Below are 126,698 nucleotides of genomic sequence, written 5' to 3' on the forward strand. Positions count from 1 at the left end.
ACGCGGCTCTCCAGCGGAGAAGTGGACCCCGCAGCCTCCTCGATCCTCGAAGTGGCGGGACCGCAGCCGCAGTGAGACCTCCCTTTCATCAATGGGGAAACAGACGGGCCTTCAAGGTCACACCGCGAGTGCGTGGCGGAGCCCGATAAGCACCCTGGCCTCGCGGGCAGGGCACCCGCAGCGACGCTTCGGACGCTCCTCCGCCGCCGTTGGAAAAGGCCCGGACAGCTTCCCTTGGTTCTGCATGTGTTCCCGTACATTCGCCAGTCTTTCTCGAAGGGGATTCTTGCTCATGCCTCAAGTAAAATTCCCCCACCTCCGCCTTGCAGCATTTTCAAAATCCATCTTTTGGTTGATCCCGGGCCAGGCCCCTGGCCCAGACCGGCCCCTCCACCGCTAGACCCCCAGCCCATTAACCTTTGTGACCCGCGGGGCTTGGTTCACACTCTGCTCCTTGTGGCAGCGGGGGGGCTGGGGCGGGCAGAGGGTCAGTGTGGGAGGCCAGCGCTGCCTCGGGAAGAGGAAGGAACAAAGGGGACTCTCAACTCCTCCGGGCACCTGGGCAGAGAGGCCGGGCTGGGAAGTGGGTGGGCAGGGAAGGAGGGGGCCAGCTGCTGCCTTCAGGGATGGATGGAAGGACGAGGGGGAGCCCTGGCCACTTCAATACAAGGCAGTGATGGAGGAGGAGACCATGGCTGTGAAATCACAATTCCCTTTCCAGTCCGCCTCCCCTCCCTCCGAGCCCCACTAGCCCTCCCCCCCACAACTCCCAACATTGAGGCCATTCACAGCCCCCCCCCCACCAGCTGCCCTCCCTTCCCTCTCTTCACCCAGTCCCTCTCCTGGAAAGGACCCAAGAGGAGGGCCCAGCTGTACTTCCAGATGTGGGTGAAATCTCTGGGGGGAGGGGAGGAAAGAGAGTCGGACTCCAAGCCTCTTGCATCACCCCCAGATGATGAAACCTTGTCAGAGATTTTGGCAAGGGTGTGTGTGTATGGGGAGGGGGGAGTATCTATGGGTGCATCTGTTGGTACCATCTTCCTCCCTCTCCTCCCTACACCTCCCCCACCACCCATGACTGCTGTATCCAGGAGATCTCTGTCTGGGAGATTTTCAAGGGTGAATCAGCATACCCTATCCCATAGTACCTGCAGAGTGTGTTGGGGCAGGTGGTCCTGCATCTTTGTGTGTGTGTGAGCACACTACAACTAGAACTTGAACTCGAGGCCTGGGCACTGTCCTTAGCCTTTTTGCTCAAAGCTGATGCTCTCCCACTTGAGCCACAGCTCCACTACCAACATTTTAGTTAATTGGAAACATTACTTTATCTCTCATAATCTTGGAAACTAAACTCTATTGTTTGTTTTCAGTTTTGCAGGTGGGGAAACTGAGTCTCACCCAGCATATAAGCAACAGACTCAAGATTTGAACTTGTGTGTGTGTGTGTGTGTGTTTTAGACTCGCCATGTCACCTCAAACAAGAACCTGTGACAGCGCTGGGAAGGTGGCTCAGTGGTAGAGCGCTTGCCTTGCATGCATCACTCCCTGGGTTCAATTTCTCAGCACCATATAAGCAGAAAAAGCTGGAAGTGGTGGCTCAAATGGTAGAGTGCTCACCTTGAGCTGAAGAGCTGAGGGACAGCGCCCAGGCCCAGAGTTCAGGCCCCATGACTGAAAAAAAAAAAAAAAAAAACAAACAACCATGAGCCTATGACAAAGGAGCTAGCCCAGCCAAGGCTTTTCCTACAGCCATGGTCACCGCCAGGCTTAGTCCTTCCTGATAATAAAGCTGCATTTTGCAAAGCTATTCTTCTGCCTACCCACACCTCTGGACTTCTTTGGGACCCAGTTTTAGTTTCCCGCCTGCAGGAGGTCCATTCTGACTTCTGACAGTAAGTGACCCTTCTGACTCACAGTTCTACTGCTGGGAAATGCCGCCAAAGCCACTGCCTGCCCCCCTGCCCCCATCCTTCTAGGCCACAGGGCGTGTAGTCAGCACAGATCAGGAGGCACATGGGCTGCGAACTAGGCTTCCTAGAAGTCAGGAGATCAGGATGTTGGCTACCCCCAGGCACTTCAGCAGCATCCTCTTGGGTTCCAGGGAACGGCAGGGCAGCCCGGTGTTTGCCCTATCCCTGGGCTCTGCTGCCCAGAAGGGAGGAGCTAACTGGGCAGAGGCCATGAGGTGATCCAAGGTGTTGGAAAGAGGCTTAAGTTGCAGCGTGGGGAGATTTGGGTTACACAGGTTAGAGGAAGCCTGGACAATCTCCGCTCTGTTCATGCCTGTCCAGCTTTCATGAGCCTTTGCTTCCTCTCTGGTTTGGTGTCACACCCTCTGCCCCCTCTCAGCTACCTTTTATTTTTTATTTATTTATTTTAATTTTTTTTTGGGTCCAGTTGTGGGCCTGAACTCTGGGCCTGGGCACTGTCCCTCAGCTCTTCAGCTCAAGGCTAGCGTTCTACCACTTGAGCCACAGTGCCACTTCTGGCTTTTTTCTTTTTGCTTATGTGGTGCTGAGGAATCGAACCCAGGGCCTCATGCATGCAAGGCAAGCGCTCTACCACTGAGCCACCTTCCCAGCCCTTAGCTACCTTTTAATTCCCTCCTTTCCAAACTGTTAAGTTCTCAGGATCAGCCACTCTATTGTATAGATTGCAGCCATCAACACTCTTCACAGGTGCAACACACACACACACACACACACACACACACACGTTGGTCCTGAGCTCCTATAACACACGTTGGTCTTGAGCTCCTGTAGAGATTTAGCTCTAGTCTTGAGTCAAGCCCCTTCCCTGCACCCCCCCACCTGCATCTTGGGGCCTCCATCATTTCTTTTGATAGGAACTGTGGGTGTCTGGACATATGGGAACCTTGGGGAAGTGTGCCCCCCCCCCCCGCAGCCAGGAAGCTCCCACGCTACTAAAATTCTCCAGCAGCAACTTGGGGCAGCCATCTGGTCCAGATTGCTCTCAGAAATATCCCAGTTCTCTACAGCAACCCTTTGGGAACCAATTAGAACATGTAAGAGATGCCCGTAGGCCCTAGGAATGTCTCCACAGGAGCCCTCCTCCTCCTCTTTATCTCCTTCAGGGTTAGCACTGGGCATAGACAATTTGCAAAATCTATATGAGCATCCGTCTAAAATGGTGATGGAAGAAGATAGAGCTCCAGACCTCAGGTCCTAACCCTCAGCCCCACCCTGGCAGCTGTGCTTGAGTCCAGGGGAAACACACCATGGCCCATCCTGTGGTAGATGCTGAGCCACAGTCTCCAACATCTGCCCTGAGCCCAGTTCTGCCTACCAGCAGGAACTCAGAACCCCAGAGAGGGTCTACCAGACTGCCAACTAAGGGGATCTGAGTTCATGCACAGGCTCAGCCTTACTTCCTTTGTTACAGAAGACCGACTCAGCCACAGAGGAAACCGGAGTTTGTTATAAATAGCAAGGAAGGAGAGAGAACGGGTGTGGATTAACAACATCTTTGGTTTCAAACGATGGAGTTTAATTAATGTTCTATGTAATTTCAAGCAAGGGACTTTTTTTTTTTTGTTTTTGAGACAAAGTCTTACTATGTAGCCCAGGCTGGCCTAGAACTCCCAATCTTCCTGCCTCTGCTTCCAGAGTACAGATTACAGATACATGCCACCCTGCCTGGCTCTGTGTGTGGGGGGTGTAGGGGTGGGGGGGGTCTAAATGTTGTTCTTTGACTTTTTTGCTTGAGCCTCATCTCCACTTCCACCTTTTTAATGGTCAATTGGAGATTTTTTTTTTAAAAAAGTCTTACGGACTTTCCTTCCTGGGCTGGCTTTGAATTTTGATCCTCAGATCTCAGCCTTCTGAATAGCTAGGATTAACAGCGTGAACCACTGTTGCCTGGCTCATGCTAGCTTCTAAACATTGGATCTTTATTTACCCTTCTACTTTGTGATGCTTTTAAACAGTAGTAGAACCAAAGGTAGGGACAGGGAACTTGTAAATGCCACCAAATCCTAGACTCACGATCCTCAGACCACTAGTCTAATCTTTCTTTTCAGGTGAAAAAATGGGGCCCCAAAGAGGTGAAGGGACTTGTCCAAAGTTTCACAAGGTAGTGAGAGGTAGGTCTCCATCTTCCTACAGTAGGGCAGTTTCTATGACAACACAATAGGACAAGAAAAGCTAAAAAAAAATTACTATTGAGCCCTTAATGAGTCTGGAGTCAGCCAGAGACTGAACCGTGTTCTAACTCACAGAGATCTGGGCTCAGATCCCAGATCTGCCTCTTCCTTGCTACGTAGCTCTGGATTGGTGATGTCACCTCATCCTGTGTGATTGCCAGGTTGCGATGGGGGATCCTAGCCCAAAATGCATGTCAGTTGCCTTCCCATTTCCCTTGGATTCTCTATCGTTTTTCTAACGGGTTCCTGTCTAACTGGGCAGGTTTGTCATAACCAAGTCTTGAGAAAGGAATAGAAGTGTTGAAAGAGGGTATGAATGAAGCTGGTTAGGGGCAGGTTGTAAAGATGAGGTCTGCCTGGCCCAAGCAGTGAGATTCAGAGGGTGAGTGGAAAGGAAAAGAAAGCCACAGGTTATTGATCCTCAGCCAACTGTTACAGTGCCTTGGGAGGCAGGGCCAGGTCAGGATGGAGCTCTGGTGTGCCGAACCCCAGAACCCAGCTTTGCTAGGGCCACCTGGAAAGGGATCTTGCATTCACCCAGTGGTGACACTGGACCACAAGAGTTACATAAATTTCCTCATTTAGTCCTCACAGTAATCTATGAAGTAAACCCTGTCACCGTCCCCACTCTGCAGAAGAGGAAATGGGCTCAAAGGTCACTTAGCTGCTGTGGTAGTTGTGGGCTCTGTTCACATATTTCCGGCTCTCTGCTTTCCAACACAGGGCAGGTCTGCTTGTCCTTACTTTTCTCTGATGGCAAGTTGGCCATGTGACTTTAGCCAATGAGATGTGGGTGGGGCTTGGTGAGCCAGAACTGGGTGATTGTAGCCAATGAAATGTGAAATTGACATGTGTCACCTCTAAGTGAAACTTAAGAGCCACCATCCCCCTTCATGTGTATGTCATTCACAAAGTGTAAGTGAAAATTGACATTTATCATGTTATGTCAGGGAACTTAAGTGCTGCTTGTTGCCAGGCTTCCTAACAGCCATAGGAAAGGGCAGAGCCACAATCCACAGCCCTGGATTGTGAAGGTGCTAAAGGCTCTACTTGCCTGCACACAGGTAGGCACTCAGGAGCTCTTCTTGGGTTCTTACCTCCTGAGCTATTTGGAACCCCTCTGGCACTTTGAACACAGGGCCTCAAGCTTGCAGTCGTTCAGAACTGGCACACACCTCCAGTTCTGCTTTTTCACTGGTTATTTGGAGTGTCTAATGGATTTGTCTGCCTGGGTTGGCTTTGAACCTTCTCTTGAGATCTCAGCCTCCTCAGTAGCTAGGATTCCAAGCATAAGCCACTGGTGCTTTAAGTGTGGCTTTTTAACCCTTTAGAGGCTTAGAGTCAGAGTGGCTGTGCTGATCTGCTTCTCTGAGGGTCTTGAGCTACTCTGAAAAGTCATGGGAAATTCCAAGGGCCTTCTCTGCACATATCACCTGACCAGGAATGGTTTCCATGTTGGGTGTCAGGAATATCATCACATGAATCCCTAGCCCAGAGAATGGTGCTACTTAAACCACTTGCTCCTTTTGAGACTCAGTTTACTCTTTTGTAAAGTGGAACCACTACAAAGGGTTAGAGCAACTGCTCAGAGATCCCAGAGGAAGCCTATTCTGGATTGTGAGTGTGTCCACTGAGCCACATGCAAGACAACAACCACTGTTTCTGAACACTGAGGCATTGTGCTACATGCTTCAGCCCATCCCATAATGTACTGCCCTCAACAACCCTAGGAAGTAGGAATAAGTATTCCATTAAAACAAAGCAGGACAGGGCTGGGAAGGTGGCTTAGTGGGAGAATTGCTTGTCTAGTAGCAAGCATGAAGCCCTGGATTTGATCCCTCAGAACCACATAAACAGAAAAGGCAAGTAGTGGTGCTGTGGCCCAAGTGGTAGAGTGCTAGCCTTGAGCAAAAGAAGCTCAGGGACAGTGTCTAGGCCCTGAGTTTAAGCCCCAGGACTGGCAAAAAAGAGGAAGGGGTGGGGGAAAAGGGATGGGGAAAGAAAAAACAGGTCAGCAAGGATTGCCCCAGGTCACACTGTTAAGTAGTGGCACCTTACAAACTCAAGCACGCTTATGATCAGTTCCGTCCAGTGTAGACTCCCAGTGAGGGAGAAGGCTGTGTCTAGGCCTTGGCAGCTGCTGAGCTAAGAAAGTACACAGAGGACCCTGAGGAGTCATCTGCTTCATACAGAGACCTGGAGGCAAGCAACCTCAGCAGCTTTGTCCTGGCCCAAAGTAGAAATATCCCAAATACCCATCAGCAGGAGAGTGGATACTGAAACTGATACTCGTACAGTGGAACACGACTCAGCAATCAAAGGGAGTGCACTATGGATACACAGTGCAGCATGGATGAATCTCAGGGTTAGTTGTGCTGAGTGGTAAAAGCAGACCGAAAAGAGCACCTGCTGCACAATTCCATCGCTATAAAAACATCTAGAAAAGGCAAACTACAAAATTAGGAAGTAGATCAGCAGTAGCCAGGCAGGAGGAGGGAGGTGGGGCAGTGGGTAGAAATGGGTGTCAGGTGGGGAGGAAAGTTTGTTTGTTTTTTGTCAGTCAGTCGTGGGCTTGAACTCTGGGCTTGGGCACTGCCCCTGCGCTCTTCAGCTCAAGGTGAGCACTCAACTGCTTGAGCCACAGTGCCACTTCAGTTTTTTGAGTGGTTTATTGGAGATAAGAGTCTCATGGACTTTCCTGCCCGGGCTGGCTTTGAACTGTGATCCTTAGATCTCAGCCTCCTGAGTGGCTAGGATTACAGGTGTGAGCCACTGCTCCTGGCGGTGAGTTTGAGTAGTGAATTATCTATTATCCTGGTGATGATGGTTCCATTCATGCATACATTCATCAAGACTAATCAAATTACATGCTTTGAGCATGTATGATTTACTATATGTTAATTTCTTCTCACTGAAGCTGCTTTTACAAGAGTCACTTGCTTCAGTTTCTGCCCAGGTGGAGGTGAAGAGCATTCAGGACTCATCCAGAGTCATGGGGACAGGTCATTGGGGTGTAGGACACCTGTAGAGGCTCCCCTATGCCCCCTGGGGCCTGGGGCTCACTGAGAGACCATTACCTGCTGCCAGGGGTCAGGGGCAGGGAAACAGAGTGCACATACAGGAACTGAAAATGGCATGAACCACAAAGTGGGGGAGGGGCCTGGGAGAACAGGCAAGAAAGAGACAAAGCCGCAGGGGACAGGGAGGAGGGGCTCAGGAAATGTCACACCTAGTTAGTGGTGGCTGCGGACCTCCTAGCCAGGGCCCCAAAGAAGCCTCTTTGTCAATGCCACCCTTTCGTCTGATCGAGTTCCCAAGTACAGCCCCAGCCCCAAGCTATTGATTTTCAAGTCTCCAAGGACACATCATTTCTTTGGATTTCAGTAGCCTTTTGCCCCAGCCAGACCCCACAGAACAAATTGCCAACAAATGAACACTTAATACTTTAAAATACAGAGGGGAGGGGAGAGTCCCACTAGGTTCACTGTGATGGCGCCAGCTCCCCAACAATGCAGCAGCCAGGCTGAGGATGGGCAGGGACGGCAGAGGAAGGCGGCACCCCGGGGCGGTGTGGGCTGTGTCTCATGGGAGCAAGTCAAAGGCCCTTTGACTAACATGGTCCAGTTGGCCAAGTTCAAGGCATCTGTGTCAACCCCCCCCCCCCCCCCGGCTTTCCTTACACTTGTTCTTGTAGACAGAAGAGACACGTTGCCTTGAGCAGAATTTAGGGAATTAGCCAGGTCAAGTGAGCATGCAAACAGTTATAAAAAAAACCATCTTCCCCATCTCTTTAACTTTCAAAGTGAATTGGAGGAGCCAAAATGAAGATTCGGACTGGGTGGACAAAGACTTTTAAGTCATAACCCAAATTAGAAAGAGCCTAGAGGAAGAGGCCCCGTCTCTGACTACCATCTTCCCCCACCGGGGCTGATTTGGTTCCTGGAGCTAGCGAAGGAGAGAGAGGGCAAACCTTGGTGGAGGTTAAGCCCCAAGTTGTCAGAATGAGCCCCAAAGCCAAGTGCCAGTGGACCAGAGGTCAAGGCCAGCCCAGGCAGGAGAGTCTGCAAAAGCTCCAGCAACAACTAATGCTGATGGTGTGGCTCAAGGGATAAAATAAAAGCTGAAAAAGTAACTGATTTCAAGCCCTGATATTGGCCAAAAGAAAAATAAAAAGTGCTTCTGCTTCTTCAGAGAAGACTGCTATCCAAGCCCAAAGACAACAGTGAAAGAAGCCCATCAGTGCAGAATCTGCTGAGTCCCATCCAAGCCACAGTGTGCTATCTGAAAGCAGGGACTACAAGAGGGACCCCGCACAGTGGGGAAACCTTCCCTGGGGGCCGAAGGTGAAGATGAACAGATTGCTACTGTGTAGCTCAGAACAGATAGAATATGGCAATTCAAATGATCTAATGCCATTGACCCCCTGTATCCCTTCCTTCCTTCCTTCCTTCCTTCCTTCCTTCCTTCCTTCCTTCCTTCTTCCCTCCCTCCCTCCCTCCCTTCCTTCCTTTTTTTCTTTGCTGAGGATACAAAGTTGATACTCAAGCCCTGTTCTTGAGAAACTCACAGTGTCAAAGAGAAGACACACAGCAAATGCGTAATTAGGATACAGTGTAATGAAAGTCATCAAGTGCCTGAAGTTTACTTGAGGGGAATCAGGGAAGACTGAAGAGGGGTGGTGTTAGGCGGGGTGGTTGGATGCTGAGGAGCACATTCTGGGGGTTCAGCGAGCATGGCCTGGGAGCAGAGTGGGGGGGCTCCAAAAATAACTCAGCGGAGTCTCAGGCCAGGTTTGTAGTCAGGTGGGATAAGGGGAGATGGTCCTGGGGTTCTCACAGTAATGCAATATGTTAAGGAGTTTAGGAATACTGTCTAGGTTCCTGTTAGGACACCCAGCTTCATATGGCCAAGTGACTTCACATAATTCACTTTGCTTTTCAAAACCTGTTTTCTCCTCATATAAAAAGGACTTGTGCAGCATACCTATTTGCAGAGCCGGGATGCTGCGGCAGGGGCTTGATGGGTGTTAACTGCCTTCCTGCCATAGGTGAAGAAGAACTGTGGGGCAGAGGCATTAGTACAGAGAATGGACTGCTTTGTTTCCTGACTGCCTTTCTGAAGCTTGCAGGAGGGACCCGGGGGTCTCTTCCTGGCTCCTCACTGGTGCAGGGATGTGGGGTCTCCGTGGCTTCTTCCTTCTCTGGTTATTGGTTTCTGTCTCAGCACTGAGTAATTTGCCTCTTCTGCTCATTTTGCTTTACACTAACCCCCTTTCTCCTCTTCCTCCTCCTCTTCCTCCTCCGACTCCTTCTCTTCCTCTTCTTCCTCCTCCTCCTCCTCTTCCTCTTCCTCCTGCTGCTGCTGCTGAGGGGTACAGTACCTTCTTAGCATGTGCAAGGCCTTGAGGTCAAAAATAAAATACCACTGGGCATTGGTGGCTCACACCTATAATCCTAACTACTCAGGAGGCCGAGATCTGAGGATCTTGGTTCAAAGGCAGGAAAAGTCTGTAAGACTCTAATCTCCAATTAACCACCATAAAACCAGAAGTGGCACTGTGGCTCAAAGTGGTAGAGTGTTAGCCTTGAGCAAAAGAGCTTAGGACAGCACCCAGGACCTGGATTGACCAAAAAAAAAAAAATATATATATATATATATATAAATACATAGAATACATAAAATAACAAAAATCCCAGGAGGAACAGGCCCTGATCTGGTCCAGGGCAAGAAGCAGGCATCTCCATTCTGAGGGTGTCTGGGACCCACTCTTTGGCCTTCCTTGTGCCTTCCAGATGGAGGGTCCTCCCCAAGTCCTGTGCATATTGCTTTGTGCACACCCCCCACAGGTGGCAAGCCACACCCCTTCTGGCAGCACCCCCACCCAGCAGCTGGCCCCCAAGTCGATGCACACTGCGTCTGGGCAGTGTCCCCAGGTGACAGGAGGTGGCCCCACCTGTGCCCATGGTACCCAGGCTCTGTCAGGGGGCCCCGCTGCCAGGGGCAGCTGTCTGATTTGCCCACTCCCTCTCCACCCCAGCTCCACCTCCTTGGCAGCTGCTAGGAGACACTCACCAAGTCAAGTGAAGTCAGGAGAGACGCAGTGTTTTACAGGGCCCATGATAGAGAACAAAGGAAACTGCTGGAAGTCTTCAAAAGCTGGAGGGCCTCATAGAAAGGAAAGCCACCCAGAACCTGTGTCTACATCTATAGCTGTCAGTTAGGCAGGGAGAAATAGCACCGATCTGACAGATTAAACAACAGTTAAGGAAATGGAATCTTGGTACTAACCCTCCTGGGCTTACTGCCCATCTTGGCCCACTTAGGAGCTGTGTGGAGTCAGGCGAGTTACTTGTCCTCTCTGCGACTTATTTGCCAAATCAGGATGATGATACCTTTCTTAAATAGAAGGAAACTGAATAAATCAATGCATGCAAACTGTTGGAATAGGACCTATATATTGTTAGTGTTCTATAGGTTATTAATAGGAGATGATCAGCTCACTCATAAATTACTCTTTTAAAGAATCTTACAAGCTGGGTGCCAGTGGCTCACGCCTGTAATCCTAGCTACTCAGGAAGCTGAAATCTGAGGATCACAGTTCAAAGCCAGCCGGGACAGGACAGTCCGTGAGATTCTTTTCTCCAATTAACCACCAGAAAACTAGAAGTGGCGCTGTGGCTCAAGCAGTAGAGCTCTCGCTGAAGAGCTGAGGGACAGCGCCCAGGCCCAGAGTTCAAGCCCCATGACCAAAAGAAAAAAAAAATCTTACAGCAGATGAGGTGCAGACACATGAAGTTGCTATTCATTTAGTTTGTGTGTGTGTATGTGTGTGTGCACGCACACAGGTCCTGGGGCTTGAACTCAGGGCCTAGGTACTGTCCTTAGCTTCAGCTCTGTGTGTGTGTGTGTGTGTGTGGTTAATTGCAGATAACATTCTCTTAGACTTTTATGCCTCAGTTGGCTTGGAACCTAAATCCTGAGATCTCAGCCTCCAGAGTAGGCAGAATTACAGGCAGGAACCACCAGCCCCCAGGGCTAAATTGCTCATTCTTATCTCCCTTAGAGATGTCTTTTGAATGAAAGCTGGTGAAAGTGACTGCGGTGGGTAAAGTGCTCTCTTTGTGGGGAGTCTCAAGGCAGCTCCCCCACCGAGCTTCCCTAGGCCTGTGTGTGGGGCCAAAGTGGCTGGGGGTGAACGGAAGTGTGGGTGACACTGGGCACCATGCCTGCCTGGAGCAGGATCCACACCTCTTAGCTCCTTCCTGTATTTAACAAGCAGCTGCTGAGCCACCAATGAGTGCCAGAGCCCTGGAAGGTGACTGTGACCAGTGGCACAGCTGCAGCCTTTATGTGGCTCAGTGGCTGGCTGGAGTCAAGAGCAGTGACCACCAGGCTTCATTCAGGCCCTGCTGCAGAAAGATGGTGTGCTGAATTCTGGCTACAGACTGAGTGGGTGTGTTGGGGAAAGCTTTGCGCAGGATATAATAGCAAAATGGGGATTGGTGGGGCGGGTTGAAGTGGTAGACTCAGGAAATCTCCAGGAGAGCAGCAAGGAAGCATCAAGTTGGGAAACTTGTGAGGTGGCAGGAAATTCAGGAGGTCCAGGACGTGGTGGGGGAGGGGAGAAGTGAAGGGGGTAAGAATCTGAAAGGGGAGGGGAGGAGGCAGAGGGCAGGCTGTGTGCGAAGGAGACGTGGGAATAGAAACAGAAATGGAGACCCGGCAGCAAAGGAACGGGTGACACTGTCTAAAAAGAAATGTATACATTACTTGACTTAAGAAACTGTAACCCCTTCTGAATACACCTTTATAACAACAAAAGTATCTGTTGATAAGAAAAAAGAAGTGGAGACAAGGAGACAACCCAGGTGAGAAGTTTAGTCCTGGATAATGGAAATGAGTAGGTAGGTGGATGGATAGATTATAGATAGATAGCAACAAATAATAGATAGGTGATAGATGGATGAATGGTAGGTAGATTGATAATTGATGGATAGATGCTAAGCAGATAGGCCATAGATAGATAGATAGATAGATAGACAGACAGGAAGGTAATTAAAGACAGTAGTATGGCTGCAGGGTCTAGAAGCTGGTAGTACCTAGAATATATTACATGCAGACAGAAGGAGCCAGTGGAGGGCAGGGGTGGATGGGAAGGGGATGTGGCTGATGGATAAGCTGGGCTTTTTTCTGCTGGGTTCAGAAGGAAAGGAGGAGATAGGTTCATCTCTGTCCTGGACAGGCCAAGCAGCCCCCATTTCTGTGCCTCTGTTTCCTTGTCTTGAACATGGATTCTCTACCGGTCACAAGCTGGTGGTGCGAATAACATGGCTATTGTCTGAGGGTACTATGTGAATGTGTGTTCAGCCCCCTGGTTGGGGATGATACATAGGGTGATCCTCAGGAGGCACTTGGGAAATAGTGGCCGCTGTCAGTCATCCGTTAGGGTGTGGCTAAGTGGAGCTGGGGAGCCTGCAGATCTGTGATAACCACAGCTGTAAAGCCAACTCACCAAGGCCTCAGGGCTGTGTTGGCCGTGGACTCTGTCCAAAGAGACTGCTCATAGCTTCAGGGAACGTTGGCTGTGGCATGGCCAGGCTGTGGTGCATGGCAAAGGCCATGGATCGGGCCTCCGTGGGCTGATCATGGACTTCCAGAAGGATCCCTCTATACAAGTCCTTCCCTTCTCAGGAAGAAGACTAAATACAGGTGGACCTTTTGTTCGTTGGCTAGGCTTTAAAGATGGAGGAGGAAGAGGGGATGGAGAGAAGAAAAAAAAAGACAAGCAGAGGCTAGGTATCACAGACTGGGAGAATTTAATGTCTGCTAATGGGAGTGGCCTTGTGACAAACGAACCATTTTTGAATGATGTTAGAAGTGGCGTCCAATCAGGCTTCTTGCTGGTTGAGGGGCGGGGCCTGTCCCGCCCCCTCTGTCCTCCCCTAGCTTTGGGAGGTGGTTCCCGACCACCTGTGCTCAGCTTTGCCTCTGGCTGCCCGGAGGGAGCGAAGGTGCTGTTCGGAGCAGGTCCTTCCCCATCCACTATGGCATCCTCCTGCCCCTTGGTCATGCCAGTCCTGTGGCCTTTCTGAATAGACTTCACAGCCCAGGAGGAATGAGGGCCTCTTGGGAGCCCTGCTGTTGATTGAGGCTACCCAGAGAAGACTGGAGGCTCGAGCCTCCTCCAGCCCTGGCCGTGCCCTCCGGGGACTCCCGTTCTCTCAGTAGCTCTGTAGCTGCCACCTCCACTTCCTCTGGCTCCATCTGGCAGGCGTCTGCCAGGGCCTGGCCTGTTGCCCTGACGAAGGTGGCATCCGCTGCCAGGGAGTCCAGGCCTCCTCGAATCAGAGCCTGTGGGAGGAGAGGGGGCTGGGTGGGCTGCTGCTGGGGGCTCGCCTTCTGTGGCGTGTCATGCGGCTCCCTCTCAATGCGGTTCTCTGCTCGGTCCCAGCCCCGCCTCACCTCTTGGATCAGCAGGGCTGTTGCTGGAGCTGGGTGCCCAAGGGCGCCGTCCTCAGGGCTCCTGCCGGGCGGGGTTTCCAGAGATGCTGCCGTGGGGCTCTTCCTCTCTTCACGCTTGGAAGGCTCCGCCCTGGGGTGCTATTCCAAATACACACAAGCAAAGACCCCAACAAGGAGCCTGGAACCCACAGGCTCGGCTCATCCCAGGTCCTCCAAGAGAGGCTCCATTGAGACCCACAAAAAGGAGAGAAGCAGCAGGGCGCCGGTGGCTCACACCTATAATCCTAGCTACCTAGGAGGCCGAGATCTGACGATCACGGTTCAAAGCCAGCCCAGGCAGGAAAAAGTCTGTGAGACTCCTATCTCCAATAAACTGCCAGAAAATTAGAAGTGGCGCTGTGGCTCAAGTGGTAGAGCACTCACCTTGAGCTGAAGAGCTGAGAGACGGTGCCCAAGCCCGGAGTTCAAACCCCACGACCAAAAAAGAAAAAAAATGGAGAGGAACCAGGGACCCAGATGGTTTGTTCTGAATGGACAGCTTGCTGCTTGACCCGCCTCCTGCCTAGCCCCACTCCTAGCTTGGGCAGGGAAGGAGGGCAGGGTCTGTACGATGTTGCCCTCCAGCCTCCACCCTGTTACCTGGCATGAGGCAGTAGGCGCCTGGCCTCTGGGCATTCCCCTTGAGATCAGCCATCCTTCCAGTGTGTCCATTTGCGGTGTGCTGTGGGGTCCTGTGGCAAGGTGGGCAAGAATACGTGGTGTCGGTGACTCCTGCCCTGAGCCCTGAGCGGACTCTCTCACCTGCACAGCCACAGAAGGTGGCTTAGAGGGTGGGCCTGTGTTTAGGCCCCAGCAGGTGGCAGGCCAGCTAGAATCGCCCTGACTCTGCCAGGCTCTGTCCTTGTGGATTTGGGAAAGGGACTCAGGGTGGTCTTCAGCTAAATGGTTCTTCAGGGTGTCTGTATATATGCATGAAGGTAGGGGTGTGTGTGAGAGAGAGACAGAGACAGAGGAAGTGACTTCATCAGCCTTGGGTCCTAGCATCCTTGGGGCCAGCAGTCCAGGACCCAGGATCATGCACCGAAGGACCCTGGAGTCCAGCTGTCCTATATCCAGTATGAGGACGTGGCCTCATACTGGGCCCTGGAGGAGGAGACCTCCTGTGGGGTGAGATGAGTGTTCTGGCAAGCCTATGGAAGCCCTGGGAGAGGGCGCCCCGCCCCCAGCTCCTTGCTGTGCCCCCCTTGGCAGAAGAGGGTGCTGTACTCTGGGCCCAGCAATGGCTTGACGCCAGACTCCCAGGCTCCGAGGGAAGAGGGAGACCTCCTGGCCCCTCCTTTAAGCGAAGGCTCAGCTTCTCAGTGCACAGAAGGGACCGACTGACCCAGGGCCCTGCGGGGTTGGCCGAAGGCTCCTCCTCTGGCTGCAGGCGTCTCCATCTCTCCAGGGAACTCCCTTTCGTAGCGGACACTGAAATGGAAGCGAGGCTGGTAAACCAGAGCATGCCATTGGCTCTCCACCATCCCATTCCCGCTGTGGCCCCCCCTCACCCCTCTCTCCTTCTGGGTCTGGTGTAGAGGCCTTGAGTGCAGGGCTGAGGCTCCCAGCTCTTTGCCTAGCCAGCCCTGGATCTGGAGGAATAAGCCAAACACATGGCCATGTCTACTTCTGCTCAATGCTCCTTCTTCTCTTTCCACATCCTCACGGCCCTCAAGACCCTGGTTCTCATTAGGGAGCTTTTAAAATCAGCAGCGGTTGTGTCCCATCCCCAGACACCGGGGTTTCTGACAGTTCTTAGATAGCCGAAGCTCAGTTCTGAGAGGTGATATTGATCTCCTCTCCTCTCAGGACATCTAATCTTGGCAATTATTTGCTCATAGTCATCACACAGTAGCTCCCAAATAACCCTCTTCTGTATGTAGCACCCTGGTAATGCAAGCCTTCTAGTTGGCTTTGAATGGCCCCTCTGGCTGGAGTGGGGTGTAGGCAGCCTGCCCCTCAGTAGTAGCTACTCAAGGGGCTTCTGTCTCATTCTGCCCCAGCTGGCCTCCTGTCTTAGAAGAGCAGCTCAGCTTGGAGCCCACCCCTAGGATATAGCGACTCCTCCCTCATCCTGCTGCTTTTCATGACACTTAGACAATCACAGATTATATTTAGCCTACAGCCTGGAGTTGGTGAGATCTCCTTGGAACCGAAATTCAGTGACTGAACCTTTATGTTCTGTAGTGTGAACGGCTGCTGCAGACCCTCTCCTCTTAACCTGCACTATGCCTGGTACCTCTCAGCTCCTAGGTCTCCTGTGGACCGGGGAATTAAAAGACCCACTTAGCATGAGGCCAATGCTGAAAGGAGGCTGCCCCCTACTGGCCAATAGTGGCTCTGCACACAAGCCTGCCTCCTAAGATGCAGAGTGCTCCCCAAGGACACAAAGGCAAACAAAGGCCAGCTTGTAAATTTCAGGATGCCTCCTATCCATGTAGCCAGGAGCCTGCTAAGCTAACCCCATCAAATCCTATCCAATCGCCCTCACCCCCATCCAAAGCCAGAAGTTGCCACTAAGTACCTGGAAAACAGCTGGTTGTTGCTATGGTTGCTGTTGCCATAGGCAACGTTGGCATTGGCATTGTTGGTATTGGCACCAGCAAGAGGGTGGGTTCTTGGATCATGAGGGAAGTCTTCCAAGAAGACAGGAGACTCTAGCTCCTCCATCTCTATCTCCGCAAACTGAAGAGGTCTTTGGTTGGCCATGACTGGAGGCAGGGAGTTGGTCCTTTCCATGAAGTTGTCCACTTGGCCAAAGAGACCTCCAGTCCTCTAGAGGCAAGGAGGCCAGGGCTGTCACTTGGGTGATGGTGGGGGCACAGGGGATGGGATTGGAGGTAAAGGTCTAAGGCCAGAAGAAAGGTGAGGCCAGGAGAGGAGAATCCCCTTCCTCCCTCAGCCAGCTTTCCACTGGATGGCTTAGATGGGACATATACAGGAGACACGCACATTCAGATAGGAAAAGATGTTTCAGTGGAGAAAGCACTGAATTTGGATTCTTCAGAATTGGGTTCTAGACATTTTCCCTAACCATGTCACACAGGGCATCACATATCTTCTCTTTGGACCACCATATCCTCATGGATAACACAGAAGGGTTTAAAGAGAGCATCCTCCAGCTCAAAAACATAATAAGCATTCATTAGCAGAGGTGGGTCCCTGGGTATGGACCTTGGATGAGTGTTTGGGTATGGCAGGAAGGGGTGTGTTCTGACTGACGCTCGGGTGGGCTGGTCACGGCAGATGGTGAGGTGGGGAGGGCGGGTGTCTCTCTGTGTGGCGGGGCTCTTGGCCCTCCACTGTTGCCGCTCCCGTGTCTAGGCCACCAAGAGAGGTCATGGCCCTTGCTCACCCGGAATATTCCCTCCTCCATAGCGGCTTCCACGGCAGCCCTCTCCAGCTCCTCCTCTGCGGTCAGGTCTCCTGAGATGGTGCGGTGGATCTCGGGGGCCGCTTCTTCCTCTATGGTCCGCAGTCCAGCCTGGGAAATGGCCAAGTGAGCACATGCCTCGGTCCAGGAGTGGAGGCTGGAGCTGCTGGTCCACTCGGGTCTAATCCCCTCTTCCGTGGCTTTCCTGAAGCCTGCCCTTCCTTCTGCCCCATCTGTGTCACGGGGTTCTGTGGGGTCAGTTTCCAGTCCTGCTCCAGTCTTTCTAACCTTTTATTTTTCTTGTTAGTGCCAGTCCTGAGGCTTGAACTCAGGGCCTACGTATGGTCCCTGAGCTTCTTTTGCTTAAGGCTAGTGCTCTACCACTGGAACCACAGCTCTACTTCTGGCTTTTTTTAGTAGTTTATGTTAGAGTCTCACAGACTTGCCTGCTTGGGCTGGCTTTGAACCATGATCCTCAGATCTCATCCTTCTGAGTAGCTACCCTCTGTTCCTTTGTCTGGAGACCTCCTGCTTCTCTTTTCCTTGTGGACCATCCCAAATTGTCATCTCATTTCCTTCTTCTCTACCTCCTTCCCTCCCTCTGCCTCTGAAAGAAGATCTAGCTCTTGAAGCCATGGATCAGCAGGGCTCTGTGTGTGTGTGGGGGGGCTTACCTGAATTTGTACAGTGTCCTTCTTGGGCCGATAGCCATAATATTCCTCCTGGCGCTTCATGAACTTCCGGAAGTGTTCCTGGATGAGGAAGGTGGCATAGAACTTCCCCACGGTGACCTCGTCATCTGCAGGAGTCAGGGAAGGAGGTCCTGACTTCAGAGGGAGCTGACACCGAGTCCAAAGCCCTCCCTTGCCTTGCGGGCTGTGTCAGTGGGCACTTCCTGCCCCGAGGCCTGAGGCTGCCTGTAGATGCCCATGGGGGTCTAGCTAAGGTATTTACAGAGCTCTTGGATTAGTCTCAGGTTCTTGTAGGACTACTTGTGAGACCACATAGATAGATAGATGAAGTGGATAGGGAAATTAAAAATAATTAAACATATGCGAAAGGTCAGATTCCAGAGTTAACACAGATCCAGGAAATTAACACTGACATGACTAGCTGTTTTCCCATTAGCCTCCCTTCTCCTTCTAGATGTTATAAGACTAAGGAGGCAGAATTAAGAGTCAATCTGCCTTCTTATTTTGGAAGATAAGAAACTATAAACTCTTTTTTTGTTTGTTTTTGTTTTTAGTGCTGGTCTTGGGGTTTGAACCTAGGACCTAGGTGCTATTCCTGAGCTTGTTCACACCAGGCTTTGCTGGGAGCAGCCAGCAGTGGGCCAGACTAGTGCTATACCACTTGAGCCACAGATACACTTGCAGCTCTCCACCTCTGCCCCCCCCATCTTGGAGCTTGAACTCAGGGGACCTGAGTTCTGTCTCTGAGCTTAATAGGTTCAAGGCTAGCACTCTACCCTTTGAGCCACAGTGCCACTTCTTAGTAGTGTATTGGACATATGAGTCTCACAAACTTCCTGGGCTGTTTTTAAACTACAGTCCTCAGATCTCAGCCTCCTGAGTTGCTAGGATTACAGGCATGAGCCACTGGCACCTGGCTCCAGCTTTGTGTGTGTGTGTGTGTGTGTGTGTGTGTGTGTTGTTATTTGGAAATAAAATTCTTCTGGACTTTCCTGCCAGGGTTGGCTTTCAACTATGATCCTCAGTTCTCAGCCTCCTGAATAGCTGGGATTACAGGTGTGAGTCCACTGGTGCCCAGCAGAAAGCTATAAACTCTTAAGGGGCATGTTAGACAAATAGGAAGAAGTCTCCATGTTTTGGGTAATCCATTCTAAGGCCTTTGTCTCAATGGATACTCAACAGAATGGTTAGGGAATGCTAGATCATAAGTAGTTTCCAGCTCATTAATATAAAGATTTGATCTTCTGTCTTTGTTGTTGTTGTTGTCCATGGGGCTTGAACTCAGGGCCTGGGCACTGTCCCTAAGCTCTTTTGCCCAAGTGCTCTACAGCTTTGAGCCACAGCACCACTTCAGTTTTATGATGGTTAATTGGAGATAAGAGTCTTATGGGCTTTCTTGCCCAGGCTGGCTTTGAACCGTAATTCTCAGATCTCAGTCTCCTGAGTAGCTAGGATTATAGGCATGAGCTACCAGCTAAAATCTGATTCTTTTGACTCTCATGTGCATGTCAAACAAGAGATATTTCTTCTTCCTCTGCCCTTTTCTCCCAATCTTATTGTGTTTTACTAAATTGTTGCTTAACCTTGACCTTGTGAGACTCTCCTTTTTGTAAGGTCCCTTGAGAAACTATTCATGGTGGGTCTGAAGTTCCTGTCGATGGTGGGACAGTCAGGAAGCTTCCTTCAGCGTCTTGTAGACGCCGCTTCCCCTTTCTGCTCTCCCCAAGCCACACCCACCTCCGATGGGAGGGATGACCTGGTCCAGGAGCTTCATGCTGGTCCTCTTCCAGATCTTCTTGATGATGGCTCTCAGCTCCTCATTGGCCTGCTCAAAGTTACCTGTGGCCGGGGAGAGGTAAGAGCGGCCCCTAGACCATCCAGGTCCATGCTCATTCCTTCCCCTACTCCTGTTATGTCTGCCTTCCCAGTAGGTGAGGATCTATAGCTTTAGGGAAATCAAGGGTGGGCTCTCTCAGCCTGCCCAACACTACTGAGCTCCACCTCTGCCCCGCTCAGAGCCAACCCCAGGGGACCCCACCCCTGTGCTGGCTTAGGTGACCCTCTGGCCCCCAGACACAGCTATGGAGTGTGGGAACAGGTCCTCAGCAGACTCGCCCCGCTGAGAGAACTCCCCAGTTTCCTCCAAGCCCCAAGGGGCCGGGGGCCACGGTCTGGGCTCCTCTGCTTCTTCCTGTGGCTCCTGATCCCAAGCTTCTGCTTTGAGAGTCTGGCAGAATCCATGTCAGGAAGCGTCCTGGAGAGCTCTCACCTTCCGTCTTGATCTTGAGGGCCGTGCGCACCAGGGCGAAGAGCGTGGCGTTGAAGGTGACCGTGCCGTCGCTGTTCATGGGCATGTTCATACCCACCAGGCGCTGCGCGGGACAGGCAGCGGCTGAGACCCTGCCAAGCTCGGCAGGTCACCCACCGGCTCTGTGGCCTGGGAGGGACTGGGGTCTGAGGGCCAGGGTGTAGGCCCTTCTACGAGGGACTCCCTTCTACGAGCGGATGGAACCATTCTGGGGGCAACATCAGCAAGACTCGTGCCCATCAGACAGCGACCGTGGCTTGGATGTGGAATGTCCCCAAGGCCTCTGTGCTTATAAAAGCTCAGCTCCCTGGGGGAAACTATAAGAGGTGGATGGTCCTCAGGGGCCATGTGCTAGTGGGGCTGTGGGACCCAGGGTCCATCCTCCTTTGGTCTCAGCTGTGATACGTGCTGGTTTGCTCTGCCATGAGCTCTCACCATGATGATGTTAGGTCCAGAGGCCTATAGTCAATGGGGCTTTTGATCATGAACTAGAGCCCCCCTAAGCTGTGAGCAAAAGACACCTTTGTTCTTCGTTTTTTTGTTTGTTTGTTTTTGGTCAGTCGTGGGGCTTGAACTCTGGGCCTGGGCGCTGTCCCTCAACTCTTCAGCTCAAGGTGAGTGCTCTACCACTTGAGCCACAGCGCCACTTTCAGTTTTCTGGTGGTTCATTGGAGATAAGAGTCTCACAGACTTTCCTGCCCAGGCTGGCTTTGAACCGTGATTCTCAGATGTCAGCCTCCTGAGTAGCTAGGATGACAGGCGTGAGCCACCAGCACTCAGCTACCTTTGCTCTAAGGTGATTAGCTCAGCTATTTGTTACCGTGATGGAAGCTGAGATCACTGCCCTCCTCGGCTCACTCTGCCAGCTGCCCTGCCCTGTGGCACCTGGGCCTCTTCCTCTCCCAGGAAGCCACCCCTGCCTGGCAGCCTGCTCCGGTTACCTTGCATGCTACGCGGTGTGGGCAGAACTTCCCAAAGCCTAGAGGGGGCTGGATCCTCCTCAGCAGCGTCACGACGTCCAGGTGCTTTATCCTACCCCTGCGGATGACATGGGCACTCATACGCCCAGAGCCCCACCCACCAGCTTCCTCCTGGTCAGACAGGGGTGGGGGGAAGGGGCCAGGCACAGGGGGGACTTCCTCATCTGCCAACTTTGCTGAGGATGAAGGAGCCTAGCATCCTCTTGGGCTTGAACTCAAGGTGTGGGCGCTGTCCCTGAGCTGCTTTTGCTCAAGGCTAGCGCTGTATCCCGTGAGCCACAGCACCACTTCCGGCTATTTTAGTAGTTTATTGGAAGTAAGAGTCTCACAGACTTTTCAGCCCAGGCTGGCTTCAAACCATAATCCTCAGATCTCAGCTTCCTGAATAGCTGGGATTACAGGTGTGAGCCACCAGCATCCCAGCCCTAGCATCCTTTTAAAAGAAAAGATGAGGATTGGTGGCACTTTGTCCACTAGCAGGAGTGATGCTCTGTTTTAGATAATGACTCTCTTTTTAGGGGATGTCCTCTTGGGTAGGGGATCTCCAAGTGTAAACCTGTACCTCATTTTCCCTATGCTAAGCCCTTTAGGTTTTGGGCAAACCAGCACAGGCTGTATTAATAGAAGTAGAGTGTGTGGATCAAGGGTGTGTGTGTGTGTGTGTGTGTGTGTGTGTGTGTGTGTGTGTTGTTCGTGTAGGCCCATTTCCAAGGACTGCTTGGGAGCTAGAAACCATGTTTTCATCGCAACTATGCCCCCACAAAAGCAGCATAAATCAGAGCAGTCAGGAAAGCCAGATGAGTCAAGTACCAAGGCAAGCCTTAGCAAGCTTGCATCGCCTTGAGAAAAATCATGTTGGAAGGACCTAAGTATGGGCCTGCTTTCTCTGGGCTGGCTGTAAAGGAGACTCAGTGATTCCTGTCTGTGGCAGGGGGCTGGCGTAGGCCTTATTGGAGGACTGGTTTTGATCCCCCTAACACAAATGCATCAAAGCCGAGCTGCTCCAGCACACCTCTGGACAGACCTGCCTTGATTCTTGGTGCCATCTCTTCCCTGACTATGTTAAGCCAGGGTAAGCACAACAAATCTCTCTGAATCTCATTTCCCTTGCAGGTGAAACTCAAACGATCAGGAAGTCTGAGTCATGGGCTGTGGTGAGAATTAAATGGGCCTGACAGAGCACCTGGAAACATGGATTCTGACCCCTTTATGCATGGGACTCTGCATTTTAACCGAGTTCAGTCCTCAGCAGCAGAATACACTGGCACAGCCAGGCCTGGAGTGCCTGGTGAGGGGCTGAGTTCCCATGGTCAAGCAGAGGCTAGATGACCTAGGAAGTCCAGCATCTCTCCACCGTGGGAGGCTGGAGGTCTTTTCCAGCTTATGCCCTAGCAATGGGTGGATGAAAGGAGAAGAGAGTGAGCCCCCAGGGGACCCTGATTGGACTCACTTAGCCTCTGGGTCGTACTCAGCCCAGATGGCCTTAAACTCATCCAGATGATGCGGACCCAGGATGGACCAGTCGCGTGTGAGATAGTCAAAGTTGTCCATGATGACAGCCACGAAGAGGTTGATGATCTGCAAGAAGACCGTTGGTTTCAGGAAAGGCAGTTGATGTGAGGATTGGGGGGGCGCCAGGAGGTGTCCACGGGGTATGTGGCCACAGTACCTCTTGTCTAGGCCCTCCTGCTCTACCCACACTCCCCAGGAAGCCAGACTGGCCCTGCCTCTGCTCCTGCATGCACAGCGGCACCACCAGCTTCTCTCAACCCAGCTGGAGCATTCTGTGTCAGCTTCTCCAGTCTCAGCTGGCTGCCCCCACCCAGGGAGGCGCTCTGCTCTCCTCGGGGCCCCGGCCCAAGTCCCTCTCATGATTTCTGTCTATTCTGAGGACCCTTAGGAATGGTCAGGCTTGTCCACTCATGGGCTCTCCTTGTCCCGTGAGCTCAGCCAGGGTCAGGACTAGGCCTTATGCATGATTTTGGCCTCTGAGCAGAGTCCAGAGCTAGGCACATCCAGGCCATCAAAGGTTTTAAACAACTATAGGAAAGAAAACACTAGGCCTTTCTATGGACAGCCTCACAACTGATACTGCTCAGCTTCTAATCCTTTTTCTTATTCTCTTTCTCTTTCCTTTCTTCCTTTCCTCCTTCCTTTTCTCTCCTCTCCCTCTTTCTCTCCCTCCTTCCCACCTTCCCTCCTTCCTTCCCTCCTTCCCCCTTCCCTTCCCCCTTCCCTTCTTCCTTCCTTCCTTCCTTCCTTCCTTCCTTCCTTCCTTCCTTTCTTCCTTTCCTCCTTCCCTCCTTCCCTCCTTCCTTCTTTCCCTCCTTCCCTCCTTTCCTCTCTTTTTCTCTTCATTCCATTTCTCCTCCTCAGTACTAGGGATTGACTTCAGGCCTCATGCTACCACTGAGCCATGAGCCTGCAAACCTTTTGCTTTCCAGATAGAGTCTTGTGTTTTAGCCTGGTCCAGCCTCAGACTGTGACTTTCCCACCTCTGGATGGAGCTGGGTTAAGAGAATAGTAGGCATGCACCATCATTTTCTGGGTTAACCCCGGCTGGGAAGCCCAGTTTGCAGAGTTTCAATCCACAAAGTAGGGTAACTTTCTCATCCAAGAAGCAGATAGGGATAAATGTCTTTATAGGGAGTCCCTACCTATTTAAGACATGGCCTCTTTAAATTCCTCTTGATGTCTAATTGCTAACACATAAAAGCACATCCATGCACACATATGTAATGTGTATAATACACACGGTATACACACTACATATGCAGTAAGAACTGTCTGTAATCTCTTTGGGGCAAGGGAAAGGGCTCACAAACGAAGATATCCAAGATGAGAGGAACGAGGGACAATCAGGCTGGACCTCGACTGGATCCCTGGAGGGACACAGCTGTCCAGAGCTCTAGCAGGCCCCCTCCCTTGGTTCCTCGGCCCGCCCCTCCCTCCCCGCCACCCCCACCCTGGGGGGGGGCTGGCATCTCACCAGGAAGGCGCAGAGCATATAGAAGCTGATGAAGTAATAGTAGGCGAAGTTGGTGCCGCACGTGTACTCTTCCCCGGGGGCGTAGTCTGACTCTGGGTCACACAGCTTCCCGTAGCTGCAGGCCAGCAGGATCTCCTGCCACGCCTCACCTGTGGCACACCTGGAGGAGAGAAGAGAGCTCCTGTTGGCCTGCACCCCCTGCCCGGTGATCAGGAGCTAGCAGCCTGGTGGGACAGCAAAGGAGCAGACTGGGGGCCAGATGCCCAGGGGCACAAAGCCTGCAAGCTTCCGCACTGGCTGCCCTCTGCTCCTCCCTCTTAGAGTGCTAATGAACAGCGCAGCTCCACCTCAGGTCGCCCAGGAGCGGGCACTGCTGGGGCAGTGGGGAGGCCAGGGCCCTCCAGGGCTGGCTGCTCCGATGCTGGTGAGGCTGGATGGAGGAACAGGTGACACTCCAGGAGGGGCTCAGTGCTAAACAACAATGCAAGACCTTCCAGAGGGCGACGGCTGGGCCACTAAGCCAAGCAAGAGCCTTTGGGGTGCAGGGCAGATGTGGGGCTTAGCTCTGTCTCCAGTGCAGATTGGGATGGAGCACAGGGGCCAAGGCTGGGGGGGCAGTGGGCGGGGCAGGAGGACTCTGCCTGAAGAGAAGCAGCACGGCCTGTGGAAAGGTCTGGAAGTTGTTGTTCCGGTTTATTTGGGTCCCATCCACCATGGCGATCTTTCCAAACATCTGTGAAGCACAGAGATCTGTTGGTACAGGCGGCTCCCTCCTTGACCTTTTATCCAAACCAAACCAGGGGCGTTTGGTTGTCTAGATCGTGTCACATTCTTCCTGTCAAAGCACAGGAAAGTTGGGCCAGTTCGTCCCATTGGAGAAAGAGGGCCTAGGAAGTCACGGCGTGGGCAGGACTCAGGGCGGGGCCCCAGCCAAGTCCTCAGAGCCCAGATCTGACCATTGCTGTTCATCACCTGCCAGGGGCCACATCCTGGCCCTGACACCGCAGCATCTGGCTACAGAGCCCAAGCGACCTTCTTGCTGAGCCTGGCTACTGCCCCCCTGGGCCACTGGGATATGGGGCGTGGGGGGGCAGAGAAGATGCAGGGTCCCATCCCCGTGCTGGTAAGGGTTTCCCGGGTCCAAGATGCCCATCTCACTGGACTGGACTCACCCTGGGCTTGTCCTCACCTGCATGCCAATGACTGCGTAGATGAAAAAGAGCATGACGATGAGCAGGGCCACGTATGGCAGAGCCTGCGGGAGGGGTGGGGGGGAGAGTGTGAGCCACAGGCCCCACCCCTGCCCCGCAGCCCACCCCCCTCCCCGCACCAGGGCAGTTCCCAGGGTCCCCGGCTCTCCACACCTGGAAGGACTTGATGAATGTCCACACCAGGTTGCGTACTCCCTCTGCCCGGCTCAGCAGCTTGATCAGCCTCATGACACGGAACAGGCGGAAGAAGGCGCTGGAGATGCGGGCGCTCTCATCCGGGTCCTGCGGGGGGGGGGGGCAGCAGCCCCAGAGGTCAGTCTGGGGGTGGCGCCTCAGGAGGGGGCAGGGAGGGGCCGGAGGCGCAGTGGGTGAGTGTCAGGGAGGTGTGCACGGCAGGGGGAAGGCCCAGCCCCTCCCTCAGGGCCCATCTGGGCCCCGGGGATCTGGGACTGGTCAGCTAGCAGCAGGTGGACAAGCTGTGCTGAGAGTAGCCAACAGCAGGGCTTCAGCCAGACCACTGCCAGCTCTCTGGGGGCCTCGTGTCCCCTTTCAAGCTGCCACTGAGCTAAGTACGCTGGTGGCCATCCTGTGCCCCCCTTTCTAGAACATTCCAATGCAAAGATGTCCCCAAAGCCTATCTGGCCTGTTGTCCTAACTTCTAGGGGACTCTCAAGTATCCACTTAGGCAAGCTCTAGCCCCGTGCCAGCTTTCTTTTCTTTCTTCTTTTTTAGGTCAGTCGTGGGGCTTGAACTCAGGGCCTGGGTGCTGTCCCTCAGCTCTTTTGCTCGAGGCTGGTGCTCTACCACTTTGAGCCACAGTGCCACTTCCTGTTTCTGGTGAGTCATTGGAGATAAAAGCCTCATAGACTCACTTGCCCAGGCTGGCTTCCAACCGAGATCCTCAGATCTCAGCCTCCCAAGTAGCTAGGATGACAGGCGTAAACTATGGGCGTGGGCTGTGCCTACTTTCTTCAACACAGACAATTGGGGCAGCGAGAGGCCTCTTTGGCCGGTTCCCTGTGTCTCCCCCTCCCCCCAGGCTTTGTGCCCGATGAGCTGCCACTAAGGCTCTGTGGCAGTGCAGTCCCCTCGGGGCTGTGTTCCCCTGCTGGGTTAGACCCTCACCCTGCTCCCTAGGGGTCTAAGGAGGCCACCGCATCCATGCACATTCTACCACGGAGCCCCCACCTCCCCCAGCCCAGGCCCGAGCGGACCCGCTCCCTGGAGAAGGGAGCCCGGAAATGCTTGGCACCCCATGCCATGCATGCAGCCAGCGAGGGCATGCAAGCTGCAGGGCAGAGCTGGTCGGCCGCGTGCTAGACGGGCTCATGCAGCCTGGAATTACAACGTTCCCGCAGCCTCCACCCAGGCAATACAGTCCCCCGCTGGAGGCCAGGAAAGTCTGTGGAGAGAAAGAGACGAGGGGAGGGGAGGAACAGGAAAGAGGAGGGACACATGGGAGGGAGGTGAAGAGAGGTGTCAGAAAGGACAGACACAGGGGAGAGTTACAGGGAGAACAAGATGGGAGGCAGGAGAGGAAGCCCCCTCCCACTCTCCTGTGGTTGTAGTCAGGGGCCCAGGGTGGTGGGAGGGAATGAGGAACAAGAGGCTGGGCGAGGATACAAGAAGGGGAGGGAAGGCTAGACACAGGCAGGCCCTTTCTCACCTCTACAGCTGTGGGTACAGGGCTCGGGTTCTTCCTGGGCCTGGGTTATAGGATGCTGGGGACAACCTTGCCAAGGGCATTCTGGGAAATTCCTACATCACTCTGAGTGGATTCACCCCTGTTTGCCCTGAAGCTGGGGCTGAAGCCCTCATGAAAGTTTGCAGCTTCCAGAGGGGTGGAGCTCCTCTGGGGGAGCCAATACCCCCAGCAGATGCCCCTCTGCCTAGGACTTAGACCAGAATTACAGCTCATGCTTCAGTGGCCAGGCTCTTAAAGAGCAGGGGTTTGGGGGTGTGGAGATAACCACTGTTTCCCCCTCTAAGCTCCTCCCTTAGGCCACATTTCAGGAGGAGCCATTTCCCCGCAGCCCTGGGTCACAAGGAGTTGTTGAATTTCTGCAGAGTTTGAGGCTGGTCTGCACACTTGAACAGCTTTGCTTTGGACCACTGGCTGGCAGCCCTGGCTGTGCATGTCAGAATTACTTGGAATTTTTTTTTCTCTTAAAATATAGGCCTTTGTGGGAAGCCCATTCAGGCCAGTGAAGTCCATTCTACAGTCCATTCTAGCACCTGGCTTTAGGGGTTTGTGTGCTTTCTGGGTGATCTGATGGGCAGCCATGATGGTAACTGGGTTCTGGACTTGTATGGTGAGTACAAAGGCCACAGGCACAGGCAGCCAAGCAAATTCCATTCCAGTACCTCAGTTCCACTAGCCAGGTTTTACATGGTCAGTAGACACCCACACCTAGTAGCAACTATATTGGAAGGATGCAGAATTTATATCATTGCAATAGTTGATCTTTTCTGTTTATGTGTCAGAAATGTGATTTGATTTCTTTTTTCAATATTCAGAATTGAACTCATCTAGAGAAGTACTCTACTACTCAAGACCCGCACCCCTGGTTGTTTTGTTTTGTTTTGCTTCTTATGTATTTTCAAGATCAGGTCTCATGTTAATGGACCCAGCCTCAAACTGTAATTCTTTGTGTCTACTTTCCATGTAGCTGGGATTACAGTTATACATCACTGAACCCAATCCAGGAATAGAAATCAATCTTAACATTAACTTCAAGCACATATTCCAGGTGAGGTACATTTGCTACTCAAGAAAATAAAATCAGAGAGTGAGGAAAGGGGTGACATTATCCAAAAAGAAATGTACTGTTTACCTGACTTTTGAAACTATAACCCCTCTGTATATCACCTTTATAATAACAATACCATTTAAAAAATAAAAAATAAAATGAATTGGATAATTATCTGTGATGTTCTCTGACCTCCAATAGCCAAGAAGACCGCTTTGATTTATTCAGGCTTCCTCTACACAGCCCTCAACTCTCAGGAAGTAACTATTTTTGATCTGGGTGCTTTTGGCTGATCAATAGTCTCTCCTGATAGTACTGGTGGCTAAGTGCTACTCTCAAACCACAGGCCCTTGGGATGTGAGTTTCCCAGTAAACATAGATGGAAATGCTCAACAGTCTCTCTTTCTGTCGCTCATTCCCTCCCATCTCTTTCTTTCTCTCACTCCTTTCTCTTTGTCAGTCTCTTTCTCATTCTCTCTCCCTCTCCCTGGCAAGCCCACATCTCACCCCATCCCTCATCAGTCTGGAGCAGATGGAGTGCTGTCTGGCACAGGGGTGAGCAAGGCACCCCCCATCTCCCCCCCACCCCGTGCTGGAGAGCCAGCGTGGCAGCCAAGTCCCCAGAAGGTGGCACCCCTGCCAGCGCTCAGCCCGCCTCCTTCCTCACAGACTAAGCCTTTTGCTCAGCTGTCCCCCTTTCTAGCCTCTCTCAACATCCCCCCGCACTGTGCTCCCTCAAAATCACAGCTAATAAGCTTAGGACTGAGCAGTAGGAAGCTCAGAAGGAAGCCACATAGCTCTGGCTGGGATAGCACAGAAGATGGACGCTGTCCCTTGCCTTGCTCCGCCCTCCCGTCCCTCTCACCCCTGCACTGGCTCTGCCCCGCCCCGGATGCTGCCTCGTACCATCGCAGAGCAAAGCTGTCTCTTGTTTTTGGCCTCTGCCTCTTGCACGGTCTCCTCCTGCCTCCTCTGTCCTCCGCTCTGCAGCTGTTCTCAGCTTGGGCTCTGCAATGGGACCCTTTGGAGCGTGGGGCCTGGGAGACCGTTGTCGGTGGACCTCGCTGCCTGAGACCACCCTACCCAGTGCCTGCAACACCGGCCTGCTGCCGTTTCTCCATCCGCCCCAGGGCCTCGTCCCTCCATCTTGAATCTCTTGTTCCAGGTCCTGAGGCCACTGCCTCCATGCAGGGCTCAGCCTCACACTAAATCCAACACTGACCACGTCTCGTCGTCTCTCCAGCCCCTAGCCCTTCATGGGGGTCCACTTCTCCCAAAAGGCTTGACTCTTCAGAGTAGACACAAGATTGCAACCGTGGCCTTCAAGGACAACCAGACTCTGGGCGACCGAACTCTGTCTACTTTCCTTTTGTCCTCTCCCCTGCCCACCGCAGCTTCAGGGGGGTCTCCTGCTGCTCCCCACACTCAGTGCACACTCTCGGCATAGGGCCTTTGCACACACCTTCTCTTCCTTTGCACACGTCCACATCGGACTTTATCTGCACCTTGGCTCCAATAAAACCTCCCCCCCCTTCCTCTCTCTTCTCTCTCATGTCAATACTGGGACTTGAACACTGGCCCTCACAGTCTCACTCAGCTTTTCTTGCTCATGGTGGGTGCTTGACCACTTACTTGACTCATATCTGCAATTCCAGCTTTGTGCTGGTTCATTGAAGCTAAGAATCTTATGTATTTGTTTTCCCAGGCTGGCTTTGAACCATGATCCTCAGATCTCAGCTTCCTTAGCAGCTAGGATTCTAAGTACACACACACACACACACACACACTCACACACAGTAGAGTTCTCATTCTTTCTCCTGCATGCCCAAAAACCTTTGAGGACTTCCCTCAGGCTGTATGAATGCACCTCCCTCCCCTCTTCAGTTCTACCCCACCTACCTCTCCTCTGCACACACACACACAGGCTCTGCTGAAGGACCATTTGGCATGCCTGACCTTTGCACATCTAACACCCTGCCTCCAACTCCAGTTGCTGCCTCCCTGATGCCAACTAGAGACGGTCTCTGCTTTCCACCACAGCTCTCCCCTTGGTAGGCAGTCCAGTGTAACCACTGGGTGCCTGTGCTGTCTCTGCTCTGCAGGACTGTGGTTCCAGAAGATGTGTCATTTCCGTTATTTTAACCATCCCGGTGCCCCATGGCACAGGTGTCTATGGACTGAGCAAAGGCTTTCGGTCCCACCCCAGGGATGGCTCGTCTTCTGGATACTCACGTCAATCTCGCTGAGGATGACGTCAATGATGCTGCCGATGACGATCAGGAAGTCAAACACATTCCAGGGGTCTCCAAAGTAGCCCTGGGAAGGAAAGCAGTGGGAGAGACTGAGCTTCTGGAGGAGGCAAGCTCTGGTGGCTGACAGGGGTGGTGCTGTCCCGTCCAAGGTGACGATGCTCTGGAGTACCCACAGAGGGCCAGCAGAGGGCGCTGCTCCCATCCGAGGTGATGCAGATCCACTGATAACTCCGAGGACCACCTGAGGCTCCCCAGTGCTCCCACCCACCCATACCCCTCTCCTCTCAGCTGGTCAATGCTCTTTTCATCCTCTGAGTCCCACTCAAAGCCTGTCTGAGGTTTGACAGCAGCACTGACAGAGGGTGGGTGTCTAGGCTGGCTTAGGGGTCAATGGAATGGACTCACAAACCACAGAAACAAGGTAGGATACTTCTTTAGCCCAGGACTGAAGGGTAAGCAGGACCACAAGATTGGCTCCAAGAAGGGGCAGAGGTGAGGTACACAGCGTCCATTCTGTAGGTTCTGGCAACCTGAAGTTTCACCTGTGCCCAGCAGTAAAGGTGGGCACAGACCTACCTGACCCGGGAGAGTGAGGTGATGCGGGGCCATGTGTGTGCATTTGCCTGTCAGGCCCCGACGCCTGGACACTCACCCTGGCCTTGAACGCCATGAGCTTGAGAACCATCTCCAGAGTGAAGATGATGGTGAAGGCCACGTTGAGGATGTCTGAGATGTGATTCATCTCCTCTGATTGGTTGTAGTGCTGTGGAGATATGTGGGGCGGGGCTTGGGCCTTCACATCAGATTCCTGGAGCATTTCCTCTTCCTGGGAGCTGCCCCCCCACTTTCTTCAGCCTCCCTCTCCCCTTTCCACCTGTTTTTAGCTCAGACATCCAGGATCCTGCTTCAGTAACTTTAGTCATCCCGACTTCCACCAAACCTTAAGATTTTTGTACCCTGCCCTCCTCCTTTCCATTGAAAGAGGGAGAGGGGAGGTTCCCCAAGTCCAAGCTCGAGGCCTGCTGAGAGTATTTATTTCAGGGCTTCAAGGCCAGAGCTCATTCATACATCAGTTCCAGGACAGGAGGACTCGGTGACAGTGTCCATGTATTGATACAGGACTTGTCAGAGCCTTAGATTTGGTAGTTAGTATCACCACTGTAGTGAGAACTAGCTGGCCAAGCTTCCTGTCTCTGGCACACTGCCCCAGATGGAGAGGTACTTCCATTGACGACCTTGACAACAACCTTGACTCTTGGTCCACTGCCATGTCCCACAATGAATCCATGTCTCTATGTTCTCTAGGGATTCTCTTACTGCCTTCCCTCCCTGGTAGACCAGATGGCTACCTGTGACCCCACCTTGGCAGCTGCCCAGCTCTGCTGCCTGACTTGGCCCCACCCTCCTCTGTGAGATGGGGGCTGCCGGCCGCGGGCTGTGGACTTGTCGTGTACGTTGTACTATGTACTATGTGTATGTTGGGTGTGGCTTGGGCTCCTAGGTGCAGGGAGCCTGTCTGTAAAGGATCACAGCTGTCGTTAAGTCTTGATGACCCATTCACCGCTGTATCCAACACCTCACCACTCAGCGACTGGCATGTGGGGGAAATGCCTATTGTGGGGGGAAAATGGGCACGGAGCGGGGTGCAGAGAATCCTGCTCTATCCACTCTGCTCTCCTCAGAGCCCAGGCCCCAGCCTGCTCAGCCCCCCATCTCCTAGGAGGCCCCTTACCTGCATGCCCAGGCAGATGGTGTTGAGCATGATGAGGGCAAACATCAGGTACTCGAAGTAGGAGGAGGTGACGACATACCACACCTTGTACTGATAGGGGTTTTTGGGGATGTAGCACCTCAGTGGGCGGGCCTTCAGGGCGTACTGCACACACTGACGCTGAGACACGGCATGACAGGAGAGGTCAGAACACCTTCATCCACGCACTTAGGGAACCCTGAACTTGGGGCTGGTGGCTGGGGGACTGTAGGGACCATGGAGAGGCTGAATTCCACTGGGCCCTTGGGTCCCCCTTGAGTTATCATGGCCCATTCTGACTACTATCCAGCCCAGCCTGGGGAGCCTGAGGCATCATGGGAATTCCATGAGAAGGCCCCACCCCATCGCTTTCTGTTGCTTCTGGTTAGAAATGGGCAGGATGCGTGGAAGGGAGGACTGGGTACCAAATGGAGGTTCTGAGATCACCCCTGAGATGCTGGGATGGGCCCGGGAGAGGGGGAGGCCTGCGAGGCCGTGCACTCCCTCTCTAGGTGGCCCAGCACCTGGTTCTTGTCCAGCTCGCAGTTCTTGTACTCGGTTTCCCCCTGCTCCTGGAAGGTGACGATGACGAAGCCCACGAAGATGTTCATCATGAAGAAAGCGATGAGGATGATGTAGATGATGAAGAAGATGGCCATCTCCACGCGGTTGTTGTAGATAGGGCCCATGTCCTCCTCGCTTGAGTCTATGGCCTTGTACAGTAGCCTTGGGGTGGACAGAGAGAAGAGGATGGGAAGCAATGAGGCTCGGACCCAGCCCAGGAAGGGTGGACATTATTCCACTGGACAAGGGGGCCTTCTGACCAGACAAGGGATGGGAACGGATGTAGGCTGGGGTGGGCGGAGGTGAGGGGCAGCTGGAGCCAATCTTGTAATGCCCCTGCCTTTCCACAAGGCCCTGCGTTTTGTCAGAATCCTCCAGTCAGGGGCCTTGGGTAGTGATCGGTCCACATTGGACTCCGACAAGCCATCAGCGAATTGTCTTCATGACAATGGCCCCAGGCTGGGCATGGCGCAGAGGGGGTGGAAGGGGGCTGAGGCTGGTTCCTGGCATCGCCCCCCCCACCGCAGGGGAGTGTGGCAGGCCCCAGCTCCCACTCACTGAGGCCATCCCTCGAAGGTGGAGACTGTGAAGAGTGACATCATGGCCGACAGCACGTTGTCGAAGTGGAAGTGGTTGTGCGTCCACTGGCGTGCACGCAGCTCGATCTGCGTGGGGTCCCCGTCCTTGTACACGTAGTAGTAGCCCCTGGTGTGAAAAGTCCCTGTCACCCCGCTGAGCACAGGGGGGCTGCCTCGTACTCGCCCCAACCCTCACGCCCTGAGCCCGGGGCAGTGTGCATGCAAGAGGCACCAAGGCCTGTGTCCAGGACCCCCGAGGACACGGCTGCACGTTTCCCCCTGCCCTCCAGCTGCCCAAGCAAAGGGGCTTCTATGACATCCCCTAATGGCAGACGGCCTCCAGCTCCCCGCCTGTAGGGCCACGGTGCCCCCACGTGAAGGCCCCGCCCCTGTGCCCCTCAGCTGGCGGAGCAATGCATACTTGCATTCCTCTTCTGTCATCTTGGATAAGTCATTGCAGCTGAAGAACTTCCCCTACATCCGGCAAGGGGAGAGAGACACGGAGACATGTCACAGAAACAGGAGAGAAAGTGGACTACCGAGAGAGGGGAGGGAGGGCCGACTGTCTGGGAGGAGGGGCCTGTCCCTTCTTCTGGGGCGGGGGTGGGGGGGAGCGTGGGTGATCTTGCCTTCATCATTCATCTTCACAGCTCCACTGTCTGTCCCCACCCCCGGCCTGGATGCTAAGGCTGCGTGTGAGTCCAGGGTCTCAGAGAGAACCCCAGGCAGGGATTGAGGATGCAAATGTGGGCACCCTCAGCCCCTGCTCCTCTCTTCCACAGCCAGCACGATTGAGACCCCCCATCTCCCTGGGGTGCAGTGTCCCCTTCTGCCTGTGGCGACCTGAACCCCAGGGAGACTGTGAGAGGAAGAATGCAGACATGGGCCCCAGATGAGCACCGATACCTCAGCTTGTCCTCAGGGCTGAAGCGGGACCCAGCATGCCCCCACCCCGGGGCCTGAGTGGGCGGGCCTGGTGCCCACAGGAACGGACTCAGGCCAGAGCACTTGCTGTGTGTCTCCGTCACATAACAGGCATAAAGGATTTGGTTTGAGCAGAGGGGATCGCTTGCTAGGTCCTCATGCAACTCCATGAGAGACCCAGAGAGGAAACTGGCTCAGCCCAGGACACAGGGCCGACTGGGGGGCCCCTCACCCCGTCCGCAGGAGTGTGCTGCCCTCACACTCCCCTCTTAGGGCTGCTGGAGTGTGGGGGGGGTGAGCTGGGGGAAGATCAGAGAGCATGCCCAGCTGCCACTGGGCAAGGTTCTGGGCAGACCCTAGACACCCAGTGCCCAGTGTAATACAGAAAGCAAAACTCCACAGTGAAACGTAGAGAGCATGAGGTTTAAATGCCAGCTGTGCCAAGCTGCCCCTAGTGGCTGGGCAGCAGGCTCTGAAGCACCGGACACAGGAGGCAAAGGAAGGGTGGATCCTCCTCCGTTCCTTTAAGGAATGACTGTGGTACGCTCCTACAGCTAGGCCCAGGGCTGGGTGCCAGGTGAGGGGTGAGTCAGGTCAGACTGTCCTCCACAGGATGCTTGACAAAGAGGGGTGTGGGTGGGGAGAGGGGCAGCGCTTTGCTGGGCAAAGGGAAAAGGTCACGAGCAGGATGCGTAGGCCCTGTGCCTCCAGGATTGTCTCCGCTCAGGGTCCCCTGGGAGCCCCACCCTGACTCCTCTCCTCAAAGTCTTGTCTCTCCCGCCTTGGAGGAGGCTTGGGAGTTTGCCTTGTGACTCCCCTCAACCTTTACAGAGGCCCTGGCTCAATTATGGAGAAAATGTTTCATATGTGTTTGTTGAATGAATGAATGAATGAATGATGGCTATGCGATTCCATTGCATGTCTAAGATGGACTGAGCCTCTATCACCATGACTTCGGGAGATCATGCTATGGTGCAGGGGGTGGATTAGCTCGTGATGGAAACTGTTGGGGTGTCTGTGTGAGTTCCAGGTATCAGTATCTGTACCCTGCAGATGAGCTGCGGCCCAGAGGCACCCAGAAGTCAGAGCTCTGGAAGAGGAGGCCATGCCCGAGTCCTAGAGAGGCCCAGGAAAGCCAGAGTAGATTGCCCTGACATGAAGTGAGACTCCTGGTGGCCTGGGGGTTGCCGGGCATCCCACATGGGGCTGTGGGCTGCTGAGCAGAGGTAGGATTACAGGGCGTTATAGATGAGCCTGGCGAGGTAGGGGAAGGTGGGGGAGATGGGGGAGGGGGGAGAGGTGACTGCAGGGCCAGTGACAGGAGGTGGTAGCACTCAGGCAACCAGATATAAACTTGGACTATTCTAGCCTCAGAAGTGTTCATTTCTTTGGGCATAACAGCTTACGTCTGTAACACCAGCCACTCTGAAGGTAGAGGTAGGAAGATTTTGGTCTAAGGCTTGTGTGGGCAAAAGCATGAGACCCTATTTGAAAAGAAAAAAAAAAAACAAAGCAAAAAGGGCTGGGCAGACCTTAAGTGCTAGAGTACCTAGTGAGCACAAGGCCGTGACTTCCAGCTTGGGTACTACAAAGCACATCACGATGCAACATAACAACACCATGTGCGCATTCATGCAGGAACATTTGTTCTCAGGTTCTGGGGCTTCCTTGGCTGGAGGGGAGAGAGATTGCTGGCTCTTGCCACAGCCTGGCAGCGGAGTCCTGGCGGGGAACGGAGGGACTGCTCGGGTGGACGGGACCTCACCTTGAAAAGCTGGACGCCGATGCAGGCGAACATGAACTGCAGGAAGGTGGTGACCAGGACGATGTTCCCGATGGTGTTGATGGCCACAAACACACACTGTACCACGTGCTGGGGGAGACAGCGCCGGATGGGGGCGGAGCCTGCGTAACTCACCCCACTACCCCAGCCGAGGAGACCCCAGAAGTGCAAGATGTGTGGCCTCTGGGTGGATCTGGAGGCGGGTTGAGGATCTGGGGAAGCCCAGACACACGACCTCATCCTCACTCTCAGCTTGGCCAAGGAGAGGAGGTTTCTGGAGTGGGGACCTGGCACCCCTCTCCCCTGGGGTCGCCCCTCTCCCCTGGGGTCCTGCCTGGCACTTCCTTACCTTCAGCCCTTTGGCTCTGTTGATGGCCCGGAGCGGTCGGAGAACCCTCAGCACTCTGAGGATCTTCACCACGGAGATGGCACTAGACCTGCAGAGTGGCAAGGCCCGGGGCAGTGAGCTCCCGCCAGGCAGCCTCCATGCCCCGGCCTCCTTCCTGCCCCCTGTCCCAAAGCCCTCCACCCAGCACCTTTTTGCACATCACCCCCGACTCCACCCTAGAGAAAAGAGGCTCCCTGCTCAGGGGCGGAACTCTCATTGGTTGGCTTCTTCCCTGTGGCTACAGGCTCTGTCTCTTCCATAAGACTAGCAGCTTCTATAGGAAGCAAAGGGGAGGGGCTGCCCTCTGTCCACCTCCCCCCTCCATCTCCAGGCTCTGCCATTAGGTAGAGCTCCTGGTGCAACACAGAGCCTACTGACTAACATGGGGTGAGGCCCTGGTACCGAGCGGATGGCACCCAGGCTGGGAGATGACACCCATGCCAGTGCTCACTCAAGTCCCATGGAGATGAGTGACACAGCCACCACCAGCAGGTCCAAGATGTTGAAGTAGTTGCGGCAGAAGGACCCTTTGTGCAGGAAGGCCCCGTAGGTGGTCATCTGGAGGGAGACAGAGAGGGAGGGACCTGGGAGCAGGCTGGCCTCCCCGGAGCAGGGCTTCCTGCCTCCGTCGGCTCAGGAAGAGCATCTACAGAGACAGACTGCTGCCGGCAGATCTGGCACCACCCGGCTCCCTGCTTCAGCCTAAGTTCTCCAAGTCCTGACCTTCACAGGCCAAGGGGAGCCCCAATTCACACCACCTCCCACCCCCACTGGGAGTGGGGAGCCCCAGCCCTCTTCTTTGTGGAAGGGCAGGGTAGAAGTCCCTGTCTTCCCCCCTGAGAAGGGACCAGGCCCCCCGAGCCCCGTCTCTTTCTACTCTGTCTGCTTTAGCCCAGCCTCCCAGTAGGTCTGGGCTCATGCCCAGGGCTGTCGGGCCACAGCCTTCACTCACCTTGAGGACAATCTCCACGGTGAACACAGAGGTGAACGCGATGTCAAAATACCCAAGGATCTGGGGATGAGGAGGGAGGGTGAGCCAGTGAGAGGAAGGGCAGAGGGATGGTACCTCTTTCATGGCCACCACCGCCATCCTCACCACCGCCATGACCATCACCCCTGCCACAGCCACCACCGTCATCTCTATTACCACCACCACCTCCATCATCACCTCCATTACCACCAAAACCATCATCACCTCCATTACCACCACCACCATCACCTCCATTACCAAAACCATCATCACCTCCATTACCAAAACCATCATCACCTCCATTACCACCACCACCATCACCTCCATTACCACCACCACCATCACCTCCATTACCAAAACCATCATCACCTCCATTATCAAAACCATCATCACCTCCATTACCACCACCACCATCACCTCCATTACCACCACCACCATCATCACCTCCATTACCACCACCACCATCACCTCCATTACCAAAACCATCATCACCTCCATTACCACCACCACCACCACCACCTCCATTACCACCACCACCATCACCTCCATTGCCACCAAAACCATCATCACCTCCATTACCACTAAAACTATCATCACCTCCATTACCACTAAAACTATCATCACCTCCATTACCACTAAAACTATCATCACCTCCATTACCACCACCACCATCACTCCATTACCAAAACCATCATCACCTCCATTACCACCATCACCACCATCACTTCCATTACCACCACCATCACCTCCATTACCACCAAAACTATCATCATCTCCATTACCACCAAAGCCATCATCACCTCCATTACTACCAAAACCATCATCATCTCCACTACCACCACCACCACCATCACCTCCATTACCACCAAAGCCATCATCATCTCCATTACCGCCACCACCATCACCTCCATTACCAGCACCACCATCACCTCCATTACCACCCAAACCATCATCACCTCCATTACCCACCCCATCCCACTATCATCACCTCCATTACCACCACCACCACCATCACCTCCATTACCACCAAAGCCATCATCACCTCCATTACTGCCACCACCATCACCTCCATTACCGCCACCACCATCACCTCCATTACCAGCACCACCATCACCTCCATTACCACCCAAACCATCATCACCTCCATTACCCACCCCACCCCACTATCATCACCTCCATTACCACCACCACCATTACCATGTCCTTTACCACCACCACCATCACTACCACCACCATCATCCTCACCATTTTCCTCACCACTACCATCATCACCATCAACCTCCACCACAATCATCCTCATCACCATTATCCTTACCACCATCATCACTATCAGCATCAGCACCACTAACCATCATCACCATTACAACCACTGCCACCTTTATTACCACCACCACTGCCACCACCACCACCACCGCCACCACCATCATCAACCACTACCATCATCCTCACCACCATCATCTTTACCATCATCACCATCATTATCACCACCACCTTGATTCCCATCACCATCACTTCCTTTATCATCTCCACCATTGTCACCACCCCCATCCTCACATCATTACCACTACTACCACCATCGTCATAATCCCACCAGCAGCATCACTACCGCCTCCACCACCATCTGGAGTGGGCAGCCACAGCCTGTCTCTGCCCTGCTGTGACATCCATCACTGGTCAGAAACAGTGCACGGGCAAGCCGGGGAAAACCGGCTCAGGGAAAACCCCACGTCGGTGGTCACACAGGGGTGTGTGAAATGGGGTGGGGAGGCTGAAGCGGGGTACGGGCGGGGTGCAGAGCCAGCAGAGGTAGCCACGTCACCTGATTCCTCACGGACTCCGCCCGGATGGGGTCCTCTGCAGCCAGGGCAGCGCTGCTGAGCAGGATGAAGAGCAGGATGAAGTTGGTGAACCACGTGGCGTTGACAATGCGGTGACACAGGACGCGGATCCTGGGGGAAAGAGTGGAGAGCGGGCCCTGTGAGCTGCTGGACTCTCAGACTCCACTGGTCTCTGCCCCTCTTCAGGAGTGAGGAGCCATTTCCTGTGCCCTGGGTCGGGATGAAGTGTGGACGGTCGCCTCGCTCCTCTGGCTGGCATGCCGGGCTGGGCATCCGGCGCTCCTTGAGTCTCAGAGCCCTCCCCCAGCCCCCCTCTTCACACACCCCTGCTTCAAGTTCTTCCCTCCAAGGAAGAAGACAGGCTGATCTCATCCCCAAGGCAGACACAGGAAACTCCATGAAGCCTGTGCTCTCTGTCTCTTAAAGCTGAATGACTCGGGGCATGGTTCAAGTGGTAGAGCACTTGCTAGCAAAGGCGAGGCCCTGAGTTCAAACTCTAGTAGTTAAAGAACAAAAGGAAAGCTGAAAATCATAAAGCCAATAAAGACCCCAGATGTCCCCAACTCCTGTCCCTTGCACCATCGAACACTACTCTTAGGAATAAGCCTTGTGTGTAAGTAACTGATTAAAAGCCTGCCTTCTCCCAGAAAGAAAAAAAAGTGCTTCACACACATTAGGCAAGCATTCTCCCACTGAGCCACGCCTCAGCCCAGTACTAGCATTGGAGACAGGTCACAGGACCTTAAGCTAAAGGAATGGGTGTTACATAGAGTAACTGTAGGAATGGACAGATAAGAGCAGGTCTTTGCAGGGCAGGGAAACAAAATCTCTCTCTGTCTCTGTCTCTGTCTCTCTGTCTGTCTCATCAGTTACCCCTGCCCTCCAGCAGCCAAGGCTCCACCTACTTATTGGTGGGGCTGAAGATGAAGAAGGAGCTGGCTTCTGGAATGGGCACCGCCTTCTCTTTGAGCTGCAGCTCAGCCAGGGGGCGAGGCCGGGGGCTCACCGGGATCTCAGGCTCGTCTTCCTCATCATCTCCTGTGGGGAGAAGAGACATCAGAGGTGTTTCCCCAAATGCTGCGGCGTCCTCCAAGGAATCTCTGAAGTCAGCCATAGAGGGGCCTCCCTCACCCCGCATAGGACCAGAATCTTCTGGAAGAAAGCCCAGGAGTCTTGTTGCAGCCTCTTCTGTCTCTAGGCTGGATGTTTACCACCTTCACCACTCACTAGCTGGGGGCAGGGAGACCTGGCTTCGGGAGAACCAAGTCTGGTTCTGCCCTTGTTGTTGAGCTGCTGTGCAGCGCTAGACATGGGGGCCTTCCTGAGTCTCAGTCATACAGCGTGGGAAACCGACAAGAGGAGGAGGTGTATGAACTCTGGCTAGGAATCTAAACACAGTAGTTTTGGAGAGAACCTTCCAGCATGGAAAAAGGCATTCAGTATCTCTTGAGCTTCAGTCTGCTTCCAGGACTAGGGAAGGCCGAGTGCAGGAGTCAGGATATGTGTGCAGGGGGGAGGTGGAGGAGACAGATATTTCAAGCATATCTGAGATTGCATCCGGGGAAGGCTGACAGCTACTCCCTCCCCAGCCTGCAGGCCAGGAGCTCCTGGATTCCGCTCTCTATCTGCCCTACCCGGGAGAGTCCTCCTGCTCATAGGAATCACACCCCCACGCCCCACTGCTCCTCTTGCTTTCTCCTCAGAACTTTACCCTTCTCATCCTGCCTGGATGGTCGCAGGGCCCCAGAGATATAATTTCTGCTCACTACCAGAGACTGTTAGTTCTCAGAGTTGCCACATTTGTGTCCTTTTCTCTCTAGTTCTTTCCTTTTTGGGGGGTTTATATCCCATTTTGTTCATATGTTGTTGTTTTTAAAGAAACTAGGTAGCTAAATGCAGTGGTGCCCGCCTATACTTCCAGCCATTTGTGACACAGAGACAAGAGGATCACTGTCTAAGGCCCAGGTATGAGCCCCTGCCTAAGAAATAACAACAGCAAAAAGGGCTCTAGCCATAGCTCAAGTGTAGCTGCTTGCCCAGTGAGCACAAAGCCCTAAGCTCCAACTCTAGCTCCACCACCAAAAAAAGAAAAGAGAAGAGAAAAAGAAATAAACAGAAGCTGGATATAAACACATTCAATCCCCCCCTCCCCCCTCACTTCTCTCCAACCCCTTCCTCAACATTCCTAGGCAGCCACCTTCCCACTTGCACACCAGCCACTCCTACCTAACTGATGGTCCCTGTGAGGTGATCACCCCCACTGAGTGATCCTCAGTATTCGTTTATGGGGGAAATTTGAAGAACTTCCCCCAGTCTTCTCTGTGCTATCTCCATCCGACCACACTTCACTCGGCCAAATCCCGTGGTGTATATGTTCATTCTCTTTATTGAGTGCCTACCCTGCGCCATTTTGTGTGCCATTTGGGGCACACAAAAAAGTCTCCCTGGAGCTCAGAGTCATTTTTGAATACCCCAAAGACGTAAAATGGTTCCTCGGCTCAGTGCTCTGAAGGACTTGTGTGTGAGCTCAGAGAGAGCTTGAGAGCCCTTGGGTCCCAGCGCTCTCCTGGGTGGCCTCCGCTTTCTCCATGTGTCTTTCTTCTCTGTCTGGACCCGTAAGATTTCTGCAGCGGACATGGGTGATGTGTCTGTGTTGGGAGAGGTTTGCCTAGCTATGTCTTATTCATCCATCCTCCCATGAGCCCCTGTCTCCTCCCCTTGTGGATTTTTGAACAGTGCCACTTATGGTTCCATCCCAGGCCCTGGATGATAAGCAACTGGCCCCATCCCTACATGGCTAGGAGCGGCCCCCTTCAGAATCCCTTCTGTATGGCTGGTAGGGGGACTGTGTTCCCACAAGCTCCATACTCCTGAAAATCAGATCCTCAGGCCTGCAGCACAGAGCTGGCCCTCAGGATACACTGTCTGAGGCGAATGAAAATTTTAGGTGTGGACTCTGCTCCTGTGTCCGTTGTGTGCTGGCAGGTGGCTTATTTGCAAGGCTGGGTGCAGAAGGGACATCTCCAGTGTCCTACACTCCATGGGGAGAGGCCTAGGCAGAGGACACACGGAGGCCGACCACGGAGAGAATTCAGCCTGCACACGCTCCCCATAGACAATACCAGGCTCCTATCTACCTAGCTTCCAGGGTCCTCACCTGGGAAGTCAGCCGAGGGGTAAGGGTCCTTGATCTCATTGACGTTAGATTCAAACTCATCGATTTTCAGCTGTAGGGGGGAACACAATGAAGATGGTGAGGAAGCCAGAGCTGCTGTCGGCTCTGACTAAACATGGGCTGAAGAGCCGGCCTGGATTTCTGCTTGCTGGCTGGCTCTCCCCACGGCGTGAGGATCGGTGAGTGTGATCAACCGTGGCTTCCTCCTGGAAGCCAGGTCCACGGAGGCAGGCAGGGGCAGAGCCGAGCTTGGTCTGTGTACACGGTGCCTTTGGCTTGGTCTCCCCGGAGGGCTGATCTCCTTCGGTCAGGGTTCCTCACCCCTCTGGGGGCCCAGCTTCCTGGCTCTTTTCCTTGGTCTCCAAGAATAATGAACAGAGCCAAGCTAGAGCAAGCAGGGCAGGGCTAGCGCTGGTGAGAAGCCAGGCTGGGCTTCTCTGTAGAGCCTCTCATAGAGAGGCAGATTTCCTGCTTGCTCTAGGCAGGAAGCAGCGACAGGAATCCCTGGAGATGTATACACTGGGCCCCAAGGGGATGCCTTCTCCAGACAGAGGACCACTGTCCTCTCTCCTTCTCTCCCTTCCTCCTTCCCTTTCTCCCTGCCTCTCACCCACGCACTACTTTCACTTCACTGGTACCCTGAGGCACAGGGCAAGGGGGGGTGCCTTCAGACCCTCTCCATCCATCCTGTGAAATATCACCCGAAGTCTCACCTTGGCGGTGGTTGGGATTCCTTCCCCCTTGGGCTTCTGCTCCAGCTTCTTGGCTGTCGAGGCCTTCTCCTCTTCTGTCTTGTCTGGGAGACCCCTGAGTTGTAAAACCAAGGAAATGGTAGTGAGTGGATAGACTGAGGCTCTGCACCTGGTTCAGTCGGCATTCACAGGGTGGATGCATGATTATCCAGGGTGCTCCCAACTCTTTAGAGAGGTCTGGACTCCTTCGCTGGTCTCTCTTTCTCTCCTCTGCTCTTCCCATAGTGCCTCTCCAGGAATGGGAGTCCCATTCTTGCAGGTTCAGGCACTGGGGGAAGCAGGCTGCTCTCTAGAACCCAGTTCCATACTCATGTGTGTGGGCCTCCGGTCACCTGCAGACTCGCTACACCTGGGAGCTTGCTAGAAACACAGAACCCCGGCTACCCGACCTGGTGCAGCCCAGATGAATCAGAATCCGCATCGTTAACAACATCCGTTAATTTTTTTTTCTGTCAACACAGTGATTTATCATTAGAACAATGTGATGTTGATTACACAGAATTAAGAAAGGTCATTAGCCACATGACAAAAATGTGATGCAGTGTTGATAAATGCACATTTAGGGGTGTGGAAAATGGCATTTGTCCTTTAGTCCCCTCTTCAACTCAAACAAGGAAGAAGAAGATGGAGAGGGACCTATGTTGACCCCAAACATTTTTCTCTCGGGACTTGGCGGGGGGTGGGGGTGGGGAGGGGGGAGGGTAGTCATGGGGCTTGAACTCAGGGCCTGGGCACTGTCCCTGAGCTCTTTTGCTCAAGGCTAGCATTCTACCACCTGAGCCACAACGCCACTTCCAGTTTTGTGGTGATTAATTAGAGGTAAGAGTTTCTTGGCCTTTCCTGCCCAGGATGGCTTTAACCTGTGATCCTCGGATATCAGCCTCCTGATCATCTAGGATTACAGGTGTGAGCTACCAGCATCCAGACATATCAAACTTCTTAAAGGACTTTTTACTATTTCACCTTGAGGTAGGTCAATACCACTCTCCCCAATTTCCTGTGGGGAAACTGACAAAAGACAGCAAGAGCATTGCCTAACGCCATCTCATGGCACAAGGCCAGCCGTTAATTTTAAGAGACAATGCTTAGCTCGGTCCTGCTTCTACTCCTAGAAGAAGATCAGGCTACAGAGAGACAAGCCACTTCGCAGGTGGGGAAATCTGTGAAGAACTAAACATCCAATCCTGTTTCCCAGAGGGAGGAGGCCTAGCGTCCAGGAAGATTGGCCCTTGAAGACTGGACTCTCAGCAGGGCTGAGAGGAGAAATCCCAGAATCCATTGCCTAGACATGACCAGCCTGCCCCTAAATCCTGCCCCAAATCCACCTCCTCGGACTTCAGCAGCCTTGGATGTCCTTGTTGCAGGAGCCTGTCCCCTGGAGCAGGTGCCCTGAGACCCCTGCCCAACTGGCTCCAGGGAGAAGCCTCCTCCCCCGCCCCAAAGCTGGGCGATGTCAGCCATGGCTAGGGGTCAGCTCCTCCCTGTGGAGGACACAGCACTCACTTGGACATCTTCCTGCGTTTCCTCTCCTCAGCCTTGGCCTTCTGGGCAGAAGTTAGGCTCTCCGCCTCTGCCAGGTTGTCCACAGCAATGGCCAGGAAGACGTTGAGCAGGATATCTGAGAGTCCAGCTAAGGAGCCTTGGGTTGAGTCCCACTCTGCCCGAGTGTCCCCAGGCCCTCTCCCAGACTGGCTGACCGGGAGTGCGTGAAGCAAAGCAAGTAGCATCAGCCAGCGAAGGACTGGCAGCTCCCTGTTGTCTCCCGTAGGAAGGTGTCAGTGCCACAGCACAGGCTGGAGGACCCTGGGATAGCTCTCTGCTCTGCTCACCCCTCCCCTCATCACCAGACCTCAGCCTCCCACTGTCCTAGCCCAGTCCTGTTGGCCTCCGCACTTAGACTGAACCGTTCTGGCCATACTCACAGTTCCTCTCTGCCTGCCTCTGAATCTAAGTTAGGACCAGGCTGCCCGCAGGTCCATAGCTGAGCCCCGGGCTTCTGCCTTCCTGGCCCAGGCCCAGCAAGCCACCTCCTGGAACCAATCACTCCATCGTTCTCAAGCCTTTCTGATGGAAGGACTTGTTCTACAGTTCCTCCTGCCTTTGCTGTGTCCTATCGCTCACCCCCAGGAGCCTAGGAGCTCCCCTGGAGCCAGAAGGTTCTGCTACCTGGCAAGTGGGCACCTTTAAGCCCTCTTTTCCTTTTCTTTCTTCTTCTTTTGTTTTTGTGCTGGTGCTTAAACTTAGGGCTTTGTGCTCTTGATCAGCTTTTATTTTTGCTCAGGGCTGGTGCTCTACCACTTGAGCCACACCTCCATTTCTGACTTTCGCTGTTTTCATTAGAGATGAAAAGTCTCACAGACATTTCTGCCCAGGCTGGCTTTGAACTGTGATGCTTAGATCTCAACCTCCTGAATAGCTGGGATTACAGACATGAGCCACGTGTCCAGCAACCCCTTCTTTTTCTTTTCTTTTCTATCGGTCGTGGGGCTTGAACTCTAGGCCTGGGCGCTGTCTCTCAGCTTTTCAGCTCAAGGCAAGCATTCTACTGCTTGGGCCACAGTGCCACTTCTGATCTTCTGGTGGTTAATTGGAGATAAGTCTCATGGACTTTTCTGCCCAGGCTGGCTTTGAACTGCGATCCTCAGATCTCAGCTCTTGAGTAGCTGGGAATACAGGCATGAGCCACTGGTGCCCGGCCAACCCGTTCTTTTGAAGAACCTTCCCCCTCCTTCCCTCTGCCCCATTCTTCTCTGTAACCTGCTCCCAGGGGGATACAGTTGCCACAGACGAAAAGAATGATGAAGTAAATGCACACCAGCATGCCAGGGTAGGACGGCCCTCCATAGGCCATGATACCGTTGTACATCACAGAGGCCCAGCCCTCCCCAGTCAGGACCTGAGGGAGAGGAGGAAGGAGAAAGTGAGAGGGGGACACGGAGAGACCCAAAGGGCTTCCATCCACGTGCGGCGTCCAAAAGGCCTCTTCCTGTCCGTTGTCCCACGCCTGCACAGGTGGTGGCTCCCGCTCTCCCCAGTGCCCCCGCTATGATCTAAAAAGCATATCAAGCCCTTCAGGGACAAGAAGCTTGATGATGGGCCTCTCCCCAGCTGGGTTCCTCGGCTGGCGCCACGGGACGTCTCACCTGGAAGACACTGATGAGGGCCTGGGGGAAGTTGTCGAAGTTGCTGCGTCGCACCTGCATGTCCTCGAAGTCGTACCTGCCCCCAAACAGGTGCATGCCCAGCAGGGCAAAGATGATGATGAAGAGGAAGAGCAGCAACAGCAGAGAGGCGATGGAGCGGATGGAGTTGAGCAGGGATGCCACCAGGTTGCTCAGCGACGTCCAGTACCTGCGCCAGGGCAGCAGCAAGGGGAGGAGGTATGAGGGGGCTTCTGGATGGGAAATGCCCAGGAGAACTGCTTGTGAGCATTGTGGTCACTCCTAACTGTGGCTTCCGGTCCCTATGGCCAATGATGTATGCTACTCAACTCTGTAACAGCATGAGATATGAGAAAGAGGGAGGGCTGTACTACAGTGTTATTACAACTGTAATATTTGTTGTTAACCTCTCTTTTTTGGGAGGTGGTGGTGGCTTCAACTCAGGTGGCTTGCTCATAGCTGGCACTTTACCATTTCAGACACACCTCCAGCCCTACTTTTTGCTGGTCATTTTGGAAACAAAGTCTCTTGGCCCTTGCTGTACAGACTGACTTCAAACTGTGATCCTCTGATCTCAGCCTCCTGAGTAGATTACAGGCGTGACCCACCATTGCCTGGCTTGTTCATCTCTTATGGTGCCTAATCTATCATAGATATGTGTGTATAAAAATGGTATATTTAGGGTGGGCAATGGTGGCTCCTGCCTGTAATCCTAGCTATGCAGGAGGCTGAGATCCGAGGATCACAGTTCAAAGCCAGCCCAGGCAGGAAAGTCCATGAAATTCATCTCCAACTAACCACCAGAAAACCAGAAATGGCACTGTGGCTCAAGTGGTAGAGTGCTTTCCTTGAGCTGAAGAGCTGAAGAGCACCCAGGCCCAGAGTTCAAGCCCCACAACCGACACAAAAAAAAAAAAAGTCTACTTGGGGCTCAGCACTGTTAAGTTTCAAGCATCCACTGGGAGTCTGGGTACAGATTAGCGGAAGATACAGGGAGCTATGGTGTATGAACACATGGATTCTCTGCCTTCTCATCCCTCCTTGTCTTCTCTGCTTCGTTCTTAGGTTTTTGTTTCCATACTATCTCCTTCCTTCTCTTCCTTCTCCCTCACATTGTCCACTCCTTCTCTCCGTCAGTGTTTCCTTCTCTATTTCCTTTCTCTTTTCCCTCCTTTCACCAAGCCATAAATAATGGCAAGAAAAAGGAAAGTATGAGCTGTTTCTCTTTCCTGGGGGGAGGTTGTTCAAGGATGGAGAGGAGTACTGAGCCAGGGCTACCCGTGAGCTCGCCAGGCCCCGGAGCATTGGAAATGAATGAGATGGGTCAGAGAGCCCCGCCGCTGGGCTCACTTGGTGATCTTGAAGATCCTGAGGAGGCGGATGCAGCGGAGCACGGAGATGCCCAGGGGTGTCATGGCACCGGACTCCACCAGCAGGATCTCCAGGATGCCACTGCAAACCACAAAGCAGTCGAAGCGGTTGAAGATGGACATGAAGTACTGGCGCAGGCCCAGCCCGTACATCTTCAGCAGCATCTCGATGGTGAACAAGGCCAGCAGCACGCGGTTGGCAACATCTGCAGGTGGGAAGGACAGTCTGAGCGCCGCTCTCCAGTTACCTCCTGCCTGGGAGCCTCAGCACCCAGCACACCCGCACTAGATTTCCAGAGCAACCGCCTTAAAAAAATCTCAAGCCCAGTAAAATCTAGTGACTGTGGCCCACTGAGGAAGTCCCGATCTAGATTTCTAACAAGCTCTCCTGTGTTTAATAGAACCTGCATTGTAGTCCTTCTAATTTCACTTAAGTTTACTAAACGCCATCACTCCCTCCTTTCTCTTGATAGGAGAGGGCCATCCACTGCTAAAGCCCACATGTCCCCCTGCGCTTGCCCGCCCCTCTGGGAAGCCCGCCAACAGTGGTCCTTTGTCCTAGAGGATGGACTTGCCAGGGTCATTTATATGGCTCTCTCCGGGGTCACCTATTACCCCACGTTGTCAAATCCAGCAGATGTTTAACCATTCCTTCTCTGTTCTGCTAGCAGCACTAGGCTCTGCTGAAATTCCCCTTGTATTTTCAAACATTTGTCTCACCTTGCCCTCACTTCTGTGGCACCAAATCTTCCTGAACTTTCTCTATACCTCTAGCTTCTGAGCTTTCTCTGAAGATACACTTTTCTCTTTTTCTTTTTCCCCTTTTATCCCTCCCTCCCTCCTTTCCTCCCTCCCTTTCTCCCTCCCTCCCTCCTTCCCTCCCTCTCTCCCTTCCTTCCTTCTCCCCCTCTCTCTCTCGTATTTCTTTCATCTTTTCTTTCTTGTGTGTGTTCCGGTACTGGGGATTGAACTCAGGGCCTGGAGCTGCCCTTTAGCTTTTTTGCTTAAGGCTAGCACCCTACCACTGGGGCCACAGCTCTACATTTAGATTTTTGCTGGTTAACTGGAGATAAGTCTCACGGGAACTGGCAAGTTGCTTTCAAACCCCAACCCTCAGATTTCAGCCTCCTGAGTAGTTAAAATATCAAGTGTGAAACACCAGTCCTGGGCTCAGATGCATTCTTTATTGAACACTGGCCTTGGGCCATGCGTTTGAGTGTGTGCTAGCCCCTGGTGATCTGGTGGTATTTATAAGATGCTTGTTCAATGTCATTGCTGTCAATGACTTCCCAGATTTCATTCTTCAGAAATTTAGACGTGCATACTAAAATCCACACCAACGTTTCCGTCTGCCTCCTGGACATCTTCATTGGAATATACTGAACTCAGTGCGCCCAAGATCAAACTGATGTCTATCCTCCTCCACCCACCAGAATGACCGGGTCCATTGAGCAGCTTCTCCATCTCAGTAAGTGAAGCTACTACCTTTCATTTATCTGCATAGGCCAGGAACCTCCGATTGACCTCTGACTCCTCTGGGTGGGCGGGGTTTCCATCTTCCCAACTTTAGGGTACTGAGAGTGCACAGCATGTTCAAGGGCGGCTCCCAGGACTGAATGGACCTTGGATGCATGCGTCCCTACCCACGGATGGTAGCTTTATTTCCTATTTCCTTCCTAAGAAGACAACCTTCTATTCTATTTTGGCACTTTAAACACAGTCCCTTTGGTACTGTTTGGTATTTCCTGTTCTTGGGCTCATCAGTTCCCATTGCCTGGACCCCGCCACTCTTCTGGCTCTGGTCCTTATCTGATGTGTAATTTTTTCTTGCGAGCTCATCATTGGGAAATGTTTATCTGCTCAGGGGTTCTGATGCCTCAACTTGAGAAGCATCCTTAAAACATACTTGCATGCACTTCTCTTGGAGCCCTGCAAATTTCACTTGTCTGTGACTGTTTTTTTTTTTTTATGGTTCTATCTTAACTTCTGATCTTTGTGTCATGAAAGGTAGTGTCAATGAGTTCTCAAATCTGTACAGGGCAATCTGCACAGGGAAGATTGGAGTTTGATTTTCTTCCTTGAGACATTTTCCCTTCCTTCAAGACCTCTACCTGGGACACATTTTTAGGTTCCTCACCTGACCTGATAGACAATAAGATTTTGTCTCCCTCTATTCAAGGGGAGCCTTTCCAGGCTCTGACTGGACATGATTAGAGTCCTCACTCAGGCAAGCCCAGGGCTTGTCTGTGCTCTCTGTATAGACATTAGGAGCCCAGATGCCACCCCAAAGGGCTTAAGTCTAGATCTAAAATGCCCCCAGGAAGTCAGCTTAGGAGCCCACTGCTCTTTGAGTCACCTCCTTGTTTCTGCCACTCTGAGACTCCCTTCTCGGTCCCGCCACATCATTATTATAACTTGTGCGGCATCAATGCACACTTACAGTGGGGAGGGCTCCCAGTTTGTCTGCTATGTTGGGAGGAACTAACTGGGACTTTCTTTCGGTTACCCTACTCACTGCTACAGACCACAGCTCTGCGCCCAGAGGGACGTCTACGGCATGGATAAAGCTGGGCTGTTTTATCTGCCACCAAAGCTGGTCATTCAAAGGCTGGAGTCTGATAGTGTTATATTCTTTCTCGTCACCTTGTTGGCGTCTCTTGGTGCCTGGGTTCATAATGCTAACAACGTATGATGGTTTGTACGGTCCTGCCATGCAGCGCCTGCCTCTTCGTCACACTCCCAGTTTCTGTTGCTCTCTGAATTCTCCAGATGTTCACATCTTCACACCTTTGTATGCACTGTTCCTCCTGCAGGAATCCTCACTAACCTTTGACCTCGGGGCCTTGTCTCCTTCTTCTTTAAGATCTGCGGAGCTCATGTATCTCCTGTTCTGTGACTGTCCCCTCCCCCTTGATATCTTACATCAGCTGATTGAATACCAGTGTCTGTCATTGTCAAGGTTAAGTTGGCCTCTGCTGCAAATCTCGTGGTGCCCCGGCAGGTCTGAGCATCAGGCCTCACGGACTCACCTTCCGCTTCCTTCACGCACACTCACCTTGCAAGTGAGTCAGCCAGAGCGGCTGGTTGTGGTGCTCGGAGGCAATTGACAAGGTGTTGAGGGCAACCACTAGGATGACTAGCCAGTAGAAGACCTTGGATTTCACCAGGTCGTGGCACTTCCAGCGGAAGACGCGGTTCCACTGCCTCCAGTGCCGGCTGCGGGAGGAGACAAGAGGATGGAGACCAAGAGCTGCTCAGCTCGGAGCTCTACCTTTCTACGGTTCCTCCCAGCCCAGTTCCAGCCAACTCTCTCCTGCAGCCATCCAACAGAAGCTAAGGGCAGGAGATGTAGAGCTTGGTTAATTGGACACTTGGCCTTTTACTAGCAAACATCTTCATCTTTTAAACAAGAATCACGATGAGGAGGGCTCCTGAGATAGCTGAATAATTCAATGAGATAATGCAAGCAAAATGTGCAGCCTGGTGACTGATGTAGAACAGAAGCCCCACATATTCTAATTTCAATGAAAGCAGCATTGAGATCTCATATTTTGCTCATCCCATAGGAAGTCTTTCAGTAAATTAACTGGAGGAGGTAGGTGAGGGAAGCCTTTCCTTATTACAGCCTTATTTTTAGTGAGCAATTTAGCAACATTTACCAAAGTTAAAAAAAACACTCCCTTTGACCTAGAAATCCCAATTTTAGTATTCTGCCCAGCTGAAATGCTCATATATTTACACAATTATTCCCTGTGGTACTGCTAAAACCAGGAAAGATTAAATACATTATGGTATGTTGGTGCATCTGTACTGTGGAATACTTTATATTGAATGATATACTGTCCAAAAGTATGTGTATACATATGAAAACTATCCTCAGTAGATAATCTGAAATAAAAAATGTCATAAATATATATACATATTCATCTATTCAACCAATTTATGTTATGACTTGACATATGCTAGGCATTGTTCTAGTGTCTTTAGTGACAGCAGTTGTCATAATAGAATTCCATTATGTGAAATGTGTGTGCACACACACGTGTGCATGTGCGTGTAAGAGATGGTAGCAGAAGGTAGAAGGGAGAGTCTGTTGCCACGGTTACCTCTTTGAAGGGCAAAGTAGGGGCCTTCATCGTTTCTTTGATGTATTTCTTTACTGTTTGATCTTTTCAAAAGTCATAATCAGATACGAATTTGTAAAATGACACAGCCTAGCAACCGAACAATGACGGGAGAGAGCTTGGAGTCACCCCTTCTGGGCTGCCTCCTTCCTGCAAAACTCTCAGTGTTGTATAGCCCATCCTCCACCCCTGCCTTCTGTTTGCTCACCCCGAGTTGCCCAGCAGTGCCCCTCCCCCAGGGCAGCTGTCCACTGTGTGCATGCTTCCCGAGGGCTCCGTGTCCCTCCTACATGCTGCGTACATACATCAGCCTCCTGCACAGGCTCCGCTCTGATTTGCATATTCCTCAGGCATCTGGCCACAAAGCCCTCAGAGCAAGAGCATGCCCTATTTTCTCAGAAAGGCTGTCTTTCCAAGGCCTCCCAAAAGAGCCTCAAAGGGAGGGAGCTGGAGCGCGTCCCGCTGAGATGCTGACATACTCACATGAACTGGATGATTTTGTTCAAGCCCTCGATTTCGTACAGGCTCTCTGTGTCAGAGCCACCTTCATCCAAAGGCAGCTTTCCTGGAAACAGAGTGGATCTAGCTGTAGCCAGCCAGCCTTCTTGGTCCCTCTGGGCTGGACAAGGCGCAGGTAAGGTACCCTGGACAGGATGCCCGCAGCAGTGGGGCCTGGGTGGGCATGGCCCTTCCGTGCCCTCCTGAGACCCAGACTTCTAAGAGAGTCTGGAGAGTCTCCACCTGCAGGGGACACGGCTAGGATGGCGGACCTCACTCTGTTTTGGGGAGAGGCCAGAGCACAACTGTAATTCTACCTTCTTGAGGTGCAAGGGTTTAGACTCATTGTTGACCTCTGAGGGAAACGTGTTCTCCCCTCTCAGCAGGCTAGCAGGAGGGTGAAATGGGGTCAGTGTCCTCCAGGGGAGGGTGCAGTCGTGGGCAGGGGGGTTGCTCTCCATGGAGTCCGGGTCCAAACCTTCTCTCAGGTCCTCCACATCCATGACCTCGCCCTGGGTGATCCAGCTCATGTAACCCCGGAGGTCCTCCTCCAGCTGCTGCTTCTCCCGGAGCTTCTGGAAGGTGCCCCTGGACTTGGCCTTCTCCCGCTCCTTGGTGAATTCCCTGAAGTGGACGGGAGTGGAGAGGGGATGAGGGGGGCCAAGGGGACAGAGCAGACTTAGCTGCTACAGAACAGATGTGCGGTGCGCTGGCCCGGAGCCTGGTGGGGGGACAACCGCTCTCATTTTTCCTCCGCTTCTCATACCCTCCGGGCACCCGTGGGGTCTACATTGGCTTCTGATCTCAACCTATGTGACTTGCTCCTGGTCCCCCTTGGAAGTGAGGGGTTCATGACAGGACAATCCACCGCCCTTATGGAATTGGGCTTGGAGCCCCAAATCTGTGGTATTGCCTGACCTTTAAGCTGCCTTGGAAATGGCTTCTGCTTATAGACCTAAGGCCTGAGAAAAACTCCCTGGGCCTCAGAGCAGCCCAGCCATAGAGCCCCGAAGGGACTGAAGGTTGCAAGGGATCTTCAGACCAGCAGGGGGCAGCCCTGTGCCTCCAGGGGGAGATAACAGCAAAGTCCTGGGCTCCTGGATGTACCCAGCATCAGGTGGGGGACAGCCACTCTCTCTGGAAGGACAATGTCCAGGTAAGGGATTGGGAATATTTTGAGCCACAGACCCCTCCTCAGAATAAAGTTGCATGATGCCCAAAATAGAATCATTGCATTTACAAAGCAACCTATTCTATGAATATACAGTAGTTGAACCATTGCACGTTCATATAGAGGAGTACGTGTGCTTCTTCATGAACTCATCAACTAGCAAGCTCTACTTGCGGGTCTAGTGTGTCATGATTTCCATGTAGGAACAAGTGAAAACAGATTTGCAAAGATTGTCATGTGACCCAATTTCTGTAAGCACAACTTGTAGGCACTAATATCACTGTGATGTGTTGCCTGTGCTCATGGTTAAAAGAAATAGAAAAGTTCAATAACTAGAATAAAAAATGAACAAAAATTTTCTCCTAGTTAACTTTACAGACCCCTTGAATTCTATGTACAGGCTGTCCAGGGTGAGGGAAGTTAATGGGGAAGGAAGCTGATGGCCACTCATGGCCCTTTCGCTGTGGAAGGACCAAAGCAGGGTTGCTCCACATTGACAGTGCTCAGTAATAATGACACAGACACCTGTAATCCCAGTGACTGGAAGGGGGAGACTGGAAGATAGAAGTATGAGGACAACTTGGGAAAAAAAAAAGTCAAGCAGACCCTGCCTCAGAAACAAATGGATGTGATGACTCATGCCTATAACCTCCACTACTCCAGAGGTAGAGATAGTAAGATTGAAGTCTGAGGATAGCCAAGGCAAAAGCATGAGACCTTATCTGAAAACACACACACACACACACACACACACACACACACACACACACACACTGAAAGCTATAAGGATTAAGGGTGTGGCTTAAGTGTTAGAGTGCTTGCCTAGAAAGAGTTAAGATCTGAATTCCAGCTTTAGCTTTGTAATAATAATAAATAATAATAACTACAATAATAGTACTTTTATGTGTTTGCTGCTACTGTGGTGTGAACTCAGATTCTTGAACTCTCACTTGGCTCTTTCTGCTCAAGGCTGGCACTCTATCACTTAAGCCGCACCTCTACTTCCAGCTCTTTTGCTGGTTTACTGGAGATAAGAATCTCATGGAGGGGCTGGGAAGGTGGCTCAGTGGTAGAGCGCTTGCCTTGCATGCCTGAGGCCCTGGGTTCGATTCCTCAGCACCACATAAGCAAAAAGAAAGAAGACGGAAGTGGCGCTGTGGCTCAAGTGGTAGAGTGCTAGCCTTGAGCTGAAGAGCTGAGGGACAGCGCCCAGGCCCAGAGTTCAGGCCCCACGACCGGACCCCCCCCCAAAAAAAAAAAAAAACCAATCTCATGGACTTTTCTACCCAGGCTGGCTTAGAACCATGATCCTCAGATTTCAGCCTCCTGAGTAGGATTACAGGTAAGAGCTACCAGTGCCCAGTAGACTTAGTGCTTTTTATGTGATGGACCCTGTTCTAAGCACTCTATGCGTATTAACTTATTTAACCCTCATAATAACCCGTGATATCGATACCATTTGACAGATATGGAAACTGAGGCATGAGAGGTGAGGTGATTAGGCAAAGGTCACACAACTTCAAAGCATTAGTGAAGGAAGATATTGAATGGGCGGGCTACTTCCAGAGTTTAAATGTTTCAGTGGAAGGCTGTGCGGTCTCCCAGTGCTGAACAGGAACTGAGACGCACCCAGGGCAGGAGGCTAGGGGCTCAGGAGTGTCAGGCAGGCGTGAAAATGCAGAAGCAAGAATGGAGGAGGTCAGGAGAAGAAGGGAGCAAAATGAAGACTTGTTTGCATCTTCTACCTCTTCCATTTGTCTCAGTGGGGCTAAAGGGTAGCTATGGATGGGCTGGGGTCTTACCACACCTCCCAGCCCCATTGCGCTCCTTCCTCCTGCCGCCCCAGCTGCCGTGGGCTTCTTACCCACTCAGAACGCCCAGCACCAGGTTGAGGATGAAGAAGGATCCCAGCAGAATGAGGGTGACAAAGTAGAGCCAGGGCCACTCGTTCCCAATGGCATCGTTGACCTGGTGCAGACAAAGGTGTGAGTCTTTTCCTCTGACTCAGTTCCTGTCCCCAGCTCTGTCCTTTCAGACTCTACCCACTCTGGGGATAAGAAGAAAAGCCATTGGGGCCCAGCAAGGAAGCCTTTTCTGGCCTGAGCACTAGGATCTGAGCTGGGAGCATGTCAGGGGGATGGGCAGACACTCATCGACTGTCCACCGCACGCACTGTCCACCCAACCAAGGGGCCCATCGACTGTCCACTGCATGCACTGTCCACCCAACCAAGGGGTTCCCCATCTCTCTCTAGACTCAACTGCTTGGATGTTAACTAGCTGGCTGCTTCTTCTTTCTCCCTTGCTTCCCTTCACCCCTTCCCCTTTTCTCCCTCTCTCCCTCCCCCCTCCCCCCCCTCATGCTACTATTTGGGGCTTGAACTTAGGCTCTTGCCTTTTTGATTAGCTTTTTTGCTCAATGATGGCACTCTACCACTTGAGCCACAGTTCCCCTCCGGCTTTTTGCTGGTTAATTGGAGATAAGAGTCTTGGGGATTATTTTTCTGCCTGGCTGAACTGTGGTCTTTGAACTGTGGTCTTCAGATCTCAGCCTCTTGAGTAGTTAGGATTACAGGCGTGAGCCACCAGTGCCCCACATTCAGCTGATTTCTTTGCTGCCAAAGTTTTCCAAACAAACAATCTCTGTGGCTCTCTGTGACAAGTCCCCTAACATCTCTGCCTAGTGAGGATAATGACACAGGTTGTCTCCTCCCAGGCTTGTAGCGGCGGTGAAGTTCTTGGCTCTGCTGCTCATTAGGTTCCTATTTAGGTTCCCAGTCACTTCACCTCTCTGAGCTTCTATCTCCTCATCTATAAAATGGGGCTCTCATCTCCAATCCTAGCTACTCAGGAGGCTGAGATCTGAGGGTCATGGTTTGAAGCCAGTCTGGGCAGGAAAGTCTGTAAGACTCATATCTCTAAGGAACCAGCAAAAAGCCAGAAGTAGAGCTGTAGCTCATGTGGTAGAGCACTAGCCTTGAGCAATAAGAGCTTAGAGATAGTGCCTGGGCCCTGAGTTCAAGTCCCAGGATCAGCACAAAAACAAAACAAAAAATAGGCCTGCAATTAAGTGGGTAGCTAACACCAAGATAAAAACCCAAAGGGTGGCTCATTCTTGAGATGCCTAATCTTGCCGGCTACCAGGACAGAGTCACAGACAGCCAGGCTTAGGGAGACGTTAGGGACAGAGACAAGATCTGTGGGGCTCCTCACTTCACCTACCCTCTTGGGACTGCCCCAGAGAATGCTGGGATACCACCTTGAGAGGAGGAGGAGGCCATGCCCCTGCAGGGGTACCTAGGGGGGTAGACAAGGCATGGCATCCCCCTCATTTGCTCCCCCTAGGGAGATGATTGCAGAGACCCAGGCCCAGACCTACCCAGTAGAGGACATCGGTCCACCCTTCCATGGTGATGCACTGGTACACGGTGAGCATGGAGAAGCCGAAGTTGTCAAAGTGGGTGATGCCGTGGTTGGGTCCTGGCCAGCCACCCCGGCACTCGCTGCCGTTGATGGTACAGGGCCGCCCCGAGCCTGTCCGGGCACAGGGGGATGGCTTCTCATTCTCCACGGTGGCCACGATGTCTGGAGGGAGAAGGTGAACAATAGCAGGAGAAGACATGGTGGGCAGCAGTCTTAAGAAGCCGCAGACACAAGGACACGGGCAGCGGGTGGAGATCGGGAGGAAGGCCGGGCATGGAGGACTCGCGTGAGTCATCATGTCTTAGGTCCCAAGGCCTCTGTGGTGATCTGCTTCTCTGTTAAATTGTCCTAGGCAGCACAATCTATAGCAGCTCATCAAGCTATAAAGATGGGGAGGGGGCTTCTGCCTGACTGGAGTCAGGGTGGGACTCCCCATCTGTGGGTTCAGTGTGGAGTGACAAAATGGAGATAATGCAGGCAGGCTGGGCTGAGCCGCAGACCCGCGGCTCACAGCTGGGGTCTGTCCTCGGGCCAGGCAGCCACCAGGCCTTGGCTGGTGCAGTCCCCTGGGCTCCCAGGGAGCCCTCAATGCCTACAATTCTGAAAATGTCCCGGGTTCCCTTTTATATTAGCACGTTGTACAGCTTGCCTCTGTGTTTAGAGACTAGCTCAGATCAGCAGAACTGAATACTCAGCTTGCCCACAATGACAGCGAGATGGGGCAGGGAGGGCATCGAGGGGCATTAATGGGCATCAATGACCCCTGTACTCAGTAGTCTTAATCTTTGAGGGGCTATTAATCACTGTTGTTCAGCCGTGCTTAGAAGATTTCATGGGTAGGGCTGGCATCGATTAAGATGCCTTGTCCTCATAACCTGACATATGGAACTGGAACCCCAGTAAAACTACTTCTTCTTCTTCTTTTTTTTTTTTTAGTACAAAAAAAGACCACATAGCGGGATCTGCAAATTTGGACTGAAGGTTGGGATTGCCAGTCCCTTCCTGCTTGCCTGATGATCTACGATAGGGTGCCGACGGCTCTGGCGATGGAAACCATACTGGGCTAGACAGGGAGTTAGGAAACCAGGGGTGGAAAAGAGGACTTGGGTGTCAGTATGGAGAGCTGATGTCTACAGAACGGCTCACGACACACAGTGGGGCTGGCCGACCCGCAGCCCCGGCAGCTCACAAACCTCCCGGCCCTCGTCTGAGCATCTAGGCTCACAGCTCCCCACCCGACACGCGGGAGGGAGGGATGACACGTAGTTCAATCCCTAGAAGTGAGTGACACAGCACTGGCCACTGTGGAGGGGGTACTGTGGAAGGGACAGAACAGACAGAAACGCCAAGGGCCAAGGAAGTGTGGAGATGAGCCAACCCATGAAATGGGCCCAAAGGAATGCAGAGATGAGTCAGGCTGGCAAAATGGGCCTGATGGAATGTAGATCTGAAAACAGAGCTCTCGACCAGGTGTTCGTGCCCTAGGCCTGCAATCCTAGCTACTTGAGAGACTGAGATTGGGGGTTAGGGGTTGTCTTCAAGACCAGCCTGGGTAGTAAAAAAGATTCATGAGACCCCTTTCTCAGTGGAGAGATGGGCACAGAGGCACGAGCCTGTTGCCTTTGCTACAACGGGAGGACTAAATGGGCAAATTGTGCCCAGGCGTGGGACTGTGCAAGGGCCTATCTCAAAAATAACCAACGAGGGGCTGGGAAGGTGTTTCAGTGGCAGAGTGCTTGCCTAGCATGCATGAGGCTCTGGGTTCAATTCCTCAGTACCACATACACAATAAATAAAATTAATGTAAAAAATAACCACCGAACAAGTGGGAAGTTCTGAGTTCAAACCCCAGTACTGCCAAAGGAGAAAAACATAAAATTAAAAAACAACAACAATAACAAACAATAACTCTGAGCTTCCAAGATGTTTTCATGTACAAGCTGAGCAAGCCCAAGACCTGATTTCCAGCCTTGGTACCAAAACAAAAACAAGCAATAAGTAAAAAGAAGCTAGTGACATAAATAGATGAGGAGATACAAACAAAACCAAAGAAACACATGTACCATTTATAATGAGATAGACTTCATTCAGCTATCAAGATTGTCTTTGTTAATGTAGAGAGCTCTCTCAAAACATCTCCTTCAGCTCTACAGAAGCCGGGACGTAGCCTGTCTTTGCTCCGAGACAACCTACTTTTCTCTATAGAAGTGTGTGGACGCACACGCTCCCCTCTTAATAAACTGTGGTGGTACTTGTTGCTGTGTTCCACGTCTTGCTTGAAATCTCTTGCAAAGTACAAGAATCAGATTTCACATGTACTTCCAATTAAATAGCTTTGTCTTTGGAAAAGACAATGTTTTTGGTCACAGAAATTATTCATGCTCTCTCATGAGTTTTTAAATGTTCTCTCTTTCAAGTGAGTTCATGAAGAATGCCATGACATTCGTCTCAGTTTTCCCTTCTAATACCAATCGAAATGACCAAACCCAGATAAACTGAAGTTCTTTGGGGTCCTCAAGATATCATCAGAACGTAAAGGTGTCCTAAAGTCAAGAGCCCTGAGACCTTCTGGGAACTTTAGGATGCGTCTTCGTTTGAGTCTTTCTGGGCCTCGGTGGAGGTTATTTTGGACAACTCATCACGTGACCAACCCATCACGTGACCACTTCGACCCGGAAGTGTTTCTCGAGGTTTACAGCCCACCTCGTGAGCCTGATCTGAGAGGTAGACTTAGACGAAAGATAATCTCTGGCTCCAAGGAAAAAATTCAAGAGGCGCCCAAGCTGCTCTCAACAATTGTCCTGAGCATCCTGGAAGATACCCTGGGGTGGGGTGGGGGTGTGGTAATGGCTCAGGCCACTGTCCTTGATCAGGCACAGCTACATTTCTTCCAGTTCTATGCCCAGGAGAAACTCATTTCCACAGTCAACAGGTAGGGGAGGCAAAACTCTCACCCTGGAGGCAATTTGCTACCTGCGGGGGCTCATGTAGTGAGCTGTCCCTGGACCTCTACTCTCCCCATCCCTCCCGGCTCACCTGTCCCGATGAAGTAGCAGGTCTTGTGCATCTTGCCTTTGAAGAGCTCCAGCCCGATGATGGCGTAGATGATGACCATGAAGAGAACAAGCAGGGCGATGTGGAACAAGGGGAGCATGGCCTGGAAGATGGAGTTGAGGACCACCTGCAGGCCTGCCGGGCGGGCAGGGAGGGAAAAGGAAGAGTCACCCCTCTCTATCTCCTGGCCCTCCCTCTCAGAAACCCTGGAAGCTTCTGGGACACGGGTGGGGGGGGGAAGAGCAAGGGAGGAGGTTGGGAAAGGAGCAAGGGTCAGCAGAGCATCACCACCCACTGGGCACCCCCGACACCAGCCGCAGGGGCCTGAGCACTCGGAAGGCTCTCAACGCCTTGACATCCAAGCCAGCTCCTTTGTTGCTCAGGGGGGCCGTGTGGGTCTGGATGACGTTAACCTGTTCCAAAATCACCGTGAAGACCCTGGAGTAGAGAAGATGGAGAGAAGGGGGGCCAACAGTCAATTAAAACTTGTACCAGAGGTCCAGGACTCCGGGGTCCCCTCTGTTCAGGGGACTAGCTCCGGGGCAAGGGTAAATGCGGTTCGCTCACTACTACCTCACGACTAGATTGTACCCGTGTGGAGAAATTTGCTATAAAGGATTCAGAGGTCAAGCTCAGATTTGATGAGTGCAGTGCTGTGATCTATTGGTCATGTCTGCCTGGGTGAGGAAAGGGGGTTGAGGTTTGGGTGCCAGCGCACTGGCTCTGGCCCTGGGGCTGGGTGAGCTGCAGATCTTCCCCCCTACACTTGATGGTGACCCAGAAGACAGCCCCGAGTGAGTTCTCAGCCTCCCCTTGCACTGCCCCTTCCTCTAACCCCTGCCACTGACGCATCTGCAGCCCTCCCCTCTCACTCGAATCGACTCTACCTCCACTCTTGTGCTGGGAATCCCCTGAGGCACGCTTCGTGTCTCGGCTTCCATCCAGGGCTGCTCACTAAGGGCCAGGTTGATTCCTTAGAATCCTGTTTGCTTCCTCATGCTCAGCCCTGGATAAGCAGCTGACCGGCATGACTGACATGCGCTGGATGGAGGTTAGGCGGGCAAGCCTTGCAGCCGAGGAGGCCACCTTGGTTTGAATCCTGTCACGGTCACCAGCTAGCTGTGTGACATTTGGTACATCCCCTCACCTCTAGCCTTGGCCTCTTCATCCAAGAAACCAGAGGTTTGTTGGAGAATTAAATGAGATGCTACATGTGATGTACACAGTAAGTGCTTGATAAATGTCGCTGTTATAATTAGGTGGTACAAATGAGGTTGCCAGAGTGGGCTCTGATCCACTTTAATTCATGTTCTTACAAAAGGAAATCTGGACACACACCAGGAATGTGTGTGCATTCTCTGTGTCCTGACAAGGACAGCTACCTTGCCCTTGGTCTCGAAGCCAATGGAGCAGCACGGGAACAGACCTCCGTTATTTGTATTTCTAGCCTGTGGAGGACTCTATTTTCAACTGCGCTAGCAAGCTAATAAACGTTATCCAACATCCTTTATTTCTGTGAACCCACATAATAGGTATGTAATATTGGCCTGTTGGATACATAAACAAACCACAAAAGCAGGGAGATGTGACTCTCCATGACCCCTGGGCTGCGAGAACACACATAAACCACTTCTGGGTCATCACATGCATTTACTTCCGGGTCATAAGCTGGGGAAGGAGCTTGTGGCCTGTTGCCAGGTAGGGAGGCGATTCTCCATTCCCCACCAGCATTGACCACCAGTGGAGGCAGCTAGCACCATGTGTAGATCCTGAGGCTCTGACTCCAGCTAGGCCTCACCCCAGGAAGACGATGGTAAAGTCCAGTACATTCCAGCCGCTGCGCAGATAGGCATCCGGGTGAAATAGGAAGCCATAAGCAATGATCTTCATGGCGGCTTCAATGGAGTAGACGATGAGGAAGAAGTACTCCAGCTTTTCCTGTGGGAGGAAATGAGGTCACGCCTCTCCTCTGCCTGCTCCCAATACCCCTTGCTCCATCCTCTAGCCACTGTGTCCCCCGGATTGCTCTCAGCAATCCTGTCAGGACACTTGGCTCGTGCTGTTCTCTAAATCCCAACCAGGGCTACCTCATTACCACCCACCCCCATGTCCCCAGCTCTCTCTCACTTCTAGCAAGTGTGCGTTTGTGTGTGTGTGTGTGTATGTGCGGTGTGTGTTTGTGCAGCTACCAGGGCTTAAACTCAGAGCCTCACCCCTTTGCTCTGCTTTGCTTGCTTACAGTGGCTGCCCTACCACTTGAGCTACGCCTCCAGTCCAGCAGTTTGCTGGTTAATTGGAGACAGGCTCTTGCAGACTTTTCTGCTAAGGTCAAAGCCCTCTGAACTTCAACCTTCCCGTTCTTGGCTTTCTAGGTGGCTGGGATTACAGGTGTGAGCCACTGGTGCAGCATCTAGCTAGTCTGTACTCAAGAGCCATCCCCTCGCCTGGGTCTTCTCGGGCCACCAAGTGCAACCCCTCCAGTGTTTCTTGTTCCTCTTTCCAGCACTTACACCTAGCTGCAGTTCTGTGTATTTATCTCTCCATGCAAATCCTTCTCTTGCTCATTACGCCTCCCTACCCAGAATATGAGCTCCAGGATGTGGGGCAGGGAATTTCTGTCCATCCTTCCCCATTATCTCCAGGGTCTAGAGCAGCACGGATACATCGATGACCCGGGGCAGTCCTGAAGACACATTCTGTAGGTGGCTTCCGGCCTGAGCATCTTTCTTTTACCTCCATTCAGTGGACTGATAGGAGGTGGGGGAGCCTACATGGCTCTCCTTTGCTGCTCTGTGTCTTGCCCTCCAACTTCTATTCCTGCCCAAACTTCCCGCCCCCCCCACTTTCCTACTCCCAACAATCTGAATGTGGGGTACCCTGTGGATGGGGGAGGTCTGAGGCCTGCTTAGCCCCGCCCTGCAGAAGGCCTTGCTGACTCTGCCAGGCTCTGCTCCTGTAGCCCGATCTGTTGGGTCACCTTAAGCCTGGCCAGGTCACCCTTCCCCTTCCCTGAGCCCAGGCAAGAGCTATTTCTAACGGGCGAAGCAGGTCTTTCTGCCAGGACTCCATGCTGAAACTGCTCTCCTTGCAGCTTTCTGAACCTTAGCTTGGTGGCTTCTAAGAGCTGTGGTCTCCTAGGCCTCCCCCCAAAAGCCTGGTCTCCCCAGGGGGTATCAACCCAGGCTGGTGCTAGATCCGACACAGAGCTGGACAGCCCAGAGGTGACTTGACTGGCCCCAAAGGACTGTGTAACAGGCTCTCTGTGACCACTGATCAGCCCATCACCGTGGGGGGCCAGCACCTACTCCGGGGACAGAAGCTCGGAGCCTGGGCCTCTCTCCATCCGCTCGCTGGGGAGGTGTGACCCATAGTATGATCACTCTGGACAGAGCTGTATCAGAGAGCTGGCCACTCCGTTAATGAGGTGGAAGGAAGATGGCTGTATTTTTCCATCCAAGTGGGTAGATGTGGGAAGGAAAGGAAAGGAAGGGATGTCTAAGGTGCTCATTAATATGGATGTGGCCCCAGAAACCTCTAAACTAGTGATTCAGAGAATTTTCCTGAAAGCCTCATTTCCCCTTTCATGTCCAAGAGGAAACGGAGGCATTTGTGAGCTAGATCTGTTCTCCTTCACCTCTATGAATTTCCGATCCTAATACTTTTTCCTTCTGGAAATAGCAGTTGGCATGATTAAAATGCCAAGCTGTGCAATGCTGCGAAGGGGCCTGTTGCTAGGGACCATTCAGTTTTGTTCAGGAACCCATTGCTAGTGGCCAGGCTTAGCATCGGATGGCGATGGTGGCAGGGACGTCCTTCCACGCAGGGGATCTGCCGGGGGGATCAGGACACCCTTCGAGAGGGTCTGCTGGGCGTTTCTCTAGGGGGTTTCTGTGGGGGTGGTCTCCCTTCTGTAGGGGTGGGCTTCTGAAAGTCAAGTCCCTATTCAGGGACAGGGCTAAGGGAGAAAAAGGGAGTAAAGCCAGCATTTAAAATTTCAGATTGCTGCAATGCCAGGGGACGGACAGATGTCAGGTTGAGGGAAGGAAAAAGAGGACCCAAAATAGTTGCTGTGGTCACAGGCCGGGCGTCAGGCCACGACGTATACCAGAGAACTGCTTCCACCTGCCGCTGTCTGTCTGGCCACTGTTTGACTCAGAGCAAATGTATCATTGGCTGTGGGCCTCCGATGGGGTCACCTGGGTTCCATGGCCCACGGGCTCCAAAGCCTAGCCCTGCCCACCCCACCCCTCAGCCTCACCCTGGGGGCCGGGGTGACAATGCCCTCCCTGCCATGAGAATCCTGCGTGTGTAAACAGCATGCCCCTGGCCTGAGCAGATGCAGGCCGGGAGATGCCCGCTCCTGTGCCACAGCAGCAGCGTCCTCCGCATCACACTGCGCTGGCGCCGAGGCCTCTCAAGCCTAGGCTCAGTCCTGCACCGAGGGACAAGAACATTCCTCCCACAGGAATGAGGCTCAGACCTGGATCCCAGGGCAAGGCCTGGCTATCAGTCATCAGCCTTCTCAAAGCACCCAGCTTCCATCAGCACCCCCCAAGGGGGCGCAGTGGTGTCCTCAATGGTGGCCATGATGTAAGAATTCACTGGGCTGCTGGGTACCAGTGGTGCATGCCTCTTACCCTCAGGAGGCTGAGATCGGAAGATCGAGGTTTGAAGATGGCCAGGCAGACCAATTTGAGAGACTCTTACTTTCAATGAACTGGTAAAAAGATGGAAAGGGAAGCCAGGTGACTCACACCTGTCATCCCAGCTACTCAAGAGGCTAAGAGGATCAGGGTTCAAAGCCAGCCTGGATAGGAAAGTCTATGAGACTTGTATCTCCATCTAACCACCCCCCTCCCCCCCCAAAAAAAGCGAAGTGGCACTGTGGCTCAAAGTGGTAGAGCACTAGCCTTGAGCAAAAGAGCTCGGAGACAGTGCTCAGGCCCCAAGTTCAAGCCCCATGACTGACAAAAAGAAAAACAATGATGGAAATGGAGCTGTGGGTCAAATGGTAGAGTACCAGCCTTCAATGAAAAAGCTAAGACAGTGCTCAAGCCCAGCATGTAGTGCACGCATGCACACACACACACACACACACACACACACACACACACACACACACTTTTCCCTAGCTGTTTCTCTGCTCAAGTCCCTCAGCTTCTGTGAACCTCAGTTTCTTTGTGTGAGGTAATAACAAGGACCCTGAAGAACAGCCTAAGCATTAAAGCGCAGCCTTGGGGGACTGGCTACTGTCTCCTGACAAGGCTCAGTACAGCACGTATGGCACGAGCTCACTGTAACAGGGCTCTTCTCACTGGACACCTGGGCCCAGGGAGGCCTGCTTCCTGCCCACGCCCTGCTCTCTTGGCTTCCCTACGATTCCTCCCGTCTTCACAGAACTGCTGGACACTCTCGCACCTGACTGGCTCACCAGAGCTTGTCTCTGTCTGACCTTGACCTCAACATGTTTGAACCAGAACTCCTCTTCTTGAATGAGCACTTCCCTAATGTTCAATCACTCAGTGCTTTCAACACCTCCTCCTCCCGTCCCTCTCTATACTGACCTCATTTCTTCCTGGCATCTGGTCCTGGCATCTGAGTCCATTTGCATGCTGTCCCTGGGCAAGAAATCCCCATAGATGACCTTCGCTGACCTTGACCTCTCTGGCTCACCACTGGCCTGCTGGTCTCCTGCCTGTGTGTGGAATGGCTTTGGGATTCCACAGTAATCCAGATGCTGGGCCTTCATTCTCTCCCCCCCCCTTCCCTCGGGCTGTCTTGCCTGAGGTCCTGAGGCCTACCACTCACGAAGACCTTCCATCTTGCCGTGACCCCCACAGGAAGAATTTACTGATGTGTTCTCTGCCATCTAATGTACCTTGGGCCACTCTCCACTGACTTTGAGATGACCTTGTCCTCCTCCTGTGTATTCTAACCTTGCCCTCAAGGTTTTCCTGCTCTGAGAACAGATGAAAGGGAACATTTCCCCATAGGTAATAGTACGTAGGGAGAGAGTCAGGGTGCCCTGTAAGAGGGCTCTCTCTCAGAGTTGATGTTGGAGGCAGGTACAGTACAGCCCTCTGCCGGTAACCCGGATGCTCTTTCCCCAGGGGTGCAGACTTCCGCCCACACCCAGCAGAAAGGACTCTGGGTTCTGGGTTCTGCCTTGGCTTTCCCACTCCAGCAATCCCGTTCCCTGAATGACTTGTGGCTCCCTGTCTTCTTTCTAATCCCAATTCGACTGAGATCTTCCCAACCACTCCTTTCCTTGAGATCCAGCTCCTGACTTTATTTATGACTTAATTATTTTAGCAGTCATCAAAGTTTGGTTTGCTATCTAAGTGTTATTTGTATACAGTTAGCCCAGCCTATTTGCAGATTTATTAACCATGGTTTTGACTAAGAGCAGGCATGTATGGAAAAAGAACAATGAAACCAACTGAAATTGTTCTAAGAAAGGAGGAGGGGGGAAGAAAAGAAAGGGAGAGGGAGATGAGGAATAATGTTAGAAGGGATGAGGTTGATGGGTACACTATATAGATGTGTGTGTGTGGGAATGTCACAATGAACCCCTCCCTTGTATAACTAACATATGCTAATAAAAAGGCTTTTAAATTTACTGTCACTAGAGGAAAAATGGGGGAGAATGATTGATAAAAGGAGTGACACTGATCAAGATGCATTGTACTCATAACCTGACTTACAGAATTGAAGGCTCTTTGTACAACTACTTATTAATAAAAATTACTATTATTACTTCAAATTAGAATAACAAGTAGCTCATAATAAGAAAGATTTTTCCAGGCTTTTCATCAACATTTGATATTAAAGTATTATTTTAAGAAGGTACTTGAGACAGAGGTGTTGGCATAAAGATTTAAAAAGAACAGCACCAATAATCCAGTGCTGGTAGCTCATGCCTGTAATCCTAGCTACTTAAGAGGCTGAGATCTGAGGATTGCAGTTTGAAGATAGCCCAGGCAGGAAAGTCTGGGAGACTTTTCTCTCCAATTAATCACCAAAAATGCCAGAAGTAGAGCTGTGTCTCAAAGTGATAGAGCACTACCCTTGAGCAAAAAACAAAAAAAAACTCAGGGACAGTGCTCTGGTCCTGAGTTCAAGTCCCACAACCAAACAACAACAACAACAACAAAAACCCACTAACAGAAAACAATCAAAAGCAATTTCAAAAATTAGGGCTGGGGGCATGACTCAAATGTGCTTCCTAGCAAGGGTGAGAACCCGGAACTTCAAAAGCAAGAATTTAGTTCCCATGTGTACCTTATGCATCTCAGTGGATTCAGAGAAGGTCTCTGACTAGTTAGTCACCAAAAAAAACCCAGAAATGGTCTGTGGCTCAAGTGCTAGCCTTGAGGAAAAAAGCTAAAGGACAATGCACAGATTCCCGAGTCCAAGCCCCAGTACTGGGACAACACAAACACCAAACTGCTTTCTCCTCACAGGCCGTCATCTGAACTCTGTTCCAGAATACAGCTAATTATCTGGCAGGTCATAGACATTAAGGATTTTTTGGTTTAACGAACAATAGGAAGCTGTGATCTCTAAGGTATAATCCGAAGGCAGGCACAGCCTTTGAGTCTCCTTTTCTGAGACACGAGCTCAGTCTCAGATAGCAGAGCAGGGAAGATAGTGATTGTCCCCAGTCACCTGTTCCTCTGGGCCTCCTGTTTCTCTGAGCCTCGCGCGCGGCCTGGGCTGACTCCTGAGCTCAGGGGAGGACAAGGATCAGAGCTCTGCGGCCACACCCTACAAGGCGCTGCTCCACCACCACCCTGCCCACAGCAGCACTGGGCCATCCTCCTCCAGCCTCCATCCACAGCTCCTGGTCACCCCTGGCCCAAGGCCGGGGGGGTGAACAACCCTGACCACATACCCACACGGCACTGGGGGGGTACCTCACAGTGTTCAGGGGCTCATTGGTGAACTTCATCCCTCACCCTCCCATACCTTCCGCTCCTGCCTCCAATGGTCAGCCAATCCCAGCTGACCATTCTCCCATTCCAGCATGCATGGGACTTCATGGGAGATGGTGGGCACCCTGCAAAGGAACTGCCTAGCACAGACTTTCTGTCTGGTCCCTAGGCATAGCTGTCTGGACCCTTCTCACTCTTGCTTCTATGCTCCAAGCCTACAACCTGGGCTCCTAGGCATAACCTGGGCCCACTGTGTCTCTCTGTGGGAGGGCTGTGGGACCTACAGAGCCTCACAGAAAACCTTAAACAGGCTGCTCTGGGAGACGAGGAACGCATCACAGAGGTTGCAGGAGAAAGTCTCCAGGAACATGACCTGCAGGGACACACAAACCCTGAGGCCTGCCTGCTTCTAGAGGCAAAGGGGATGCTGGCTGTTCCTGGCTCAAAACCAGGCTTAGGGAGGAACGAGCAACCGGCTTGGGTGTCCCCACTGATTCCTTCTCTGCCTGGCTTCCCTGCAGGCGCTCTAGCAGGCTGGACAGGCACAACCACCAAGACACTTCTGCCACAGTGCTGACTATTTGTTTTCAGGCTTCTTGTCTTTCTGGCTCCCTCCGGTGGCCAGCAGAGGGGCCTCCCTGCCTCCTGGGAGGTCTCGGGTAGCCCCTGCTTTTTTATTCCCTGTCTGAGATTCAACCTGAGTGGGAGGTCTTCAGGTTGGAGCTCATGATACCCCAAAGACAAGGCAGGATCTGTGACCCCAGCATAGCAGGGCCCAGCTTTGCCAAGACTCCTGGCCCAATGAGGCTGAAGATGTGACCCCTGAGTCTCAGTTCTGGCTGAGGCACCACCCAGGGCAGGAAGGTGCTAGCAATTGTCAAGAACAGCTATCATCCGGGCTCCCTGCACCCTGGGGGGGGGGGAAGGGGAGAGCCGGGGGGAGGCAGGCATGGGCTCAGAATCCAAGTGAAGCGAGGTCTTGGGGAAAGAAGGCCTTTCTTGTGCTCCTCGGGCATGGACTGAGGTTTGGTTCTGACAGTCATTCTTCCCATTTCACAGATGAGGAAAACGAGGCCTAGAGGGAGAAGGCCAGAGACTAGGATCCTCGGCCACAGCTGTCCACTCAAGTCAGCCGTGCGCAGCAGTTGTGGTCACCCAAACCACGGGGTGTCCAGGCCTGGCACCTGCCTGACCCCTCAGCCTCCATGTTTGGAAAATGACCTGTTAAGGGGTGAGCAAAGTGCCTATATTTAGCTCCATGAACCCTTGCCCAAATGGACACCGTTCAAGTGGGGGTCTCTCTTTTTACCCAGCCTCCTGGGGGAGGGAGTCTCAGTCCCCTCTTCCCTCTCCCACACAGGAGAACCCAGCTCTCTTGGGTGGGAGTGGGTAGATGTGTCAGCTGTCAGGACAGATTGACAGGGCTGAGAGTCACATGAGGGGAGGAAAGCAGAATGCCCAGCCTAGGAACCTGGGGACCGGCATTGTCTTGTGTAATGAGGGTGACAACAGCTAAGCCTTTCTAAGTACCCACTCCCGTGCCAGACCCTATGCTAGCTGCGCGCGTGCACTGGATCCTCACCGAAACTCTGCATGATAAGTACCCTTGCCCTCATGTTACAGACAAGGAAACACAGAGAGGCTAAACAATGTCTCCAGATCACACAGCCACCCAGATGGTGCATCTACAAGATGAACACAGACAATTTGGTTCCTGACTCGCTGCCACATGTAGAAGGGGAAAAAGAAATGCCAGGGGCATGGGCATGCAATGCTCAGATCCTACCGACGGCTCTACCCTGGGCTCTGCCATGGTCCCTGTAGGCTTAGATGCGTGACTTTGACCATGAACAAGGGAAAGGAAGGAAGCTTTTCTGTGCCATTGCTATGTGCCAGGCTGGACATGTGGTCACTGCATGCAGGATCTGATTGTTCCCAAAGAGAGTGTTGCGGTTCCCCGTTCACTAACAAGGCCAGAAAGTTTTGAAGCTACCCACAAAGGCGTACAATGGAGGGCAGCTGTATCCCCATAATTCACCCTAAAAGTTGCACAGCAAGTTTGGTGCTGGTGGCTCATGGCCTGTCATCCTAGCTACTCACGAGGCTGAGATCTGAGGATCAAAGTTCAAAGTCAGCCCAGGCAGGAAAGTCCATGAGACTCTTATCTGTGATTAACCAGCAAAAACCGGAAAGTGGAACTGTGGCTTAACAGGTAGTGCTAGCTTTGAGGAAACAAAACTAAACTAAGGAACAATGTCCCAAGCCCAAAGTTCAGCCCCAATATGGCACACACCCCACACCCACATTCTGCCCTCCTCCGATACACAAAGCTGCATGCCATGGCCCAGTGCCCAAGGGTTCTTCCCTGCAATGGAAATACCTTGCCCACTGCCCTTACAATGGGGAGAATATGGGGGGGATGCTAAGAGCCCCCAACAGAATCCAAGAGCCCCTGTGATGGGGAGGGGGCAGGCAGGCTCCCCGGTAGGGGATCAGGGAGGAATGCCAGATTCTCTTTTTATTTCGCCAGCCTCTTGTTGAGAGCCATCAGGCCTGTGTCTGGTGGTCCCGGCTCTGGCCCCTGCAGGCCTTGGAATCCCGACGACAAAACCAGACTTGGGGTCCTTCTGAAGGACCAGCCTCCCCATGTGTGGTGGTGGATGGGCTGCGGGCCACAGGCGTGGGCCGGCACATTCCGAACCCTATAAAAAGATAAATACCCCGGCTGCCAGAGACTTAGGCTCCAGCCTGCCGAAGATGCTGAGCAGCAACCTGAACCCCAGGAATGTGACTGAGCCCTGGAGCGCCCCGGGAGGGCTTAGGGGCAGCCGCTGCTCTGGAGCTGAGGAGGGATGGTGGGGGTCAATGCAGGACAGTGTGGAGCCCGCCTCATGTGGCCCCAAAGTGCAGCAGGCCAAGCCCCCTTGATGGGTCTGGAGAAAAATCTAGAATGTGGACACAAGGCAAAGGGAAAGTGTGTATCTTTGTAATGCCATGATAGGACATTTTCTCATGCTTAGCTGGAGTGGATACCTGGGTCAGATAATTCTGGCTTCTTTCTTGCTTGCTCATTTCTTCCTTTCCCCCTCCCTTTTTTTTTGGTCATGGGGCCTGGGCCTGGGCACTGTCCCTCAGCTCTTCAGCTCAAGGCTAGTGCTCTACCACTTGAACCACAGTGCCTCTTCTGGCTTTTTCTGCTTATGAGGTGCTGAGGAATTGAACCCAGGGCCTCAGGCATGCAAGGCAAGCGCTCTACCACGGAGCCACCTTCCCAGCCCCTCTTCCTTCCTTCTCTCTTTTATTTTTTTGTGTGCCAGTTCTAGGGCTTGTATTCAGGGCCTTGAGCTTTTGTGCTCAAAGCTAGCACTCTACCACTTGAGCCACAGCTCCACCTTCAATGCCAGATAATTCTGCATCGGGTGAGGGGATGTCTGGTGTAGGGCAGGACTTTCGCAGGTCCCTGGCTCTACCCACCAGATGCCAGAGCATTGTCCCCACCCCCAACCCTGTGATTCCAGACATCGCTAAATGTTTCTTGATGGGCTGAAGTCCTCTGCCTGCCCCTGCCCTGTGAAGCTGGCAGATGTACCTTGAACTCTCCCTTTTGGGTCTTGTAGAGATGGCTTCAGTCTGCCTCAACGACAGCTCCTGATGTGCTTAGGCCTTGTGGCCATCCAGGTTCATCAGATGACTTGTCTTCCTTCACTTATCTGGGCCAGAGAACCAACTGCACCTTCTCTTACAAGTTGCATTGACAATCATTTTTCCTGTATTTTATTTAACTGATTACATTTCTTTTTTGTGGGTCGTGGGGCTTGGGCACTGTCCCTCAGCTCTTCAGTTCAAGGCCAGCGCGCTACTGCTTGAGTCACAGCGCCACTTCCAGATTACATTTTCACCTTTTTTTTTTTTTTTTTTGGTGTGTATACGTGTGTGCCAGTACTGTGGGCTGAACTAAGCGTTGTCACTGAGCTTTTGTTGCTCAAGGCTGGTGCTCTACCACTTGATCCCACAGCTCTCCTTCTGCCTTTTTGCTGGCTATTTGGAGATAAGAATCTCATGAACTTTTCTATCCAGGCTGGCTTTGAACTTGGACCCTCCGATCTCAGCCTCCTGAGGAAGTTAGGATTACATGTGTGAGCTACCACCAGCTCCTGGCTTACATTTTCTCTTTTTGAAAAGATACTAGATGACTCTGAGGATAGGAGATCATTGAGCAATAGCAACTCCATGTCTGTTCTGGGCCCCAAATCAGTATCTAATGATTTCTGCTGATTCACATAGACACCCCAACATTGGCCAAGACTGGGATGTTAGCCTTCACAAAGGATCTCATCTAATCCAAGCGGACACCTCCCCCTTGGATTTGGGGAGCAGGCCGGGTGCGAGAGTCTGGGGCTGAGCTGGGAGTCGGGCCTTGGGTTCTAGGCCTAGCTTCCAGCTTACTTGGCTGTCTCACTGCCATTCCCAGGACAGCACAGGCTCTGTTCCCTCCTCCTGCAGTCACAAACAAAGTCTGACATGGAGTCCCAGTGGCCTCCTCCCCTGGCCTCCACTATCCCGGCTTATCTGTTGGGCGCCCTGGGCTACTCCTTGCTAAAGCAACATCATCATCAGCTCTGGCCCGGACTCTGGACCCAAGTGCCATCCTTGCCTCTGCTTATCTCTGCCGCGATCGGTTCGCACCCTCCCATGCAGCCGCCAAGTCACCCTGGGCCCCACCTCATTGGCTCTCATCACCGCCCTCCTATCCATCTCTGTCTCCAGTGCCTTTACTCCACTTCCTGTCAGGATGGCTTCCGGAGCCTCCTGTCCCTGCCCCTGCCCCTGCACTGTGCCTCATCGCCAGCCCTTGGCCCATCTGGCTCTCCCACCCAGGACCCTCTTCCCACCTGACTTTGGCAACCACCATGCAGATCCTCACCCCTCACCCAGGACCGGCTGCACCATGGGGGAGAGGCAGTGCAAATGAAAACAGGGTCCTTTTCTTCCGGAAGTAGAAATCTGTGCTGATAAAGAAAGGCTTTTGCTTTTTTCACAGTCTCTTTCTCAGCCTGTCATGGCATGGTCTAATTGCCAACCGAGCGTTCACAGACATGAAAAGACTCTCAAGGGTACCTGTAGAGTAAGAGCTGACCCCAGGGGCATCTGTGAGGTGAGAGCAGACCCCCACAGACACCTGCTTCCACCCCCTTCACCATCTGACAGCCCGCCTCCTGTGCCCTGGTCAGAAAACACAGGCCTGGGGCTGGCTACCCACCATGGACAGGTAAAACCAAGGGGCCTGATAACCTCCATTCCAGGAGCCACGGAGTTCCTGGGTGGAGCCTGGGCCTTAGAGGCTCTGTTTTGCACAGCTTCCCACTGAATGGATCATAGGATAGCCCAGCCTGGCCCTCGGTGAACCCAGCCACAGCCCTGCCTTCCCCTGGCTTATAGGACACCAGATTTGAGAGGAAAAGCCAAGCATGAGCCAAAGGCCCCAGAACAAAACAAAGGGCTCATCTACCAGCCCCAGCATCCCCTATTGCTGTACTCAGGGTCGGGGGCACGAGAGGGGGAGGAAGGGGCAACAGGTGAGAAGGGGTATGAGCCAAGCCTCCAAGCTTGCAGTGTGCGTGGCATCATCCCAGTGAGCTTTGCTTATAAAAGACAAACTCACTCACACATAAAATGAGTGAACATTTCAATGCCAAGACCGGAGCACTGAACCGAAAGCCAGGACCCTGCACGGGTCACATGCCTCGAAGCTGGCCCTGCCCTCTCCCTCAGATGTCAGCTTAACATCCCTCCTTCACGACGCTTCCTGGCCTGAGTCAGTTTCTTTCTCCAGTGGCCACCAGTGTCTCCAAGCTCACACACGGCTACTTCTGTGCAAGTAGTTTCATTACAATCACGTATTTAATTGATTTCCTTAATTAAGCTTTCTGAGGATGGAAAGAATGTCTGCTTGGTTTCGACCTCTCCCTCCCTCCCTCCCTCTCTCTCTCTCCGTCTCTCTGTCTCTCTCTGTCTCTGTTTCTCTGTCTGTCTCTGTCTCTCTCTGTGTGTCTCTGTCTCTCTCTGTGTGTCTCTGTCTCTCTCTGTGTGTCTCTGTCTCTGTCTCTCTCTCTCTTTCTGTGCTTGTACTAAGGCTTGAACTCAGCCTGGGCACTGTACCTGAGCATTTTCACTCTAGGCTAGTGCTCTACCACTTGAGCCACAACTCCATTTCCAGCTTTGGGTAGTTAATTGGAGAGAAGAGTCTTAGAGCCAGTCCCAGTTGGCATTAAACCACAATCCTTAGGTCTCACTCAGCCTCCTGAGTAGCTAGGATTACAGGTGTGAGCCACTGGTGCCCGGCTTTCAGTGAATTTTTTATGCCATCTTCATCCACAGATGAATTATTTTGATATTATTCATCCTTCATACTCTCTTTCCCTCTCCCTTCTCCCCGCTGTCTTCATGAATTCTTTTGCCAACCCAGAGCACCAAAAACCCTTGACTCCTGCCAGCACTGGCCACAGTGACCCTGTGCTTGTGAGGCCCTCCTGCCTTCTGCCCTGCCTGGGAGCTCACCTTTCCACTCACAGAAAGCCATACATGCAGAAGCCCAGTGTCTCCTCAGCGCAAGACAGATTGCCATGGAAACCAGCATGAAGACAGAGAAAAACCACCATTATTTCTAGCCCAGGAGCCTCTCTGACGGGCCTCTTCCCATCTGATCCTTGGGTTTCAGGGCAGGGGGAAAGACCTGCTGAAATGAGGGTTACTCTGTCCTGGAATTCGTTGCTTCTGTGAAGCTGAGAATCAAACCCAAGGCCTTGAGCATGTTAAGACAAGTGCATTATCATGGAGCCACATCCCTAACCCAGTGTTTCTAGAAGGCCTTCCTCTAGAAGCCACCATGCTGCCAGGCCTTGGTGACCCAGCTGGTAGAGAGACCCAGGTGGGCGACTCTAATGTAAGATGACGTGTGGATATAGGTGACCCTGGGCAAGGTGTCAAAACTTCTCCAAACCTCAGTTTACCTGCCTTTTAAGTGTGTCTAATAATGTTACTTATGCCATAGGAGTAGTCATACCATTTGATAATACAGTAAAACAAACTATGTTTGGCACAGAATCTGGTAGCTAATAAGCACTTACTAAATAGCATTATTACAAATTATTAAGCATAATAATTCTATCATCAGCTTACTATTGGCTAGGTAAGTTCCTTAACTTCTCTGGGCCTCCGTTTTCTACTGTAGAAAGCAGGGTGAAGCCAGGCAGGCACCAGTGGCTCACACCTCTGAGGTTGAGATCCAGAGGACTGAGGTTCAAAGCCACAAGACTGCATCTTCAAAATAGCCAGCAAAAAGGCCAGGCTGGAGGCATGGCCCAAGCCGCAGAACACCAGCTGAGCAAGCAACCTGGAGCTCAAACTCTGGTGCGGCAGAAGCAATTTGCCGAGGTGCAAGGGTGAGGTAGGACCAGCCAGCTTTGTAGCTCTGGTACTGGATGGTTCCGGGCTGGCATTCTTGGCAAAGGAGTAGGGAGAGATGGCAGTAGTATGGCATTACCACTCTCTAAAGCACATTTTTTCTGCAGATTTCCACAGTGACAGGAAGGGCCTTGGATTATATGCAAGGGAAGGAAATTAGCATTCAACCTTTGCTCACTGTTGACCTTACTGGGGCTCAGTTTCCCCATCTGTTGAGTGAGACTTCTTTGTGGGGGCTGGAAGGACTCCCTAACTTCACTCCTATATGGTGCTTGGGCACAGTGAGGACTGGCTCTAGGCTAAGTATGGGCTTGCCCTGCTGACACTCAGCAGCCCTGCACAGGATATGTATGCATCCTTAAGGACCTGGACATTGCCCAGCACCATAGAGACTCAGGAGAGCCGGGAGGACCTATCTTACCAGGCCGAGGTTCAGAGCGTTGTTGTCATCTTCAGGCATCGGCAGGTACACGGCCAGGGCCACGCAGTTGGCAAAAATGGTGAGCAAGATGATGGTCTCGAAGGGTCTGGTGCTGGGGTTAAGGAGAGCCTTTGCCTGAGCTGTGAGGCGTGCAAGGTGTGTAGTGGGGTTGAGGGGAAGAGGGGACCAGCCTGGATTGTGACTGCAATCCGGAACAAGCAGACATGGGGATGTTCCTTCCCAACTTTCCCACAAATTCCAGCGCAGGGCCCCGGTATCCCTCTCTTCCTCTTAGACTCATGGAGCTGCAAAGGGCAGATGCCTGGCTCATGGCTACTCAGCTTGAAGATCTCGCTGTTCCTCTCTCTCAGGGCCTGCCCAGACCTAGCCCGAGGAATCCTGGCTTTGGGGTAAGACCTACCAGCGCTCAGCCACAGGGCAGGGCTGGTGGGGTCGTATGCTACATTCCCAACCTGGGCCCGGGGAGAAGGGCTGACGGAGAGGTACAGGTTGAATTTTCAGAACGTTGTGGGCACACTGCGGGTACCGGCTTGAACCACTCTTCCTCCTCAGCTATTTCCAGAGAGCAAGCGAGTGGGAAGATTTAGGGAGAGCAGCAGAGGGGGCCGTGGGAAACCCCACATGCAGCCTGGGGAGAAGGTGTGCTAGGTAGATGGGCAGGGTGGGAAAATTCCTTTCCCTTCCCAGCAGCCTCCAAGTGGAAAGGGAAAGGGAGGCCGCAGGCAGAGGCTGTGGGAGGAGACAGCTCTGAGCAGCAAAGAACGGGGAAAAGGGGAAAAGCCACCGGCAAACCCCACTCTGAAAGCAGCAGGACAGCGAGGGAGGAGGGAGAACCCCTAGATGATGCAGCCTAGCACCCCACTGTGTGGAGCTCAGAGCTGATCCCCACCCCGCAGTCGCCATGTGGTCTCCTTCCCACTATCCCTTGTTTCCTCTCTTCCAAGGAACAACTGGCAAGAGCCCACGCTTCCACCGCCCTGTAGAAATATTTCATTCTTGTCTCTCAGACACAAGCCTCCCTCTTCTCTCTGTAACTTCTTCCCCCTCCTTGCCCCCAAAGAACCCTGATATTTTCAACATTCTTCCTCCCAGAGCTCAGCAAACAGAGGGGGATGGCACAGCAGCTCAAAGAGCCAGATTTGCTCCCCTGTGGCAGGGAGCCAAGCCGAGCTGGCCTGCCCTCAGCCAGCGTCTCCTCCCCGTCCAGCTCCGTCCAGCCAATGGTTTGTTCACCTGCCACTCGTTACTCTCACCCTTCCCATTCAAGGGGAGATCTTTCTCCAAAGGGCTGTCGCTTCTTTCCCCCATGTATCCCACAATAAGGCATTGCTTCCAAACCCCAAGCAGTACCCCTCACCCCACAGTGGTGAGGACACAGGCCCCACGAACCCAAGCCCCTGCTGCACACCATCTGCACTCTCCCTGGCTGCTGTCCAGACCCCAGGAAGCCCCTCCACATCCTGTCACCAGTGTCATGGACACCTCCTTCCTTCCTCATGCCGCTCTGGAGCAGTGCATCCTATTCCAAGAGCCCTCGAAGCCTGTGCTCCATGACCCCCTCTCCCCGCTCCTCCTTCCCTCCCCCCTTCTCCACCCCCAGCCTGAAGGATACTTCCATTCCACGATGCTGATACAGGCCTTCCTCAAGGGGTTCTGGAGGGTCAGGCAGAACAGGGCGCGGGGGGGCCTTGGCAGGAGCTCGGGCACTGGTTTCTTGGACTGTTTCTTCTTCAGACCTTCATCTTGGGGTGAGGCTGGCTCCATGGCTTCCCTGGCAACCACGATCTCCCCTGCTCCCCCACCTCACGGCCTTCTCCTCCCTGTCTGTCCCCAATGTCCCCAGCTTGGGGACTGGGCCTGGCTGAGCCTGTCCTGCTGAGGTGGCCAGGCAGGGCGGGGGTGGGGCCCGAGGATTACTGTCCCCGCTCCCAGTGAGTAAAATTAGCTTCCACTCCCCTCCACAGCCCGGCCTGCGCTCCCAGGCCAGGCAGCTGTCATTCCTTCCAGCCCAGCCATGCCAATCTGTCCCCCAGGAGGATGGGGGGGAGGCTACACCCAGGCCTGAGATGGGGCGAGGGCAGTGGGAGACAGGATAGAAGTTTTCTAGGCTGGAGCAAGAAGTTAGGGAAGGCCGAGCCTATGGCAATGACACTCTTACTTTAGAATCTTTTTTCACATGGAGATTATTTCCCCTGGGCCCAATGGATGATTGACATGGTCTTGGAGGAGGTGGTGGATGTCCCAGCTCAGTCCATCACCCTTCCCTCCCATTTCAGCACTACAGGGATCAGATTGAGCTTCCTCTTGTCCTCCCCCCACCCCCCCACCCTCGCCAGGCCTGCCCTCAAACATGGAACCACCCACAAACATCAAACAAACACGGAATGTTAACAGAATGCATGACTGCAAGCAGTGCTTCACATGCGTGCCCTGGTGTGTGGAAGCTGAGGCTCTAGGAAGCATAAGACTCAACAATCCTTTTACTTAGTCCTTTGTAAAAACACACAGCAAATGGACCTCAGAGACTTGCGGGGGCCAAGGGTTAAAAAGAAATGTAAATCTGAGGAGAGCAATTCAAAGCTAGCAGGGCAGGAAAGTCCATGAGATGCTTATCGCCAGTTAACTAGCAAAAAACCAGAAGTGGAGCTTGTGGCTCAAGTGGTAGAGCACTAGCCATGAGCATAAAAGCTGAAGGACAGTGCCCAGGCCCTGAGTTCAAGTCCCAGGACCAAAGAAAAGAAAACAAAAATAAAAATGCAAACCTAGCCAGGCAGTGGCTCAAGCCTAGCTAGAGAGATTCGGGGAATCAGCCCAGGGGAAATGCTGGGGAGACTCCCTCTCGATCAAGGGCTACCACACCAGGAAGCACAAATAGGATGACTGAAGCCAGGCCTGCCAGGCTGGGCGCTACCCGTCCTCAAAAACAACCAATGCAAAAGGGGCTGGGGCGTGGTTCCAGTGGTAAGAGTGGGTGCTTAGCTGTGACACCCTGAGTTCAATCCCCAGGACAAAAAATAATAAAAATAAAATAAAAGGACAGCCCTCACCCAACTGGGAAAAAATCTCAGGAGGCCCCACGGAGGACAGAGGGAAGGGGAGTGGGGTCATCCAGGACAGGCTGCAGCCGTCTTCGCTATTATTCCAGAATCCAAGTACGACTGGCCTCCAGGGGACCCCGGTTGACACCGGGGGACAGGACTGCATGGACCCCGGCGAGGACAGAGCAGAAGCTGGGCTCCAACTTTCCCCAGCGCAGGTCTGAGGCAGAGCAGGCAGCCAGTCCGGGGGGTGGAGCCAGCCCGGGGGGTGGAGCCAGCCCAGGGGTGGAGCCAGCACGGAGGTGGAGCAGCCAGAGGGGGGGGTGGAGCAGCCCGGGGGTGGAGCCAGCCCAGGGGTGGAGCCAACCCGGGAGGTGGAGCCAGCCCAGGGGGTGGAGCCAGCCCGATGGGCGGAGCCAGCGGAGGGTGGAGCAGCATGGGAGTGAAGCCAGCCCGAGGGGTGGAGCAGCCCGGGGGTGGAGCCAGCCCGAAGGGTGGAGCAGCCCGGGGGTGGAGCCAGCCCGGGGTGGGGTGAAGCCAGATCTGGGTTCCGAGTTGCTCCCCAGCTCCTGCACAGAAGACTGGGTGGGGAGGATCAGCTCATATGGAAGCGCCCAGGGTTCCTGGGGGGAATCCCAGCAGGCTGGCGCCCCGCGGCCCTCCGCGGTGTCTCGGGTCTGACCAGCAGCCCGCGTGCTGCTCGCGTGAACCCGACAGGGACTTCGATCCCCTGAGTGCGCCCCTCCCAGCCCCCCCGGGGATCCGCAACCCCCGTCAGGGTCCTGATTCCTCCGACTCCAAGGACGGAGGGGAGACGCAGGCGGCGGCGGGGCCGGGCTCCGGGGCGCCGTCGGGGGCGGCGCCGTCGGGGGCGGCGCCCAGCAGCCCCTGCAGGTGCTTGATGTAGCGGATGGCGGCGCGCAGCGTCTCCACCTAGATGAGCCGCTTGTCGGCCCGCGCGCCGGGCAGGTGGCCGCGGAGGCGCGCGTAGCCCGCGTTCACGCACCGGACGCGCTGCCGCTCGCGCTCGTTGCGCTTCTGGATGAAGGCGGGCTCGAAGGGGCCGTTGTAGACCCCGAGGGCGCCGGGGAAGGGCAGGCACGGGAACACCCCCGCGTAGGGGTCGGCGGCGCCCGGGTACAGCAGGAAGGGCCCGGCGCCGCGCAGGGCCTCGGCGGCGGGCGGGGGCGCCGGCCCGGGGGGCGCGGCCGAGCGGCCGGGCTGCGTCCCGCCGGGCGGCCCCGCGGGCGTCCGCTCTGCGCGGGCTCTGCAGAAGCCGTGGCTCATGGCCGGACGGCGGGGACAGCTCCGGGGCGCCGAGACCGGCCGAGGGTTCCCTGGTGCCTTTGGAGATGGCTTCTGGGGGGGGATTCACTAGAGCCAGGCATAGTCGCGCACCCGTGTGCGTCCTCCCCACCTACGCCCCCCCCCCGCCTCCTCCCGCAGCCCAGCAGGCCCGGAGACTAGCCGGGGGCCTCCATGCCCCGGCCTCCCCCAGCGACTGGCTCTGGTTCTTTCTCGGCCTTTGGGGTCCTCAGGCTGTCCGTGGGTCACACTGCTGGCTGCTGTCCAAAGCGTGCGGGCCAGCGGAGGGGGCCCTGGGAATGTTTCTAGAAAGAGAGAGAATATGAATGAATCCTGGTGAGAACAGGGAGTCGGGAGGCTTTAGGAGAAGTTGAGATCAGTTCAAATCTTGTGTCTAGGCCTTAATAACCGGTGACCATTTTGATTTGGGGCGTTTATGTATGGAGCCTTTGAACATGTCTTCCACAGCAGATTATAAATTGATAAAATTCAAATCTATCCCTAAGACACTTCCTTTCCTGTCCTGGCTGATGAAATGCCCAGCCATTTCTTCCCAGTTTTGTTTTTTCCTTCGTAAGATCAAGTATAAAAATGTCCACTGCTATCACCTCCCTGGGGAATGGAGCTGATGGCTTCCAGAGCTATACCTCCAAAAGTGCTTCCCAAGACAGCAATCACTGCAGGTTAAGCCAGGGCCTCACCTTTGTTGAAGGAAATGGATCTTTGGTGTGTGTCCTTACTAGAGCTGGAAGGCAGGGCCTCCTGCTCTCATTTGGCTTTGTCACACTCAACACTGGTGCTCTACCACTTGAACCACACTTCCACTTCTAGTTTTTTGTTTGCTAGTTGGAGGTAAGAGTCTCAGGGAGGACTGGGAATGTGGTTTAGTGGTAGAGTGGCATGCAGGAAAGCCCTGGGTTCAGTTCCTCAGTACCACATACATAGAAAAAGCCAGAAGTGGTGCTGAAGCGCAAGTGGTAGAGCGCTAGCCTTGAGAAAAAGAAGCTCAGGGACAGTGCCCCGGCCCTGAGTTCAAGCTCCAGGACTGGCAAAAAACAGAGAGAATCTCAGGTATTTTCCTGTCCCAACTGGCTTCAAATCCCAGCTCTCAGATCTTAGCCTTCTGAGTAGCCAGGATTACAGGTGTGAGCCATCAGCAACCAGCTAGGAAATTTGATTGCAAAACAAACTTCGGTATGGTTAGCACTTTAAAAGCCCTCCTGCTGGCAGTGACAATCAGCCACCCCTTGCCTGCCCACATGGGTCCAGAATGTTCCACCTCACTTCCACCCTACCATTCTCTGGGGCGCTTCGCACAGCTCTCTATTACCGGTATTTGTCCAGAACCCATTCTAGCCCCTGGCATGTAATAGATGTTCCACAAATCCTTGTTGAATTACTGCGAGAGATTAGGCAGAAAGCTGGGCTTGTCAGGGTGGGGCTTAATTACACGCAACCTTTCCCAGGTTTGGGGAAGCTGTTATTTCAGAAATAATTGGTCTGTGTTGAGCCTAAGTGCCGCCAAGTCTCCTCACTGTGGTTAACAGATCCCAGTTAAGAGTCGTTTCTTCTAGGAAGCCTCTCTGATCCTGCGCCCCCTCTTGTGTGTGCCCACAGTGTCCCTAAATGCCACCTTTGCACACTACACGCCGCACCACCCTATTATTATCCTCTGTTATCCTCTGCTTGGTGGAAGAGGCTCGGGTTTACTGAGTGAGTTAGCAAGGTCGCATCCCATGCTAATGAGCAGAGCCGGGGAGGTCTACCAGTGGGACTGCTTCACCACACGGTGGGAGGGGCCCTGTCCCCCTCCCACCAGGGAGATGAGTGGTCAACTCCAACTTTCCAATGTCTCCTGAGACCTCCCAACTTTGGTCCTTTTTAGCAGGCCCTGAACCTGCCCCAGCCGGCTTTGTCCTCCATACTGACGGAGACAACAAAGAAGGAGTCAAGGCTATTGTGGAGTCTGGCTTCTCTTCTCAAAGGACAGCAAAGGCAACCTGGAGACCAATTCCTATGTTTCTTCCCACCCAGTGGCATTCCAAAGCTCTCCATTGGTTTACAAGGGAAGGTTCTAGAAAAGAGACCTTCCGCTCCACCAGGTCAGTCTCCTCTGATACCATTCCTGACTCCTACCCTGGTGGGTGCTGACTTTGATCATGGGTTCTCTGTCCATCTCTCACCTTTGCCATACCTGCCGTCTACAGTAAACACTCACATCCAGCTCACTACCACTGGCAGAGTTGGCACACTCCTCATCCAGGTGGTCAGAGCCAGGCACTCTGCCTTCATTCTGAGTGTGTGCATAGAGGGCAGCACTAGGCCTTGGCTTTTGCAGGTAATCCAAGCTCCTCACTCAGCAAGCCACAGAAAGGGTGCTCAGGACACATGCTATGACAGTTTAGGATCCAGACTGTGCCTTGCTTAGCTTGATCCCTGTCTGTTCATAGTTAACTGTCCAGCTGATCTGAGAGAGGTCAGACAACTTTAATCAATTCATTGATTTTGCTCCTTGATTTAATATTCAGAGCCATTTTATTTTTAAATAAATAGCTCCTACATCACTGACATTTGTCATCAGAGTATTCAGGAAAGTGACTCACACAAGAAATCTTGCAGAAGGGTAGATGGGTTTAAAGGTGTGTGTGTGTGTGTGTGTGTAGGTTTTAGGGCTTGAACTCAGGGCCTGGGCACTGTCCCTGATTGAGCTTCTTTTGCTCAAGGCTAGAGCTCCACTACTTGAGCCACAGCTCCACTTCTGGCTTTTTCTGAGTAGTTTATTGGCAATAAGAGTCTCACAGACTTTCTGGCCCAGGCTGGCTTTGAACAGTGATCCTCAGATCTCAGCCTCCTGAGTAGCTAGGATTACAAGCGTGAGCCACAGGTGCCCCGCTAACCAGTGGACCTTCATGGCTAGAACAGATCGCCTTGCCATAAAATGAGATAAGGACACACCTGCAGAGGTCACAGTCTTCTCTATCATACATCCTCTACCCCATGCTAGAGGCTGAGTGACACATGGCAGCCTGCCTGTTAAAGCATGATATCCATTGAGTAATTTACCCAGGCCCTTCCAGGTACAGAAACACCTCCTGGAATGGCGCAGTCAATAAACACTGCAGTGAAATAATAATAATCATGGCTATTGCTTGTGACATGTCAGACATTGTGCCAAACACTGTGTGTGGATGATCTCATGGAGTATCACCGTATTCTTGTGAGGTAGTGAAGATCGCCCTGGGTAACGGGTGAGAAACTAGAGGGGCACGAAGGTTAAAAGTCCCATGGTTAATAATCATGAAAACTGAAATGCCAATCAACTGTGTCCAACTTCCCATTTACTCTCCAGTATTTCTCTTAGCGGCTTTGCTCCCAATCAAAGGATCACAAGGTTTCCACTGACCTAGCAAAGGGATCTTATTCAATTATGATTTCTGTTGTAGGAACGTCCTGTTATAGACTAACATTATAGAGCTGGCATTCAGCTTTTGCTCTGGCTAGATCCTCTTGGCCATCCTTGGGAAGACATTCTTTCCGGGACGGAGTTTTCTGATTGGGAAGATGACTGAGTCAAGCACCAGGAGCTTACCCCTGATGAGGGAGGAGCCGCCTCATCTGAGCCGAGGCCTGGACAGGATCTGCCAGCTGCAGAGAGCTTGCTCACCGGCTGGGGGGTCACAATACTGGAGGTGGAATGGGTGGGAGACCAGCAATCAATAGCGCCACAGTGTGGTGGTTATGAGAAGTGCAAGTAGTAGATGAGTAAAATTCCAGGTCGGGCTCCTTCCTGTGGAACTTAAAATTCCCTCTCAACCTGGGAACTGTGAGTCCTAGGTCTTTTGGAAATTTCGGCATAAGAGAAATCCCCTAAGGAAGAGCTAAGGGTTTCCCTGAAATTATTATGTCCTTCAGACAATAAGCATAAGAACCGCTGTCTCATGCTTGGCCGTGGAGAAACACAGTGCAGATTGGATAAATGCTCGTTGAGAATCCTTTAGCAACAAAGAACAGGCTCGGTCTGTTACAGTGCGAACAACACGACCGCAACCTTCTAGCTAGCTTTTCTCACGACCATCATGGGGGCTGCCACTGGATTTCAGGGTAATTGAAAATCAGCTAATAATGTTTCTTCCAACAGGGAGCCCAGGCCTCTGCAGGAGACTTCTCTACCCCCCAGTAGAAGGACTTGAACTCAGGGGCTTCTTGCTCATTGCCTTTTTTGCTCTACCATTTGAGCCACACTTCCGTTCTAGCTTTTTGTTTTGCAGGTTAATTGAAGATTATGCATCATGACCCCTTACCTATTCCTCTGTAGTGGTCTCAGAACCTTTCCCCAGAGGTTCAGGAGAAATGCGGCCTTCCTTCCCTTCCCAGAGACCCACGGGGCACACAAACCTCCAGAGGGTCTGGGGAGCCCATTTCTATTGAACCCAGAAAATCCAAATGCACTTCGATTCTCTAAGATTCCTAAGCCAACCAATCTCAAGTAGACTAACCTTCAGGAAATTCTGCCTTACTATCTACAGAACAGATACTAAAGCAATAAAAATTAAAATTAAAAATAAAATTAAAAAAAGGAGCCAGGCACCAATGGCTCATGTCTCTAATCCTAGCTACTCAGGAGGCTGAGATCTGAGGGTTGTGAGTTGAAGCCAGGAAAGTCCTTATTTCCAATTAAACACACACACACACACACACACACACACAGAGAGAGAGAGAGAGAGAGAGAGAGAGAGAGAGAGAAATGGAGCTGTGCTAGCCTTGAGCACAAAAGCTCAGGGACAGTGCCCAGGTCCTGAGTTCAAGCCCCAGGACTGGCAATAAAAAGGGGAGGTATCTATATTCTAGTCTCCCTTGGAGATGGGTTGTAAGGCCTTTACCTATTTCTGTGATGACTTTCCCATTCCCACCACATCCACATTCGTATACAGAAGCATCATCTGATAAACGTTCACTGAAGCTGTCCTTTTAGAACAGTGGTGATGTTCCGTGGCCCTGGGACCAGGCTGGGGAGAAGGGCAGGCAGGGCCCCGGACCACGAGCCTGCATGTGGTGTGTTGGAAAATGACAGGCCACCCTCAGGGCGGACACCGGATGGTGTGGCTGCCGTCAACCCCGCCTGACCTCAGCCCTGCAAGAGGCCAGAGCTCTGTCTGCAAGGTCCTCAGCCCCGCTGCACCTTGGCACTGCCCTGGGCGCCATCCCTCCTGATTCAGGGTGCCATCCCTCCTGATTTAGGGTTTGCAGCCTCAGACCGATCGGAGCCCTCAGCCACACTTTCATGGCTGAAGAAGAGCATCCAAGAAGAGCAACAGGGTGGGGAAAGGAAAGCTGGTGTGCCCTGGGGTCTCCCGGCACTTTCTGCCGTGCTCAGTGGGCTGCTTCTTGAAGTCACGCCATCCTCACACCTGCAAGGAGGCGGGGAGCATGGTGCCCATGGGCAGAAAAGGATCTGAGGCTCAGAGAGGTTGAGAGAGCTGCCCAGGGCCACACAGCTCTGTCCTACTCCATTCTTAATTAATTTATTTGGAGGGGCTAGGGATGGAACCCAGGTCTTGCACACGCCAGACTGGTCATGCTTTGTAGCCCAGGTTGGCCTCACACTTGCCATTCTCCTGCCTCATCCTTCCAAGTGCTGGGATTATAGGTGAGCATCACCAAGCCCAACCCACTGACGGTTCCAAATGACAGACATGCAGGCCTCTGCCTCTGCCACTGCCTCTCTCCCTCTCTCCCTCTCTCCCTCTCTCTCCCTCTTTCCCTCTCTCCCTTTCTCCTCCCCTCTGTCCCCCTCCCTCTCCCTTCCTCTCTCTCTCTCTCTCTCTCTCTCTTTCTCTCTCTCTCGCTCACACACACACACACACATACACACACACACACACACACACACACACACATGCACACAGTCGTTGATTCCACAGGGTATGGTTTCAGAGGCAGGAAAATGGAAACCCAGAGAAGTAAGATGAGGTTCCCATAGCCACACAGCGATAAATATTCAATGTACAGCTGCAAGGAACTGGGAACACTCTTTGGGACTAGCTGAGTCTTTCTGAGCCCAGAAGAACCAGTAAGTCGAAGATTCCTTAGCGTGAATTCACTCCTTAAGTGACCCCCGTGGCCCCACTCCACCTTTGAGGCTGTGGCCACGGGCAGGAAGAAGAGGCCACGGTCAGGAGATCCGGACTCTTGTCCCCAAGCCTCCAGGGAGCGTGCTAAAGAGGCTTCATGGCAAACCTTATAATAAGACAGTCAGAGGGGCAGGGGCCCTCGGCAGGGTGGACGTCGGGGTGGAAGGGAAACGGTGGGGCCCAGGGACAGTTTGATCAGGAGCCTGGGGTTCCTGATCTCCCGACTTAGCTGACACCTCATCGCTATTCTGGTCTCCACCTACACTGGGGGGGGGCACTCCCTGCAGGTCTGGGCCACAGCGAGACAAAGAAGAAAAAATCACTCTGTGAACTTGGACATGGCGGGTGGGGCAGATCAGAGGGGACCTGGCGGTTGTGTGGGAGAAATCAGCTTCCACCGAGGAAACCCGAGCTGAGCTGGTGTGTCTCCTGGTGGTGAGTGGATGCCCTGGAGGCTGGGTCACCCTTAGGCTGGGAAGCCAGAGCCAGCGGTGGGGCCGGGTACCAGGGATGCTGCCCACAGGGGCACTGCCGCCTGGCCTTCGGTCCCTCGAGCTGCCCGCCATCATCCCACTGCCTTCGGTCCCTCGAGCTGCCCGCCATCATCCCACCGTCTCCTCCCTGGGCCCCCACCCCAGGCCCCAGAGATGTCTAAGTAGACAGCGATGCCCTGGGGTTCATGCCTTAACAACCCAGGACAGAGAGAAAAGGGGAGTGTCACTACTTAATATCTCTCTGTCTCTGTCTGTCTGTCTCTGTCTGTCTGTCTGTCTGTCTCTGTCTGTCTCTCTCTCTCTCCAACACTGGGGCTTGAATTGGACCTCATATTCTGACTTAGATCTTTTGTTCAAAGCTGGCATTCTACCGCCTGAGCCACACCTTCACTTCTGGCTTTTTGCTGGTTAATTGGAGATGAGTCTCACAGATTTTTCTCCCCCAGGCTGTCCTCCAACATCAATCCTCAGATCTCAGCCTCTGGAGTAGCTAGGATTGTAGCACCTGTGCCTCGCTCACTCCCGAAGTCTTAGCGGCTACAGAATGAAGGCGTGAGGTTTCCCAAGGAAGGTGCCCCCGTGGGCCCTCCCCGGAGCTTGTGGACAGTGCCAGGGCCTGAGGAGGGAAGAGCTGGCTCCGCTGGCACTGGCTCAGGCTCTCAGTGTGCATCAGGACACCCGCCCCGCGGTGCCCTGCAGCCCCCTCCCCAGAGGAAAGCCCACGCAGGACCTCGGGCCAGCTGCCCTCTCATGGGGATGGAGGTCAGAGTCCCCTCTGCCTCCCTGCTCCCCCCCCCACTGGGCTCCTCCTCTGCTCTGGCTCACCTGCTCTGCCTCTCTCCCTCCCCTGGGGGTGTGGAAGCCGCCAGGCCAGGCTTAGAGTCCTGGCTTCCCTATTTCCCAGCCTGGGGACCTGCAACAAGCCTTCTCCACGTCCTCTCGTAGGGCAGGTGGCTGCAGGTGGGGCTGGGGAGGTGGAGGCTTTGGGGGCTCTCTGGTGGCTTCCTGCTCAGGAGACACCACTACTGCGGTGTGGATGGCCGGATGGCCACCTGTGCCCCCCCCCCCGCCCCACGCAGATGCTCATAACCAGATTCACTGTCCTCAAGCCTTGTCTCCTCCCAGACAGACAGACAGACTGAGAGACAGAGAAAGACACAGCAAGAGACAGACAGAGACTGAGAGAGAAACAGAGAAAGCGACAGAGTCAGAGAGACAGACAGACAGAGACAGACTGAGAGAGACAGATGGAGAGACAAAGACACAGAGACAGAGAAACAGACAGGAGAGAGCATTCCGTTCCCCCCCGCCCCCCACGCGCAGGTCCGCACGCTGCCCAGCCACGCACACCCGGCTCCTCTCCATCAGCTGCTGCCTTCTGCCCTCAGAGCCCGGGTCTTGGGGTGCTTCCTCCTCCAACACCAGCCCACATGCCTCTCCATCCCCCCCCTCCTCCTGGAGCCTGTTTCTGCCTTGTCTGTGGGGGCCTGGCCCGGCCTGGCCCTACCCTCTCTTGCTGCCATTCTTGCTCTTTCTCCCCTAAGCCCTAAAGCCTTTGCCGGCCGAGCCCCGTTGGGCACAGTGGGCTCGGGGTGCGCTCTCTGTGACCCCGTGCCCTGCCCCGTTTGCGTCTTGCTCTCTCAAGGACAAGGGGTTTCTGGGGGGCAGCAGGGATCCCCGATCACCTCTGCACCTGCAGGCCCAGCTCTGACCCCCTCGGCAGAGCGGCCCAGGCAGAAGCCTAAGTGGAGGGCAGTTCAGGGGTCAGTGTGTGCTTCCTGTGCACTCCCTTCTAGGTAACTTTTTACCCTGTTTTACAGATGGAGAAACTGAGTCTCTGAGAGCTCAGGGGAGATCAGGCATCTATTAAAGAGCAGGATTAGAAACAATGTTTTAAAGTTTCGGTAACACTCACCCTGTGCTTGGCTCTAGTGGAAGGAGTTCACGCGTTCCACCTTCACAAGGGGGCCACGGATCTGTGAATAGATGCCAGCACAGAGAGCAGGCTATGCAAATGGCCTGTGGTCCCACAGCTGCTAAGGGATGGAGCTGATATTTAAGCTCAGGCAATGCGCTCAAGGCCTTACCCCTAACCACTGCCCCAAGCTCAGCCCCAGGTGAAGAATCTCCCCATGTCCAGACTCTAAACCATTCAGCTCCTGCCCAGCTGATCTCCACCTGGAAAATCCATGATGTCACCAGTGGACACCGACAGGCGTCTGGCCAAACCCGTGGGCTGGCAGGGCAACTCCGCAAAGCACAGCTAATCTCACCTTGTCCTTTGGGAGGTGGGTGCGGCAGCCTCGCCAGCAGGTGGCTGTCTTCGTTCTTTCTCCTTTGGGTAGGAAAGCTGTGCGGGGTAAGTCAGCCCTGACCGCCCAGCATTGCCGGCCTCCCTCCTCCAGGCTGCAGCTGCCTCTATTTCAGAAGTGCTTTGCACTCCTCTCCCAGCCACCACACCTCTGCGATTGCTCTTCTAGCACGGCCGTTCCTGGTGAGTGCCTCCTCCGGTGCCGTTCGCCCTGCCCCGCAGCGCCTCCAGCCCTGCCGAAGCGCCAGGACCCAGGTACACTTTACCTGCTTAAGCTTCAAACGCGTGACACACCCAGAAGAGGAGGGAGGAGGGGTGGGGGCGCCTGGGATCTGGGATCTGCTCCCAAGTTGTCGACAGGGCCACCCCTGGCCTGCTGTGATTGGCTGCCCCAAGTCTGGGCAAGAGACATATTGCTGGGGGCTGGAGCCAAGAAGAGCAGAGACGTGGTCCTCCTGCGTCCTGGCCCAGCGAAGGGCCAAGGGAGGGCCGGGACATCCGGCCGCGGCCTCGTGGTCAGGGAGCTCAGACCCCTCTCAGTGGAAGTTGGCGTAGCGTGAGGAGTGCGGGGACCAGTGGATGGGTCAGAGAGCCGCCTCCCTGTGGTGGCTTTCATGATTCCAGGTTGGGGGTGGGAGCTGGTGGGCGTTTACTGGATGCCCCTGGGTTCGATGGAGGGCAGGGGGAGCGGGGTCTGCAGAGCTCCCCAGGGCGCAGTTCCAAAGCTTGGGTTGGGGGCTTGGCACAGCCAGGGCCTGCAAAGCGCAGGGTCAGAAGTGCCCGAAGCCAGAGCAGCAGGCAGGGCCCCAGCCACCCTCCTAGGAGTCAGGCTGGCCTGGGGAAGCTCCAGGGCTGTCCGGTATGGATCCACCGAGCCTGCTCGCAGCTGTCCTCGTGCTGTGGCTGCAGCGTGGAAAGCCCTCCCCTGCCCTTCTCAAGAGCACCAATACCAGGTGCCACCTTGGAGATATGAGCTGGTCCCAAGTTCCCAAATTGCATCATTAGCCCACTGCTGTCTCTAAGATCTACTGTCCTTTACAGCCGGGTCTGCGCTTAGTGTGCCTAATTTCACGTTCCTCCCCCACCCCCCCTTCCCTTCTTACTTAGCTTCTTTTGCTCAAGGCTGGTGCTCTACCACAACAGCTCCATTTCGGACATTTTTGCTGGTTAAGTAGAGAGAAGAGTTTCATAGACTTTGCTGCCCAGGCTGGCTTTGAACTAGGCTCCTCAGGTCTCAGGCTCTTGAGTAGCTAGGGTCACAGGTGTGAACCACTGGCACCCAGCTCATCTTTACAGATGTTTCCCCCACAGGAAAGAACCTGGCCACAAAATCATAATGTGGATGTGCTCATTATGTCCTTTTTTGCCTGCATATTAAAAATAACTGCAGAGATAATGTGATAGAAAGATCTCCTTCCAGGACAGCCTCAAATTTCTTTTCTTGTGGCCAGAGTCAAGGTTAGTGGCCTTCTCACTGTCTGTGGAGAAGCAGGGCTCAGGGAGGAGGTCTGCCCGCCTGAACTCACACAGCATTGGAACTCCCGGCTCTTCCCACAAAGTCACTAGAGGAGCTGGCGCCCGCAGGCCGCAGTTCTGGGCCCAACTCCAGGCCCAGGATGGAGAGACCAGGGGTCCACACAGCAGGAGGGGGTCTAGCTGAGGGCCAGGGTGATTCTGGGGCTAGGGGTCCTAATAACGTGTAACAGGCAGCCCCTGTGGATTCTCTAGGCCTCCGATGTGAAGGAGGCGGTGCCAGGGTCACTGCCACGTGCACCACAGCGGCCCTCATTCCGTGGGTGCCCATGTCGAGCATCGGCTTTGCCTGGGCAACACAGTCACCCAACAACGCAGGAAGTAGCTGTCATCCCCACCGTGCAGCCAGGAAAGGGCAGTGTGCAATTTAAAGCTCCATCCAGCTAGTAAGGGGCAGTTAGGGTTTGTACCAGTGGCTGGGCTCAGAATTCATGTTCTTTGTTCTCTCTCCCCTCCCTTCCTCCCCCACCCTCTGCCTCCCTCCTTTTCCCCCCTTCTTGCCAGTCCCAGGGCTTGAACTCAGGGCCTGGGCTCTGCCCCTGAGCTTTGGTGCTGAAGGATAGCACTCTACCAACTTAAGCTACAGCACCAGTTCTGTTTTTTTCTGAGTAGTTTATTGGAGATGAGTCTCATGGACTTCCCTGCCCAGGCTGACTTTGAACCAAGATCCTTAGATCTCAGCCTCCTGAGTAGCTAGGCATGAGCCACCTGTGCCCAGCAGAGTTTGTATTCGAACCTCACTCCACCCTTCTTGCTTTCAAGTGGCCTCATAGGGAAACTTCCACTCAGCCTCTCTCCCAGCATCCATCATTCCATGAGTGCATTTTACTACAGGCTGGTCTCTGGTCCTGTCCCGGACCAGAGACTGGCTCTGAGAAGTCACACCAGGCCCAGCAGCGACCAGGGCTGCATCGCCCCTCCCTACTGACTCCCGGAGCCCCGGTGCCTGTGCTGGGGACAGCAGATGCCCAGTCCTGGACAGCAAGCTCAGGCTTGGAGCAAAACTCCCATACCCTTCCAGTCACCTTTCCAAGCTCAGGTCCCTCTTCAGTCCCCCAGGGTAGGGCTCGTCCACCGGGCGCTGGGGAGGAGGCTGGGCCAGCTGTTGCTAGGCCTTTTGGCAAGAACAAAAGCCCTAGAGGCAGCCCAGGATCACCCATCTGCCTGGGAGCCGAGACCCTGCACCCATCCGAGGGCACCTAAGGCCTTCTCCATCTAGGAATTAGCGAAGCGCACCCAGGAACTCCTACCCAGTTCTAGACCAAGACTAGGAGGGGAGGTTGGCCACAGCCAACCTTAGGAAACCAGGCATCCTAGAAGCTTCAGAAGAGGAAGATGACCAAGTGGTCTGATTCAGTGTAAGCTCCCTGCCAGTTCCTAACCAGAGCTGCAATATGAAGAGTTAGGAACAATGAAGGTCGAACTGAGGGCAGGCACGGGGAGAAGGGGACAGATTCCAGAACCATCTGGAAGTCAAGTTGGCAGGATTTTGTGACTGATTGGACCTTAGCACTGCAGAAAGGAAAAGAATCAATTGATCATCTCCAGGCTTCTGGGTCAGAAAACCTAGTGAATGATGAATCATCAATAAAAAAAGATACCTGTGTGCCAGTGGCTCACGTCTGCAAGCCTACCTACTCAGGGGGCTGAGATCTGAAGATCAAGGTTCAAACCCAGCCCAGACAAGAAAGCCCATGAGACTTTTATCTCCAAGTAATCACCAAAAAGCCAGAAGTGGAAGTGGACGTGTGGCTCAAGTGATAGTGCACCAGCTTTGAGTGAAAAAGCTAAGTGATAGTGCAAGGATCCAAGCTCAAGCCCTAGCACGTGCACACGCATGCATGCGCATGCACGTGCACACGCACTCACACACACACACACACACACACACACACACACACGAAGTCTGGAACTCAGGGACTGGCAACAGTTATTGGACTTAACTCCCAGGGAAAAGATTTCACTGTTAAATTTGAGATCATGCCAAATTGGCTAAGAACAGAGATCAGAAAACAGCAGTACTCAGGAGAGGGTGAAAGGATGATCAGAAAGAATGAAAAGGTCACAGGAGCTGAGTGAAGGATCTTATGAAGGAAGGAGAGATCAATGGTGACAAATACAGCAAGAGGGCGGGAAAGGTGAGACCCAGAGACACCTCTGTAACAGAACTTGAACTTGCAGGGTTATCTGGGGTGTTGTGGGGGAGCAGCTCAGCCGAGCACAGAATGGGAGATCCGCCTGCAGAGGGCACAGGGTGACTTTGAAGAGTGGGCAGAGCATTGCAGCCAGAGCTGGACATGGAGCCCATCCAGGCCCTTTCCAGCAGGTGGCTTTAACACACAAGTAGACAGAGGAGAGGCACTGAACAGGGCGGACACAGACGGTCTCCTACCAGCCTTGTAGCTCCTGTTAGTCCCACCTCTAAAGTCACTCCACTAAGCATTCTTGTAACCAGCTCTGTGACTCACTTGTGTGCAGGACTTGCTCTAGTGTCACTGCAAAGCCTGTGCTCCTCCTGTTAGCCATGGATGCAGCTCACTCCCAGCTCCCCATAGTACTTGTACATGGCTCTGAACTGAAACTAACACTTCAAGTTGATCTCTTGCCCCGTTCCCCTCACTGAGAACCCAGCACAGCTCCACATGAAGGTCCACGACTCACGTTCACCCAGACGACAAACCTCAATCCAATCAGACTGGTCCCTAGAGCTGTCTCACCTATAACTTGGGGGCAGTGTGTGTGTGTGTGTGTGTGTGTGGAGAGAGAGAGAGAGAGAGAGAGAACTAGGGCTTGACCTCAGCACCTGAGCACTGTCCCTTTTGAGCTTTTATTGCTCAATGCTGGTGCCTTACCACTTGAGCCATAGCTCTACATCTGACTTTTTGGTGGTTAGAGATAAGAATCTTACAGACTTTCCTGCCCAGATTGGCTTCAAATAGCAACCCTCAGATCTCAGCCTCCTGAGTAGCTAAGATTTCAGGTGTGAGCCATGGCACTCACCCTACTCTGGGACACTATACAATGAGCATCGTTTGTGTCTGTGACTTACAGATCTGATGGGGTGGCACAAGGCCAGCGTAGGTTCAGGGGGCTCTCCCTTCCAAGCAAAACCTCAGCCGGGACCCGGCGCTGTGCTCAGCAGATAACAGGGGAGCGCCAGGCTCTGCCTGGATCCCACCGTGTCTCAGCCCTGGGTACCTGGCTCTCCAAGACTTTGCCTCTCCGCAGGGACCTGCCAAGAATGCTTTATCCCCTCTCCAGGTCGCCACTTACCCAGTCACACTCTTTGTTTCCCAACTCTCTTCGACTCCAGAAAGTGAGAGAAATAAAAACAATTTAATGATGGCTTCCTTGATTTACAGCCTGCTCTAAGACAACAGAAGGACACACATTTCTCTCCATGCACGGTACAGGAAACTCAGGGACGAGGGGTGAGCAAGGACAGGAGCAGTGTTGAGTCCACTGCTCAGCCTTGTGCTGCGTGCTCCAACCCACTTCCTGGCTCAGCAGCAGCAGATTGAGAAGGGAATGGTGGTGCTGCTGCATGGCCTCCCGAGAAAGGAACAAGAGGACAGGCGGCAGGGGCCGCAGGGCCACATGCCCGCCCGGGCGTCTGTGGGCGAGGAGCTGGGGAGAGGGAATCAGGCAGTGCTGGTGACCGGGGCACCACTGCGAGCTCTGTGGACCAGCACTGTCACTGCGCTACAGGCAGGCCGGGCAGGGGCTGGAAGAGTGGGAATGAGCCAGAACAGCCAAGAGCACAGGTGAGTGCTGGGCCATGAGGCAGCTCTACCTGCAAGGGGTTAACAGGCCACCAGATGTGGAGCGGCCCCCCAGATGTGGAGCAGCTCCCCAGATGTGGAGCTGGTAGGGGCGGAGCCAAGGCAGAGCGAGGAGGGGCAGAGTCCACCTCCAAGACCTCCATTTCCTTCTGGCCTGCTTTCCCCTTCCCTGAGACCCCACCACGCTCCTTCATAAACACAGCTGAGTACAACATTCCTAAAGAGAGAGAGAAACAGGAAAAACGCCACTGGCTTTTAAAGGGAAGACGCACTGAGGGAAGAGGAGCCTCCCCGGCTCTGTCCAGCCTTGGAAGCTGGCAGCATGGCCTGGGTCCCTGACCCGACGGTGCCAGCCCGTCTAGCTGAGCATCTTGTGCCGGTCGAAGACGGTCTTGCGCTGCTCCTGCACCTGCAGCTTCCAGCGCTGTTGCGCACCTTCCACGCGCTCCAGGACGGTGTTGGCTCGGGGTCCCCCGTGGGACGTGGCAGTTGCTGCCCCAGAGCGGGCATCCTGTGGTGGGAGAGAAAAAGGAGAGGATCTGGGTGGAGCCACAGGGGCTGGAGGCCCCGAGGCCCGAAAGTCTGGCCTCCCCAAGGGCTCTAGGGTCCCTGAGGACTTTGCCCCAGCAGCTGCAGATCCTAACCAAGTGTGCCTGGCCCCTGGGGTCGGCAGGGTGGGGCCAGGAGATATTCTGGGGCCCCAGTTACCCCAGCAGCGCTGGCTTGAGTCAGGTTCCCAACCTGCCCAGTGCTAGAGGTCTCCAGAGGCAGGCAGAGTCCCCCAGGACCATGCACCCCTGTGCCAGGGCTGAGCCGCACTAAGCCTGCAAAGACCCCTGCCTGCCCTGCTGCAGGATAGCGACAGTGTGGCTGGCTTCCTAGGACGGCCACTCCTCTGCTCTAGATACAGGAAGGGGCCACTGTGGAGTCTGCTCAGGACTGGCTCTGCTAGGTGCGGCGCACACCACACAAGCTTTCTTTCCCTGTGAGAAAGGGCCTGGACCTCATGAAGTCTAGCAGGGGGTGGACCCCGGCTTTTCCATTCCAGCGCCTGCTTGACCACTGCCTCTTGTGACAGCCCAGGATCGCCGGGCTTCTTCCCGGCCTGCTTTTCCCTCTGCTCTGTCATCAGTCCTCCCCTAATTACTACTTCTCTGCCTCTGAAGCTCTGGAGCCCGTGCATTTCCTGCAGGACCCGAACCTGATCTTTGGGGGGAATTAGAGCTGAGGGCCAGGCCCACAGCCTTGTGGGGATTTCCTCTCTAGCTCTCCTTGCCTCTCATCTCCTGCCATACATCTCTTAAGGGATTAGCGCACCCCTCTAAGCCCAGAGCCGCCCAGTAAATGCAACTTTGCTTCTAATGCCCTGAGCTGGCAGGGCTTCTGTCACCACACAGCTGCCAGGCCGGGGAGCAGGGTGGGGTGGCGATGAGAGGGAAGGCAGAGATGGGCTGGCAGTACAGCGAGGTGGCTGGCCGGCCAAGGGGCCGGGAGTGAGTCGTTCTCTAAGGGGAGCTCTGAGCAATCCGTACCGTGTGCACTCACTTCGAAGGAGAACTAGAGATGGATGCTGCCCACTGGGAGCCCCTGGCCACGACCCTGAGGATGGTTTTCTTCACAGACTAGAGAGGCTCAGGCAGCACCGGAGGGGCGCGTGGAGCCCAGTCAGGCCTCCTGGCTCCTGTGCCTGTGTCAGGGGACCGCCAGCCCTTTCTAGCCTCAGACTCCCCTACGCCCAACTCAGATGGGGTGGGGGTTAGGGGGAGAAGGCTCGGTCTCAGCCACTCACAGCTGTGTCCCTGGACAAGTCACTTACTTCTTCAAGCTTTGCTACCATAAACCTCGTCTGGAGACTTCTTCCCACTGTACTGTCAGCAGAAATTACATTTAGCTGATGATCTAGTATACAAACACAGACACACAGACAGAGAGACAGATGGACACACCCCAAACAGAATGTAGTGTGAAACACTGAGATATTCTCTGTCCTAGGATACCTTCAGCTATTCCCCACTCTGTTCCGTTTCATGTTTTCACAATCTAGGTCATTAGTTTTCAAATTCACTTCATGACTTAGAGGGCTCTGACCACAATCTGAACACTAGCTCGTAAGGCTGAGTGGACGGGGATGGAGAAGTTGAACACATAGGCCAAGCCCCTAGTGAACAAGCAGACCAGAGCAGGAGCTCAAGGAATGTCTAGTGTCCTTCTTCCCTGACCATTTTGTCTTGGTCTGTGGGGCCAAACTTGGCTTCGAATCTTGGCTCTGATCCTACACCTCATTGTAGAACCAACCCCCTCCCTGTTGGATGGAAATCTTCCATGAAAGCAGAGCCCCTAGCAGTGCTTGGCAGATGGAAAGCACTCTATTTGCAGGAGCCAAGACCAGGAGCAGACTCTGGATGTGGGGTTAACTGAAGAGGGGCGGGGAGGGGCTGCAGCCAGGGTCATCTCAGCAAAGACCGTGACTGTCATGAGTTCTGACTGCTCCTCTACTCCTCTGCCGTGGTGCACATGAAGAATACGCTTGCGGTTCTACCTCAGCCTGAGGTGGGCGCTGAAGACCCACCAGGCAGGGAAGCTGTTGGCCCACTGAGATTTTGCCATCCTGGCCCAGGGACGGGGGTGGGAGGGGAGTGGCTAAAGGGGTTTCTCTTCCTCCTCGCTCCCAATCCTGTCCCTTCTGGGCATAGCACCACATTCCAGCACCATGGCCTGGCTGTGATTCCCTGAGCAGGCCCGGAGCGGTGGCACAGCAGCAGCCCTCCGATGGCCCTGCTCTCGAGAGTGTCTGGAAGATCCAGGAGCAGGGCTTTAGGGAACAGGCTGAGATCCACCGCGTTACCACAGCGTCATTTGTTACCCTTCATGTAAAGTCTTAGCAAACAGCTGCTAAGTGGGGAAAGCGGCTGCCGAGAGGCTCTGGGCTCTACTGCTAATAGGCTGATTAAAAGGAATTAAGGATTCTACATCTGTTCCCAAGAAAGCCCAGAGTGGCCTCGCCCCTACCTGCTCTGGACGCAGGACAAGGCACCAGCCCCTCACCCTCTCCCCTCTCCCACTGGTGTCTGGGAAGCTTAGGGAGCAGATGTAAGATGAGGGGAGAGCCCTCCCCATCAGACAAACAGACCAGAATGACCCCAACGAGGGCCACGGTGCCAAGCACCCACGCTCCCACTACTGGAAAACATTCAAGTACTACAGCGCCCCCACTGAGGATGAAGAGACGGCGGCTCTGAAGGTGGCGGCGTCTTGCTAACTCAGAGCTACGTAGCTGTTTGGGGCCACGTCAGGACACACATGTCTGTGTGTCTCTTATCATGGGACAAGGCAGTCCTTTCTTGACGAGTTTCTCCTAAGGGAGCCAATTCTGACCATCAAAGCAGCAGTCAGAGGCAGTCCCCGAGGCTAGCGCAAGGTCAGCGCACCTGTCCAGGACCCGAGGGTCGGGAGCTTCGGGCCTGGAAGGGCTGTGGGCGAGCCTGAGCCGGTGAACTACCCCTGAGACCCCGCTCTAACCAACCTCTGCCAGAAAGCGCTAGCTTTCAGCCGGCACTGAGTTGGACCCACGTCTTTAGAGATAAGCAGACAAGTAAGACCCTCCCTACTTTCTTGCCCCCTCCCATCCTGCTCCACTTTAGTGCCAGCTGAGATGTAGAATCAGGCTGTATCATCTACACAGCCAAACAGTGCCAGGCCCTTGGGAATGGTCTGACTAACTCCCTGACTTTTCTCAGCTAACTCAAATCCTTCCTGCTATAGCAAGACAGAACGAGGCCCTCCGGATTCCAGCATCTACCCTCAGTCACCTTCCCACCGGCCAATCAAGTTATCCCACGGCTTTTCAGAGCCCAGCTGGAGCCCTGAGTGCATCGCTCTCACATTGCCCTGCCCTGAAATGCATCACTGAACGTCCCCGAAGATGTTCTAGACACGTCTGCTGAATGGCGTGCCTTTCCATTCTGTCCTCGGGGAGAGGAGGCAGTCTGAATTGTCTTCGTCAGTGCCTTCCCCATGTCGGTCCCCTTCCCCCAAGCTGGGGTCCTCAGCCGTGGCTCCCCACCCATCCTGACCAGGGGCTGCTCAGTGGCCCCCGGTCCTCTCTTCCACGGGTCCCCTGTTCCCACCACCCCCTTCTCTGTCTGCCCGACTGCCCTGCACAGCCCTCTCTCGGGGGCCCGGAATGGGCCCCACTGCAGTGAGAAGACCCCATCGGCACCCAGGGGCCCATGCTGAGAGCAAGGGAGACAGCCAGAGCCACGGAGAGGCCCCGTCTCCCTCTCTTCAAAGAGGGCCAGCTCTGTACATCTGAAACAGCTCTGTTGCTGTTTCTGGCCCAGCAAACACACCGGCTTCCTCCTTTCAAAGGGCGTCTGAGCCCAGGGATTAGGCCTAATGCTGCAGGAATCTGGGGGTGGGGGTGGGGGGGAGACACAGCAGCCAGCAATCAGGTCCACTGAGGCTCTGCCAGTGCTTTCAAAGGGACCCTGATTCTTTTATCCCTCCGTGGACTTGGCCTGAGTAGGGGGGGGGAGAGGGAGGGGGGAGAGGGAGGGGGGGGAGAGGTCTCACCTCCCTCTTGCAGGCCTTTGACCCTGGCAGGAGAGCTTCTAGCTATAGGTGTTGTGGAGATGGAGCAATTGCGGATGGGTCCCCAATCCTGAGAAATGCTCCCATCTCCAGACCTGCCTGGGCCCGGGCCTTGGCCTCCTGAGGGGACCCAGGGGACCTCACAAGGAAGCCCAGTGGGCCTGTTCTAACTTTCTCCCTCCTGGGGTGAAAGCTAAGACCCCCCTCCCTAGGGAAGACCCCTTATTTCTTGTTGCCTACATAAGGACACACTTTCGCAGAGCGCTAATAAGCCCAGACACAAAAGCTGGCTTGACTGCAGCTCAGCTGAGGGTTTTGGGATCTTTCTTCTCTTTGCTTGGGTTCAGTGATGGGGGGCAGCAGACGTCCCTCACCATCGGGGCTGGGGCCTTCAGGCGCCTGTGAAGACACACTGGCTCTCACTAGCCCCTTACCACAGCTCAGCACCCGCGTGCCCATGGCCCTCGGAGCTATTCTAGAAGTTGGTCTCTGCCAGGAAGCCTGACAAAGAGAAGGTAAACGTCCCCCACCTTTGCGAAAGCACCCAGTTCCTCACCTGCCTGCCTGACCATGTCATATTTCCCCTGGCCTTTGCGTCTCCTTCTCAGACGCCTGAGCGGCTGAGGACAGATACAGGTCTGAGTAAATCACAGAAGGCTCCTGCAGGATTCCTGCACTCAGCTGGAGAGGAGGTGGCTGCTAAGTCACCGCCCCTTGTAAGTCAAGGGACAGAGACCTAACATGGAACAATGGGACCACAGTTCATTTTCTCACCCCTGAGGGCACCTGATGAGATCTGAGATCCATCCTATCCAGCCCCCCCCCCCCAGCCCCAGGACTGGGCAGAATAGGGAGCACCTCAGGTCAGGGTCAACTTAATTTATTTTTTTTGCTTGTCCTAGGTGGGGCTTGAACTCTGGGCCTGGGCACTGTCCCTGAATTTCTTTGTGTTCAATGCTAGCACACTACCAAATGAGCCACTGCACCACTTCCGGCCTTTTCTGAGTAGTTTATTGAGTCTCACGGACCCTTCCTGTCCTGGCTGGCTTCGAACCATGATCCTCAGTTCTCAGACTCCTGAGTGGTTAGGATGACAGGCGTGAGTTACTGGCGCCCAGCTCAGGGTCAACTTATGACCTATATGTGTCTTGGGTGGAAGATGAAGGAAGTTACTTCATGCATTCAGGCCTCACCAGCTCTGGCTTCCATCTGCCCATGACAGCTGGCCACTACACCCTCATATATGGCTGAAGAGCGCCCTTCTCAGAGAAGACTCCTTCCCACCCAGCCAGGCCTGCACGTGTGACTTGTCCAACCCAACTCAGGTCCTGTCTCTAGACCAAACCTACCCCCTTTACTCCCCTCCAAACCCAAACACACTCCAAGTGGGGAGCACCCAGCTCTCTTACAGGAAGAGAGGACCATCTCAGACCCAGCGACGGCGGGCTGTGGTCCCCTGGCTATGATCTAGGATGGCAGGAGACACAAAAAGGCTGTGCCCAAGAGCCATGCATTCCAGGGAAACCGGGGCTCGGGCTGTGTAATCACGGGCTACATCTCTCAATTACTCCTGGGCCAGGTCTGCAATTACTCCCTTTCCCCTAATCACCCGGTATTTATTAGTGATGCCCCTCCCCTATCAGAGCTGCTATTACTTCTACATTAATAACTGGGTTGGTGTGTAAGCTTTTCTCTTGCACACAGACCACCCAACTGCTAGCGCCACCAACTCTCCAGCCCAGATCCAGGGCGCAAGGCTTCTCACCTCTATTCCACCTTAGGCCACACTCACGCCAGCAGGAGGCTGGCGACAGACTGGGAACAGTCTGGGCAGGTACCCCAAAGCGGCACAGTGGGTGGGAGGGGCTGGGCCTCCTTCCTCCCTGCCCGGAGAGACACAGGTCCACCTCACCTGGACAGCTTCACTTAGTCCTGAGCGCAGGACCTGCATTCTGGAGGACCACTTGCCTTTCCTGCCTCTAACTGAGGACCGGTCTACCCCAGCTCAACTACAACTGCCCAGAGCACCTCTAACCGAGGACCGGTCTACCCCAGCTCAACTACAACTGCCCAGAGCACCTCTAACCGAGGACCGGTCTACCCCAGCTCAACTACAACTGTCCAGAGCACCTCTAACCGAGGACCGGTCTACCCCAGCTCAACTACAACTGTCCAGAGCAATTCAGTCCAGGCCTAGGAACCCCCTATGACCCACAGCTCAGGAATTCACCAGGGGTCACCACTCCATCACCACCCTGCACTCCCTGTAAGACAGCTCCTTACACCTCTCTCTAATCCCTCAATGAGGGTAGGCCCACCACTAGAACATCAGAAGCAGACTGTGGCTGAGTGGCTACAATGACGGACTAGACGCAGATGTTATGCACCTCCTTGAGTTATTGTGTGTGTGTGCTGGTCCTGGGGCTTGAACTCAAGGCCTGAGCACTCTCCCTAAGCTTTTGTGCTCAAGGCTAGCACTCTACCACATGACCCACAGCTCCACTTCCACTTTTTAATAATTAATTAGAGATAAGAGTCTCATGGACTTTTCTACTCAGGCTGGCTTTGAACTGTGATCCTTAGATCTCAGTCTCCTGAGTAGCTAGGATGACAGGTGTGAGCCACCAGCAGCCAGTAAGTTTTTTTGTTTTGTTTTTAATTGAAGCTACACATCTACCAGTGTCTTCAACCAAGTCTTCCCTGCTATGCACACAAGCAGGTGCCATCAATCAACCCACCAGTGGATGGGACTATCCTCAAACCAGGGGGCCCTGTGGACACTGTGTGTCCCTCAGACAAAGCATGCAATGCTGCTTAGGGCCAGCGTTTGCCCACTTTCATGATCATACAAAAGGCAAATCTTTGCAGCTTGACATTCCAGGCCTCGTCTTTCCAGCCAGTTTCTTCTGCCACCACTCCCAGTGCCCAGGCTATCTCAGATGCCCAAATTCTTCACGCGTGCACAGCAATGCCCAGGTATCACCACCCACCTGACCCCTCTTGCCTTGAGATCCCTCTCCATTTGTCCTCAGCCCAGGGCTGGGCTTTGAAGTGAGCTAGCACTCAATAGACATTTGTGGGAACACTGAACCAAAGAATAAACCTGCTACGTCCAAGTCCAATGTCTGAGCAAGTAGAATATGACGTAGAGATTCTAATATGACGTGACTGGCCCTACTTCCAGGCTCCCCCATTTCTCTGCCCCTCGCCTGGAAATTTAGGGTAACAGCAGACACACTCCCCTGGCTTCTATCTGAGACTGCCAAGTGTCAGATATGAGAAAACCATGGCCCTTCCTGCTGAGTCTTGGTGACGAGAAGAAGGATCAGGACAGAAGAGCAATCTGAAGCACAAAGGGTTGGGGAGGAGAGGAGCCACCCCAGCATTTGGGCTCTACCCCCGTGGCTCACAAGCTAGGAGCCCTGGTTCGTTACCTCGTTTTCCTCCTCATTGTGTAGCTGCTCAGTGTAGGCATCCGGCTTTCGAATGAGAGGGTCCACCAGCATCAGGAAGGCCATGTAGAGCAAGAGGGCACCCACCACTGACAGATAGATGACAATGATGACCTGAGGAAGAGACCAGGCTTGTCCTGTGAACCTATATCCGCAGCCCAGGACAGGAATATCTAGTCTGGTGCCCTCTGTGTTTAGCTGCCGGTGACCCTCCAACACTGCTCTGGGGACTGGGAAGCAAGGCTGCATGGAAGGAAGTCAGGAAGGGAAGGAACAGTCACCACTCCCCGTGTCCCAGCAAGGGGAGCTCCAGCAAGCACAGAGCTTTTCTACTCCCACATGCCTGGCTTATCACTGGCTTCTAATCTCAGCCCTGGACTTTGACTGTGAAAAGGTTTTTGTTATTATTATTATTATTTTAGAAGAATCTCAATGTCAGGTCCTGGTGGCTCACAGCTGTAATCCTAGCTACTCAGGAGGCAGGGATCAGAGGATCGTGGTTCAAAGCCAGCTCTGGCAGGAAAATGTGTTGAGACTCTTATTTCCAATTAATCACCAGAAAACTGGAGGTGGTGCTATGGCTCAAAGTGGTAGAGTGTTAGCCTTGGGCAAAAGAGCTCAAGGATGGTGCCTAGGCTGTGAGTTCAAGCCCCACAACCGACCAAAAAAAAAGGAGAATCTTAAGAATTTCAACTTTGGTGTCCATTGTAGTCAATAGCTAAGTCCAACTGGACCAGTGTCCTCCTGACCTGGGGTACCAGTTGTTCATAATCTTGAACCAGGTGAACAGCATCAGGACAGGGAAGGAACAGCAGCTGGTCTGTCCGTCTGGCAGGGAGTGGAGCAGGAGCCCCGAGGCAGACAGACTAGAGGGACCTGTGAAGGGTTAGGAGGTTGCATCTTATGAAGTTCTTCATGCTACAAAGGGAAATGACATCTGGCTTGGAACCAAAGATCTCGAATCTGGTCCCTAGGGGCAAGGCCCACTGGAGCAAGTTCAGCCAGAAATGGCTAGGGAGAAGGGCTGCCTTGGACAGGACAATGAGCGGAGTGTAGCCCCCAGGACCCGGCGGGGCAATGACTGGGGGTGGAGGTGGTGAGGAGACAGCTACTTTCCTGAGGGGTCAGCCGGGGTGGAGCTGCAGATCCGAGAAGGGCAGGCAGAGAGGAATAGCCCGAGAGCCACCTCCCTTCAAATGCACCTCAAAGGCAGGAACCTAAGAGAGGACTCAGGGGTGTCTTTAAACCCGTGAGTTACTTTTGAAGCTGTTTCTAGACTTGCGGAAAGCAAGCATAAGAAGAATAGAGTGGCCTCATGGTCTCTAGGGTACTGGTCCCATCACGTGCTGGTGGCACAGGAATGGACAGGGGCTTGATGCTGTCCTTCCTCGTTCCCCGTGTGGTAGCCACACCCACCACTCCTCTCCTTAATCTACCAGATGGTCAATGAGAAAAATTCAGGACAAACCACAAGACCCAGATGCCAGCCCCAACACCCCGTGAGGGTCCCCAGAGGCTTTGTTCGCGGTCTGACACGGCCCTGGAAGCCTGGTGAGATTGCAAGCATCATGTCTGGTACCCAGACATGTTGGACACCCTAAGGTACTGAGTACACGGGATGCATGCCTCTCATTTCAGGGGAGCCACTAGACAAATGCCAGAGAAGAGAGCTGGTCCCAAAGGTGTGGGAAATGGGACCCTGTGTCTACACTAGATCAGCCCAGAAGCCAGTCCATTGGCCACTTGGAATGTTCCAGCATAGAGCAGAGCAAGTGACTGGAGGGCTGCCAGGGTCGGGGCGTGGTGTGGTACCTTGATGGTGGTGGTGCTGCGCTCCTCGTACCTGCACTCACACAGCAGGCAGTAGGCCTCCACGTCGTGGCCAGGTACCGGCATGGGCTCTACCACGTGCAGGCAGTTGCTGCAACACAGAAAGACAGGGTGGTGGGAGGCAGGCGGCAGAAGGAGAGGAGGGGAGGGGTCTGCGTGGGAAGGAGGCTCCCAAGGAGGGTGGTTTATAAAGGGGGAGGCCAACAGAAACCTTCTCCCAGCCCATCAGGATCAAGGCTCCCACACAATCTTTGGCATCTCATTCATGGTCCCAGAGCTCTCCCCCCGGCTGCCCTCTCCCTGTGGCTACCGTCTCCCCTTGGGCTCAGTTCTCCCTGGAGGCCTCCTCCATCCAAAGAGAGTCTTTGGTTAGAATCTCTCCTCTAAATAGCTGGACTCTTATGTCCAGAGAGTTGATTCACCTTCTGAGTGTTCCACGGGGCCCCGAACTCTACACGTCCCCATGTCCTCTGCACACTAGCTCCGTGATGTTTCCAGTGTCAGAGAAAACATGGTGCGTCCTAGCATCCATGACCCCCTCCCACCCCAACACCACCATGACTAAATCAAACCCAGAGCCATCTGTGACTCCAGCTTCTCCTTGCCTGCCAGGGGATTTTACTTCCCTAAACATTTCTAAAATCCACCTTCATTCCCTCCCACCGCCGTGTCCCACCGAGGCCCTCACCATCCCCTCCAGACAATGACCAGCCACCCATAGCTCTCCTGCCCCTGCTTCACCTCTGCCTGATAGGCCCGGTAGACACTACCTTGGTATGGCAGTGTAATGGTTGCCATGGTGATCATGGGCTTCAAACCAGCCCATGCCTCAGTAGCTCCAGGTCAAGGGCAAATGGAACCAATCTACCATCTACCAACAGACTCGAGGTTCTACCTATCAGCCAGGCCTGTGTCCTGCCACTTTCCACCTAACTCCCACCCCCAGCCAGGCTGACTTGCTAGATTATTCTCTGAAGCAGTCATATCTGGCATATAGGAATGCAGTACCTGCCTCTCCTCTACACTCTCTGGGGATCCAGCCCAATCTCTGACCTCATGCCCAGCCAGTTCCCCGCCTACCCCTCCCACAGCCCGGCCCACACTGATACTGTCCTGGTTTGCACTGCCTTGCTGTCTTCCCAATGCATATAAAGTCTTATAGGCCATATTGCCTGTTTGTCTAGCGTGGTGCTGTCAGAGACAAGCTTGGGGAGTGACTACCACAGAGATGAACTGCTCTAAGAACAGAGCCATTGTCACCAGGCAATGCCCTGGGCAAGGTAGGCTAAAGATCACAGCCTTCATATTTAAAAAATGAGAGAGACGGGCTCAGTGGCAGTGCTAATGTGGTGGTAAGGCCAGGTCCCCAACACCTTGGTGGTTGACTCAGCCTCCACGGGACCTGCTCGGGTGCTCAGATCTGCACTCAGATCCTTGGACCCCAGCCATCCTCAGATCTGCAGGCCTCCAACCGAGCAAGCCAAAGGCCCCACAGAACAAATGCTGCCACTGGAAAAACATCAAACCACCCTCAGAGGTTCACAGGTGCCAATTAGGTGTTATGCTTCAATCAACGGCTGGGCCTGGGCTCTGTCCTGACTCTGTCACTAAGAGTCCGTGTCTTGGGCCTGTCCTCTCCTGTGAAATGCTGAGGTTGACATGAGGAGATCCAGGCGACCTTTAAAAGGCTCTTCGCAGCCAGGTACGGGGCTCACACCATCGGCTCACACCTATCATCTTAGCTATTCAGGGTGCTGAAATACAAGGGTAGAGGTTCAAAGCCAGCCTGGCAGACAATCCAAGGGACTCTTAATCTCCAGTTAACCAGCAAAAAGTCAGAAGTAGAAGTGTGGCTCAAGAGGTAGAGGGCCAACCTAGAGTGATAAAAGCTAAGCAAGACTGTGAGACCCTGAGTACTCCCATAAACTAACCAACTGGCCAGCCAACTAACTAACTAGTTCTTCAAGCTCAATCCTCTAAAAGTCAAGCAGGGTTTCTGGCAGAACTATGGGTAGGAGATGTGGGGATCTTGTAGTGAAGACTGTTCCCCTAAAGATCCAGTATGAGGCATATGAGTTGAGACTTCTGAGGAGCCTGGATTCACCCTTGGGTGGCAGCTGTTACACCTGTGGTAGGACAAGGCTCCCTGTTGTACCTAAAGGTACCGCTCTCAGGCTGTGGCACTGGCCACCTCTGGGAGGAGTTAACAAGCAAGACCACATTCTATTGCTGTCCTCCTTGCCCAGAGAGAATGTCACCTTCTCCTGGGGATGAGCACCACGTAAGAGTCCTGAGTGCAGAAAGCTGATCTGTACCCTACTCCTAAACCCCACACACAGGCCAAGGCCAAGGCCTAGCATCAGAGAGGCAGGAAGGGCGGACCTGCACTCCGCAACTTGGGATCTTGGAACTGGGGAAACAGGCTGTGAGAGGGCAATAAGGCCAATCAGAAGCTGAGATTTCTGCCCATTCTGGCTCTTCTGGCAATCAGAGAACTTCTAAATAGGTTCTTGCTCTCCTCATCTCCGTTTACCTTTGCAGGATGAAAAAGACTCCATGGTCAAGTCAGGAACGTTAGGGGAGGAGAGCGAACAAGAAAGAGAAGCTAGGTTTAACCCTTAACTCTTCTCTTCTACTGGGTCTGTGATTACAGGTGATTTATTAAACCTCCTTGGGCTTCAGTTTCCCCATTTATAACAGAGGCTAAACTTGATGGGTGTATTCCAAATTCTGCTCTTTTATGTAGCATCTGAAGGTAGGTGTAGGAAGAGGGTGGGAGTGAGAGCGGTTTGAGGGACCCCCTCGGCCAGCAGTTAGGAGTTCATGGCATGTATATTTTGTTTCCACACTAGATGGTGTTTGTAGAAAGATCCTATTTTACATTATTTATCCTGAGTAGCTAGAATAATAGGCGCAAGCCACCAGGGCCTGGTTAAGGATCCTATTTTAGCGAATCAATGTATTAAGTTTCTTCCTACACTGAGATTGTCTCTCTAACATATCTTGTTGGACCCTCAAATGGGACAGCATTTGTTGGAATTTCCTTCTTAATACGTTGGCGTTTCCTTCTTAATACAGGTGAGTATAAACTCTTGACACTAGATGGCAGAATACCAGCAGCACAAAAACACTGAGCTTGAGCCACTGAACCAGGACTGAGCCGGAAGTCTGACTTCACTTGGCCTAGCTAAGAGGGAACAGTGTGCTTTTAGCGGGAAATCTGAAGACTCACTCAAGGTGATCCTCAATCCTGGCCCACACCCTGGGGTTTCAGGATCAAACATCAAGGCCTCTTTCCAGAGGCTCCAGGCCAGTATATGAATCCCAAGGCCAATGTGGATGGTTCTAGAATCCTGGGGTTTACTTCCCGCTCTGTTTCTAGCCAGCACCGTGGAATAGTACTGCCTTGAAGGTCCAGATGCAAGATCATTCATTCATTAGGCAGCCTCCTAATTTTGACTTCTAAGTGGGAAGAAAGAGGAAAAAGTACAGGCTGAGAGGTACAGATTCCATTCTTTGTGGTCTTCTAGGCTTGGGTTTTCAATTACTACAGTAACCCCAGGACAAAAGACGCTAATAAAATCTGTAGGGTGCCTCCCTGGGCAAGGGGCGTGGTGTGATGAGTTATCCAGGGTGGGTTTAGGAACCCATTGGTGTCTTCACTGATACTATTTCAACTATAACCACAAGCTCTAAGGAGGTCCTGGGGTCCCTCACAGGCCCGAGGGGCTTTTTCTTTTCTTTTTTTCTCCTTGAGTATGATAGAAGCACAGGAAATAGGCGAGCACTTCAGGAGGAGCCCAAGTTTCCCAGGCTATAGTGGGAATCTGATGCCCACCTGTGTGGCCGCTAGGAAGGCAGGACACTATATTCACAAGAGCAGCTGATGTTTTCTATACCACTTTCCACGTGCCAGGTACTAGACTGCACGCACGCGTGTGCACACACTTCATAGTGTACCATTTTGCAGATAAGGAAATCAAAGTACAGTGGAGACGAAGTAATTGAGGGCACAATTAGTCAGTGGCAAAACTAAACTGGAAGGCAGGAGGGCTGGTTGTGTACAGTCTGTGTGACCATGACTGTCCAACAGAAAGTTGGATACCAATTTCTCCCAGAGTCAGAAATCTAACAAGTTTGAAGACTCTCCAGGGTTGTTCTAGATCCACTGCACCAGGAACTATAAGAAATAGTTACCAGGTAAGCCAGGCACCAGTGGCGCACACCTATAATCCTAGCTACTCAGGAGGCTGAGGATCGTGCCCAACACAAGCAGACAAATCTAAGCGACTCCTATCTCCAATTAACCAGCAAAAAAGCTGAAAGTGGAGCTGTGGCTCTAGTGGTAAAGTAGCAGCTGTGAGTGAAAAAGCTGAGCAAGAGTGTAAGACCCCGAGTTCAAGCCCTAGTATGGGGACAGGGTTTAAAGAGTACCATCCAGGCTGGGTGCTGGTGGCTCACACCTGTAATCCTTGCTACTCAGGAGGCTGAAATCTGAGGATCATAGTTCAAAGCCAGCCAGGGCAGGAAAGTCTGTGAGACTCTTATCTCCAATTAACCACCAGAAAACTGGAAGTGTTGCTGCTGTGGCTCAAGTGGTAGAGCACTCACCTTGAGCTGAAGAGCTCAGGGAAAGCGCCCAGGCCCACAGTTCAAGCCCCACAACTGACTAAAAAAAAGGAGTACCATTCATCTACATATCTGCCAAATCAAAATCTTAAGGGCATGCCTGGAATCTGTTTTGTCCTTACTAGAGACAAAACTGATCCAGCCTCCCCATAGTGTTACCCCTTCTCCCCGCTACCCCCCTTGCTCAGCAATACCAGGGTTTAAACTCATGGCCTTGCATTTGCCAGGCCGGCACTCTACCACTTGAGCCTTGCCTTCAGCCCTTTTCACTTTAGTTGTTTTTCAGATAGGGTCTTCTGTGGATGCTCAGACAGGCTTGGATTACAATCCTCCTGTTTACCCTTCTCAAGTAGCTGGGATGACAGCAGTCAGCTATTGGTTCAGATGAGGTCTTGCATACTGTTTGCTCAGTCTGGCTTCAAAGTATGATCCTCCCATGAACCACTGTACCTGGCCAATGAGTATGACCTCACTCCATGTATGCTCAGATCTCACCAAAGATGGGGTTTCACAGCCCTGAATTAGAAATGTCCTCTTCACTTATACCTAGTTCATCCACTGGCCTGAAATCTACACCAAGACACCACAATGACCCTGCTCCATCCCCAGGAGCACCTAATCCCACATACCCCAAGGTGTGCCTGCCTTTCTTCTGGACTTGGTCAGCAACTGAGTGACCGGAGGTCCTCTCCTCTTTTAGGCAATGTCTAGTTCCTTAAACTATTCTTCATAATACAGTAAGCTGGAACTTCTTTCATTAAATGGTCTCCCTCACTTAAATGAATTCTTGGTTATTTCTTTTTTAAAAAAATTATGTTCTTGTTGGGTGCCAGTGGCTCACACTTGTAATCCTAGCTTCTCTGGAGGCTGAGATCTGAGGATCGTGGTTCAAAGCCAACCTGGGCAGGAAAGTCCGTGAGACTCTTATCTCCAATAAACCACTAAAAAACCGGAAGTGGCGTTGTGGCTCAAGTGGTAGTGCACTCACTTTGAGCTGAAGAGCACAAGGACAGTGCCCAAGCTGAGTTCAAGCCCCACGACCCACAAAATAAATAAATAATAAATAATGTTCTTGTATTTCTATTATCTTTAAGTAGTTGTAGAAAGGGGTCACCCCATGGTCTATAAGTACAATGCATCTTGATCAATCCTCCCTTTTATCACTCTTCCCCATCCCTCCCAACCCAACCCCTAGCCTAAATTTTCCTAGTTTCATAGGACACGCATTGAATATAATGACTACATTCTCCCCCTTCCTCTCTTCTTTTGTCTATCCTCACTTTGTCTCTTCCCTATATCTTTCAAGTACCAGTTTCCTGGTATTCATTTTATTGGACTGTGAGTTTGCTTTTCTAAGGAATTATACCATTTGAATTCTCCCTTACAAATACTATACTTTGGTTAACACATTTGTGTATACTTGCATACAATGTTGTCTATTTATAAACTAGATTTAACTTCTATATATAAGAGGGTTTTTTGTGGTTATTACTTATTGTTGATGGTGGTAGTGGTACCAGTCCTGGGACTTGAACTCAGGGCCTAGGTGCTGACCCTGAGCTTCTTTTGCTCCAGGCTAGCACTCTACCACTGAAGCCAAAGCTTCACTTTTGGCTCTTTGGTGGTTAACTGGGGGAGTCTCATGGACTAGCTTCAAACTAGCATCCTCCAATCTCAGCCTCCTGAGTAGCTAAGATTATAGGCATAAACCACCAGCACCCAGTTGAGGTCTCTTTTTTAAAAAAGCAATACATGCATTCAAGACTTTGGTAGTATAAATTCTTTCTTTGGGCTTCAGTCTATGCCTCAGTCCTAAAATAGAAACAATACCCTTCACATTGGTAGTATAAATTCTTTTTTGAGCCTCAGTCTATGCCTCAGTCCTAAAATGGAAACAATACCCTTCACATTGCCTTTATAAGGTTGCTATGAGATTAGAACAAAAACCAGGGAGCAGCTTTGCAAGGACTGAACACTGTACAGCACATGGTCACAATATAATACCACCTACTTCTCCCAACTTCTCTACCACCCACACTGCATCTATCACTAAAGCTCCATATTAAAGCTGGGAGCTGTGATACCCACCTGTAATCCCAGCACTTTGGGAGACTGAGGCAGAAGTCTGAGTCTAGTCAGGGTTACATCTCAAACAACCCAACAACCAAATTCAAAGCAAAGCACAAAATCCAGTTTTCACATCAAGAGCTCCTAGCTGACAGCTGGGCCCTGTTTCTAATTGGCTGCACACATTAATATATGTTTAAATACTCAGGATTGAATTCAGGGCCTTGCAATTAGTTTGGTAGGCAAGCACTTTTTCTTTTTTTTTAAGTGAAAGTGATTGGAAAGTTTATTAGGAAAGGAATACATTTTCAGCAGGCTGGAAGTGCATCATCTCTAAGGTAAGCATGAACAGGAGTTTTACCCTGGCACAAGTCTGTACTGAAGAACTGAGAACATGACAGCTCTGAGTTCTCTCTCATGACCAGCCAATCAGACAGTCACGGTCCCAAGGCTGGAGGAGGGTGGCTGACTTACATTTGACGTCTACTGTCTCAGAGACCTGCCTTGACTGGAAGGAAGCTTTTTGTCAATCCTCAGGTGGGAGTGGTACCCCTCCCCCACCCCCCAAAAAAGATCTTGGTGACGCTGACTAGCCCCACAGGATGGTAATTTTTGACAAGTGCTCTTACTACTTGAGCGCTACCGCAGTCCTCTTGCTTTTAGTTTCTGTTTTAGATAAGGGCTGGTGCTTATGTCCCACCAACCTTGGACCTCCATTCTCCTACCCATGCCTCTTCTTCAGCTAGGATTACAGGAATGTACCACCATGCTTGGCTTGCTTTTGAGATAGGATCTGGCTAAACTTCACTTAGGCTGGCCTCCTATCTTTACCTCCTCAATAGCTGACATGTGCCTTCATGTCTGGTCCCCAACTATTTCTTTGTAAAGCTCTCTGTAGAAATGGAGCCATATGCAATGCCTTACCAGTCCTTCTGAGTCACATTCTGGTTGTAAATGTGCCCACTGATATTTCTGTAAGGCGGACAGATACACTTGCACCGGATATCTTCAGAACTCTGGAAGAGAAAGCACCACTCAGTTAGATGGCTCCTTGTCTGGGTTCAGTTCTACTTAGGCTGCCAAATTTCAGCAAGGTGTTCTACAAGGTGGCCACTTAGATGCACATGAACTTTCTCCATCGTCAGGTTCGGTGAAGACTGCTTCGGCAGGAAGGCTGCTCAGGCCCGGGTCAAGACAGAATCTGTCCAGGTGGCAAATGACATTCATAGCTGCCTAGGGCTGCCATTCTCAAAGTGGGGTGCTTTCAGGGGATGCACTGCCAGTCCCACACTTGTGTGTTGTGCACTTGGTGGCCATCTTCCTCTGATTCCACCTCAATGTCCTAGGATAGGAATGGAGGTAGGAGGAGGATTTGGGGTGGGGGGAGAACAAGGAATAGTGTACTGTGGCCATGGGATGATTTAAGCAACCCCTGGGAAAGTTCTCCTCCCCTGGAAAGATTAAAAGACAGCATCATCAACATTGTTATTCCAATTAGGAATCCCAGGAAAGTAAAAAGCAGACCCAGGGGCTTAACCTTACTTGAAAGCCAGGGCTACCTTGATCAGAATCTGATTCCACACCCACCCAAACCCAACTCCAGGTCCTCTACCCGCAAGGAATGGGCATCATCTCAGTTCACCGCTCCTCTTAGCAGAAACTCCCACCTGTACAGGACTGTACAGAGGGCATGTTTACATGGCTTTGTGATTTCATTCTTCCTATGCCGAGCAGGCGCTAACAACCACTATTTTACCAAGACAAAGGAAGGTAGAGAGAACTTAAATAAACTTTCGGCTGGCTGGATAGGAACTCCCAAGAGCCAGTCTTCTCAGGGCAGAATCAGTGCCAGGTTCTGGGTGCACCGGTCCCCCCTCCCCTCTGCCCCTCTCCCCCCCTTACGGTTTTAGGAAGGCCCGCAGCTTGACCCTGAGAGGTACCCCAGGAGCCCCCGGGGAAAGCCCTGCAGGCCGGGCTCTGGGAGGGCCGGGGCTCACCCCACCGCCACCCTCACCTTGTTGGCTTGAGCTGGGGGCGCTAGCAGACACCCGACCACGGCCACCAAAGACAGGAGCTTCATGCTTGCTAGGTGTGCAGAGCCAGCCAGCCCGGACACCTGAACAAGAAAGAAGAGGCAGAAAGCGAGGAAAGGGACGTGGGGTGGGCGGCCACGCCGAGGGCCCTGCACTGGGGCTGGGGCTCCAAACCCCGGCCCTCACACGTGTTTGTCCCTCTCCCCGAGATCTGCGCCCCGCCCCCGGGGCTCGGGCGGCGGGGGTCTCCGGGGGGCGCCGCCCGGATCCCGCCGATCCCCCGCCGGGCCTGGCTCTGACCCGCGCGTCGGCCCTCCGCCCTCCGCCATCTCCGCCACCGCCGCCAGCTCGGACCCGACGGGAACTCCTGGCGTGGAGTCTGGGAGCCCTCGTCCGGCGGCGGAAGGCACGCCGCCGCACCCCGGGATCTGGGGTTCAGTCGAGGCTCCCCAAGAGTCCCCCTGCGACCCCGTTCCCCTCCCCCATCGCCGCGTCCACAAACCTGCAAACCCCGCCGCTGCAGCGCCGGACGCGGCTGGCCCCACCCCCACCCGGCTTCGATTGGCTACGGGAACGGTCTCTCAGTGCAACCTGGCAGTCACCAAGGCAACAAGACCCGCCCTCGGTGCTGCCGAGAGGCTCCGCGGCTCCAGGGACAGGCAAGCATTTCTCAAACCAGACGGAGCAAGAAAAGGGAGAGTCAACCTTTCCCAGTAGGAACCTGGAAGGGAGGGTCTTGTCTTTCTGAGGCTCCTAAGCCTCACAAGTCCTCCTTGCCGTGCTTTGCCCTTCCGCGTGTTAGAAAGTCTTGTTTTTAAAGGGAAAGCACTTCATAAATTACAAACTAGTAACAACCATTATGATTAATGAGAGATAAAAGGGGCTTTGTCTCCTCCAGTCTGGAAAGCCATGTCTTCACTGCAGACTTTCCCTGCACTTCTTCTATCCTTACAGACACAATGACACACAAAACAGCCTGGTCCCCAGCCCCACATCCCAGTTTGTGGATCTGAGGCTAGGACACTAGACCAGAATTGAGGACTCTTGAGTTTTGATCATGGCCCTGCCACTAAGTCGCTGAGTTACCCTGGAACAGGGCATCTACCCCCCTCTCCCAGGATCAGCTCCCTGGGCTGTAAAATGAACTGGCTGCATCTTAAGATCCCCTTCAGCTTTGATAGGCTGGAAGGTGGACCAGAATGATCTAAATTTGAGGAACAATCATATCACTGGAATGTCAAGTCGTCTAGAAAGTAATGTGTAGTAGAAGAGCTCAAAAAACTTGTGAGCATTATTTTGCCAGGCACTGTGCCAGATACTGGAAATACCTCAGTAAACAAAACAAACCCTGTCCCTGCTCTCAGAGAATTGCAAGTTTATTGCAAGAAAAAAACACACTGAGTGTTGGTGGTTCATGCCTGTAATCCTAGCTGCTCAGGAGGCTGAGATCTGAGGGTCACATTGTTCCAGCCTGAGTAAGAATATCCATAAGTCTCTTACCTTCAATTAACCAGGAAAAAGCCAGAAGTGGAGCTGTGGCTCAAGTGATAAAATGCCAGCCTTGGGTGAATATACTAAATAAGAGCATGAGTTCAAGGCCAAGTTCACCCCCCCAACCCCCTCTCTCTCACTCACACACACATACACACACTTTTTTTTTAAAGTAAATTCCTTTAATGTCTGGTTGAGTAGGAGACAGCTAGATTCTCATATCTGCTTCTGTGTCTAATCAGTTATGATATCACATGTCAGCTAACCTTTGAAAAGCTCTACCTTATGCTATAGGAGAATGAGTGAAAAGGACAAGTAACTTCTTAGTACTTCCTGGAAAATAGTCTGATCTTGTGATTCCCTGAAGAGCCTTAGAGATTCATGAGGGCCCCACAGACTATAGATCAAATAATGCTTGTTTAAAAAGATTTGATGCTGTTGTTTAAATAAGATTTGACATTATAGCCAGATGCTAATGGCTCATACCTATAATCCTAGCTACTCAGGAGGCTGAAATCTGAGGATCGTGGGTCAAAGCCAGCCTGGTCAGGAAAGTCCATGAGACTCTTACCTCCAATTAACCACCAGAAAACTGAAAGTGATGCTGTGGCTCAAAGTGGTAGAGTGTTACCCTTGAGCTAAAGAGCTCAGGGATAGCATCCAGGTTCTGAGTTCAAGCTCCAGGACTGACAAAAAAATTCTTAATATATATTATTGTTTTACAAAATATTATTAGATGTCATTGACTGGGAATATGTAGGCCTGTAATTCTGGCACTTTCCAAATTGAAGTAGGAGGATTAGGAGTTCAAGGTCAGCCTGACTACATAGTAAACCTCATCTCAAAGAAAAGTAAGCTAGGGGCTGGGAAGGTGGCTCAAGTGGTAGAGCACTAGCCTTGAGCTGAAGAGCTGAGGGACTGCACCCAGGCCCAGAGTTCACGCCCATGACCGGACCCCCCCCCAAAAAAAAAGAAAGAAAGAAAACTAAGCCATTCAACCAAGTGTTATTTTATAATTACTCAATTATTGAGTAATTATTTTATAATTACTCAAGAATTCATAATTATCTCAAAATAATGAATTTAATTTTAAAGGTCTATCTAAATATGATAACTTGAAATCTAATTCGAGCTAGCTTTAATTTTTGGGCTGAATTTGATGCAATTGTTAATATTTGGCTTCTTTTTGACTTACAAAAATGATGGTTTCATATGGAGAATGTATTAGCTTACATAACTAGGAAATTCATGTGTGGATCTAGCTTCAGACACAGTTGTACCCAATGGATCTAGTGGTATACTCAGGGTTTTGTTGTTTTCTCCTTGGCTTTGCTTTGTTCTATGAACTAGCTTTTTTCTCAGATAAGATCATTTCACTCAGTTGGAAAAATGACTATATTATTGTGACTTGTGGACACTAAAGAAAAGTAATACTAGAGTAGATAAGCATGAATGTAACTGATGTCAGGGCTCTTACTGGCTCTGTTTAGGTTACAATTTGAACCATCAACCATTTATGGCCACAGTAGTGAATAGCTATAATTGGCCAGCCTCTATTGGGAACACCAGGAAAATCAGGACTAATGGGATGCTAAGTAAGCCAAGCAACCAATTTCTCCATTACTTAGGTAGACAGACAGACAGAATGCTAGGATTTAGGCCAGCATCTAACTTCTGAGTCACACCTCTAGCCCAGTGCTAGGGTTTAGACATTGTTTGACAATCTTCCTCAAGGCCTCACTTCCTGGAAGTTTGTTCCCTAATGTTAAGAGAAAGTGGGACCCAGTGGGAGGTCATTGGAGAGGTTGCTCTTGGAAGGAATTAATGGAGTTCTTCTGGGCCCCTGGTTAGTGCTTACAAGAGGGTTGCAGTAAAAGAGCAAGTCTAGTTGGTCTCTGTCCTCTGGCTTCCAATCCCACCAAGTGATGTTCATCTTGCCCTTTCCCATGCACTCCCACCGTGATGCTATCCACCACCATGTAACAAGTCAAGGAAAGGCCCTACCAGGGCCGGAACCTACATCCTCCAAACAAGGTTTTTGACCCCAGGATGATTAAGCAATGCTTAGGGCTCAGTAACTCATTTTATCTAGAATGAAGGATGTGCGAATCCAGTTTATTCTACACTAGCAGCCCACAGCAGAGTGGGTTCTCTGTCCCATTTAGGGACACATGCCACAGAGAACACAGACAGGAGTACACTTAGGGAGCAGTAGGCAGTGAAGTAAAGACCTCAAACCCCATGCTGAGGAACAGCTATCAGCTCATTATGTGGGGAGAGAGAAATGGGGTGGGGTGGGTAGGAAGGGGAGTGATAATCATGTTCATCTTCTAAAGAAACACCATGTGGAAGAAGAATAAAATTTGTAGTGCATGACCCCGAAAGGTAGACCAGAGCAGAGCAATATTTTGGTTTAATAGCAAGAAAGAATGTTTTAAAGAAGGGATGTGTTCAAACACCCGCATGACTCCCACAGTTAAGAGTACTTCTGTTGTATGCAACAGAAACTGACTGGTTAACCTATGGGAAATAGGAGTTGGCTGTGTAATTCATATTGTCATGGAAAGATGACCAAGTGAAGCCCTCAGAGAGGCTGGAGTAACTCGGGTTTATTTTATGCTGGCAGGCCCAGAGGTGTCCCCTCAAGGGTCTGAGCCCCAACTCTAGGTTTGTGCAAAGTATTTGTAAGCAAGTTTAGGTGGGGGAGGGGGAAGGTAGGAAACTGTACAGAAAGCCAGTGTGATTACAGAAGTTCATGGCCAAGCTTCTTCTGGTCAGATGGGTTATGACAGTGGCTGGTTTGCTTTCACAGGAGTGTCCTGCGAAGGGGAGGTGGTGCTGGATTATTGCTGCTGACCACCATGACTGGAGACAAGACAATAACGGGAGATCAGGCCGAAGAACTGAGGTTTTGGGGAGCCAGGGGAATCAAAAGTTCATTCACCTACTGATTCCCATGGGCTTGTTAACAAGTGTTTTTTAGTGAGTTCAGTACAGAAGGAGGAGTGGCTACAGATAAGGGCAGAGACTAGGGTATCAATCAATCTTCTGGTTACAACCTTTAATATGAGGTATACTTTGTAAACATAGAAATAATTGACTCTCTTATCATTAGGGAGCAATAAAACATTCCATCCACAAGACAGGCATCCATTTTATCTCAAAGGCTTGTAGTGTCCAACCAGCTCTAATTTAAACAAAGTTAGGGTAGTAGTTTTTACCTCTGTCAGCTTGGAGGGACTGCTTGACCTTACCTGGGCTCAGCTCCCAGCGTTCTGAGGGCACTTGGAGCTGTCATTCCAAGCTCTTTAACCCTTTCAGGTCTCACAGCTTGGCATCAGAGGCCCTCACACTTTATTTCAGCTTTCCCGGCCTGATGTCAGCCAGGACAGGCTCTTTGACAACACAGTCTAAGAAACAGCTGAAGAACTGGGCGTGAAGAGGGCAGAAACTAGAGCACTTTTCAGAGGATGCCACGCTTACCCTTGGGTTGCTATTCAGTGTGCTAAGACCAGAAGAGAGGCAGCTTCTACACTTGGTTTCATGCCTGTTCCTTGGAAAGTTTGGGACATCTTGATAGGTTCAAGATCATCTGTCATGATAAAATCAGAAGCTATTTCAAACAGAAGGGCTACATACCTGTCTCTAATCTTTTCCCTCTCCTACTCAGGAAACAAGTTACATTTTGTTATTGGTTATTTGTTGGTAATTTATTTTTTTGTAGGTCCTGGGGCTTGAACTCTGGGCCTGGGCACTGTCCCTCAGTTCTTCAGCTCAAGGCTAGCGCTCTACCACTTGAGCCACAGCGCCACTTCCAGCTTTTTTTCTGTTTATGTGGTGCTGAGGAATGGAACCCAGGGCCTCATGCATGCAAGGCAAGCACTCTACCATTGAGCCACCTTCCCAGCCCTTGTTTGTAATTTTTAAGCTGTGGAGTGTGGCCATGTTGTGGAGGCTGGTCCCAAACTCTTTGGCTTAAAGAGATCTTCCTACCTCTGACTCCTGAGTAGCGGGCTGTGCCACCACATTCGTTCCAGTAGCATCTAGATGGAAATAATTTCCAAACTATTCTAACTTAGCTTTAGAAGTGTGTGTCTGTGAAACCATGCCTATCTGTTGCTTAACTTCACTAGTAGTAGTACGTGTGATTTGTTATTACTGTGATGAAACACACACTAGTCTGAAAACACGACTCCCCTAGGAGACAGACAAGCTGAGGGACTTGTACATTCAACAAACAGGTATCAGATGCCTACTAAGTGTCAGACTCGGAGCTGGACACCGACACTCATTAAGCCGGTGCAAAAATGGAAAGGTTAAATATTTGCCTGAGGAGACGCAAAGGGCAAGCACAGGGCTCGGGGGCCGCGCGGGGCGGGGCTGGCCAAGCAGGGCTGCCTTTCAGGCCCAAGTCCCGCCCCGGCCACGCCCACGCGTGACGCAACACCCCAGCCGTCCAATCCCGGCTACCCCTGGCGCCCTGGCAGGAGCCCTTTGCCGCCCTGCGGGGCAGGTGGTGCCCCTCCGAATAAGGACATTTGTCTCCCAAGCCAGCAGCTGTCACCTAAGAAAGATTAAGATTCTCCCACTAGGCGACAAGGCTTGTTGTGCCTGAGACAGATACAGCTCAGATTCCCTCCCCAAAGTAATTAACCCGGGGTGTGTGTGTGGGGAAATGTGACAAATCTCCCCGGGGCACCCGCCCTCCAGACCCCGCACCCCCCGCTGGCTGCGGCCCTCCCCAGGCCTAGCTGAGCGGTGAGCATCCAAGGGAACTGGTGGTGGTGGGTCTCTGTCTTTCCCGGAAGCGGCCCTTCCCGCCCTCTCGCCCCATCCCCGCCTCCCTGATGCCCCATCCAAGCCGCTAAGGCTAAAGGTGGCTGCAGAGCACAGGCCACTGCGCCCCCAGGCCAGACGCTGCGCCCTGGGGTCACCGCTGCTGCGTCCAGGGGCGCCCGCCAGGCCGAGTATGCTGATCCTTGGATACTCAGCAGCACGGAGACACTAATCCGCTGTTTTTACACATAATCATTTCACACGGGAGAGATTACCTACCTCAGATTGCATTCATAGCTGGAGCGATCTGAGGGTTTTAAAGGCTTTCTTCGGCTTGCATTCTCGGGGCGTTGAGGGACAGAACACAACCCACTGCGGAGCAACCAGAGACAGTTAGATCACAGCGCTGCAGATTCTAATCTCTCCTTTGCTACCAGCTCTCTACTATGGCATATGTCTGGACTTCACTTTGCTCACCTAACTCATGGTTTAAAATATGCCCTATGTTCCAAGAGTTGGTGGCTCAAGCCTGTAATCCCAGCTACTCAGGATCCAAACTTCCACCTGAGGATGGAAGTTTGAAGCCAGCCTGGGCAGGAAAGTCTATGAGACTCCCGTTTCTACTAAATTACAAAAAACAAAACAAAACTGGAAGTAGAGTTGTAGCTCAAGTGGTAGAGCACTAGCTTTGAGCAAAAAAAGAAAAGCTCAGCGATAGCACCACGGCCCTGAGTTCAAGCCCCAGGATTCTCTTTCTCTCTCTCTCCCTCTCTCACACACACACACACACAAACACAGCACTCAGAGTTTATAGTTGACTTGAAACAAATCCAACTGCTTGGGCCCATGAGGGTAGCAGATATGTTTGAGAAGGGAGAATCTTATTTGCGGGGATTTCTCAGAGAATGAAGGATGGTTGGGGCTGAGCCCTGGCCTGTGATTTCTGCAGGGATTCTTGTGATTTGAACCATCATCAAGCCAGCCAATCACAGTAGGATTTTTGAGCCAACCTCTTAACAGTAGGGAAACTGAGGCCTGCATAGGAAGGAAAAAAAGGTTAGGTAACTGGTAGCTAGAGGCAGCTCTGGGATTTCTTTGAGGCCTCCCTGACCTATACCTCTATCCTGGCTCCACCAAACTCCACTATATTCTAGGATCCCCCACCTCCCTCCCCAGAGAGGTTGATTTGAACTTCCAGAACATTTTGCATTCTTCTGGTTAAGTAAGCTATTCCCTGTTGCACAGGCTGGTGAAGGCAAGGGGTGGCAAGAGTTAAAGAGTATTTATCCTCTGGTATGGGATTTAGCCGAGGTGAGATCTTCATGAGCACTGTGTACTTGATCAGTTTACAACATGCTGTTAATAGAGGCCATTAATCATAGCCAACTGCAGCTGGGACAGGGATGGCCTGCCATCTTCGGGTGGGGCGGAGGGGTGGGCAGACAGGAATACTGAGAGAAGGTCCTCCAAATGGTTATGACCGGTAACTGAAAAACAGCCACAGATGGGAGGTGACAGGATGACAGTGGCACCTATAATTGGTGTCTCATTCACACCAGAAAAATCTCCCCTTAAATGTCTTAACCTGGAGAAAATGCCTAACATACTTCCTGGGACACATGAGGTACTTAATGAATACTTTTTGAATGAGCCTGGAATTTGAAAGAGCCTGTCTCCAACATCGGGAGGGAGGGAAGGAGAGAAGTGTCCACTGTGGGTTGAAAGGCAGAGACCTCTTGTGACTGAAGCCTAGGAGAAGGCAAAATAAGCTGCCACTAGCCACTCAGGGCAGATTCTTCCCTAGCAGGAGGCAATGGTGAAGGCAATAGTCAGGTCATTGTGTTCAAGATGGCACCTTCATGTCTGAGAGCTTCTTCCCTATTCTGTGGCCTCTGCTGGGGCCTGCACCACCCTGAGTCTTGGACATTCATGACTCCTCCAACTAGAGATCCCAGGTCCTCTTGCCTCTGTCAGGGTCAAGACCAGGACTTTGGTGGAATAATCTTCCAGGCCTCCAAGAAGAGTCCTAGATAGCTAAGAGCCAAGGAGACCCAAACACTGAGCCATCAAGACCCATCATATTGTTAGAAACCAGAGGAAATTCCTGCTGCTTGTGTTCACTACTTATTGTATTATTTTTTCAATGCAAGGCATCAAACTCAGCTCTACACACACACTAGGTAAACACACACACACACACACACACACACACACACACACACACACACACACGGGCTACACCACCAGCCTTAATCTGAGCCTGGGAAAGAACAGGCGCATGTAAATTAAGGGAAGGGATTTAACAGCTTCAATGAATTTAGTGGCCCTCATGTACATGGAACTTAACCATCTACCGGCCACTCCTTTATATATCACTTAACTATCAATTTATAGAACCCCTCCATTTTATACAGATACCAACAGAAGTGGAGAGAAGTTAAATTGTGTGACCAAAGTCATACAGTGAGTAGTAAAGTTGGGTCTTGAACCCAGGCCTTGAGGGTTGGGTTCTGTGAGCTGAGACACCCGGGAAGGATGGGCCTGGGAAGAACTTTCCAACCTTGATCCCTGTCTACTCAAACATCCTCCATCTTCCAGTCAGGTATGTGTAACCATCACAGGAGAAGGAGGTGATGAAGATGGACCCCTGTAACACTCCGTAGGGGATTTCTCCCTCCCATTTCTCTTTCTGTCCCCCTCCTCTCCTGGTCTGTGCCACTTGATTGAGTTCAGCTGTCCCTGTGGAGTGGGCCAACCCTGTAGGATTAGAGCAACATCAGAAAATGGCATCATTTGACAGGCCTGTCTGCTTCCCAAGTCACAGGACAGCGTAGAGCCCATTTCCTGGCTCCTAGAAGCCCTGGCCTCCCTAATATACTCTAGCTCTTCTTCCCACCTGACCCTTCTTTCCCAGCTGCCCCATGATCATAATCTTTTGTCAGACCGTCAGAGTTACCCCTCTGTCATCTGGTATCAGCTCACTGAGAGGGCTAGGAGTTAGGCCTACATCTGTAAGATACCCTTCCTTCATGCCCATGCCCAGCTGACAGCTCTTCTTAAAAATCTCCAGAGAAAACTGGGTATCTATGGTTCATGTCTGTAATCCTAGCTACTCGGAAAGTAGAGATCAGTAGGATTATAGTTCTAGGCCAGCCCAAGACAAAAAAAAAAATCACAAGATCTCATATCAACAAAAGAATCTGGGCATGGTGCTACATGTTTGTTATCCTAGCTATGGTGGGAAATGTAAGAGGATCATACTCTAGGTTGTCCTGGGCAAAAAGCAAGAGCTTATCTCAAAATAACTAGAGCAGTAAGAACTGGAAGTGTGGCTCCAGTACTATAGTACCTGCCTAGCAAGTGTGAGGCCCGAAGTTCAAACCCCAGTGCCACACACACACACACACGCGCACACACACACACACACAACATACACACTATAGAAGGAGAGTCTTCTTGTTCCTTGTCTATTTGTCTCAAAGTTGAAAATTTATAAGGATGGAGATGGAGTTTCTGGGGATAGGTTTCAGGGTTTTGTTGGGGGCATATACAAGAATTTAAAGAATAACATTAATCTAGCTCAGTGTTCTACACACTTCTCCTATGAAGGGCCAGAGAGTGAATATTTTCTGCAAACCGCAACTCAGTTCTGCTGTTATAATATACAAGCAGCCAAAGATGATATGCAAATGAATGAGCATAGTTGTTTTGAATAAAACTTTATAAAAAACAGTCTGTGGACCAGATTTAATCTGTGGGTCACTTTGCCGCCCTGCAGAAGGTGTTTAGCATCTGGTGGGTCAATTTTGCTGCCCTTCAGAAGGTGTTTAGAGGTGGGCCAGGTGGAGACAGTAGGGAGCAGTAATATGTATACTTACACTCTCACAAACAGGGAGCAGCTGCCTCGCCTACCTTACTAGAGACCAGGAGTGGCAGAGGCTTCAGGAGTACTGGCTGGAGCAAGATTGATATTCTGGCTAATGAGTGAGGAACTTGAGGGTTTTCTAAGCATTGTATTTAGTCCTTAGGTTCTGGTACTCTATCATTTGAGCCACTGCTCCACTTAGGGCATTTTGCAAGTTAATTGGAAATAAGAGTCTCAGAGTCTTTCTAGCCGGGGCTGGCTTTGAACCATGCTCCTCAAATTTCAGCCTTCCGAGTAGCTAGGATTATAGGCTGAGCAACCAATGCCCACCTTGCTTAGGGTATTTCTGGGGAGGGGCTTCAGGGAGTCAATTCAGATGTGATGCACTTATTTAATTTCCTCAGGAACAACCCAGTCTCTTCTGCGCCAAGCATCTGTAGATGCCATTCTCTCTGCCTCTTCCTCTATATTCTTCAAGTCAAGTAGACCTTCCCCATCCTGCCAACTTGTCCAGGAAGCTCCCACTTATTGTCCCTCCTCCCCAGAGTCTTGGTTGATGTCATTCTATATATAATGGTTGTGTCCTGATTGTCCCCCATCATCACCACCTGTTCCCTTCATCCCAGTCATTTTCTTCACCTGACACATCTGTGAAAATGTACATTAGAAAACTTGGTGAACACAAGGACCCCAGCACCTTGTACCATAACTGACACTCAAAAGTTGCTCAATAAATCTTTACTGAATGGTTGGTATCTCACCTACCTATGTCACTGGGAGGGTAACTATTCCCATACTTCTTCTGGAATAAACACGTCTATTGTGTTCCCTTCCCTACCAATGTAGAACCCAGACTTTCCCTCTCAGCTGTGGTAGGAAGCTCAAGGTTTTTGTTTTTGTTTTCTGGAAGGGGGAGATCTTGTAGTTCATTGTGTTCTTCCAAAAACTCCAATTGTATTTGGGATTAGGAATTTGACACCCTGGCAATTGAAATTAAGTGTCCTCACCTTACCCTCTCCCCCCACCACTAGGGGCATAGGGGCCAAGCTTGCAGCCTAAATGCTCTGATGACATTACACTTCTTGGACCCAGAAACTATTTCCCACCAAGCAGTAAGAACCTTCCAGATACCATCTGCTGGCTTTTCCAACGTCCCTTGTGAGGAAGGAAGGGACAGAGACGGCTTTTGTAGAGCCAAGGGACACTGGACAATGAGAATTTGAGTTCCTATGACCGCTTCTTCCTGGAGGTGGTTCCTGCTCCATGCCTCACTCCCTGAACCCTGGCATTGGAGGTACTAACTTTGCCGTGGGTGGACAGAAGATGGGGGATATTACCAGCTGTTCTGATGGCTTTCTCCTCCCTGGGTCATCTTTCTTCATCTCTTTGGAAAAACCCAACTCCATCTCTTGTCTCCTCCTGATCCTCTCCTTTTTCTTCTTCATTGTACTTGGGTTTGAGTTCAGAGCCTCATGGTTGCTAGGCAGACACTCTATCACTTAAGCCTTGACCACCTCTCCCCCCAGCCCACCTTTCGCCCTTTTGGGAGTCCCACCATAAACAGTCACAAGCACAGCCTACGTTGGGCCTGTCACAGTGAGCTTCTGCCTTGGATAGGATAACCTTTGTGGAATTCTCGGGGGCAACTGGAATGAGCCTGCCTGGCAGCCCAGCCAGGCCTTGGTTACAAGCAAAGCATGTTGATGGAATATTAAAAATAGACTGCAAACAAACACATTGTTGCCTATTACTGGCCCTGGGTCTCTACCCTCTTGCCTCCTTGAGTGGCTCTTGGGACAGAAGTTTGGTTTTTCCAAGTTCTAGAGAGAGTCCATGGTCTCCCCAACTCCCTGCCTTAGGACTTGCCTTCCTCATTCCTGATAGTTTTAGGTTCTTCTCTTGACCAGAGTATCCTGGCAGGAAAGCTGACAACGCAACTAGCCGCCTGGGCAGCCCATTCATTGCTAGAGTAAGAGGTGCTAAATCTTCTCCCAAGCAGTCAAGGGCAGCTGCCTGTAGGTCGATCAGCAGGGACCGTCTCTCTCAAGTTCTGTGATTAGCTTTTTTGGGCAAGGAGCTTAGCCTAGCACCTGGAGTCCAGAGCCAGCTCTTACCGCCCTGTCTAGCTATCTCGAGGCCTCTCACCTCATTTGGTAAACATGTGATTTGCTTAGTTCGCTCCAGTCTCTGCCCTTAAGGATCTTATCTCCTGGCAACCCCCCTGGGGCTGAGTAATTCCTGGGCAGCACCCTGGCCAAGATGCTCAGGAATAGTGAAGGGAGAAGGAGGCTTCATCCTCTCCTTGGGGAACACACAGAGGTTATAAATGAGTGTGTGTGTTGGGGGTGGGGGGAGCAGGGTGGCCAAACACATAGCCTGGTCCTTGGCCAACTTCAGCATGTGGTGTGTGTATACAAGAATGGCAGGAGCTAGAGAAGGGAAGAAGGGAGGTTAAGGGGAATTGAATCAAGAGGAATTAACTAGGCGAGGTTTCTGGCAGAGATGGGCGTTCAACAAGCTTTGAACAATGGTGCCTGACAGGAAGAAAGAGATCCAGTTCAGGGAGATTAACTGACCCTCAAACAGGGCTCAAAGATGGTATGCAGGGGTGAGGGTGGGGGGCAGCTTTAGTTGGAAGGACAAGAATAAAGTCCCTGTTAGGGATGTTGGCTAGAAAGAAAGCCCATCATGGCCAGCATGCTCTCTCTCTATCAGACATTGGAGCAAGGCTTTCAGAAAGAATTTAACCCTTTCTGTGTATACGTGTATATGGATGTGTGTGTATGTGTGTGTGTTTGCACACATGAGAATGTATGTGCTGGTAATAGAATTTGAACTAATGGTCTAGACACTGACCCTTAGCTTTTTCTGCTCGAGGCTAGTGCCCTTCCACTTGAGCCAGACCTTTGCTTCTAGCTTTTTTGTTGTTGTTGTTGTTAAGAGTCTCACATAGTTTTTCTGCCAGCCTGGCTTTGAATTGTGATCTTAGAGCTCAGCTTCTTGAGCAGGGGTGAGCTCTCTGGTTCTTTCTGCACCTCCACCACACATCTCTCTCACACCAGCCTCATCACCTTTGATCTCTCACCCCCACACCCCTGCACCCAGCATCTCTACCCTTTTCTATCCACTTCTTCCTGGCTCAGGACAGAACGATCAGACTAGAAGTAAACTGTAGACAAGAAGTAAACTGTAGACCTTCAAACATTGGTGCCCTGGCTAAGCATCACTCGAAGGTTTCTGGTGTGAAGTCCATCCCCACCAACCCTCTGGCTCACATCAGAGAAGCATCTGCACTGACATTAGTCATAAGACTACCATGTGGAAGAGCCCAGGTCCCATTTTCCTCCTCTCTGGGCCCCAGTTGCCATCGCCTTGTTACTTTCCCATCTTTGGTTCTGTGATTCTTCAAGCCACTGGCTGAGCAGGTCTTTCTCTTCATATCCCCTTCCTCACAGCCTCCATCTCCATGTTTCCACCAGTCTCCCAGTCTCCTTTGTCCAAGGCTGCAGCCCTGATCTAGACTCAACTCCAGCTGGCTTATGTTCTGTGCATCAGAGAGCTGCCTGGCAGGATAGTAGACCCAGCTCTCCCAGAAGATGCCCAGGTGTCTTTTTCCTTCCACTATGATGTTGAACTAGGCTCCGAGAAGGAAATTTATCCACAAGTACAAGTACTCTCTGTCAAGTGGAAAAGACAATTGTTCAGTTATATGACAATAAGTGGTGTCATGATTCTGTGACACCACCTGCACATATCTGTAGAACCTGGCCTGGTCACCATCTTAACCATTA

At 52.5% G+C, this 126,698-nt stretch overlaps 4 protein-coding genes across 4 annotated transcripts in view; all 4 read right to left on the reverse strand.

Annotated features, from left to right (window-relative positions):
* The window catches only part of Kif21b (kinesin family member 21B), a 47,340-nt gene extending 47,046 nt beyond the window's left edge, over positions 1–294 (reverse strand). Inside the window, exons 1-2 of the mRNA XM_013017305.1 lie at positions 176–294; positions 1–82 (exon numbers count right to left, since the gene is read on the reverse strand). The exon at positions 1–82 is cut by the window's left edge and continues 82 nt beyond it. Coding sequence (XP_012872759.1) covers positions 1–82; positions 176–294 — 201 coding nt within the window. The remainder of the gene's footprint in view (positions 83–175) is intronic.
* A 12,967-nt stretch (positions 295–13,261) lies between these two features.
* Positions 13,262–77,553, reverse strand: Cacna1s (calcium channel, voltage-dependent, L type, alpha 1S subunit). The gene is made up of 44 exons (XM_013017306.1): positions 77,193–77,553; positions 75,560–75,665; positions 61,539–61,678; positions 60,036–60,178; positions 59,723–59,875; positions 56,643–56,848; positions 55,129–55,232; positions 52,572–52,717; positions 52,079–52,160; positions 50,527–50,687; positions 47,452–47,677; positions 46,084–46,291; positions 45,716–45,836; positions 44,444–44,558; positions 42,902–42,995; positions 42,171–42,240; positions 39,919–40,051; positions 38,995–39,124; positions 37,158–37,217; positions 36,657–36,763; positions 36,167–36,254; positions 35,800–35,907; positions 33,532–33,584; positions 33,091–33,237; positions 32,493–32,694; positions 31,951–32,109; positions 30,871–30,981; positions 30,199–30,282; positions 26,562–26,618; positions 25,370–25,498; positions 25,195–25,260; positions 24,647–24,738; positions 24,006–24,165; positions 22,467–22,594; positions 20,978–21,074; positions 19,998–20,100; positions 19,466–19,567; positions 17,711–17,835; positions 17,019–17,147; positions 16,188–16,438; positions 15,009–15,094; positions 14,264–14,355; positions 13,625–13,762; positions 13,262–13,513 (listed from the first exon to the last, which is right to left on the reverse strand). Exons 1-44 carry the CDS (start codon positions 77,342–77,344, stop codon positions 13,262–13,264), a joined length of 5,616 nt encoding a protein of 1,871 aa, XP_012872760.1. The 5' UTR covers positions 77,345–77,553.
* Positions 77,554–78,684: 1,131 nt separating this feature from the next.
* Positions 78,685–79,905, reverse strand: Ascl5 (achaete-scute family bHLH transcription factor 5). The gene is given in 2 exon segments (XM_013017307.1): positions 78,685–78,944; positions 79,479–79,905. Coding segments are annotated over 2 exon segments (687 nt in total).
* Positions 79,906–93,709: 13,804 nt separating this feature from the next.
* On the reverse strand, positions 93,710–113,331 carry Tmem9 (transmembrane protein 9). Its single transcript, XM_013017534.1, has 6 exons — positions 113,278–113,331; positions 112,757–112,858; positions 111,667–111,758; positions 104,029–104,137; positions 102,199–102,330; positions 93,710–94,685 (listed from the first exon to the last, which is right to left on the reverse strand). Exons 2-6 carry the CDS (start codon positions 112,820–112,822, stop codon positions 94,533–94,535), a joined length of 552 nt encoding a protein of 183 aa, XP_012872988.1. The 5' UTR covers positions 112,823–112,858; positions 113,278–113,331; the 3' UTR covers positions 93,710–94,532.
* Between the last annotated feature and the right edge of the window lie 13,367 nt (positions 113,332–126,698).

The sequence above is a fragment of the Dipodomys ordii genome, unplaced genomic scaffold (assembly GCF_000151885.1).
Source record: "Dipodomys ordii isolate 6190 unplaced genomic scaffold, Dord_2.0 Scaffold35, whole genome shotgun sequence".
Lineage (NCBI taxonomy): Eukaryota > Metazoa > Chordata > Mammalia > Rodentia > Heteromyidae > Dipodomys > Dipodomys ordii.

Coding starts and splice junctions, on each gene's coding strand:
- Cacna1s (XM_013017306.1), bottom strand. CDS start 77,344: ATGGAGCCAGCCTCACCCCAAGATGAAGGTCTGAAGAAGAAACAGTCC. Junction 36,764..37,157: donor CCGTGGAGATTGTCCTCAAG/GTGAGTGAAGGC, acceptor GTCTCCCTCCAG/ATGACCACCTACGGGGCCTT. Junction 22,595..24,005: donor ATATGCTCTGCGCCTTCCTG/GTGAGATGCCAG, acceptor GTCTTCTTGCAG/ATCATCAACCTCTTCGTGGC.
- Tmem9 (XM_013017534.1), bottom strand. CDS start 112,822: ATGAAGCTCCTGTCTTTGGTGGCCGTGGTCGGGTGTCTGCTAGCGCCC. Junction 111,759..112,756: donor CCCCAGCTCAAGCCAACAAG/GTGAGGGTGGCG, acceptor TTTCTCTTCCAG/AGTTCTGAAGATATCCGGTG. Junction 102,331..104,028: donor GCAGCACCACCACCATCAAG/GTACCACACCAC, acceptor TCTCTTCCTCAG/GTCATCATTGTCATCTATCT.